At 39.5% G+C, this 144,179-nt stretch overlaps 4 protein-coding genes, 2 long non-coding RNA genes and 1 other non-coding gene across 14 annotated transcripts; 3 read left to right on the top strand and 4 right to left on the bottom strand.

Moving 5' to 3' along the window:
• The first annotated feature begins 29,024 nt into the window (after positions 1-29,024).
• On the top strand, positions 29,025-45,337 carry LOC102079651 (matrix-remodeling-associated protein 5). Its single transcript, XM_005451897.3, has 12 exons — positions 29,025-29,424; positions 29,939-30,158; positions 30,338-30,467; positions 31,752-31,993; positions 32,209-32,360; positions 33,033-36,604; positions 37,688-37,829; positions 38,477-38,612; positions 38,927-40,120; positions 40,211-40,418; positions 41,155-41,376; positions 41,513-45,337. The coding sequence occupies exons 2-12, from the start codon at positions 29,965-29,967 to the stop codon at positions 43,649-43,651; spliced, it is 8,331 nt and encodes a 2,776-aa protein (XP_005451954.1). The 5' UTR covers positions 29,025-29,424; positions 29,939-29,964; the 3' UTR covers positions 43,652-45,337.
• A 23,125-nt stretch (positions 45,338-68,462) lies between these two features.
• Positions 68,463-68,535, bottom strand: trnar-acg (transfer RNA arginine (anticodon ACG)). Its single transcript has one exon. It is a non-coding gene; the product is annotated as a tRNA-Arg (tRNA).
• A 6,906-nt stretch (positions 68,536-75,441) lies between these two features.
• arsh (arylsulfatase H) lies at positions 75,442-85,281 on the bottom strand. 2 transcript variants are annotated; one of them, XM_025903853.1, is made up of 11 exons: positions 85,176-85,281; positions 84,350-84,502; positions 82,559-82,680; positions 82,327-82,449; positions 81,847-82,049; positions 80,488-80,708; positions 78,861-78,997; positions 78,462-78,599; positions 78,195-78,369; positions 77,917-78,038; positions 75,442-76,841 (listed from the first exon to the last, which is right to left on the bottom strand). In XM_025903853.1, exons 1-11 carry the CDS (start codon positions 85,178-85,180, stop codon positions 76,432-76,434), a joined length of 1,809 nt encoding a protein of 602 aa, XP_025759638.1. In that variant the 5' UTR covers positions 85,181-85,281; the 3' UTR covers positions 75,442-76,431. The 2 variants fall into 2 exon arrangements, with proteins under 2 accessions (XP_025759638.1, XP_003445385.1); XM_003445337.4 differs by having other exon boundaries at positions 78,195-78,354.
• A 2,341-nt stretch (positions 85,282-87,622) lies between these two features.
• si:ch211-39i22.1 (CD99 antigen-like protein 2) lies at positions 87,623-108,465 on the bottom strand. 6 transcript variants are annotated; one of them, XM_005451900.4, is made up of 14 exons: positions 108,167-108,465; positions 102,049-102,155; positions 101,737-101,920; positions 101,162-101,262; positions 100,885-101,014; positions 98,656-98,706; positions 98,235-98,291; positions 97,852-97,908; positions 96,480-96,515; positions 95,611-95,640; positions 95,182-95,196; positions 92,484-92,600; positions 90,999-91,055; positions 87,623-90,860 (listed from the first exon to the last, which is right to left on the bottom strand). In XM_005451900.4, the coding sequence occupies exons 1-14, from the start codon at positions 108,228-108,230 to the stop codon at positions 90,832-90,834; spliced, it is 1,035 nt and encodes a 344-aa protein (XP_005451957.1). In that variant the 5' UTR covers positions 108,231-108,465; the 3' UTR covers positions 87,623-90,831. The 6 variants fall into 6 exon arrangements, with proteins under 6 accessions (XP_005451957.1, XP_025759639.1, XP_005451955.1 ...); XM_025903854.1 differs by having other exon boundaries at positions 90,999-91,058; positions 98,238-98,291; positions 108,167-108,464; XM_005451898.4 differs by having other exon boundaries at positions 90,999-91,058; positions 108,167-108,463.
• Positions 108,466-109,849: 1,384 nt separating this feature from the next.
• On the top strand, positions 109,850-110,983 carry LOC109197671 (uncharacterized). The gene is made up of 2 exons (XR_002058779.2): positions 109,850-110,187; positions 110,336-110,983. It is a non-coding gene; the product is annotated as an uncharacterized LOC109197671 (long non-coding RNA).
• A 546-nt stretch (positions 110,984-111,529) lies between these two features.
• Positions 111,530-118,804, bottom strand: LOC100695030 (sorting nexin-4). 2 transcript variants are annotated; one of them, XM_003445293.4, is made up of 14 exons: positions 118,659-118,804; positions 117,790-117,914; positions 117,306-117,441; positions 116,986-117,135; positions 116,658-116,705; positions 116,025-116,080; positions 115,600-115,672; positions 115,149-115,210; positions 114,670-114,735; positions 114,483-114,572; positions 113,268-113,367; positions 112,944-113,089; positions 112,357-112,471; positions 111,530-112,195 (listed from the first exon to the last, which is right to left on the bottom strand). In XM_003445293.4, exons 1-14 carry the CDS (start codon positions 118,668-118,670, stop codon positions 112,148-112,150), a joined length of 1,227 nt encoding a protein of 408 aa, XP_003445341.1. In that variant the 5' UTR covers positions 118,671-118,804; the 3' UTR covers positions 111,530-112,147. The 2 variants fall into 2 exon arrangements, with proteins under 2 accessions (XP_003445341.1, XP_003445342.1); XM_003445294.5 differs by having other exon boundaries at positions 118,581-118,744.
• A 5,563-nt stretch (positions 118,805-124,367) lies between these two features.
• Positions 124,368-141,150, top strand: LOC112844149 (uncharacterized). The gene is made up of 3 exons (XR_003216788.1): positions 124,368-124,525; positions 129,470-131,172; positions 140,520-141,150. It is a non-coding gene; the product is annotated as an uncharacterized LOC112844149 (long non-coding RNA).
• Positions 141,151-144,179: the final 3,029 nt, after the last annotated feature.

The raw sequence follows: 144,179 nt of genomic DNA, 5'->3' as shown, positions 1-144,179 counted from the left end.
GGCAACAATTTGGTGAAGTTCAAACCAAGAATCAGAATGAGGAAGAAATGTGATTTTTCTGACTTTGAACATTGCACGTTTGTTGTTGCCAGATGAGCCCGAGCCATCTCCAGGGTTTAAAAAGAGAAACTATCTAGCAGCAGTTCTCTGCTTCAAGGTGATAGGAAGGCAACAACAACCAAAGTATGCAGAAGATCATCTCTGAACACACAACACATCAAACCTTGAAACCTTCTGGACTACAGCAGCAGAAGACCAGAAGCTAGGAACAGAAAACTGAAGCAACAGTGTCGACAGCAGAAGATAGCAACAATATTGCCTTGTCTGATGAGTCTCCATTTTTCCTAACATTTGAACGACAGGGTCAGAATTGTTAGACCACAGCTTTGGCATAAACAACATGACAGCTGAACACATTCATAAAAGAAAATTCTGTGTGTGAAAGGTTTGTATGCATGGTTTAAGCAAAGATTTGTTTGTGTGCACTGTTTTTAAATGAGGCTCAGTGTCTGTACAATGCTACATCCATTCCTGCCTCAGACAAATAAGGTATTGTAAAAGCCCATACTGAAGGGAGACATTCCTCTGCATTTTTTAAGGTTGTTTAAATTCTAAATCTTTGACTGAAGCTATGTAATCCAATCTTCAAATGAATGAATAACATACTTCTGGACATTAAAAAGATGCAGTATTCTGTGGATTTCAAATAGTCTTACATTGTAGTATTATTAGATTTATATTACACTAGTATTATATTTACTAACTTATAATTCAAACCATGTTTTTTTCCTCCTGCAGTGCTATTACTTACCCTTTACCTCCTGTCACCTTACAGCCTTTGCTCATTATGCATCCAGGATGTGGAACCTCTCTGGCCTCTGTGGTTTAAGTGACAGGATACTCTGAGACAAATAGCTCTGCTTTTCTAGTCTGGTCATGTAGAGACAGATGAGACAAACAGAATCACTTAGCTAGCTAGCCAGGTACTGTACTGTCTGTGTACTGATTCACTTGACAGATGCACAGGCCGAGTCCACAGAGACTTATGTACCCCTACTTTTATCTGGCTTGCTCCAGACCTGCACAAAGTCACCTACAATTCCTGTGTACAGTATGTGCAAGTGTGATTCTTGAATGTGCATGCTTCTCTGCTCATGTGTGTGTTATTCAAAGCAATCCCAGGTGTCTCTGATGTAACTCAGGATAGTAAGCTTGCAGCTGGGAGACGCAGATAACTACCAGGATGCGTGTGTGTGTGTGTGTGTGTGTGTGTGTGTGTTCAATTATTTCAATGTTGTATGCACTCTGGATGTGGCCTTCTGTAGTTAAGCTGATTATAACGGAATAAGATTCCCATTTGACCTTGTCATGGTGCAATGTTTTCTCAGGAAAACAGACCAAATAGCCCTCAGCTCTGTGTTCTTGCAGACTTAAGTATACCTGACAGTGTTCACACCAATAGCTGTCTGATAGGGCTCTCTGAAAAAGGTATAAAAACCCAAGGACAGATCAGGTCGGGTTCTGAACATGCATTTCATTAAGTACACAAAGTTATTTATATAGCACTATTCAAGAGCATGAAAAATGAAAGCAGAAAATGCACATTTAACAATTTCCAATAGCTGTGTTTTTGTTTCCCTTTATATCTTCATCATATCTTTGTTAGGTGAGGTAACATTTTTCAACTTTCTACATATTCCTTTGCTATAGGTCTTTAATTTCACTATTTAAGGGTTTAGGTAGAATTGGTTAGAAAAAGATTAAGAACTTACTTTTGCCTGCACTAATAAAATATAGTTAGCATTTCCTCATTCAATTTTGCAAATTTAGTTGCTTCAAAAAGCAAAAGCTGAAATCAAACATCCTTAATCATCCAGAAATTGTAATATGCCACATCAGTAAGCCGTTTACTTCTGAGGTTTTAATATCTTCTCCTTGGTGTCTGCAGGAAATGAGAAAAATGTTTTGTTTTTTTCCCCAGCAGTTTCAGCTGTTGTTGGTGAACACGGCTTTGTTAGTAGGGGCAATTTTGTATTCTGCTCTTCAGCTTTGATGGTTATGCTGATATGACTTCCTACCAGTGAACAAACTCAGCACTGGAATACCAATAAACTGAGCAAACAGGGGAAAACCGCAGTTTCTCAATTAGAAGGAAGGTGACACTTGGAGCTGGTGCAGATCCGCTCCACGATTTTGGCAGATGAGACGAGTGTGTTAACGTGTAGCAGAGTCATTATAAACCTTTGCAGCACTTAGATCTTCTTCACCACACGCCCACGCTTGCTTATCTGTGAATTTATAGAATGTGTGTATCAGTGGGAAGAAGATTAAGTCAGCCAGCTTTTATTTTATTTAAAGTATTCTTAAGTGTAGCAGCGAGTGTATGTGTTGAACAGATAAAGATAAAAGGTAGGCCAGGCGGAGCAAATAGTAAGGACTGAGTTTCATAGTGTTTTCTCTTCTTTCTGTGCAAACGTGGGTTTATATGAGGTGTTTTGGAGTAAATGTATCTTTACAGATGTTAAGAGTCAAACCCTTTTGGCCTCTTCTGTAAAGGTTAAACTCAAATTCCCTACTCATTCTTTGATGTTTACCTACTCTCAGGCTTCTCCTCTTCCTCTCCTCCTGTTAGCTCTGCCACAGCACATGAGGAGAATCACAATTTTCTTTTCCATCTCCCATTTTTCTGCCCTCAGAAATGCCTGTGACCTGTTCTTTCTTTTCTATTCTTTCTGTCCGACTCACCCCGCTTTCTCCCTTTCACTTCACCCCTCCTTTCCCCTTTAACCAGACAGTTTCACAAAACCAATATTTTCTGCTGAGAGCGTGAATCCGTCATAGTCTGGGTTTTCTCAGAAGGAATGTCGGTCTGTTCCTCTGCTTCTTACTGTCTCAGTATTGACTAGACCTACAACTTCTCTTTAGGAACTTGTAGAGGAATCAGAAATCTGTTGTATAAACACTCTGCTGGAGTTTGATATCTACTGCTGGTCCCAGAACAAATCCTGTTTCTCTCAGGAGAAGCAGATTCACCATTGCACAGCAGAGGCTGATTCCCCGTGGCCAATTCTGTTGTGAATTCACAAACTCAAATTCACTTCAAACAACTTCCCTGCTCTGGTATCTTGTTTCATCTTTCTTTTTGCTCTTTGAAATTCATTCTTTTTCTCGCTCTTTCTCACATACACCCACATGCACACACATACATACACTTGCAGAGCCCTGTTGCCAAACTTGATGGATTCCCACTTAAATTTCTGTCTGAACAGGCAGATAGAGTGCAGGTGTGTCACGGCCAGCGGAGGCAAGGTCATGGACAGCAAACAGGTGTGTGTGTCTGTGCAGGAGTGTGTTTTCCTAGGCATGTGTGTGTTGTGTAGTGCCTGTGTGTTTGTCACTCAAGAGGCGTGTTTGACTACAGGCTATGATTTAGTTTTAGTGCTGACATTAGTGACTCTCTAAGTGCACCTCCAACAACAAACTACTACCTCTGCACCCTGTAAATCCTTTAACTATGCTCCAGTGTGTGCAGCCTCTGTGCTCCAGCATGCACAGGCCTTTTTCTGACTGATTTCTGTGTGTTTGAATGACAATTCTGCATGTTTCAGTTTATTATTGCATATCATATCTTCTGTTAATAATCTTTATTTTAGTTAAGCGTCTGTGTATAAGTGCGCAATCATTCAAGCACTGGAACAGCCGTGTGTCTGGGAATGTGGCTCGTTTTTTTTTTTAGCCAAAGAGCATCATGTAACTCTGGTATTTCACTTTTCAGACAGAAACAGTTGTCTCCTTTTGTACGGAAGTCTACATTCGTGCTCATGGGGTGGTTTGATATCCACTGGGTGGAGAAACACTGACACAACACTCTCAGCAGGAAAGGTTTGTCTCTTACAGGAATCAATGGCCTGCTTAGAATAACCACATTTCATCCGAGTTTCACCCTCAGCTTTGCAGAATTTAAATCTGAGCCACGATCTGTGCTGTCAGGAGAAATGTAAGAGCAATATTTTACCTTGAAGAGACAAAAATGAGTTCTGGAGCTCCACACACTTACACAGATACATGCATATCCTACACACATCGAAATAGATCAAAATTATATATCACGATTTGCATTTCTGCAGACAGTTTTCGCTTCCTCCTCCATAAATTGCTCTGAGCACCACGGAAAAAAATTACAACAGGCATCAGTAACTTACAATAATATAAGAAAGCACCGTAGAACTATGTATGTAAACACTGCTTTGAAGTATGATTGAAATCAGATAAGATGCATGTCTTTACAGCGCACCAAAAAAAACCTCTTGAGGCCAACCACTTTACTTCATTTTTTTCTATTGGGCCACAAATCCAGTTTGCATTTTATAGTCTTACAGCAACTCTTTGCCTTGTGACATATGGTAATGTGATTGTAACCTTGGCATTGTTCACTCTGCATCCACTTTTCTCCAGATGGCTTCATTCAGCCATCAGCCCTACAAGGACAGAGAAAACCTGTAACAGAGAGTGAACGGATGATGCTGAAAACAAATTTGCACTAATATAATAATGGTTAGGATGTTATAGTTTAGGGCACATACTTAAGAAACTCTAGACAAACTGCAACCTGTAAGGGTCACACAGCCAAGCTTGTGATCTCACCTGAACCTTTCCCGACTTTCTGCTCTTTTAGCAGTTACAGGGTTAAGTAACAGGCTACACAAGACTATAAAAATCATGTACAGTGAAAAAAACATTTTAATTTTAGTCTTTAAATTATTTAGAATTTTAGAGGAAAGTTAGTTTGTGATAGGTTTTTCGTAAAGCTTGCTGCTCTACATTACTCATTTTTAACTTTGCTGTGTAGTTTTGGCTGAGATTTTATCTCTCCTGTGTTTTATGTCACAAACATCAACTATGCCCTCTCTGTTTTCTCCAGCCAAAATATCAACCTAAGGTTCACAGTGAAAATGCAGCAGTAGCCTCACAGTGAAGCTACTTTGATGGGATGAGCTTAGTTCATTTTAATTTCTTTGGTAAGAGGTAGATTTGTGTTATTATTTGATGTTTTTAAAGTGCTTCATTGTATTATTTTTTAATGCAACACCCCTTTTTTAATCCTTCTTCAGTCACTGTTAACAGTGCCAGTTGTTTATTAGTTTTATTCAAATTTTGCCTGTATTTTTTCTAGTTTGTGTGATTAAAAACAACAGATGAAAACCAAATTTACTACAACTATTAGTTTTTCAAGCCTTAACAAGTAAATCACAGATAGAAAAAGAGCCTAAAGATTTTTCATGTAAATAACAAAGAAAAGAAACAAATAAAGCTCTTATCAAAGTAAAACATATTTCAGCAAGGCTCTTCTGAGTTTGTGAAAGACATCATCTGTGTTCGTATACTAGCTAAAGAGTAAAGGTTCAGGTAAAGTCTGTCCATCCGACCGACTCTCCACCTTTCTGTTGCTCAGTGCCTCTGCTGTCTGTGTGAACACATGCTGTGTATCTTAAAGTGCATCACAGGTCATGTTTGGGTCTCCAGAAAAACTGAAGGATCCAGTGATTCAGTTTTCCCCTATGGGGTGGTACCATAATTCACTCATATTTTGTTAAGTCATTTCTGATAATTAAAAATAAATTGGCCAGTTCGCTCTGGAACTGAATTTAATGTGACGAGGAAATGTGCACAGGATCAGATGTTAGCTTGCACGCGGTAGTCTAATGAGATCTTCTTTAATTATTTTCACTCATCTGTTACACAGAACAGAAACTGCACAAAACATTTGACCTCTTTTGCAAATTGGAAGATACAAAGATGACAAATAATAATTGAATCCGAATTTGGCATTTTGTGGACACACCCATGCATGTGTGTGTGTGTTAGAGCTGGCCTTGGTGTTAATGTGAACTCTGCACCTTGGCCTGCAGCTCAGGTGTCACTTAGGAGTAATTCCAAGTCCAAGTTATTAACAAATCTATGCACTTTTATTCATTTCAGATTCTCCTGCAGTGGGAGATGAATTATTACTTTTTTGCTGAATAGATATTTGAATGGAAGCTATCATTTAGAAGATGCATCACATTAAATAACTGCTAAAACACAAATATCTGTCAACACCAATAAAAAAAATTGCGCCCCTATAGCTAATGAGTATCAAATTATTTTTCATGGTGACTTATTCAAGACATCAAGTTGAAGAGAAAAACAAAGGAAACGGCGATTCTCTGGACTTCCTCTGCTTGTTTGGAGACAGCCTAACCCAACCAAACCACATCAGTGGGAAAGCAAACAGACATGACCGAGCAGCAAGCTTTGGTTTGTGTGTCTGATGCACATCTTCTGCTATCAAAATGCAGAAAGACCAGTATGTGTGAGTGAGTTTCTTTGTTTACAAAATTGTTTTCATGTGTCTATTTGCATATTTTTATTCATGTATGTGTGGATGTCAGTTTGTCTGTCTTTGTGCACACTCTACGGGCTCCTGCAGCCCAAAAGTGTTTCCTTGTGTCTGTAATTGTTATTCTGTAGCTGATCGCACAAAGGCCACAGGCGGCGTTTAATACCTGTACAGCCATGTGTGCTGATGAGGGGCGAGATACGGTCAGCTGACAAAGGATGTGTGTTTTTAATAATGTCTGTATCATTTACTCCGCCGTAGCTTTTTATTTGTAATGCATCTCTTGTTTTTGATTTTGTGCTTTTCTGCATCTGTGCATCAATATTGGTTACATGTGTGTCTGTGTGTAACCTTATATAATGTGTTCTTGTGTGTGTGTGTGTGTGTGTATGTCCAGGGAAGGAAATGGTCTATTGGTACCTGGGGATCAATGAGCAGTGTTATTGCTAGCAGCAGCCACAGACAAACAGTTGAACACTGCGCTCATTCACAGCGAACAAGAGCTGAATACGTAAGTGAGGTGTGATTTCTCATACTAACACGCGTGGTGCGCCTGCAAACATTAATGCAGTATTGCAAACAGTGGAGGCAGGTAACATTTCCACAGCAGTTATATGATCTAATATGCAAACTTGGGTCTCAAGAGCCTATTTAATAATGAACAGACTTTATTTGGAAGGAATTTATTGCAAAATATTTTACTCATTAGAACTACTCCCCTTTGACTTAGCAGTGCACATCTGATCCTTCTTTGGGTGTCTAAAGAGTGACAAAGTGGTTTCCTCCAGTTTAAAAAGCGAGAAGATTATTTGATCTCTGTCACAGCTTCGAGACTGAATTTTTATCAGATGATGCTTTCATGGTGGAAAATGAAAGCCGGTCAGAATTTAGACAGACTCGGTTACATAACCACAACCACAAAGTCTAAAGTTTTACACATCCTCTTCCTGGCGGTCGTCATGGCAACATGGATTTAGATAGCGAGAGGGTCTTACATTTTCAATGATTTTGCCAGCCAAAACGGCTTAAACGCATGTGAGCGTGTCAGCAGGACTGATGACCCCGAGGCTGTTAATATTTATTTATGTTTGCCATTTTTCTCTCCGTTTCCCAGTTCTTTCCTCTCTGTTTAGTCTCACTCAAGCTGGATTCATAATATTTGGTGTTTACTGTTCACTTAAGGTTTCTAAAGTTTGGTAAACTTTTGTTTCTGGGAACAATAGTAAGCCAGAGTCTTATAAATACTGTAGACATTTAACATTTAAAACATTTTGTACCAATAATTTAAAAGTGCTCTTCCACACCAATCTCGGGGCTTTTGATGGCTCGGTCTCAAATTTGCTGCTCGTTTGTCCGATCGGCCGTTCCTATCAGAGGCATTAGTGAGATCTAAACATGCTCTTGCCACGGGGAGTTTTCCGCTGCTTTTTCAAAGGTCATTCTTTGAGAACAGATTGGAGGGAAGTGTGCTCTTTATCAGAGGGGCAGGAGACGGTGAGTCAGTGGATGCAGAGCTTTGATGATCTCATAAAACCAAGAGCCAAATCTCCTCAAGATTACTCAGATGTATTAGGTTTAATTAATCTCTTTGGGCCACATCTTAGATTTGGCATAAGAACACGGGTAAGGCTGTGACCACACATGAATGTACTCAGACTTATCATAAGCAACAAATACATCTATTTTTAACATTTTAATACTCACTGGGTCTCAAGTAACGTTTTGAAAACATGCTTTGGTGTCTTTGAGCCGTTAAGGGTAATAAACAATTTTTTTGAAACTATTAAGGACATGTGGTGATGCCCCAAATATCTATCACAAGTGTTTATATGCTCAGAATTAGAGTAACACGCACACACACAGAAATATTTTCTGAGATTTCCAACGAGCCATTTCCCAGTTAGTTTAGCGTAAGATAAAGAAACCGGGGGAAACAGCTGAGCAAACCTCCTGATGTTGGGAGTTTTAGATTTACTGTTTTCTATCAGCAACATTAACTTGAGTCCAGTGTTTTTAAAGACATTGTGCTCTTATCAAATATTTGTTGACGTGACTGAATAAATTTAACATAAAGCAGGTTCAAGTGGCTGCCCACTGCAAAGTACACGGCAATCTGGTGTATAAAAAAGACTGAAATTCAAAAAGCTGGACGAGGAGGATATGAAGCCAGGTGATAAGCTACAGCCAGATGGTGTGGATTTAAGGGATTTAATTTTTATATTGTGGGATTAAAATAATATTTGTTGTAAAAAGCCATGTTTTTGCTTAAGCCTTGTAAATGTAAATAGGAGTCAGTCAAGGAATTACTCATTTTCTGTGAGTAATTAAGTGTATCTTAAATGCTCTTTAAGAAAATTTGTTATCGGGCAGAAAATATATATCTTATTTCCGAAATCAGTGTGTTTATCCATTTATCAAAAACAGCGATAGTTTGCAACTTGGGGCTTGAAAAATAACTGTCAGGACAAGTCTGATGTAGATCCTGTGCTCCTCCAGCAAAAACAGCTTTTCTCTGTGTATTTACATGTTTGCGGCCGAGCCTAAGCTACCAACTATCCACCACATAAAGAAGGAGATCTGTGGGAAATCCTGCAGAATTTCCTGTTTGCCGTGTTTCCTTTGCAGTACCAACACATCAGTAGTCTCTGTATACGCTCAGTGGGCACTAAATACAGTATGTGTGTGTGTGTGTGTGTGTGTGTGTGTGTGTGTGTGTGTGTCGCACATTCTCATTATCTCTATGTGTGTATGTGTTTGCACGCTGTGGATATATGAGCAGCTGCGTCTGTGTGTATTTTATGGAGGTTTTTGGGCTTGCTCTGTCTTTCATTTAGTCCGTTTCTCTACCCGTTTTTAAAATGCATGCAGTAAGTGGATGCACGTGTTATTGCACACATTCTATAGGGACAGACAGGGAACACGAGTAGTGTTCAGCTTCACATCGTACTCTTCCACTAAAAAAAAAAAAATTTAAATAACTAAAATGATAAAAAGCAAACTTTTGATGATATCTACAATGAAAGATCCTTGCTAAGTGAGCGACCAGCCACAAACTAGAAAAAGACTGAACAGAACAAAGCTGGCAGTGCAGCAAAAACAGACGGTGTCAGTTCAGCCAACAGCAAGAATCAGAGGCAGGGCAAGACTTTGTGCTGCAGCTTCAGTGGAGACACAAGAACCCGCTTCCTTACCAAAACAAAAATCTGAAAGTCTGACACACTCTTGGGACAAAACAAAATTAAACATGTATTTCTTGGGGGAAAAAAACAACAACTTTGTTGTGGAGGTTGAAAATATGTCAGGACATGTCACTGCCTGAAGGCAAACCAGCTGGACAACACATGAAATTAGCTTCCTGTTTTTTGATCTTTTATTTCTTTTTTCTATGAATCCCCCCCCACTGGTGCTGCACCCAGCTGTTACGCTAGAACTTATTGTGTTGTATATTTCATTCAGAAGCACTTAAGGAACTGAACAGTTACACAGATACATATATTGAAAAGGAAATGAGAGCAGCAATAGGTAGATATTAAAAAATGTCAAAAAATAAATGGCACATCGAGATGATCACTGGGTGGCAGTGGGAGCTGCAGACAGGAAAAAGCTGCTGTCATCAGCACATTATTGATAGTTTCAGGTTATAATGGTTTTGCTTTAAACCTGCATGTTTATAATTGGATTTCACTAACCACTGCTGCTGTGAATGAGCAAGTGATTGTAAAGCATGAATGAAATAGCTGACACTGACCTGCTAAGGCAATGTGATGCTCTGCAGCCATTTTTATTCTCTGTCAGTAATTTCATAAGGTGAAATGTTTATGTTGTTGAGTTGTGCCATGTGCTGCCGTGCAAAATCTTCCCTATTTTCCATTGTGAATTATTACATTTTAAACTTCCATTGGCAATACTGTATTTAATCGTGCAACTGCTAAGATACATTTGAATTTAAGAGAGAGAGAAGTAGAAAAAAATCAGACATGAAAAGAAGATGGGAAAAAGCTAAAGATAGAGAACCTGGAAATGGCATTCCATCCCTTCTAAATCTCCTCTGCCTTCATTCTTAATCTCTTCATCTCTGTTACCCTTTATCTTTCCCCCATTTTTATCTATGACTCCTCCCCTCCTAGGCTTCAGGAGCATTACATTGTCCTTTAATGTTGTGAAAAAGAAAGAGGGTTGGAAGGATGAAAGAGAGAAGATGTTTTTAAGAAGATCAGATTAGACTGCTTCGTCTCACAGCAGATGCATATGCAGTGCCACACACACACACACACACACACACACACACACACACACACACACACACACGCACACAAACACAAGCACATACACACAGATACACACACATACACAAAGCAAGAGAGAGAGTCAGCAAGTATGCATCTTGCCAGAAGTCATGAACAGAGCATCAGATGTGATGTGATTATTACTGGATTAGGATAAATCCTGCATGTGTGTATGCACATGCCCACACTGTACTTTGCATTAGCTGAAGTGTATGCGGATGTGTGCTGAACCATATATAAATGTCCGAAACCCTGTGGAAGACAGCATTAATCCCTCGAGTCAATTATACTGACCTTACTTTTTATCTTTCTTTACAAGCTCCTCATCCTTTCAACTCTTTATCATGCTCTCTGTCTCCACTAAACCTCTTTCCGTGTCCTTCTTCCAGTTCTTGGTCATTTTCTTGCACGTCTCCTAAATCCACTTCCCTCTCAATGGCTTTCCTGCATCGAATCTCGGGATCATTGTGCTCTATCTGCAAAATCCCCTGTCACATCTGATCATTCGAAACAGCGTATAACCGTATCCAGAATACCACAGAACGACGATGGGCATTCGATAATGGTTTGAAGACACTGCACTGAAACTTAAATGAAAGACATTTTTATATATTAACATACTTGTGTCGCGTTTTTCTTCCTCTCTTTGTCCCTCTGCTTCATTCTCTGGTTCAAAGTCTGAGTATTGTCTGAAGGAACTCTGCCTGGAAGCTGGTTATTATCTTAAGCCCAAAGGAGTACAATAATAATAATTCTATTGAACTCAAGCTGAATTTGAGGATTTCTCCACATCAGCGATTCCCTGTCAGTTGTGCATGCTCAGCTGTCTCTTGGGATCTTTGCTAAAATGCATTGAAAAATTGCAGAGGATTTAGTGGCAATGTTTTCAGCATTTTCTTACACTTTCAGTGGATTTAGGCCAAGTACGCTGAATTTGATGACTCTCATTAATGCAAACAGAAACCTTTTATTTAAGCCTCCAGCCAAGAAACGTCATTGTTTTGCCAAAATGTGCCTCGACTAGTTTACACGGTGTGGTTTATATCACTTGTATTAGAATTTCTACACCTCATCAGTCTCTGTATGCACTCTGTGGGACTGTTTGCTTTCTGTTTTGGCAGAGAGGTCATACAGAAACTGTGCAGTGTGAATGACTGTTGTTTGTGTGTGTGTGGTTGGCACTGATCACTTCACACTTCAGTGATGAAGCACAATTGTCTTCTCTCCAGCTGGTCAAAGATTAAAGAGCATCCCTTCCACCAAAACACACATCCACTGTGCACCGCTGACAATTGACGCCCACTTAGTTCACACTTGGTCTTTGAATGCAGCTTGCAGAGGGAAGTCTTCATTATTTAGCTTCCAGGGAAGAGCTAAGGACAGAGCGGTAGAGACAGTCTGTGTTGATCAAAGGTCCTGCAGGCAGGATATTTAAACAGAATCAATGAAAATTTGATTTTGCAAGGTTGATCTACAAAGCAATGAGTCTTCATCTTAACTGCTTCTTTGTTGTATTTTTGCTGTGGGATGTCTTACAAAGGAACTGTCAGGTATAGAGCAAGGTCGCTTAAATAAGGCTGTGGGGCAGTTTGAGAATTTCTTTCACTGTTTACGCCTCCACCCTCATCTGGTATTTTAGCACTCTCAGGACAAAGACTTTTAGAAACACCGCTAACCTTCTGGATTGAATAGAAAGTGGTGGTGATGTGTTTGTTTCTTGATTTGGTCGTAGCAGTCAAAATAGAAAATAAAGCCTTTTGTGATTTCATCCTTTCCCATTGCCTTCACTTCCTGTTGCAGTGGATAACGCTTTTCTTCCTGCTCTAATATTTCACTATTTTCTTTGTGTCAACTCCTTATCTGTGTTTACTGCCACAATTATACTCTACTTATAACTGCTGCTACTTTCATTGGAAATTCTATTCTCATTCTACACTGCTGTTTTTCTTCCACTGAATCGGTTTCCTGTTTACTGCAGCACAGGCGTGCCTAATGTATGAGAATGGTAAGTGTGATATGTGTTTACAATCCTGTTAGTAGTGACTCCCACTGAGCAATGTGTGTGAATGTAAAGGTGGGATACAGTTACTGTTAGCTGGATGGATTCTGTCAATGCTTAGGCCACAATCTCCCCAGCCAATTACACCGATCAGGCATAACATTAAACTTTATGACCACTGACAGGTGAAGTGAATAACACTGATTATTTCTTCATCGTGGCACCTGTTAGTGGGTGGGATATATTAGGGAGCATGTGAACATTTTGTCCTCGAAGTTGGTGTGTTAGAAACAGGAAAAATGGGCATGCATAGGGATTTGAGTGAGTTTGATAAAAGGCCAGATTGTGAAAGCTTGACAGCAAGAGGATCTCCAGAACTGCAGCTCCTGTGGGGTGTTCCCAGTCTGCAGTGGTCAGTGTCTATAGAGGTCCAAGGAAATAACAGTGGTGAACCACTGACAGGGTCATGCGTGATTGATACCGAATACCGAAAGCAGCAATAGGAAGAAGGTGGGCTCTTCTGATTAATTACGTTTTCTTTTACATTATGTGGAAAGCCCGGTTACCTGGGGAACACCTAGACCCAGGGTGCACTATGGGAAGACGGCAAGCCAGCTGTCTGATGCATTGGGCAATGTTCTGCTGGGTAAACTTGGGCCCTGCCATCCATGTGGATGTTACTTTGACATGTACCAGCTAACTAAGAAGTTGCATACACCTTTTCATGGAAGCAGTATGAGAGCTGTGGCCTCTTTTAACAGGATAATCCAATTGAGCATCTGTTAACTGTGCTGGACAAACAAGTCTGATCAATTGAGGCCCCACCTTGCAACTTTCAGGACTTGAAGGCTCTGTTGCGCCAGATACCACAGCACACCTTTGGGGGTCTAGTGGAGTCCATTCCTTGATGGTCAGAGGGTTTTTGGCAGCAAAAGGAGGATTAACACAATATTAGGCAGGTGGTCATAATGTTATATCTGATCAGTGAATATTCACTTTTACACCAATAGTTGTTTTGGGTACACACATGTGATAGCAGTAAGTAAATTTTATTTATAAAAACCTGTAGTCCCAAAGCACTGTACAATCAGGATACAATGCAATGAATAATCATAGTCATAGAAAAATAAAAAATATAGTTAAATGCAATACAAAAGTGAGGTAAAACATTGAATGGAATAAAATAAAATAAAATAAAATAAAATAAACCCTCAAACACTTCCTATCAATAAGAATCTCAACAGAAAGTTTCAGAGTCCACAGTCTCAGCTGAATGAAGTTGAAGTGGGAGATTGAAAGTCTAGGTGCCACAGACCGAAAGGCTCTGTCCCCTCTAGTCCTCAGTCTTGTACAAGGATCAAACAACAAATTTCAAACCTGGACTGAACACAAGAAGCAGCAGTGTGTTTAATAAGAAGCTGAGATAAATACTCTGGAGCTTGTCCTTGTCCTGGAGCTCATGCAAATTGTAGGCTCAGTTTGTAGCCACTGCATGCCACACATCGCATGTCAGGAGTGGAATACAGTGTGATTTTGTGCTGCTTTTGTCCATCTGTGTTCAGAGATGCTCTTCTGCATACCTTGGTTGTAATGAGTAGTTATTTGAGTTACTGCTGCATTCCTCTCAGCTCAAAGCAGTCTGGGCATTCTCCTCTGACCTCTGACATCAACAAGGCATTTTCACTCGAACTACTGGAAAATTCCAGTATCCTCAATTTCAGAAAAACACCGTGTTCAAAGCATCATAAATCATCTTTCTTCTCCATCCTTATGCTCCAATTGAACTTCAGCAGGTCATCTTGACCATAAGCACAGGCCTAAATGCACTGAGTTGCTGCCATGTGATTGGATGATTAGATATTTTAGTTAACGAGCAGTTCGAAAGCTGTAACTAGTGAAGTGGTCAGTGAGTATAAAAGGAACAATATAGGCATAAAGTTGGAATTTTACTATTTTCAAGTGTTTTACAATATATTTAACAAAAGCTGTAAATAGTAAAAATGGATACAGTTCACCTTGTTTCCATTCTTCCATTTCCATTCACTCAATCTTGTTGTTGTACACTGGAGGATGATGTCAAAAATTATTTATTTGTAGCTTACAGCAAAAATAAATTGTTCATCACAACTAAAAAGAGTGGTAACACGTGCAGTAAGCCAAAACAACAGCACTTTAGATGTAACCCTTTTAACTTCTTTATTTATGAAGCTCCTCTCAGGCAGTGCACTTTGGGAGTTTTTATTTTCATCATGACTGCTTTCCATGTCATGCAGCACCAGTGCGCTGTCATCTGTTGCACAGAAGCTTGTTCTTGTTCTCACAAAATTGTCTGTTGTCTTCTGAGTATATTTAGGTGTGTTAATGAGGCCACCTTCCTGTGTTATTGGCCAGTAAGCTAAACTACAGGTTAACAGCTTTTATTGGGTTTTTACCATAGTGCTTAGGTGTCTGTGCGTGTCTGGAACCAAGGACAGGTTCCCTGCGGCGTCAGACTCCTCATTAACCTTCACTTCATCCTTCTGTTCCTGTCTTTCCTCTCTGTGTTGAGTCCAACATTCCCGAGTACCTGCGCCTCTCACTTTTCTGCAAGAGCCAGCATCCACATCAAAGAATATCCTACGTGGGAATTTACTCGTTCATTAAAGATTTCTGTCTGTTACACATTGCTTTTTTCTCCCCAGTCGTTTAATCCCTGCTCAAATACATTTCCCCATTAAAAAAAACCAAACAGTTTCACATGTGTTTACCAGGTTTAGTCTGAATAAAATGTAATTTTTACACATCTTCTTTAACAAACATAGAGTAAACCAGTGAAAGAAAAGACTGTCGATATTAAGGCAAATAGCCTTACTTAGAGGCTACATGAAAGCAAGTATAAAGCCTAAATAAAGCCACAAAATGTTAGATTTATGAAACTTTTGATCTTGAAATAATACTGTCTTTGACAGGTCACATATAAAAACCAGATTTTGAGCATCCATGTTTGAGTCCAGCTTTAGAAAAAAACAAAATAAAAAAACAATGCTGTTCTGATTTTTGGAAAAGTGTTATTTCCTCTCCAGTGCAGTGTTACCATAGTAAAAAACAAATTTCTGATGTGTTTTCACTCCATCAGTTTTGCTGTACAGAACATCCCCTCAAGCTGAGGGGAGTTTAAGTGTGAGCAAGATTGCCACTATTGTGACAAGAGTAGCATCTTTACTGTCTTTTATCGCTGTCTCTCTCTGTCCTTCTGTTCCTCACACGCTCTATTTCTCTTTCCTTTTACCCCACATCACCCTCACCCCCCTTCTCTCTCTCTTTCACTGCTTCTCCCTCATTCTCGCTCTTCCTGCTGCTGTCAGAGGGGAATGACAACCATCTGCAGCCCTCCTGCCCCCTGACATCTGGAGATGGGCTGAGAAACCGCGACAGCAGCACACAGGCACGCGCGTGTGCGCACACACACTGTCCTAATGCTAGTAAAAATGTTGCACCAGAAAGGAAACGAGACAAGGAATGGGGTATAGGGTGGAGCAGAGGTGAAGAAGGAGAGAGCAGAGTGGAGCTCGGAGATATGGCTGACGTCTAATGGCATTAACATATCATGCTGTCATTATTCAGAACAGATTTTATTCCTCTCAGGTAGACAGTAATGTGAGTTATTGTGGGAGAGAAGAAAGTGAAGGTGCGTTAATGAGGACTCTATGCCTATATCTCCTCAGGATGTCACTTTCAGAACTATTTCTGTCAAACAGGCTGTCATATTATTTATTTATCTATTTATGATTACATGTTCCATATTCAGAATTATGTATTGGTTTAAGGGCAGAGCAGAAAATGGTGAAAATCAGAAAAAAACCCATTATTCTAAAGAGATATACAAGCAGTTTAAAGGTGAACGTGATTTCAATCCTCCCTGCCGTCTGCACCCTTATAGTTGAATGATTAGGGGTGCTGCCATCAGTGCAGTCCTCACATGCTTGTCTCTGGATTTTTCCAGTATAAAAGTTTATTTTCCATTTTCAGAGCCAAATTCTGCAGCATTATGTGACGCGTGGCTGCAAATATATATATGCAAAGCAATTACTCCTGTGCACACTTACAGCCTGAATTTATTGTGTATATCTGAGTTCATCTTGTTCAGATTTAAGACAGCATTTTCTGCCTTATCAAGCAGAAAATTTCCACCCTATTGCATGCAGTTTCTTTTAAGCCCTCATACATATTTATAAATTGAACCTTAAAAAGCTGATTTTGGGACCACTTGAAGGGAGTGAAAACATCTGTGAGCAGCGCACTGACATTTTACTACAAGAGTTGGAATGTTGTTTGCAACTGTAGTATTCATTTGCAATTGTGTGTTTGACTAAGTGGTGAATAAAGGTTCAGCGTTCGCTTTAAGTGTTGTTTTTAATCGTTATCGGCCACTGAGGGGAAATATCTGCCGTTTAGCTGCTAAACGCTCCACTTTGCTCACCAGCTAGCCGCTAGCCGTGTCCATCTGCTGTTTGGCAGTGGGAAGGTAGTGTGGGGTCTTGGTGGAAACAGCTGCCCGCTCCAGCTAGATACACCACTGATGAGAGAGAACTAAAACAGTAAATGCTGCTGGCAGGAAAACTAAAACAATGAGTTTGAAGATGCTATGCTCCATAAAGCTGAGTGGAACTGCAGAGTTGAATAATTAGCTTTGGGTTTATCACCCAAAGTGCCAATTTTCACACACACATACAGCGCTTAGTCATTTGATCTATAATATTGATTATAACAGCTTTAATATTTTTCAACTGCCTCTAAACAAATTAACAAAAAGTGCATTATAGGACAACAATATGTCACAGTAGACATGCCTATGCACTGATGAGCCAAAATGCTGTGATTGCTGCAATAATTCAGATTATCTTGTATTAATGCCATGTGATGGTCCTGGTATATCTAAATCTCATCGTATTGTATGCATTGACCAGCTTTGGCCCAAAATCTCAGTTGTAGCAAAGTTTGTGATGAGTACCTACTGACCTTGTGCCAAGACAGGCGAGACCTTTAACTGGCGACTGGATGATGTGGAACGAGCTGGAACCAAGTGCTGAAATTGAGGCTTAATTCTGCTTTCCAAGTCTGTGAGTCTGCTAAGGTCCACTTAGGTCTGAAAGATAAAAATATCATCATCAGATGGTGAGCGTGAGGGTCCGTGTGGACATCTGTGCGTCTGTTTGGTTTTCTGACTGTGGGGATTTGTCCACAAAGAATTTACATTAGGATGCAAAACCTGTACACGAACGCCAGGCAGTGGATATAAATAAGACGTCAAAGAAGAATAACAGGAATGACTACTTGGATTTCCTGATTCCAGCTATCAGTGACAAAGTATAAGCAAAGCTTTAGATTGACTCTCAAACAGCAAAAATCACAGTTTTTTTTAAATAGCCACTTGAGGCTACCTTCAAAATTGATTAAATCCTATAAACAAGAAACACTTGACTGACAATAATATAGGGCCACCCCCAGGTAACACTTATGGAAACCCATGCCATTAAGCTCCGAGCACACAGATAGCTTTATACTCAGGATGTTTCAAAATTCTGCAATTATTGAGTTAGCAGAGCGCTGCTCGCTTTCACACAGTTTGTGCCTCAATACTGAGTAACCCCGCTCTCTATCTCTATGTCATCTGCCACTGTATGCCTGAGTTGGTTTCTAAACGCTTCCACTTTACAATAATAACACTTACAGCTGATCCCAGAATAACTAGGAGGGAGGAAATTTCATGAACTGACTTGTTGTAAGGGTGGCATTCTTTCAAAAATGTTTGTAAAGGCAGACTGCGTGGCTAGGTGCTTGATTTTATACACCAGTGGCAATGTGACTGAAAACACCTGAATTCAAAGATTAAGAACTGTAGCCCTATTTTTTTGTTCATATAGTTTAGAAAAGACAGACACAGCTGCACTGGATGGTGAAGTCCTATAAAGCTTCTAGTTGAATATTTTTGTCATTTCTGTCTTTATGATATGAAACTGCATGTGATGAGACACGGGGTGGATCTGAGGAAGCAACTCATGAGTCACAGGGACCTGCCTTAAATCATACGCTGCTTTATTGTCCTTTTTTGACACCACCAGGGACCATTTTATTGTATTTAATATAACTTGAAACCACAGACTGTATGTAAAAAATGGACATGGTCATAATATCACCCACTGGGTTCCAGTTTCCAAACTTTAAAGCACTGAATATATCATTACGGCTGCTGCCATGCTGGAGTTGATTTTTGGACACAGGAATGACCATATTTGGACTAAAGTGTCTAATTTACCAGCTAACATTAACAAGCTTTGTTAGCAAATTGTAACAGTAATGACATGTTACAATTTCACTCACCAAAACTCAAAGCTCAAACGTCTTCGATTGCACTACACAAAAAAACATGTTATTTGTCTGATAATTATAATAAAACACTCCAACCAGGCATGAACAGCACAAACACAATCCTCAGACTCAATTCAGTGACTCAGCAGCCTAACAGACACTAATCATCTGCAGCTCTCTCTGGCAGGAGACTGATCAATCAAACAGCCATGCCTCTAATTTTAGCCCTTAGCAGAACAAATATTCCCCCTCTGGACAATTGTATGAATAGTTGTTTTTGGTTTTTTGGATAGTTTTAAGTAGCTAAGTAAAATATGCATTTTTGGACTGTTTTGATTTACAGGTGGATGGTAGGCACCTGTAACAAATAGCTGACTCACTTCTGCTAACTGGAGTCACTAAACTGGACCTCTCGGCAGTGTTTGTGGCGACGATGCCTAATGGTTGGCTCTAATTAGCACCAAATTAGCAAGCAGATGTGACTGTGTGCATACAGCCCGTGAATCCACCTCGCTCAGAAAGCACATATCCTTATATACCACACTGACTCTGAGTAAGGATGAAGCATGAAAATCAACAGCAACACTGGTAACTTTCTTACTCTGTAAGTCACTTTCCAGCCTTGAACTTAGCCTGAGCACAGTGCCCGCCAGTATGATCGATGGCCAACTTAGTGCCTGAACTAATTAAGAACACAAGCTCTTGAAGTGGTATGAAGGATAGAGTCGACCAGAGAGTTTAATCAGCTTCTTTCATCTCAGTCATTCTTATAGCTAATTCAAAGGACAAGCTCTTGTAGGAGATGAAGGATCATATTTCTACTAGAGCAAAATTAAACCGAAGTCCCCGTCCTCCTTAATGTAAAAAACGCCCTAGCTAAGGTTGAAGTGAAGCAGTTGTTTACAAACCCTCAATGTGCAGTAAGAGAAAAAGGTCAAATCATCTTTACGTGTCTGCTCCAAAGATAGTTTAATTAAGACAATCGGTATACAAAAAGAAAAAAAGATATTAGATTATAAAGAGCATGGCTTTAATCATTATGTCTAGTCCAGACGGAAACAGTACAGCTGTTCAGGAAAAAATAATATCGAACAGCAATCATCTGAGTTTCATTTTTTTCAGCTTTGGTCTGAAGAGTCATTCAGTACCACTGAACTGAACGCTGTTCTGTCGTATTCAGCATTCAGCTGTGGTGAGCCTTCATTTAGTTTAATTCATTACTCTGTTCATTTGTAACCATTTGATGAGCTGCTATACCCATCAGTGCTTTCTTTTGCTAATTAGCAAACATGCTACAGCCCAAATGTTTATTTATTTTTTTCATTGCAGTGACACTTTTTTGTCAGAGAGGGTCTGTAACCAGGATCACCATGTCTCTCCTCTGGCAGGCTATATTGCTTGCTGGGTAAGAGGATGGAGGTTGGGAGGGGGGTGATGTGTATAATTATAGGATTACAAAGGATTTAATTAAAGGCGTGAAAAGGTGGCCTCGATGTGAAACTACACAAGGTTTTTGAAATTATGGCAACATGATCGGAGCTGAGTAGACGAGAGAATCGGAGTGAATGATGAGAGTGGAGTGGACTTTTCTGCGGCAAAGGTAATGAGATAGGTGAGAACACGAAGGTGTAATCAATGAGGTCTGAAAATAGCCAGATGGGAGCCATCGTGCTCCAAAGTTGTGACGAGTAAGTTGCTTAGAGTTAGTGGTAAAGTGGTTAATGAATAATATTTCCAGATGCTACTGCTGGGAATGCAGCACAGAGACCGATCCATGAAGCAGAACCGAACCTGGTGTCCTGACATTACATGAGAATAAACGTCTAATCTTCAAGTCATAGCAAAACTCTTATTTTTTTTGCTTTTCAGGTGTGATTTTACAACATTTTTAAGCTATTCCACAACATCACAGTGGTTGTTACTCAGCGTGGCATCTCATTTCGTTGTTGCAGGATAAACAGTACAGTGTAGTGAATGCAGGCATATATTATGTTATATATTATTATATAAAATCTAATCAGAAGGGATGTATTTGTGTGATGCTCAGAAATTAGTTGAATTAATGTTTTCAAGATGTTTCAGAGGAAGACTAGACCTTGTAACATTAGGGAATTTTAATTTGTGTGTGAAGGTTCAATGCAAATGTGTTCCACTGAGATAATTACAGATTTGGTGTTTGATCTGCGGTACAGCTAATGTGCTTGCTCGGGTACATTAGTATATGCTTATCCAGAAGGTCTGTGTGTGAGAAAAAAGAGATAAAAAAAGAAAATAATGTCTCGAGAGAGAGAGACAAGCACTTCTGTGTGTGCGTGTTTGAGTGAGTGTCATGACAGTTCTTGCTTTTTGTTGTGTATATCATTTTCAGTCTGCAATCTGACACTAATGTTCCCGAAGTGCTTGATTAATCTTGTGTTGTATCACTGTTATTTATGATGTTTTGTTTTCTCGTGGTCTGTCACTGTCTCATATATAACTCGTGAGCTTATCCTAGCCTATTATTTTTTTGAGATCAGTAGGCTGTCATTTTTGGCACTCTTTGGGTAAACTAATTAAATTACTATACAGTTTCTTTCAGATGTAAGGCAGGTGTTTGCCTAAAATGATATTAATGTTTCAGAGAGGGCTGGACAAATTAAAATGTATGACTATTACTAAACATTTAATTAACATGCCTTATATCCAGACACTAGAATTTCAGGGAAACACACTTTTCTGTATTTTTAAACTGGCCTTGACAAATAGTTCCTCATGCTTTCTGAAGGTCTTTTGTCCTTTTTCACCCATTTTCAGTCCAGTCCTTGCATGTGACTTGTTAAGTGTCTTAACAAAGAAAAATTCTACACATTGCAGTCAACTTAGGAAAGAGATAATTTTAAATCATATCTTTGTTCTTAGCAGCCTCTCACAAAACATGACAAACATAATTTTCTCCATTTCTGTAGCTGAAATTATGAAAAATGCTTTATATTAACACAGTTTGACAGGCATAACATAGTATTTTTTCCACTATAGGGGATTCCCAAAGAGCTGTTAGCCAAAACCCTGACATATTTCAGCATGAACTACAGCACAGACACCTGGAAGGCAAAAGCACAACTACTAGGCTTAGAAAGCCATGTACAGCAGATTAACCGTATAGGAAAGTCATGTCTTTGACTATGATCCCTAACAAAGTGCATACCTGGACAAGTAGGAGTACATTCTACCTGGATAGAAAAATGCACTATGGATCACTGTCAGTCATGGATTGACTGCCCCAGAGCCCGGACCTCAAAATTACTGAAAAAGCGCGGGATCATCTTGACAGAGGAATGGAAATAAAGGCACCAACATCCAAAGAAGAGCTTTAAATGTCCATTAGGAAAACTGGAGAACTATTCCTAAAGATTACTTAAAGAAATTCCTAGAAAGCTTACCCTAGAGAGTTCAGGCTTTGTTAAAGTATAAATAATGTCATATTAAATATTGACTTTTAAGCTTGTTACTCTGTTTTGACCTTATTTACTGCATGTTCATTTATGTTTGCACATTTCAATCAATCTTTGCACCCGTGTTCCATTTTCCTAGCAAACATTTAAAAAATGAGAGGTGGTTTAAGACTTTTGCACAGCATTTTATTTTTGTAAATATATAGATAGAAGCTATTGTTTTAGCAAGAGTGTCCTCACACCAGAAACCGTATGTCAACAAACATCTGGTGGTAATGGTCATCACAGAGTAGCACAGAGAACAGCTTTTCCTTTATAGCATCAAGTTCCACTTTTCTCTTTTACCAGCCATTAAAAATGTGACTTGTTACATTTATGTAGAGAAATTCTTCAGTTTGGGGCATAAAAATAAACAGTGCCCACCCCCTTCTTTTAACCACTGGATCCCAGCTGTATCCTGTCAGTCCCAATTGCAGTCAAAGTGATATTTTCCTTTATAGTTTTCTCCTCAGATATTTTATCTGAGTCTTGAATGTCAACATTTGAGCTGAGTTAGATCACAGAATAGCACAGTTTGTTTTTACCCTTCAGCCATGAGTAGGAAACAAGGCTTGAAGGGCTCAAGGGAGCCGAGAAAAACCTTTAAAAAGTCACTGTTTGAGCTAGTTAGTGCAACAGCTTACTCACACCCTCCTGTGAATGGATCTCAGGGTCATGAATGGTGAGCTGCATTAGTTAGAGTAACCGACTGTCTAAGAGCTGAAACACGGTGACTACACAGTAAAATACCACAATATTTTTTATGATTTTTTTAAACTGGAACCTGGATTTAATCAACAGTGCTGATGAGGTTTTTGGTGAAGAACCATGGCAGAGGCAGAAGAAACCGACCCCTGTGGGATTCTGAATCTCTAATGGTGAAACAGACAGTGATAAGAGTCCCATATTGTAGGGTTCAACTGAAAGGTTAATACAGTAACATGTGTTTAAAAGTGGCTTAGCTTTAACAGAAAGAATAAAGAGTACGTTAATTTATTTCTTTATTAGTTAACAAGCTTAATGACTTCTGGGTATAGCTTCATAAATACAGAACCAATAAATACTTTTAAGAATCACAGTCTATAAGAAACACACCAGTAGACAATTAAAGGAGTGACAAGGCAAGACAAATGTTTATTTTACATTGAATAAATAATACATGCTGTTTATAAAAATGTCGTGACGTGGAAGCAAACTCACGTCGTGGTCTAATTTCAGGTCCGTGTTCTCTTTAAATTTGCACTCATAACTATCCCAAACATGCTGATAGATGCCATGTGAAATTAAATCATCTTTCATAAGGTGGCCATGACTAATTTATGGGCCTAATTAGAGCAAGTTAACACAATATTAAGTTATTTATGTTGTGTCTCTTACACAGTGTAATGAAATCATGCGTAATGCTGCTAATGAGCTGCCCTGACTGAAACAGCTATGGAGCAAAAACACGAGAGAAACAGAGTGACATATTTAGCAGTGTGAGGGAATGAAAGAGCTGTGATGGAGAAAGGAGGAGAAGAATTTCCCATGCCAGCCTTGGTTATTGAGGTCTTTTCCTATGACACTTTGTGTTTTGGTGTTTTATGCAGGGGTGCATTTGTAAAGGGCCCCAGGATACCAAATGACATGTTAGCTTTTTGTTTTACTCTAACCACATCTGGATCTGGTAGATCCAGCTGCCTTCCCCTCAGCTCCCTTAATTTCTGCTTTTTCAGTGATGACTTTCGTCTCCCTAAATATATACAAAATAATGATGACCCTGTGTCTGCTGCAACATATTGATATCTGTTATGTTAATATGTCTTTAATAATATATATAATTAAAAAATATCCTTTTTTATCCTTTTGCTTAGTAATAGTTTCAGACTATCACCAGTTTGTAACACACTGAGTTTAATTTGTTTGCTAATAATAAAAAAACACCCAACAGATTAGAAGCAAAACTCACAATAGGTCACAAAAAAGTTATAATATACATACAAATGAATATAATTGACTGATTTAATGATCCCCTACTTAAGTCCATACAACAGCTAGCTGAGTGGAGCCTTTCTATAACTGCCCACTGGGCAGCTAAGCTCCTCCTCTCATTTGGCCAGACAGGCCTTGACCCCATAGAGTGCTGGAGCCTCAAATTAATAACAGACCACAGAGTCCTGGTCCCAGCGCCACATCTTTACTAGAGCAGGACACCTTTAAAGTCAGACTACAGGAAGCTTAGCTGTCATTCAAACCACAGATCTCAAACGTTTACAAGAGAGTTGGCCATAGTTAAATTATGGTTTACTGTGGTGAATGTATTCACTCACTGGTCACTTTATTAAATACACCTTGCAAGTACAGGGTTAGACTCCCTCTTCCTTCAGAAATGCCGTAATTCTTTGTGGTGCAGATTTAACAAGGTGCTGGAAACACTCCTCAGAGAGTTTGGTTCATGTTGGTGTGGGCCAAAATCGTTTTGTTGTTCTGGTCAGCAGGGTAGGCTGTGGCTCAGCTGATACGAAGGGTCCAAAAGTGTCCCAGGAAAATATCCCTCACACCATTACAGTGCCAGCAGCCTGAACCATTGATATAAGGCAGGATTTATGGATGCTTTAAATTTATGCCAAATTCTCACTGTTGTATTGTTGTATTCCTGTCAACTCAAAGCAGTCTGAGCAGTCTCCTTTGACCTCTTGCATTAACAAGGTGTTTTCATCCAGAAAACTGCTGCTCCCTTGATATTTTCTCCCTTTCAGCTTCAGGGTAAAGATGATTGTTCTGGAAAATCCCAGTAGATCAGCAGCTTCTGAAATACTCTGGTATCAGCAACCATGCCACGTTCAAAGTCAATTAAAACACCAATCTTTCTCATTCTGATGCTTGCTCTGAAATGAAGTTAGCGGAACAGGTGTACCTAATAAAGTGACTGGTGGATTACATTTATCAGATAGATAGATTCATTACATTCATATACATGCCAGCTTTTCTGACACAGGGGAACTCAGAGAACATGTACAGCAATTAAAGAACCAAAATGCTGGAAAAAAAGAAAGTTGAATAATGAAAAACTAGAAGTGAGAGTTAATGAAATGCACAGATTTTTCTCTGCCAGGACTTTCAAAAAGTTTTTCTTTTCACACATGAAAGCCAGCTGAAAAAGAATACATAATGTACATGATTTGAAATTATGTATCAGCAAACTTCTCTCCTCCTGGAGCTGTATACTTTCTGAATTCACGAGTCAGCGCTCCAGTAGTTGACCTAGATAACACCAAACCCAGGAGATAACAAAGATAGACAGCACTGATGACCAATGTACTTTCTTAAAAAATCTCACCAAGAGAGACAAACAGAGCCAGAATACAGAAGGTTTCTTCAAAAAGCTTTAAGATACCTTTAAAATAGAATTTTATTTAAATTCATTTACATTTTATTTGCAAGTTTACCAATAATCCAAATAGTCAGTTTAAAAGTTTTCAAATCTTTGGAAGTCATTATAGCTTACATAAAGTCTGCATATAGTTTGCACACCTGGGTGTCACATTTTGCTGGGCAACTCCTGTCAAGCTCTGTAAGACTGGATGTGCTGCAGATGGCCATTGCACTGCAATACTGTCATGGCCGATTACTTTGGTTCACTGTTGTGCCGAAAGGTGAAACATCACTCCAATCTCAGGTCATGTCCATCCTGGAACAGAACGTCTTCAAAGATAATGCATTCCCTGCACCCATCGCACAGGTTCTGCTCTGTAGTCTGCAGGCTTCGAACTGTATTACATTTAAGCATTCCTATAAGCATCGCTATGGCATGAAGCTGCCACCATCGTGCTTTACTTTACATTTACTGGGATTTGCCAGACATAGTGTTTGGAGTTTTGTCCAGATAGTTCAGATTTTAACTCATCACATTAAATTATTTTTTCCTCTCATGTTCTCAGAGTCTTTTGAATGCAGTTTGACAAACTCCCAGCAGCCCACGGTCTCTTCTACGGAACCAATTTGGTTGGAAAAATTGCCTTTTTTAGTAAATGAAAATTACACTTGTAAGAGGTTAAGCATGCAAAAAGTGAGGGGATCTAATTTTTATCTTGAAGTGACTGCAGGCTGTGGAGTGAGCAAGTAATGCATTCCTTAGTAACATGTAAATTAGATCATTTTTTTCTCAGCAATGGTTGGGTACAAATTAAAATTACATACAGTATATTCTGGTAGGGCTCCTTTACTTTGACATTTTTGGTGTTGGCAGGCAATGAAGGATTTCAGTTTCATCTCCAAGCATTTGGTGGACAGACTAGATGTGATTGCTTGGTGCAGGGACTCGGGGGCTTGAGGGAAATTGTTAGCTTAAATCTAGAGAAACACACTTCGTGGTAACTCTGTGTTATTGACAGGACGGGTGTCTTTTTTTTGGTACGACCTGGTTTTGTCTAGTGTATTACTGCAGCTTTCAATTCAGCTCAGAGAAATTTGTCATTAAATACCTCAAAACTCTTGGCTGCCAGCTTCTCGAACTAAAATATTTATCGTTGTTAGAATCAGGGGCCAGAGAGCGGTAAATATTATTTTACGTGTGCCGATAGCACACAAATAGCATCGCTGATAGCATCCTTTTCCCCCTCACTTGTTAAATACAGAAAATTAGACATTTGAGGTAAAGATGCCATGTTTTACTTTACAAAACTGAAAAAAAACAAAAACCAAGCCTATAACTGGTGATAAAAAAAATAGCTAATTGTTTATGCAGCATGTAAACCATTTACTTAATAGTGTGGGTCATTCTCCATAAGCCAAAAGCATAGTGCCTTTAACCCTCATTCTCTTTGCTCCTCTTTTTTTCTCTTGACTCCCTTCATTCATTCTCCTCCCCCAAGGAGCCTTTATATTACATTATGTCTTCATTCCTTACTTGTTTCCAGTCAGACAGACAGTGATTCATTTATTATGGTCCAATACATTCCAATAACAGTGATAAGTATTGTAATGAAGTGAGCTGGGCCTGGGCCTAATGCTTTTTGCAGCCATATTACAGCTACAGGGAATCGGTGCAGCATGTGAGAGCTGCTAAGCTCTCACAGGCCAACACTGCCTGCAGAGACAAGGGTTATAAGGTGGTGAAGACTGGATCATCTGTTGAAAAACATCAGAGGGAATTTTGCTGGTGAATGTAAAGCATCAAATCCCATCCACTGAGATGTCTGCGGATGTTCACTTGTCGGCTGTCAAGCCAGCAGGTATGAACAGTCATTCAGGATTAGAGCAACAATCCATTATTCAGGCAGCTGATGTGAAATCTTCAAAACTTTTTAGTGGTGACCTTATTTACACATCTGCTGCTGCACTTCAGTACTGCTGCCCCCTGTGGTGATTAAAAAAAACAACCTTTCAGTTCTGCTGGAAAAGTTTATTGAGAGACCTAGAAACTCAAGCGGTTTTTGTGTCCAGGGTAAATAAGGTGAATTTTTTTCTCTCTCAAAAATATCACTTTAATGACCTGAAGGAATGCAAAGAGCCTCTTCCTGGCCTACTCGCTTGTCACTCACTTACTGTGACAAATGGGGGTGGGGTTACTTAAAGGGGACAACAGCTGAGGAGCATCAGTCTATTTTTGCTGTCCCTTCATTTAAGTCTAACAGAAGGAGGTGTAATCTCCATGTGGTGCCTGAGAATTAGAAATATTTTCAGTGGAACTTGAAAATATGGAACCACATGTTACCAACAGAGGATCTCCCAATTAAGCAAGCTGAAGTTCAGCTTCTGCTTCAGTGTCCTTGAATAAGTTGTGTTACATCAGATGGATTAGAATAAGATGTAGACCCTAACCCAAATGTGTACATCAGAGACAGCCTAAGGGCAAAGGAGCCAATGAAGAGACAGAGGTCATGTCTTCTGTGTAATTTTTGGTATCATGGGTGAGTTTAATGGTTCGGTGAGGGTAATATGGTATTCTGTGGGCTCAGACTTTTTTCAGTGCCCAATATATTTGATTAATATTACATTAAATTTAGTTAAATACAGAAGTTTATTATTTTTTTCACCAGAATAATCTTCTTGCAGAGTGGAGGAGCCACTTGAGAGCTTAATGAAAATAGGTCAAATTCATATTTATTATAATATAGTAATAAGGAGGCTCAGCTGGATACCTCATAGTTTGTTTCTTTAGACTCTATCCTATTAATGAGCTTATTTTTGATGTCAGATCAAATGAGAATATTTTTTGTTCACAAATTCACACATTTCTGCAGCTTAAACTTAAAAACTGTTCAGACAGTAAGATTATATGAAATAAGTAAAAGCCAGCAGCCCTCTCGAAATTAAAATTATATAGAAAAAATGCCCTAAGTTACACTTCTTAGAGAAGTTATAAAAGCCTTTATCCGAGATAAGAGTTTGAAAATGAGTTTTGGCGTTATTTTCTGACAGCTACATGCATTTGAGAGGAGCAGCAGCCCAAAACGCAGTAACTTGTTACCTCTGGGTTTCCAGAGAAAGCCCCTCCTTGGATGGACACTTCTCCCCGAGCGTCACTCGGTGCACTTCAGTCCAGTCCCCCTTTCCAAATACACATCCACTGTCCCATACACAAACACACGCTGGCACACATTCACACAGCGCCAGACGCTTATGCAAATAGTCCGCTTACCGCTCCTGCCGCTCTACTTTTGTAGAGACGCATGAAGAACTCTGGATGTTGCTTAACGTACTTTTTTTTTTTTTTTTTTTTTTTAAAGTTTTGTGGAGTTGGAAAAAAAGTGTCATCACTTTTCAGGATTTTCTTGGCTCTCTTCTAAGGTGATAACTTTCTTGGGAATTCACTCCAAGTATCGGACCTGATGGGCGGATAAACTGCATAAATTTGCTTTTAAATTTCCGAACAGTGCAGCTGGATTAAAGTCAGCGTTTGATGGTTAAAATGAATAATTCCATTAAATGATTAACTCCCCCGGACCGAAGGATTTCAAGGTATGTTGTGAAACACGCGGTAAAATAATCTATTTATCTCCAATGCTTCTTGCTAATCAGCATGATTTACTTCACTTTTAACTTTAAGTTGAAAATCTTTCTCATCTTTGGCTCTATAGTTGGTCTGTTGGATTTAAATGTTTGACGTTTTTACGTTAATTTTGCGCTTGGGTGAGAGTAACAGAGCGAGCGAGGGAGAGGGCGGGGGTATTTCTAGCCTCCTAATGTGCTCTTTGACTTAAACTTTCATTCATATAGCGCATCAGCCACACAGCTAACTACTTAAGCACACGCATGCGCGTCTGTATGTCTTATACTTGAATATCTCACCTTTAAGACAGGTGCGGTGTTCCAGCATGGCTCTGTGGCTTAGTATAAGTAAAAGTGTGAGGAGTAGCACTGTGGTCTCTACTTAAAAAATCGGAAAGAGGTTATTTTGACAGAAGTTGTTGGAGTGATTTTGGTGCTCTTTGCTTCTCTCCATTATTCCTGACTTCCTTTTCCTCTTTTGCAGTGATAGTGTACTGTCTCCTCTAGTAAATGAAGATGAATCGGGGAGTGAATGTGCTTGCGGCTTTACTGGCTCTCCTGATGCTGGCACTTGTTGTGCCCACGAGCCAGTCCTGCCCCAGGTCCTGTAATTGCTACCAGGCCAATGAAGTCCACTGCACCTTCCGCTCGCTGCTGGCTATACCTCCCGGTCTGCCTGCACACACAAGACGCATAAACTTAGGGTATGGGAACACACATGCATTCAAAAAACAAAGTATGCTGCTCACACATATGCAACGTATCAGAGATAACAAGCTAAAGCTTTTTGTTTGGGTGTTTTCTTCTTCTTCTTCATTTTTTTAATCAGTCAACACAGGAATATTTTTTTTAAGTATACAGATGGTGTTTTGTTCTCTGGCAGGTTTAACAGCATCAGGAACCTCCATGACAGGTCTTTGGCTGGGTTAAGGAGGGTGGAGCTTCTGATGCTTCACAGCAATGACCTCCATCATCTTCCAGATGCAGCGTTCAAAGACATGAAATCACTACAGGTAAACAGGAAGAGGAGAAAGACAATACCTCTGACCTTTCTCACAGGGGTTAGTGAATCTAATTAAACAGAGAGTGGGCGGTTTTATATATAAAACGGCAAATTACAACAAACAGTTGCCTCAAGACCCCAGTGGGTAGGAGAGACAGCATTTTGTGACAGTGGATATAAAAAGTTAATATACAGTAGACCAGTAATATCCGCAATAGTTGTAATTAACACTCTTAATAACAATCTAACTATGAGAGATGAACATTAAAACCGCTTGTCAGAGAAGGTTTCTGTTACTGATAACGTCAGTAATATATGATTATCAAGATAAATAGTATTTGTCAAAAAGGTTTGGTGTAATTTAGAAACGATGCTACACTGATAAATGTGCCCAAATCCTGCAGTCATACTGTTAATACCAAACTGATTCATTAGCTAAAGCTCTGATCTGCGAAACTAATCTAAAATTAATCAATCAAAGCGAACAGTCATCATTTCGTAGGTTCAAAACGTCAGCATTTTTTTCCTAATTTCTTTATAAGTGATGCATAATTTAGCGATCATCATTCTTTTCACTGCTTGGTGACAGGAAACACACTGGACATTTTAGAAGCAACCTGAGGGCAGAGTTAGCAGTCCGTGGGGAAGTGATATTACTCAACTAGCAATTGTTCCCTTCATCTCCCAGGCAGATGCTGATATATTTGCCATTCTGTGGTAATAGGATCCATATTTTCATGTGCTGACGTCTTCACATGCTTGATCCGTCAGCAGCTGGAACTCTTCCAGCTCAGTAGCCTCCCCGGAGGGCAGATTTAACGTAAGCCTCACAGAAACAAAATTCCACAACCTGATTTTCATGGTGTGCCTTCTTAAATTTCTGGTGGGATCTTCACACATGGCTGGAATAGCAATAGATTTCTTACAGTTTCCTTTTGGGGAAAGTGCTAAATTTTACATTCGGATAATGAGAACCCCCCCAGTTCTAGGATACCCGTTTAGTTTGACCAGATGCACAGCATGAATATGTCATCTGGCTATCAGCTGTAGTTTTTGTAAATTTTTTAACTATTTGCTAGAAATCTTTGCTTGTATTTTAAAAAATTTACTCAGGATCAGTTGTTTCTACTTACAAAGTATTTTAAGACAGCTCTTTATTCTCATGTTATAGACTCATGTTGCCAGCATGTGGTGTCCAGTGACCGACTTTTCTTTTCCTTTTAAATCAGCCTTAGATGTCTGTCCTTCTAATCCTCCATTCCTTCTGCTCATTTCATTTCCTTTATTCCCACAGATACTAAAGCTAAGCTATAACAAGCTGAGAGAGATCTCTTCATCGCTGACCTTCTCTGGCCTGACCTCACTGCTCCGCCTGTATTTGGATCACAACCTCCTCCAGCACATCCACCCCCGGGCCCTGCTCCAGCTGCCTAGCCTCCGGCTGCTTCGTCTACAAGGAAACAGGCTGCATCAGCTGCACCCTCACACTCTATGCACATTGTCCCTACTGAATACATATTACTTTTCCACACTCAGGTGAGCTTGTACACCTCAAACATTCAATGTAATAATCAGTGCGAGGGAAATCTGGTTTTAAAAGTATAACCAGATTTAGTTCAGCTGGTAGTCCTGAGAGTGAGGGCAACACAGTAATTGTTAACTTAAATTCAGTCCAAGCAGACATCTGCTTTGATTCAGACTCTGCTTTCCCTCTGTTTTCATATCAGTTTTTTCTTCTTCCCTTTCTTTAGACACCTGGACCTCTCCAACAACAGTCTAACCACCCTGCCCAAAGAAGCTTTAGTAACAGCACCTCTGCTGGAAACTCTTATGCTGCAGGCTAATCCGTGGAGCTGTGATTGCAGGATGAACTGGTTTCTTTCTTGGACTCTGGCTCACCCAGGTGACTGCCATTCCTGAAAAATCATTTGTTTACGCTTATTGTTTTGTCTCTAACGTGTTCAGGAGAAGAAATAGATAAGGTGAGAAGGAACATTGGGAACGGACTGTGAAACAGAAGATTGTTTTGTTGATATTTCCACTTTATAAGCCGAGACCGAGAGCTGCATGCCAAAACCATTCATTTTAATGCATCTGGTTTTGTTATCTGAGAACCTTTGACCACTACCGCCCTCCACCTGCTTTTTGTCACAAATTATTCATTGTTTCTCCCCATTATCTTCCAGTGTGTCTTGTGGCTGTTATTGAGATGTGAGAGAAAGCTGGGCCGTGAAATGTGTCTCATTGATATGCCAGACTTAACTTGCCATGACTAATCCATGATGACAGCACTGATGTGTGTCCGCTGAAATATAGGCTAATGATTCCTGTGTAGTAATGAAGTGATGCATATTTCTGATTTATGTGTAAATTAAGTAACCATACCTAATTAGTAAGAGATATAAAGTGTAATGAATGCTTAAAATATGCTGCCATGACTAATAAATGACGATGCGCAGTTATATGTTGAAAGAGCTAAAATGTGCTCTTGTGTATTTGCATAGCTGCTATGACATTAGATATGTTAAGGCTGTCTTTTCTGATATAATTTTCTCTGTTTCCCTCTTTCAATTAGGCTTGATGAAATGTCCTGGTGGCCCACAGTGTCCATTATGTACATCCCCCAATTCACTTCAAGGGCAGGGCTTGCTTGAACAGACTGCTTTAACGTGCAATTCACCAGTGATCCCGTCCCCAGGAAAAGAGGCACCTTTAGAGACAGAACCCAGTGAAATCAAATCAAGTGAGACCTTCAGAGAGCCCTTAGGCAGTGCCTCACTGGGTTTGTCTGACCAGCAAGGGTACAGTGTTGATCTGAGTTGCAACATCACTCAATCATCCGACTCCCAAGATATTGCTCCTCCTCCAGATCTCTCTGTGTCCTCATCTTCTCCTCTTCCTCTCGCTCTATCGCTCTCTCTGGAGTGCCCCGTGGAGAGACAGAGCTATGAGAAACTTTGGAGGATTCTGGCTTACTACAGCGAGACTGCAGTTCGCCTCGAGAGGGAGATCATGCTGAGTAAATCCCCAGCGTTGGCCTACCGCTATAGGCAGGCAGCAGAGACAGATGGATATTATCACACTGGAGTCAAAGCGTCTGTTAAAGCCCGGCCTCAGTGGTTAATGCAGCCAGCTATTAGCATTCAGCTAAACAGAGCGCAGTCCAATGGACATAAGGTTCAGCTTATATACTCAACAAGAGTTTCTGCTCATCTTGACCCTACCTCTCACCTCTCATCATCCTCTGCTGCTTCTCACCCTTGGGTGCTGATTTCAACTAATCATACTACCACAGCACTGGCAGCAGTAGCAGGCAGTAAAGTACAGCTGCCCTGCCCAATTCTCACTTCTGGCAACCCCAAAGCACAGTGGATTCTCCCAGATGGATCTGAACTCCTCTCCCCCTCTAGCACCCTAGATGGCAGGCTCCGGGCTTCAGGCTTTGTTTTACTGCTACAAAATGTACAACTGTCAGATGCTGGGATTTACTACTGCGTTGCCAGGGCTGGAAGGGACGTAGATGTTCTTCCTCTGCGTCTGGCAGTGGAGGAGTCCTCTGTTCCGCATTTAGGAGAGCAAGTGGGGCCTCCTGTCACAGGAACAGTTGGAGAACCTGTCAGTTTGCCTTGCAGGATGTCTGGTTCACCAGAGCCTTATTTAAGCTGGATTTTGCCAAATGGAAAGGTGGTACGCCGAGGAACTGCTGTGCCAGGTGGACTCACCATAGAAACAAATGGGAGTCTCTATCTGCCTAACCCCTCCCTGAGGGATGGTGGTCATTACCGCTGCACTGCAGTCAACCACTATGGTAGAGATGGTCTGTCAGTGCAGCTGATATTAAATTCACAGCATATCCCTGCACTTAGGACTTCATTTCCCAGAGGACCACAGTCTGCTGCTGGCCGGTCAACCAGGATAAGAGCTCCTTTATTACGTGACATGAATGAAGGATCAGGGGACGGAGAGGAAGTGGAAGAGGCGACTGTTGGAAATAGAAAACGCCCAGTGTCGTATCAGGGAACCCCGAACAGACGCTATCCGATTGGAAACCCACGAAGACGTGGGCCTGTAAGAGAAGGCTCCCGGAGACGAGGCGGTGCAGCTATTTCATCCACAGACCAGAGAAGAAACCTCTTTGAGAACAAACGTAGAGTTAGCACAAGCAAAAAAAAGATAGACCCGCAGAAATGGGCTGACCTTTTGGCTAAGATACGTCAAAAGACTGCTCTCGCTAATCGCAGCCAACTTATCACAACAGAAAAGCCCACAGCTGCACCGGTCCAAGAAGCTGAAGACAGAGTCACAATAGAACACGAGGAAGATGATGATACAGATAGAGGTAGAGGTCAGGGAGCAGGACTGGAAGCAGAAACTGAAGGATCGTCTGTTGATGATATAGTTCTTCAGGAGGAAGAGTTACAGCCCATTCAACCTGTTAACACAGGAAGCCAGACAAAAACAGAGATAAAAACAGAGACTGAAACAGACTCTGAGGCAGAACAAGGTACAGAGAGGTCAACAGAAAAACAGATAGAGAATGAGACAGACACACTCAGGCAGGCAGAGATACCGGCTTCACAAACACAGACAGCAGCAAACCCAGTGACACGGAAAGAACCGGTCACATCTTATCCAATGTCAGGAACAAATGAAATTGTCCCAGAACCAGTTGAAGGAGATGAGCGAGAAGTGAACCCCAATCCATCAAGAGCGAGACCACAGAATCCCCGACAGCGGTTCTTCCCTAATTTGGTGCCAAACGCCCGCCCCCAAAGACCTCGGAACTCACACAGGAAGATTGGACAGCGGAGACGAATCATCAGCAGGCCCAGGGTGCAACTTTTGACCCCAAACCAACGTCCCCTGGAACCCACAAACCCAATAACCCCTGCTGTGACACCTGACACCACCACAAATCAAATCAATATGTTGTTGCTGGTCTCAACAGCCACATCTGCGGGAATTTTGTCGACACAGAGAGACCATATTAAGACTGCTCCAAATGATGTCGCTCTGAATCTTTTTGACTCTTCTTCATCATCTTCCTCCCCCTCACAGACTCCCTCCCCCTCGTATACAAACAGATACACACCTACAGCTATAATGACTCACTCAGGCAAGAGACCAGACAGGGAAGAAATACCAGACAGTGAAGAGTCCACTCTTTTCAGCACACCAGCACCCACTCATTCTAATTTTGTCATTTCAGAAACACATGTGGCAGGCACACATACCTTAGCACACAGTATACACAAACACACAGAAACACAAACAGCCTTAGGCAAGCATATTGACACACCCCCAAACAAACACAGCGAAAAGCTGGGGAAGAATTTTGTGAGCGTACTATATGAGTCTTCCTCTCCAGCAACTCACTCCTCCCTTGTTTCCTCAGTTTCCAATGCAGCTACTGCAAAAACCATAACAAATCCTACAACTGCCCCTAAAAAGGTTTATTCTAATGCAAATGCCGGCAGCTCTAAAAGTACATCTTCTGCTATGACTAATGAGTACAAGCTTCCCACAACAACTGCAATTAATCCTAGGACTACAAGTTCCACCATATTTGCTAGGACTATTATTCCAACATCTAGCACTACCAGACATACTCCAAGTGCTTCTACCTCTGCTACACCTATTCCTACATCTACTACTCCCACTACTATTTCTGTAGCTGAAATCTTTACCACTACAATAAACCCTAATAATAATGTTTTTATTTCAACTACTACTGATACTAGCACTACTACTAGTAGTTCTTCAAACTCATTCATTGTTACACCCCGAATGCTTAACCCTCCATCTACTGCTACTGCTTCTACTACATCTGAAACTACTAAAACTACCACTACTACTACTACCACTACTCCAACAATTGCAGTTTCAGCCAAAATTCCCTCAATTTCCAGGGCAGCTACGCCTAGCACACTTTCCAGTACCGCTGCAATAATGACATCAGCAAATACCAAAACATCATCCCGGGAGAGGCCAAGCATCGACCTAGCTGACCCCAGAGAGAGCCTTGCCTCTGGTGCTCCAAACCAGAGTCGGCCCCCCACTGACTGGAAAAACGCCAGCGCTAATTCAATTCCAGATTCACACAGCAGCAGGACTAACTGGTCCCCTTCATTCCCTGTGGCTCCTGGGGTGAGTCCAAATGAATTCAAATAACATTTCTATTTTATAGGTAGTGCTACCCAAAATGGGTTTTAAAGCAAGCACATGCACACACACACACACACACACACAGTACAAAGAGAATAACAGCCAAACTAGGACCACCATTTGTTCTTTTCTAGTGTTAATTCAATTGCAAATTAATGTTTCCCCATTTTTACTTGCTTTTAGTCATTTAGTAATTTATGCAGTGGGTAATTTCTTTAAGTGCACTTTTAAATGTAATTTGCAGTTTATATACACACAACTCACATTAACATTTCTTTACCAAGTGAGTGCCTCTGATGCTCCAAACCAGAGTTGGCTGACCCAGAAAAAAACAACACACACACACACACACTACACCCAACTGTGCAAGCCCTTGGGGCAAAATCTAGCAGAAAGTGCACACTAGATCTCCAAACAGTCTAATCTGTATCCACATGACCTGCAATTAAAATTAAAGTATGTTTATGACAATTCTCCAATTTCATGGATTCTCCAGAGCTCTGTCAGAGATCTAAAGAAAAAAACAAAATAAAAAACACGTGTTCTACAATCAATAGCATTATGTGTTGTTATGCATTATGTGAGTCTAATCCCATGGGATTCAAAGTAATCAATTGTTAATTAATTTACAGGCCTTGTTGGCAAGCCTCAGTAGATTAAACATCTGGGTCCACCAACTAAAACTCTAAATCTGAGATCACTGTGAAGCTATATTGTATATCTTATTCCACAATATCGCTTAAATTTTTCTCACTATTTAATGAAAAAAAAGAGCAAAAAGAAACATTTTACAAACTGGCAGTTTTTAATTAGCCCCTGTGAATCAGACTTTTCATGCTGATTCATAACTTCACAAATGTGTTTTAATTTGCCTGCTTGCTGAAGGTTGTTGGAAGTCCTCCAGTCACTGGCTATTTAGTTAAGAAAATGAAACTCAAAGGCCAACATAATTCTGAAACTTTACAAGTTTAAAATGTTTCATTAGTGAATCCCAGATATCTTTAAAAGTTTGAATATTTTAAAGGAGTCAAATTCATTATCTAATGATTTAATGTGCTCTTGTAGGCTCCAGTCGTGAGATCCAGACCAAGGATTGCAGACCCACACGTCAGGACAGTGTCATTCCCAGCAGAGAGCACTGCCAGGCTGACTTGTGAAGCTAAAGGAGAACCAAAACCCACCATCACGTGGATTAAAGTCGCCACAGGTGTGCACACTGCAGCATGCATTTATTCTAACATACCTTAAACAAAACACCCTGAGCTATGTCACTGTGTAATCCAGTTTACCGCCACTTTAAATCTGGCTCATAGACTGATGCATAAACTCAAATCATGGAACGGGCTTCATGTTTATTCTTTTAATTTTGCTGGAAAATGCAGCAGTGCTTATTTAGCATTCACCAGTTTATTGCATATGTGCATGTCTGTATGGTATTGTCTAAAATCTATTGACTTTGCATTTAAAGCAGAGTAATTAAAGGTTTACACTCTGAAGTCACTAATGCTAAAGGAAATAAGCCTCAGCTTTAATATGTGCTATGAATGAATACAAACACATTTTACTGTGATGAAAAAAACCCCATTAACAACCAGCATTATACACTGGCATGGACACAATAGGCTTTTCTCTAGCTTGCCATGTGGGAAAGACATCGCAAGCAAGTAATGGAACATTTTGTGCACTGCATCACTGACTTTACTTCATGCTGTGCCATTTGGTGTGCCCCCATTCCTCCTTTCCTCTCTGTCTCTTTCTCACCCTCTTAACTTTTTTTCCTCACTCTCTTTACTCGTTGCTGCTCTTTCTGTGTGTCTGTCTGTCTTACTCTCTTGCTGTCTGTCTTTCACTCAGGAGCGGTGATGTCAGTCCACTCCAGAGCTCAGCGTTTTGAGGTCCTGTCAAATGGCACCCTTGTTATCCAGAATGTTCAGCTGCAGGACAGGGGCACATACATATGCAGTGCACAAAGCACGCTGGGTCGTGATAGGTGAGGTTACTGATATATGTTATGCGTACAGTATGATTGTGTAATGACAACAGGGCACAGTATTTTAATATTAATGACATCAGCCTACAGTAATGTACAATTAAATTACTCAGCATAATGTATATTGTAGTGCAGTTATGCTTGTTGAGTCTGTTGTTATAACAGCAAACAGTGACATACGCAGTAATGCAAACCTGTATATATAAAGTATGATTTGGTGTCTCTTATGTGATTTCTGATAGAGTCATACATTGTGTGTTTGCCTTTGCATATTTCATAAATTGAGGGTTTTTTGCCCGTCTTCTTCATGGCAGGTTGCTAACGACCCTGGAAGTTTGGACTCGCCCCCCTCGTATGCAGCTGGCTAGTTACAGAGAAGCCACCATTCATCAGGGCGGAGAAGTGCACTTGGAGTGCCAAGCGGATGGTGTTCCCGCCCCTCTGCTCTCGTGGGTTCTGCCAGATCGTTCTGTCATGACATCCGCTGGCCCCTCCACCAGTCGAATCAGCGTGGACACGAATGGAACTCTTCATATCTCAGTAACTTTACCCAGTGACCGAGGAGTGTATCGCTGCGTGGCCTCCAACTCAGCGGGTGCCGCCAGCACCTCTGTGCGTGTACACGTGTCCTCATTACCCCCGGTGATACAGCAACCCAGAGAGGAACACCTGCTCTTGTCTCCAGGGAGGCCAGTTTATGCTCACTGCTCAGCCCGAGGTGCCCCTCCACCAACTCTCCGCTGGCGAATCCCAGATGGGACCCTTGTTCGCCCATCCCAGTTTCTCCATGGCAACCTCTTTGTCTTGACCAATGGGACACTGCATATTCGAAAAGTCGGGCCAAAGGATTCTGGGAGTTATGAGTGCACAGCAAGTAATGCTATGGGGACCGATAAGAGAACAGTGAAGTTAAAAATTGAAGGGGGAGCAGAAGGAGAAAGAAGACAGGGAGAAGTAAGACATGAAGGAGAAAAAGCTGTTGCTACTGAAAGGCCACCTTCTTCATCTTCACTCATTAATGACACAGGTCTGAGTATCTCTAACCAGCCCTCAAATCCATTTAGCTCCCCTAAATATCCCTCGGAAAAATCCAAGACATCGCTCACCTCAAGCTCTTCTCACTCCTCATCTAACCCTTACCGGTCCTCTAACTCATCACCTAAATTTAATAAAACAGTCACTGCCTCCCACACACACTTTACCAGTGTCAAAAAAACAAATTCTTCTTCTCTTTCCCCACCTACCACGGGGTCAAGAAATAAGAATAAAGTCTCACCCAGTATAACCAACACAAGAGTTGCTTCCCCTACAGACAGGAGAGCCTCTACTGTTTTGAATCCCTTGCTCCTCTCCCCTTTTAGCAAAGCCCGTATTATTTCTACATCACCATCTAGTTCTACTGTCCTACAAGGGGGGATTTTACAGCTTCACTGCTCCGTAACTGGCAACCCAACCCCTATCATTATCTGGAGGACCCCCAGCAGGAAGCTAGTGGACCAGCACTTCAGGTACTGGGAATGCCCACGTTTGTATCACTACATATCTTGTTGATTTTAATAGCACTTTATCTAATTGAATTATCTACGTTTGAATGAAAGTTTTGACCGGCGTCTGAAGGTGCATCCTAACGGCACCTTGTCAGTCCAGGCTGTAACGGAGAAGGACGCTGGAGACTACCTGTGCATTGCACGGAACAAGGTCGCAGATGATTATCGCCTCCTGCATGTTACTGTAGCTGCCAAACCCGCTACGATTGAACCAAAACAACTGCTCACTCAGATGGTGTCAGTCGGGAAACCACTGAAGGTGAGCAGAAAAACAGAAATGTAATTAAATTGCAATTCTCAGCCGCTTCTGATGCAAAGTTTGTTGGATAAATGCACACAAGCAATTAATATTTTATTTCCAGTCTGTGTTTCTCACTCAATTTTATTTGAATCTGGGTTGTTATTAAATTATAGTGTTTGCACTGCATAATTCCCATGAAATAATGAAATTCATTCATTCATTTTATGCTGCATTGTTTAAAATATCTGGTAAGAAATGTCTAAATCTGAACTGTCCCTCTCTTATATATGTTTACTGTTGAATTTTAGTGCTTAGAGTTATTTCTTGCCAGGGTTGGTATATTGAGTCCTAAAGTTCAGGTTTTAAGCTGGGATCTAAAAATGTTTTATATTATTTGGGTCAAAAAAGAAAGAAAAACCTGCCGACTTGTAAATGTGCAGCTGTGAATCATCAGCGGTGTTTTTCAGCAGAAAATAAAGCACCCATCAATATTTAAAGGCTTGGTGAAAAATAATGTAAAGAAAAAAAAACAAAGCAAGTGTGGAATTTTTAAAAATAATTATTTTAATTTAAAGATTTATGAGCTGTGTTTTAGTGTGAGTGTGAAATTTGCAGTGGCTTAGATGTGTTTTAGAGTGCAGCATGTAGTTGTTATTTATCATTTATAATGTTTCTTACGACTTCAGCTTTCATCCCAAACAAAAAGTCAACAACCTTTTAAATCATGCATCACTGGAACACTGATCCTCTGCAGGTGGACTGCCAGGCATCAGGGCTGCCTGACCCAGCTGTCCACTGGACCTTACCAGATGGAACCATGGTGAACAGCGTGTTGCATGGGGAAGACAGAGGAGGCCGAGAACAACGACTAACAGTGTTCAGCAATGGGACGTTACTGGTTCCAGCAGTAAGCGCTGGAGAAGGAGGAGAGTATACGTGTTATGCTGAGAATCAAGGAGGTCACGACACCATGAAGGTAAGACAAGTAATTTCTTCATCAATTTGATTAAATGTCTTTGTCATGAGCTGCATGAGTTATGAGTGCTTTCAAACTGAAGCTTTTACACAACTAAAAACACTAAACAAGTCAATCATCTGTTCACCCCTTCAAGGTCAAAGTAAAGGTTATGATGACATCTGTACCAACTTTTACTGATGACAGAAGCTACCATGTCATGAAAGTACGCCAGGGAGCAACGGCCCGAATTCCCTGCCGAGCCACAGGAAACCCTACCCCTACAGTGACGTGGTTCAACCCTGCAAACCGTGTTATCCCACGAAGTTTAGGATCTGGTTATTATTTTGAACGAGTAGTGGTGGTTTCAAATGGCACTCTGGAGGTGCGCGTAGCTCAAAAGATCGACACGGGAAACTATACGTGCCAAGCAAGCAACTCAGCTGGGGAGAGGAGCAGGGTGGTCAGGCTTGAGGTGGAGACGCCTACCTATGGATTGCGTGGCCGAGTGGAAGGAGGACGTTGGAGTAATAACAGTGGGACTGACACCAGATCAGGGGACAACATTAACAATGGGGGGATAATCCGCTATGGATTGTCTGGAATCACAGACAAGCTGCATAACAACAGCAGCAGCAATGACAACGATAATGAGAGGATAAGAAACATTGTACCAAGCAGTGGTGTTAATTTGGCAATCAGTAGCTCTAATCCTGTCCTTAAGAATGATAGTCAAAATGGATTTAACGGGCTTGTGAGTGGAATTACAACAAAACTAAGCAGTAGCGTAATCAGCGTGGGGGTGAACCGTGCAATGAATGTAAGCACTAAAGCAGATAATACTGGAATTAATATAAATAGACCTAGTATTATACACAACGGCAACAGTGTAGGTAACAGTCGCAGCACAGTTAGAGAAGGTAGTGCTGAGAGAAATCCTGCACGGAATATCAATGAAGTCATTGCAGGAAAGGCTAGTAATGACGCTAATACGAGCGGAGAAAATGGCAGGTTAAGTGGTAATTCGAGAAATGCTGGAGGCTTTAGTAGCACTGTGTCTAATAAAGCAGTTGGGACAAGCACACACAGAGGGGATGATTTTAATAGGAGCAGTAATCTAGGAAAGACCGACAGCAGAAGAAATAGTGGTGAGTTAAGTAGTAATACTGCTAAAAACTCCCCCAACACAGCACTGGGTGTAGCAACGACGGTGAAGCAGCAAGCAGTTAAAGGTCAAACAATTTTTTTGCCATGCCCTTCCCAAAATTCCCGTCAGTCGCGTCTGTTCTGGCTTCTGCCCGGGAATGGCATGTTGCCATCTCCCTACTATGGCAGTCGTCTCACTGTGCACCGAAATGGTACCTTAGAGCTGCGGGGTGTTCGAGGGAGTGATGCTGGTGTCTTGGTTTGTGTAGTGAGAAGTGAGAAAGGAGAGACGACAATGCGGGTGGAGCTGGAGGTGTCAGACCGGCAGGAGGAAGTCAGATCTCCACACAGGGAAGAAAGGGTTGGTTTAACTAAGGTGCCGCTCTCAGGAGGGTTAGTGGAATCAGAGCAGTCCTTAAGCTCAAAGCCAGCGTCACCTGTGCTTTACCCGAGAATCTCAGTTACTGAAAAGCCTCGGCAAAGTGCAGTGAGATTGCCTGCACCTCCTCACCCAGTTGGTGCCCCATCCTCAACTGGCACTGCCTCAGTGCCCACTGTGATCACCCGAACAGCCTCACTTGTGAGCATCATTAATGGAGAGACCCTTCACCTGCCTTGCCCTGCCTCTCAAACACCTGGATTTACCCGCAGCTCATTCACATGGACCATGCCCAGTGGCAAGGTGCTGTCCCAGGGTGAGAGTGGTGACTCAGGCCGTTACTTAATCCAAGAGGATGGAGCATTAACAGTGCAACAGGCCTCTGTGTTCGACCGTGGCACCTACACCTGCAGATCCACGAGTTATGACTCTTCCTCAGTTTCAGTGATCACAGTTCCTGTTATTGTCATCGCCTACCCTCCGCGCATCACAACAGGGCCCTCCCCTGTGACCTACACCCGCCCCGGCGTCGCTGTGGAACTGCCCTGCCTGACCATAGCAACGCCCCGGGCGACAGTTACCTGGGAAACACCAGACCTGATGCAGCTGAAGGTCATGGCTCAGCCTCGCATTTATGGGAACCGCTATCTTAGCCCTCAGGGTTCTTTAGTGATACAAAACCCGACAAGCATGGATACAGGATTTTACAAATGCACCGCCAAAAATGTGATAGGGGTGGACACCAAGGCAACCTACCTGCATGTTATATAACCGGATGAGACAACAATACACATACACAATGCCACGTAATAGAAGCACAGAGACTTCACTTCTTTGTACTGGTGTATAACCTGTTTGAGTGCTTACACTCTGTGTCCCTGATGCCCAAAGAAACTGCAAACCCCTGTGTGGGAGATACTGATAACTCTCAGAAAGGACACACTGCTGATATACAGTTTATGTCTCATTTATGTATTTGAGGTTTTGAATCAGGGGTTGAAAAACAGGTACAATGTTTCATGCAGGTGGTCTACACATTTGTTGTCTCACTGGCGTAAATCCTGTTTTTAATTAGTGCTCATTTCATCATTGTGGCAAAAATGCTGCATTTTTTTTTCCTGCAGAAATGGTCTTGTTTCCCCACTGTGTGCTAAAATGTAAGAAAGGGGGAATAAGAGCGAAATGAATTGTTCACCAATACAATAACACATTTTCTTTGAGTGTTTATTTGTAAAATGTAAAAACATTTTCAACCCTCGTGTGAAGATCAAAATGTGCTATATCCATTTAACACCGGCTCATTATTTAGCTTAATTACTTTACATTTCTGCTCTAACACTGAACAACAATGTACTGCACAATGTAGTATAGCAATTTCACACTATGCACTGTGGCCCTCGGCCCTTTTAGACATGACCTTACCAAGGTGCATGTTGGCAAATGGATTGGACATTAAAAAGTCTTTAAACCAGCTGACTCTCTAGTCCAAAAACGGTGCAATGTCCAGTTTGCTCCAGTTTGCATTGATAATAACACAGGTTAGTTCACTGTTAGTGAGTCACCCTCCTATGAGTGGTTGGGCTGAAACCATTGGAGCATTTCCAGTAGCGAGAGTACAGCTGATGTAAGCCGTCTTTATCTCTGTGCTACATGTGATAAACAGCAACTTTTTTGCAATTTATATGTTAAACCGCTTATCTGCCGATAACGTTCTGCCAGCGACGCCACACAGCATCGCACAACATGTCAGTTTTTCCATCACAACTGTTTCCATTCACATAGGTACAAATGTAATGTCATATAATATGATTGTGTTTCATCTGTTGAATATTTTAAAAAAGGTTCTTCTTGGGTTTAAAAATGTCATTTTAAAATGTTGTATTTTCATGTGCTAACTAGGTTGGATTTGTTGTGGTGGTCTATATGTAACAAACCAGGAAAAAGAAACTTATTTGGCACCATTATTTGCACTGAACTGCTTTCATTAAAGCGTTCACAGGCATGTTGATGGAGGGCTCCAGTGTTATGATCTACTCGAAAAAGCAGATTCTTCAGGACTTTGTACTCACCTTCTGATTCCATTACATTTTCACAGCATTAATGGAGCCGAACATACGGTACAAAACATTCATGTTTCAACAAAAGCCAGTTTTTGAAGAGTAATGTTCAGGATTATTGTGATATTAAATACTGTATAGATGTCTGTCGGTACAAGCACCTGTCTTACGCCTGTGCACAAAGCCAGGAGGTCATAGTTATATGTAGTCACTTAATCATTTTTTAAAAATATTGTCCTTAAATTATTTGCCTTGTACAAACTCTGTTGTTAGACGCTCTTAAAGGGAGAATTATTATTAAATATGAATATGTTTGAAGTCTCACTTGCCAGTGATGAATGCTTCCTAGACTTTTAACACCTTCATTTTATAAATAAAAATGGGAAAAAATGAAATGTCAGTGGTTGAGTTTTGTTCTGAAAAGCAGCATGGTGCAGACAAAGAGCGAGTGCTAGTTTTTGGAGTTAGAAGGAAAAAAGAAAACACCTCGTGGGCGGGTGGGAGCGCAGAAGGAAACTTTTCCTTGAGTGTATGATGAGAACAGAAACTCCTTATCCGTGGCTCAGCTGTCAGACCAGGAAATGGGGTCTTAACAGTAGATGAGACACATGTTGATGACATCATATTCGCCTCTCTGGGAAATGCAATAAAACTCCCAACAGCCCGCAGAGCGGCTCCGCACACCACCCTGCATGAGCTCACACCTGGTGTTTACACTGGGAGTCCAGTAAATAGGCGATGAATACTTTTGATTAATCCTGACCTTATATACTGTATATACAAGCAGTGTGACGGTGCACTATATTGGCCATTAGTATGAAAAAAAAATTTTGGCAGGCAGCTAGAGTAAGGGAAAGCGAAGGAGTGCGAGCAAAATACCTCTGAGCTGCTGCCAATGCCAAAACTGACGAAAATGCTGCACCAAGTAATTACTGCGTGTTTTTTTTCTCTGAGCTGTCAACACAGCGTTCACACCATACTTACAGTATTTAGACTATTTTCACCTTTTTCAGCTGTGCACCCCTTCTGTGTTTCTGTTTTGCATTGTGCTGTGAGGCAAAGGTTTATATCAACGCCACACTCAAACCACAGTTTGAAAAAGTTTTTTTTTTTTGCTTGCATGTTGCCATTTTTAATTTATATAATTTAGCAAGTGTAAAGTCACAGCACAGGACATGTAACACAGTCCAGCACCATCCCCAGCCCTTGAGGCTAAGGCAACCCCATTTGGTTAATTTAGCACTCCTACATAGTCCACCAGCTGGCCCAGGGCAAATTTTTTTATATATCTTATTTTTCATGACACAGGATTGTTAAGCCGTGGTTAGGAGTTAAATCAGGTCCAGCTTTATCTGAAAAGAGTTTTTAGCCTTTAAAAAGTTCCAAATGTTTTTTTTCCTCTCTTTTCCTTTTCTTTTTCTTTTTTTTAGCCGTGGCCTTAATGCTCTGTGACTAGACCATTTAGTCCAAATGAATACAATCAGCCCAAACTTGTCGATACTATTAGTCAGACCTGAGAAAATCAGAGCTGCTGAATAATTGAAGAAAACTGTTTCAAGCAATGCGAAGCTGAAGCTTATTGATGTGAAGTAGTCCACCGATCAAAGGCGCCACTGATTAGAATCATTGCGACGCACCACCCAATAACTTGGGGAGTTTGGTTTGAGTTCTGTGTCTAGAGAGAAATAAAGGGCAGAGGACCAACAATAGAATTTTGTTTTGAGCTCCAGTACTGAAGAAGCCAGTTGTTTTCTGTGAAACATGTTTTGAATTATCTTCTTTATGACGCTGGAGAATTTCCATCCACTGTGGCACTTTGACTTAATGGTTCCATGTTTGTGGTCCCTTTTAGCAAATAATTTACTGCCAATCTCTTTTTGTGCAATTGCAAACATACAAGCATATAACTAACTAATTAAGCATCACCAAGGCATTCTATTTTGCATCTATTTTAGTTGCACTTTATTCTCTGAAATGACAAGATTACAGTGTGGGTACAAAGCTCTCGACTGGATTGAAATGCACGCAAACCTGACGAGAAGAACTGTAATGTTGTCATTTAACAGCATGCCTGCAGTAGCATCATTACTACAACTGTCTGTGCATGGTCCTCAGATGCGAGGCTGATCTGATCGACTGCAACTGCAATTTATGATGACAATTTCTTGTCTTTTATTTATGCTAATAGCATCATAGGGATAATATCTCAGCCCCATCAATGTTAATGAAACAATCATCATCTACTAACTAAAACACACTTTATAGGCATTAATATTGAACCCCTCACACTCCCAATGCTACACTACCTGGGAAATTCAACAGTACACAGAACACTTTGTAATGCAGAACCACTCATTGCTGCTACATCTGCTCACATTTTACATATAAACGTGGATGGTGTCATCGCAAATTCGTCATGCCAGCTGAGTCTGGCATACTGACAAGACGCATGTCACGGTCCACCCAGCCTTCATGTTTGAATCACAGTGAAAAGACAGACAACAGCTAGTCATCTGTTTCTGTGTTCCTATTTCTCATTGTGTGTGTGTGTGCATGTGTGTGATTAATGGAAAACACTCTCACAAAGAAAAACTTTTCCTTTTAATGAGTAAAGACTCCTTCTCTGAAGGGTTTTTCTCACCGTGATGGGGAGTCACTTATCCGAACCACATGCGGAAGATATTTCAGATTCAGAATCTACTCTGCTACACAACTTGTAATCAGTAACGAAACGGCTGCATTACTCCACTTCTCTGATGCACTTTAAACCGTGAACGTATTACACCACCCACTGAGAGGCCTCAGACAGCTTCATTACTTTCCTATCTTTAATGTTGCTTTAGAACAACAATACACTTTGGAGTGAAAAACACATTTTGTTTCGACGCCTCATTAGGCTGCCCATCATGAATGTGTTTTTCCATTTTTTCCCCTTAATTTTGCCGCTCTAAAGGAAATAATAATGATACGAATGTATGAAAATGTTCTGAAGTCTTTCGTTTCACAGCAATAATGATTATATAACTGGAAATAATTGGAAAATTATTCCTGCATGGAAGAGCACTTGGGAAAAGCGTTGCTTTGCACATGACAACTTCACCCTGTGGCTTTGGATACGTGAATGCTTTTTTTTCTTTTTTACATTAATTCAGCTTGATGAGAGCGAGATGAGCTCTCTGTAATGTTATGTTAAAAGGGCAGCTCATCTAATCATATATGACTCTATCTACACTTATTATCTGTTATTTCATGTGTAAATTGGAGTGCCTATAATCTGTCATTCATATATCGTAGGTTTTCCATTGGGTATGACTCATATCCGCCTGCATTTAATAAGCCAGCAGGATGACTATTTTACTAAGGATCCACCTGTGCAGTAATGAGCTGATGGAAAAGAGAGATTAAGCTGAAGTGTGTGGGAGGAGGTGTACTGTAGCAATTATCTGGAACTTGACTTTGATTTTGTAACTCGTGCTTCAGTCAGCTGTTGTCTGATAGATTTCATAGACGTGACTTAATGGGAACACAGATGGTGACTTAGAATATGAGGGTTACGACCAGAAATTTTGAGCTCATAGAACTTATAAACATATGAGATTACAAAATAGATTGAGAGATTGCAAAATATTATTATTTCACCAGCTGTTTAAATAATGATATTGAATCATAAGAAGTACCTCTGTCAGCAGAATACACTCAAAACATACGTCTAGTCACACATACTTCACTGTGTGAAGTATCACTTCTTACAGCAGGCTCTGTTTACAATAGCGCTTAGGCCCATTAGCAACTCATGCTAGTGTTAACAAACACTCTGTCCGCATCCACAGTTTTCTTTGCCGTATGTGTTTCTGTTGAGTCGAAAAGACATTCTCAGAAAGAGTGACCAGCCCAAAAGCTGTGAAAAATAATGGGATGTGACTTCACTGCATACCTGACCCATTTTTGCAGTTTTGTTTAATTCCTCTGTGACTTTAGCACTAAGGAAAAATGATTCTTAATAAAGCAGAAAATGATGATTCAAATAAAGTCCTTGAGTGTTTTGACCTACTGGCAATATTACATCTAAAAAACGTCATTCTTTTTCTAATGGCACTGATGCGACTTCAGAAGAAGCTGCACACTAACATGACTGTGATTCTTCTGAAAACAGCTCAGGAATAATTCATCCAGCCAAGCCCATCAAAGAGCTTAGCAAGGTCCAAGGCCATGTGTTCTCATTGTTGCTCAACTGAAACACATTTAATTCATGCATTGTTATGCTCCCTTTTAAACACTTCATCTGAAAACACTGCACCTACATCTGCACTGCATCACCCCACATACCACATACAACCAAAAAATGTTATAGTCATTCTCTTTTGGCTTATGAAGCCCTCCCTTTTCCTCCAAAATACCGACGTTTAAGAATCGACTTTATAACTTTTATCCGTCACTTTATTGAGCTAAAATGTCATAGCATTTAATATTTTGTGGTTATTTATTAAACTTCTATGCTTTAATATCCTGAAGATAATGGATATACGCCAAATGGACAAAAGCAGGCCAGGTACTAATTACACCTACAGGAGCTGTTCAGCCATGGAAACCCATGCCTTGAAGCTACCGACACACAGTTTTTGTGCTGATGTTAATGTCTGGGAGGTTTGGACCTCAGCAGTTATTGAATCAGCAGAGCACTGGGGATTTTTTATGCACTATGTGTTTCCGCACTCGGGAATCCTTTTCTGTAACTTTATGTCATCTGCCATTTTTGTGGCTGAATTGCTGTGATTCCTAAATACTATATTGCTTTGGCAATAATACCACTTACAGCTCCATTTACAACCTGTTGCAATGGTGGCATCCTATTATAATAACACGCTTGAATTCAGTGAGCTCTTAACAATCACCCATTCTCTCACAAATGTTTATAAAGGCAGACTGCATGGCTAAATGTTTGATTTTCTACACCTGAGGCAATGAAACTGAAAACATCTGAATTCAAATATTAATCCCATGAGCCACCCCATTTGTTGTACTGCAGTGGAGTTTCAATATGTGTTAAATAAAGACTAAATGCTATTAAATGTTTCAGGACTTTGCCCTTGGTATGTTATCGCAACACCTCCTGAAACTGGGTCATTACATCTGTATTGCATATGAGTGTCAATTTCATTGCTGTTGACATTGTATCATTGTATCTTACCTTTGAAAGTAAAGTGAGAAAGTGTCTCAAATATGTAAATCATGCTTTAGGGACAAATCAGACAAGCCCAAAAGAAAAATAATCCGTTCAGAATGAAACTGAGGTGCTGGACTGTAACACAGAGTTCAGGACGGTTCATGTCAGCATTCATTTGAATTCAACTGAGAGCCAGTGACCTCAGCATCATATTTTTACACCAAGGAGACAAACAGTTACAGTATCCATCATGCACTAATGCTGAAGCCGGACTTTGGGTGTATTACAGCACACACAGCAGCTGTACATGTGTGTTTGTGTGTGTGTGTTTGAATGGTTTTGTAGAGTATGTGTGATATGACTGTCATGTGTAAGCTGATGCAAAAATGAGAGCGTCTGACTGGTAGGGTGTGTTGGTCAGCTGTTAATGATGCTGTCATCTCAGGGAGGCTCCTTTCTCAAGAGAAAAGCTTACTCATGGACTAACTGGCTGGCCTACTTTTACTGAAAACTGGATCACTGCATGAAACACACACAAACAAGCACATCCACAAGGGTCCAGTAATTCTGCAGTATTTTGCGCTTACACATGCAAATTTTGGTCAGGTGCAAACCACAAAATGGTAAATGGTTTGCTTTTTTGTAACGGCCTTTACCCTTAACGCTTGTAAAAAGTGCCTCAAACATTCACCCATACTCACCAGCATTAGCAGAGGTTTCATGCAAGATGTTAGCCTGCCAGCTATAGTAGTTTTGTGTTTAGTGTCTTGGCCATAGACAGCTGTGCACGTGGAGAGGCTCGGGGATCACCGGACCTGCTGTTACACCTTTGATCTTTGTCTACTTTTTGATCAACATGTTGCCAAGACAACTGAGCTCAGGTTCAGTAAATCACCAGACCTGAATTGACTTTCTTTATTTATTCTTTGAATTAATTATTGGTTTATTGCTCTGTTTATGCAGTTCAGGTCAGACTCCCGAAAGACCAGCGGCTAAATACAAAACCAACAAAACAAGCTGAGAAAACAGATAATGATGCATCTGCTCAACAGAGGGCTAGAGACTGTTTTCAGCTCTCAAAACTAATCTTGTAATATGACCGCTAGTTTTTTAATATTTAGACCCTAAAGGGCAATTCAGGCTTATCCACATTATTTATTTTTCTCTTCATGCAATGCTGAAGTCCAGTTCTGGAAAAAGCTAAAAACAATAAACATTTCAATAGCCCAACCTCCCTCCCACTGTGTTTTGTGTATTAAGGCCTGATATTTAGAGCAGCGCATGAGGACATTTATTTTATTTTTATGGAAATCCAATGAGCATGAGTATACAGATAAGATGTGTCCATCAGAGGGACAAAATCCTAAAATGTAAGTAATACTAGGGCCAGAGTCAATATCAACGCTGGTTATCAGTGCGTTTTATTAATGTTACTGTGAAGGAAGGAAATTTGCTATACAGAAGAGAATGGTTAGGTCAAAGTGTGACCCGCATACTTTTGAGAGTGCTATTATGCGCTTATTTTATTATTTTATTTTAAGGATTTAATTGTAATTGTGTAAATTGATAATAAAATAACCGAAATAAACAGTTTGTCATGCCCACAAAAGTGCATGGGATGCAAATATGGCAAACTTGGGATGAGTGTTTATATGCTCGGGATATGATGTTGCTATATGAACGCTCCACTATTGATACTCAAAAATACTACAGTTGTGTTAACAGTGTTTTAACAGAAACCTCTACATTCCTGTGACAAACTAACTATACTCATGACTCAATAGCTTATCGAACTAACTGTGGTAGTAATAAGTTACTAATTGTAATTGTTTTCTGTATGACTGTATCGTTCTCTCACATTACTGTGGAGGAATTTTGGCCCACTCTTCTTTACAACTTTCCTTCAATTCACTGATGTTTACAAGCTTTCATTTTTGTGAAGCTCTCTTAAGGCCCTAACACACTACTCTAGACAGGTTGAGACCATTGCAGCACCTTAATTCTTTGCTTTTTTTCAGTCATTCTGTGCTTGGGATCATTGTCCTCTCACACAGATGGCCTAACATTTGACTCCAGGATACTGTGGTATGAAAACGAGCTCATAATCACAGAGCACCCATGTCTTGTGGCTGCAAAGCAAACCCAAAACATGACTCCTCCACAACTGTGCTTGACAGTTGGCATGAGGTGTTCGTGCTGTTATACTTTGCCAAACATCTCCACTTTGGTCTCATTTGTTTTAGAAAGAAGGTGCTTTCCTTAGGCAACCCTTTCTTGTAGGATACACTCTTTTTGTAATTGGACTGTTACAAACTTTAACACATAGCTATCTGAGGTATGTAGAGATTGAGAGACAGCTCTTGAGTTTTTATGCAGTTTCACAGTCTGAACTTGGCTTGAATTTGAAGGGATGTCCACTCAGGGGAAGATTGTAACATTGTGTTAACATGCACCTGAATGCTTCAGACCAGCAGACTGCTGGAAACTTCTACTTTCATAGAGTTGGTCACACTTGCTGATAATCTATTTGTCAAGTGCATTTGAGCAGCAGCAGAATTTACCCTCTTAATTCCTATGAATTCCTGCAGAAGCAATAACAGTGTACTTGTAGTATTTCACAGGACTGCATAGAGTGCCATGAAACTTTTTTTTGACCATGTTCTTTTGGAAATATCAAGCCCACCATTCTGCATCCGCCCTTGTGGGTTTGTTTACTTGGTCAAAATTCAATTAAATTAGATTAAAATCCTGATTTGGGACAATGTTGCCAACCTCTAGAAAAAAGATCTACATTAATTCAGTTATAAGCTACAAGTAGTGCTGCTTTTCAAGTCTCTATACCATCTGTCTTGTTTTGATTGTATTTTCAGACAAAGACACTTTTGATAGAATATTTTTGGCATATGAACCTATGACCAGGCTGCAATTTTTCTCTCCCTTCTTGTGTTTCAGTTGTATATTGTAATAATAATGCACTATTGTTACAAAATCCCACGGCCCACCTGGACTTGCCTCATGGCACACCATTTGGGAATGGTGGCGTGCCATGGTTCTGCTGTAGCGTTGCATATTTGGTGATGAAATCTTCACAATTGACTAAAACAACACAGATTTACAGCACAGAATTAGATAAACACAACAAAAAGAATAGTCTGGAAAAATACGGGTCAGTGAGATGTTATAAATACAGATTATTTATTATTTTCTTTGTGAAGTAAACCAGTTTGAATCAATAAGTGTCACTGCTTTGCTCGCTGTGTCATATCTCAGCCCTGTGAAAGACCTCAGTTTCTCTGCAGTAAACTGATTAAGGCGGGTGCCTGGGAATATTGCAGAAGGGAGTGTTTCCATTGTCAATATAACTCAGCAATTTAGAAGAGAAAACATAAACTTTCACCAGATATGATAAATTCTGTGTCACGCTGGGAAAGGGACCCTTTCAAACAAACAGATGCTCTTGTGGTGTGGGAGAGCCCATAGAAACAACCATGCAACACACTCTAGGTTGATTCATGGCTGGAGAACTGCTGATTTAGTACTTAAAAATGTAATATTGTGGAAATGCTGCTTACACCCCTTGTTGCAAAAACACCCCCCCCACACACACACACACGCACACACATACACATTAAGCTCTTGGTTTGGCGCATGCTGTAATTATCAACATAATTTGTAGAGCGGCTGTAAGATGACCATTTTTTTTTTTCGGATGACAAGTTGAACCCACGCTATTCACTTTGTACCTCGCCACCCAAGACAGCACACAGAAATTCACAGCTGCACACCAAAACTAGCACACGCTCATCAGGTGTCTGAGATAATGAGGCTCTCTCAATTCTGCAGCAGGTGAGCTTGCCTTAGGTGATCGGGGATGGAAAAGATTAGTGGAAGATAAGAGGATTGGAAAAAAAAGGGGAATAAAGGAATGCAAGAATAAGGAGACAAATATGAGGAGGATTAGCAAAGCCAATAAATAGACAGATGTAAGTCACTACATGTGAAACAAACATGGGTGATTTATGAGACTGTGTCGGAGGATTCTTCGGAGCAGAAAACAATAATGATTAGACAATCTAAATGAATGGAAGGAAGATGGATGTGGACAGTTGGCAGAATTGATGCTGGTCTTGAAATTGATATTGTTATGACTTATATCTGTTCATAATAAAAAAAAATATAATAATAATTCATGGTGTATCTTTACAAATGTATTTCCTACAGCACTTGGTGCCAGGTTGAGCTTGGTGACCCATATGCATACGTGCTGGGCTATTTGTTGCATGTTTTCCCTCTACTGTCTCTCACAGCTTTCCTGTCCACTGTCCTGTCGTAATAAATGCTAAAAAGCCCCCCCCCCAAAAAAAAAAAATTTTACAGCACTAAGTCATGAGAGTGTTTGTTCATGAAAGACACTGCTGACAAAGACAGTCAAACACTACTTGTCTGAACACTTAGACCTCTGGAATTCATTATACTGCTAGTGCTATCACATCAAACAGATGTAGAGAAAGGGAGGAATTGTGGAAATGTGGACTGTGAGGCATAAACAAGACAAAATAGGACTAGAAGGCAAACTGGGGGCAAGGGGCAGAGGAAGAAAATACAGTGCTGAGAAAAGAAGGTGGGTGAGGATTAAGTGAAAGGACAGAGAAGTGGAGAAGCAGGAAGAGATAGGGGGAGGAAGGAGGCAATGGAGAAACATCTGTTTTGCGTCAGAAGCAGGTTACAGGCTGATAGTGGGCCTTCAAGAGACTGAATAGAGAGACAATTATAGGGACGAAAAAACGGGGCAGAAGAAAGACGAAAAAGTGCAAGGAGTGTGGAAAACATTACACAGATAGAAGTGTCTAATTGGAGGAGACAGACATTATCATAAGCTGCAGACCTCTAAGGGCATGTCTTATCCTGTGGTGTGTGTGTGTGTGTGGGCAAGGCTATATCAGAACTGTGAGACGAGGTGCCTGTTGATGAGTGTTGTTATATGTATCAGCTAGACCTGAATATTGTTGTGTCTCATTAGGGAGGATATTTTTGCTCCAACTATGTTTTATGTTTTCGTGTCTGCGTGTGTGTGTTTATAGGTGTGTGTCTGTGTGTGTGTGCTGAGGGAGAGAGAGACTGAAAGACTCTGAGATAAGAACAGACAGATAAGAGAAAAACTAAAAAAGGAATATCTATGAGGAGAAGAAACCATAATAAAAGATGAAAGAGAAATCTCTGCGTGGGAGCAATAAAAGACTCTGTGGCACACAGAGGACTGGTTAGTATCAGGGAGCCATAATAATACACAGCCCTGGGGAAGCAGGGGGCTTGTATCACAGCAGTTTTACTGTACCATTTGCCCGGTGCCCTATAGAAACCTTCAAACTCCAGCCTTGTCTTTTACACTTCCCTAGACAAATATCAGACCAGAGAAAATGGTTAAAAAAAAACCCTTGAAGTGTTGAAATCTTTTTTTTTTTGGAAAGGCTCTCTCTGGTTAAAACATTTTTTCAAGGTTGCAGCTAACTATTTATTCTTCACACTACAGTTTAGTTCAGGACACGTCTTCGTAGGGCTGTGTCTTTTATAACAACAGTCAGGTATCTTTATATTAAACACAGCAAACCCTTGTTCTATTATACCCTCGGTAATTTGACTTAATACCATTTTGTGAGAGCTCAACAGCACCGTTTTATTTTTCAACCAAAGTGTGGCAGTGAAGCTGTGAAAATTAGGTTTCTTAAAATCACAATAAGGACTGAGGAACTCTGGCACAGGCCCAGACACAGTAATTACGCACTTCTCTGCTGAAAGACAAGAAAGGAGGTCTTTCTAATGTAATCTCTTCTTTTGGGATGTAAGTCAGGGTGAGAGGCAGAATAGAGGGAGACAAGAGAAAGAGTCAGAGGATAGAAAGACAGGCAGTGCCATTTCAGACTCACAATAAAGGCTGGATAATATCAATCCCCAGTTATGGTGATGTCTTCTTATTCCCTAGTCTGTGTCACAGCCTACGTTTCTATTAAAGTCAATGAAGTAATGCTCTTCTCTGCACAATGACTTACAGAGAGAGCTTCAGATATACTAAATATACCTTCGTTCCCTCGTGTCTGTCTTAGCTTAAATGTTGCAATACTTTACTGAACTGACAGGCTCTACTGCACTGCAGAAACGTAGTGACTTATACATCTTATGGAACATATAATATAATAAAAGATGCTTGTAAGTGTTTGCAGCTGAAGTAGAGGATGATTTGCAGGGTACTGGATGTCTGCATAGAAAATACAAGCAAGCAATTCTGTTTTATGAACTTGATTAAAAATACAGATTAATCCCATGTGTTTGTATTTATGTATGAGCATGCATGTAATCAGTATATGATATGAAGAAAACCAGCCTGGATCCTTGCATAATGCTGTGTTTAATTTGTCATCTTGGCTGGGCTTATCTTTGTTTCCCATGTGTTTAATGTCAGTAATGAGTGTATATTGCTTGTATTATAGGAAACCATATCAAGGTACCCTTCTCGTTCTATATGAAAATATTTTCTGCTTGTGAAAATATGAATTAAAAAAGAATAAATGCAAATAAATTCAAACAGCAAAGTGTGCTATAACTACAGAGCTGTGTGTCAGTCTATTTTTCAAGCTTTTTGTGCACAATTAGATAAACCAGCTAAGAGACCTTTATAACAAGGCTAAACATCTATAGCTAACGTTTTCATACATTTCTTAATCATTTGTTTGGGAGACATCACACAGACTAAGTAATGTATGTCTCACCTAATCAGTGCATTTCCATTTTGTTTATATGCATAGCAACTATGTTTGTGTTGAGCTGTGAGTGCTGCCAAAATTTAAATCAGCTAAAGTCAGAGTCATGCGTGCATACATCCTGTGTAGAGCAGACCAGACTTCAAAAGCGGGCATTTATGGTACTGTGTTTTATTTTGTGTGGGTATCTGCAGAGTGGGCATTCAACCTACTCAACCTACTCAGATGTAGCGTGCAGCTCATTGCGGATGATGCTGTGCATAGTTGGAATCTGGATTGGTTGAAGAGTTGGCCACACACAGGGATAGCTTAAAAAATATATTACAGACATAATATTAAAAACAAAAACCCAGCATGAAGAGCACAAGAGTGGCCGCAGCGCATCCTTTTCATTGTTTTTAAGACTCAGTTTCACTTCAGCTCTTTGAATCTTGTATATTTCCAAAGCTGGCTGAAAGACTAATAACAGCACAAGCAGGAACAGCCCACAGACCGGTTGTTTGTGACACCACCTCCTGTAAACAGCTACAACAGGTAAACAGCGGTCTGCAAAGTCTGGTGTAGGCTCTGCATACGATCAGCACACAGCCATGTGTAAGCCAGACCATTGCACAGTGTAGATGTTCCTCACAGTTAATGTATTCTATAGTGAATGTACAATGTTGTCATGCCTTGCTGAATATATAGTGATAGTGACAGTATAGTAAGTATACGCCTACATAGTTCACCCATAGTGTCTAATCAGTGATGCAGTGTCATCAAGAAGAAATGGCAGCCTGTCAAGCAGGATTAAGAACACATTTCACAACAATAACTACCACAAGGAGTTTATTTATTTGGAAAAATATGCTTACGCAGTTAGCACAAAAGTGTGTGTTTGTAATTACTTCATATTGAACCAGCATTCATCTTTCACATTTTAATTATGTGACAGCAATTATATTATTAATAGTGCAGAAAAAATAAGCCAAATAAAATTCATTCATTTTCATGCCAAGCCTAATTTATAGTCCTCTGCCTGGAGAGCACAGAGTATTGAATGACTGAATGATTTCAGACACAGCCAAGACATTAGGCGCACGAGCTAACATGCTAACATTCACAGCTAGCACTTGTAAGTAACAAAAAGAAAGGAATTGGAAAAACATTTTTGACCAGGTGGTGGTGCCAGAGTAAGTTAGTAGGGACTTGCCAGGTTCAGTAAAGAAGGAATGTAAGAATGTGAGCGAAACATGAAAGCTAAACCAGGTTTTTATGGCACTTCCAATATCAGCATAAAAACAGAGATGCTTGCCTCGTGGTGGAAGTGAAAAAAACAAACAACCAAAATGTTGGTGCTTTAAAATTTCATGACAATCATCTAAGGCTGTGCTTTTTGAGATATTTCAATCTGCACCAAAGTGGTGGACTCGGTTAGTGGTATAGCCATACCACAATGACTTAGAATAACAACCAAAATCCACAACTTCAGAGACAATGCATGGCTAAAAGTCTTCGCCGAAGTAAAAAGATCAGTTACACAGGTAGTTATAAAGTAAACAGAGAAGGCTCTGCAAATGGAGAAGACTGAGGCAAAACCAGGTAACTGACCTACAGCAAAAACAAACTAGAAAACTATGTGAACACTGCTGGACCACTACCTGCAATCAACAATCTGGCAGAAAACTAAGGCAGCATATGCTGCTTAAATACACAATGATACAATTAGACACAGGTGAAACACATTAGCGCCGAGCAGGTAATCATACAGGAAGGATAGAGAGGGCAGGGGGAAGGCGGGGTAAATGTGAGGAACAAATTATACACAGAATGAAGACAATGAAAAAATATGCAGTAAGAAGAAAAAAACAGAACATAGTGTAAATAGTGAGCTTAAAGCTTTCATAATAATAACAAGAAATGTCCCTGGATTAGATCTACAAAACACACTGTTATCCGTACTAGCATGAAAAATCAAAAACGTTTTTGAATCAGTGTGTCTCCACACATGGCCTTGCATCTATGCCTAAATTTGTTCAGGCATAAATACGCCTTTAACTGTGCATGTGTAGCAGTATGCAGTAAATTAATATGAATAATAATCCAGTGGATGCTCAATCATACTTTATCTCTGTGATTTTGTGCAAAAGGAGACTACTCATGTGTGTATATGTGTCCGTCTGTGTATGCATGTCTGGGTGGCTGCAGGGAATATAGGCAATGCCACGAGATATTCAACAGGAGAGGTTTGTGAGTCAGCAAACCTGAGGCTTTCTGACTCACAAACCGACGACTGGTGGGTGGTGTTTGTGTAAGTGTGATGTTTATGCATGGGTGCGCAATCGGAGTGATGTGTGCGAAAAAGCCACATGTTCGTGTCCAACATGAGACTATGTGAAAGGGCAAGGGATGAGAATGATGATTAGAAATGAGTGGATGTGTTAAATAATTGTCAAAATGTTTCGTCTTTCTCGCTCTGTGCACGTTATGCATCATAAGACTGATTGCAGTTGTATAAATACAAACTTTAAATCATTTCTCTCTTATCCTATGAGAGCCATATGTCCCCCACAAAGATTTGGTTCATGACCATGATTTGCTGCCAAAATATAATCACGAGCCAAAACCTTTCATGAATTAAAACTAAATAGGTTAGCCCAACAAAAGCTACAGGAAATTAGTGTGATGCTACAAATAGGGTTATCGTGCATGTCGAGATGCTTTTGCAGATCATCCTAAAAAGTTTCTTTTTGTAGATTAGCATACCTCTCTTAGAACATCACATGCTTATAGCCAAAGGAGATTAAGGACAGATGATATAGGGTAAAAGAAAATATGGAAAAAAAGGAAGAATCCACTTAAGAAATAAACTAACAAATGAATGAGGAGGGGAAAAAATAAAAACAGAATGCACAGTTAAAGAAAAAAAGAGGACTGGGAAGGGGATAAAAGCAGCAGGACCTTGAAAGACGAAGAAGGAGGAAAACAGGGGAGAGGAAATATCTCCTAAAGCGATTTCTTCATATTTAGACAGACAGACAAACAAAGGAGTCAGCCTGCCAACTCTGCTTACCAGACTGATTCAGATTCACTGTCTGCTGCCGACTTCAATATGCTGCACAGATCAAGTGTTCCTAAACATTTCAAGTTGGGAAAATTCAAAACATATATCACTGCTGTAGGATCTGCTTTTGGGACCTTGACATCTGGATGATGAGCTAAATCTACCCTTTGACCTCAGTCAGTCGTGTCCTAAGAAATGTAACCCTGAACCTGGAATAAGGAAAGGAAACACACTTACACTTAAGCATATTACACTTGTATAATCTGCTTACAAGCTAATAAATATTGTTCTATAGTCACTGCATTTCAATTCATTTCAGGTTTAAAGTTTAAAAAAAAGAGAGAAATCAATTGATTTATAATTCTTGTACTTCCTGTGGGTACTTTACACTGGCTAGTGTGCTCACTTAGTCTCATGGGCAGCGGCCAATTTTTCAGGTCTTCGGATATCCAGATATCCAGATCCCTCTTCCGATTGTTTGTCACCGTTTACAAATGCAGATAAACCGAAAAGTGTGTTCGCTTGTATGCAATTAATGCCAGTAGAAATAGGAATTGTGCCAAAGGCTGTTATCAGCTCCAGGTTTTTGAAATGACCAATTTTCAGTGATAGAGTAGCTGTTTTGTTGTTGTTGTTGTTGTTTTCTTTGTGTGTGTTGGCAGTCGTAAGTTAATCACATTTTTATTGAATTTAATATTAAATAAATTGATTGGGCAAACGGTAAGCAATAAAAAAAGTGTGCTTGCATCTCCCAGTGAGATTTGTTCAAAAGATCAGAGGAATTGGAAACAGAAGAGCAGAAGCTGAAGAGACTGGTGTTGTAAGGTGTTTCATTTTTTGCATTTAAATTCATTTTTTGTGTTAACACTTTATAATTTGCTACATATTAAATGGAAATTGTTGGTAATCTGCTAAATGTAATGTAATTACAAATAAAGCTCATGTTGTCTCCTTTTCATATCTGGTACCTATGAATTCTGGGAAAAAATGTGAAGATTGATCTTAGATCATATTATTTATTTATTCATAGCTTTGAGCTTATCTTGGATTTTTTTTTTCTTCGGGGATCACATTTATTTTTTAGAACTTTGATTATACAAATTCATGAAAGAAAGCACTTGCTAAAACAGTAACTTCAAATCAGTTCTTCATTATGCAGACCTGACCCCAAACATGTGATTTGCTTATTAACAATAAGTGTACTTTGTTTTTAAAATGGATTCTTATCATTTATATCTGCAAATGGATCAAGTTAAAAAACAGATTAAGGTTGTTTTACAGACATTCATTATCCTCAACTACTTTTTCTCTGCAGGTTCTTGTTATATCTGTTAGTACGCAGCATTGTGCGTCGCTAATCACAGTCAACACAAGCTGATGATTTTGGTTAGCAGGTAGTTGCCAGGTAACCTCATGGCATCACAATATACAATTCATAGCAATTTTGTGGTTATAAATGAGATGTTATTGTTTAATAATTTATAAAAGCATAGATACATTGCTGCTATAGGTTTTTAAATGTTATTAAAATGTTGTCATGTTGCTGTTTAAATGTCATTAAAGCCAAAATCATGATGTCTGATATAGATAAGAACCTGCAAGCGAAATGTGAAAAGTTTGGTTGTTCAATTCCTGATTGGAGTTGTTGTCCAAAGGAACAAACACACAGAGATATTTTGAGTATTATAGTAAGATCAGAACGCAAATATGAAATGACGGAGTCGACATGACTTGTTCTGAGCCAAACTATAGTACAGTATTAAGGCTTGGCATGTTTACATTCTGGGATCCTGAGTAAGGCATATTTGTTTATATTTTAATCAGGTGGAATGAACTTGAGTGATTTGTTTTTTTTAATTACACATTTGTAACTGATTTAGTGCACATGTATTTATGATGAAGAAGAGTAGCCGTGATTCGATTAGTTTTCAGATAGAGGGACTTTGTTGAACACTGAGTAATCGCTGGTATAATAAGAATGTATATGAAATGACTGACTCACAAAAGCAGCCAGTTTGACAGCAGTAAAGATCATCCAGTGAAAGGAAACTTTTGATGTTTGCTCTACAGAGGTTGCTTTGAGATGAGATTTAATCAAAGTTTGAGCAAACACTTTTATCCTCTGTTTCTCAGAGATTTGATTGACATTCACAGTAATTGCAAAATATGTTTACATCTAAGATTACTGTGTATTAAAGTGCTTAGCATTACATAACTTTGAAGGGCAATCCAGCATGAAATTTAACCTCTTGTTTATTCACCTCAGTAACACAGTGAGGTTGCCATTTTAATTCGTTGGCAGTGGTTAAGTGTCCTGTGTTGAAATCACTGATTGTAGCAAGTTCAGAACTATGACATGAATGAATGTACGCGTCCATTCAGAGCACTGTAGTAACACTTCAATGCACGTGTACGCTATCCAGCTACTCTTAGCGCTCTGCGTGCAGCTGTACTTGTCAGTGTGAACACATCTATGCACACAAAACAGCATGTGTAAGTATAAAAGTATGCAAAGTATCAGAGGGATTGCAGGTTTTCTACCAGATAAATTGCTTGTAAGATATAGCAAAACACCGGTGTATAGCATATGAACATTCAATTACATGGATGATAGCATTTCACACTAACCAGGCTTAAGGATCAGACAACTGGAAAACATAGAAATAGGAGTTCTTTAATGTCAGTGTGGAAATGCAAGTACATGCTGTGGAGAGAGTATTTTGTGGTATGTTTAATACTGTCTATAATCTTTGTCAGAGGATCCACCAATCCACCATTCGGTGAAACAGCAATTTAACGAGTGTGCACCATTGCATCACTGCACCATGATGGATGGTTTGACAGGTGATGACAGATAACAGAGACACCACCCTTTTGTCACCCAATTATTGGGTTTAAATTTCTTCATTTTAGGAGAAATTTAAATTGTAACTGTCAAGACAACTTTATGATGTCACTTTAACACAGATGAGGTCAGTTGACATTGTTGCTGTAAAACATTTTTAGCAAAAAAAACCCCATCTGAACTAGCATGGATGGAAATGTGTCGTTTGTATGATGTAAAATGTGGCGGTCCGAGAAAAAGGACATGCCGAGATAAAGCTAATGCATTAACAATGCGACTCCAAGTAAATTCATGGATAGCAATGAATTTTTTCTTACCTCAGTAGTATCTAACTGAACAGTGAATCTTAAGGTCCCACCCTGGTAGTTGCTCAGTGAAGCTCAGTACTATTAAAGTAGTTTGCAAGGAACGCTACGCAGAGTCCAGAAAGTTTTCCCTTTATTTGAAAGTACATACCATCTCAGCTGCTCTTCGAAATCCACACATATTTTACTTTGCTGTCTTTTTTCCTCTCTTTTTCTTTAACATGCCTTTTCCTCTGGGCAAAGTAGCAGTTCACCGATCAATGATGATTGCAGCAGATGTGAAAAGGTAGAGGTGTGTGGGTGTCAAAAAACTACACATTTAACAACATAACATAAAATATATCCACTCGTTACCAGGTCTTACGATTAGGAAAGAACAACCTAAAATGAACAACACATGAGGCATTACACCATGACATATTTATTTAGCAAAAACTAAGCCAAAATAAAGAACTGCTGACTGAAAAACAAAGAATACCCCATGATTCACAAGCTTGTTAAAAAAAAAGTCATACAGAAAGTATGACTTTATCATTGTGTAACATCCTTGTGGAGGAATTCTGGTCCTCTCTTCTTTACAATGTTGCTCCAGTTCATTGAGGTTTGCAGGCATTCCTTTATGCACAGCTCTCTTAAGGTTCTTAAGGTGGAATGATGAACTTTAAACCGCCAGAAGTGTAGTTTTTAATAGAGGCGATCACACTTGTTGGTGAACATTTAATCAAGTACATTTGATTATCAGCACCTTACTGCTGCTTACCCTCTTAATTCCTTTGGAAGCCATAAGGATATATTATGTTTTCACACACTGATTCTTCATTTTAGTGAAGCTTTTGGTAAATTAACAAAGACTTGATATAATACTTAGAGAGCCCACAATAAGACAAAATCAAAAAGCCAAAATCAAGCTGACGCTGCTAAATATTGACTGTGTCGTCCAAACACACATACGGCTATTTCCACCGTGCCATGCATCTCTATGTCGCTCCAAAATCTAAATGCATCACAAAATACAAATATAGGAATGTGGTTTATTTTGAAAACGCCCAACAAATCTGCTCATATTTGAGTTAGAGTTGGTAAAACAATAGTAGCCATATATTCCAGAAATCTACTGAACCTTTTTTAATTAAAGGAAAGTGAATGTGTGGCATCTTCAGTAGAAGCGAACAGACAAAGAAGAAAAGGCAGAGACAGAATGATGCATGGGTCTTTTGTTGCAATTTGCTGAAATTAAAAAAAGTATAAAATTACATATATCTTATACTTTAACATTAACCATGAGTTTTGTACCTAATTAAAAAATTATAATGGTTTTGAAACAGAAAAACAATGCTATTCTGTCAGTACACGGCCCAATCAGAAACAGCAAGACACTGTCACAAATTGTCCCTGATGCATCTTTTGGAGACTGAGTGTGTGCACAATAGTTAGAAAAGCCATGCTATAGGAGTGGGTGACTGTGGCTTGTAGTAAAAAGGTTTGAGCTTTGAGTGCTCAGCTAGAGCAGAAAAGTGCTATATAAGTACCAGTCCATTTACCAGTTTGGAAAATGCTGGTCAAATGGGTTCTTTTAACAGGAAACGACAGCCCAAAACAATCTATTTTCTTGTTCCACTAACACTTGTGCATACACGCACGTGCACATATGCACATACTCTAGAGGCAGTTTCCATTGAGTTGTCAGAATCAGTAAGAAACAGGTGTTGTTCAAGCCTGGATCATCTGAAGAGAGAAAATGAGGCATGACCCATTTGCTCTGCTTAATGACAGCAAAATCATGACCTTATCCTGCCACTGCCTTCATCATTCTTTTCATCTTTCCTTGTTTCCCAATTCTTCCCATCCTACATCTGTTCATTCCCCTTTTACTTTCCTCTCTCACTTCAGCACCCTTCGTCTCCTTTATCTCCTCTCACCCACTCCTGGCTGCCTCACTCACCCTCATTACCACCATTTTCCTCCCATTGGAGTGACTCAGCAGTTTTTTGACTGCCATCTCTCTCACTCATCTGGTTCTCGCTCGGGGCATCACATTCTTTCTCTGCGTGTGCAGAAAAATCTACTCTCAGAATCAGTTTTATTGGACATAATTAAATACAATATTGCCAAAGCATGTTGCACAAAGTTTAGAGGCAAAATATAAGAACCTGGAATATAAGTTGTGCACACAAAAAAAGAAATTTAACATGTGGTAAGATTTAGTTAAATAATTTTGCAAAGGTATGGCTGCACAGAGGCTGTAGTCTGCCTTTACGAGTTTCAGATAGCAGAACTGACACGTTCTTTCTGGATGGTTTGTTTCCGTGACGCCAGGTTTGTGTATTTTGAACAATTTCAATTGCCGGTGTGTAATGTCTCTCTCAGTCTCTGGCTGCTTATAGTATTCATTTAATCTGTCTCTCGGTATTATCTGCTCAGCTTATTATTGTTTTCACCTTGTGAATTTGTGCATGTGTGTGTGTGCCATTATGGCTAAATGCAATCTGGGCCAGCACAAAGGTGGTTTTAAACACTTTGGCAGGTTTTTATTTCTATTGGCAGATTTTTTCAACCTGATTGCCTTCCAGCTGAGAAAGATACAGATAATAAACGTGTATATGAAGGTCAGGCTTGATGATGGCTGTGGTCTGACTCATTTCAACCTACTGAAGTGTACCCTACTAATGGAGGCCAAGGGGGTCACTGGCCACCTCACATTCATGCACTCTTTATCTGGTGTATAAATATGAAATACTTCATTTAACTAAACCTTTACTGGGTAGTACCCTTTTCTCTCTGCCAGCCTGGTACAACTAATCGCCACATGACCATATGCCCAACCCATCCCTGGTTGGGCGTTGGTTGCTTTGTTTCCTGCCTCAAAACTATTCTATTTAAAATCTTGTTTCCATTAGATTTTATGATGATGCTGATGAAGGCCACATGCTGAAAACTGCTGGTCTAACAATAAGGTTGTTTCTTATACTAAAACTGTTGCTGGAATTTTTTTGTTTTGTTTTTTAGTTCTTGGTGATTTTTCTTTTTCCAGAAAACCTTTTAGAGTTATTTGATTTACACCACCATCAGACTCCCTGTGTCCTTAGGTGAACTTTGTTAACCTGTTTGAAAGTGTGCGTTTTCAAAAGGGACATATACTGTGGGCATAGCAGTCCATCAAGGACTACAAAGGGGCATCTCAGCAATGCACTCAGGTTCAATGCCCCTGAAAATAAGAATGGGTTAAATAAAATCTCGTATAACTGAGACATTTAGATGCTGTTGCTGTATGTTAAATGCACTTTTCTTTTTCTTTGGTTAATCCAGAGTGAATGTGGGCTACTCTGAGGCTGTGCATTGCCAAAGCAGCTGGTTGAGGGGACTCAACCTTCTACTTTTAGTGTCGCAGAACTTGTGGGATCACAGGGTTAAAGTTTTTGAAGGAATTATATTGTTCTTTATTGAAAATGAAACTATGATTTGTTTAGCACTCTCTGTTTGTTGTACTTTTCTTGGTACTTTTTCTATTCAGACATTTTGATTTTTCAGTGTTGATCTGTAGCCAGGTTCAGGTGTTTGCTCAATCTCAGAATGAAAATATTGTTGTCTGGATAATATTAAATCCGTCTCTGGTGAGCCCACTTCCCTGATTTACAGTCAAGGCACAGCTCTGGCTGATTTTTTGCAGACAAAACCTTCCACGAATTGTCGTGAGACTGGGCTCTGTCTAGCCATATCTCTCTATCTCAACTCAGAGCAGAAGCTTCTCCTGCTTTGTAACCATCTTTTTCCTCCTGTCTGTACTTCTCCTTTCTTACTCACAGATAAATCACTCATGTCTTTCAGTCTACTTCATTCCCTGTAGACTCCCTCATCTGGATAAAAAAAACACAATGCTTGCTGCAGACTGAAGCCCTGGTGTTCCCTGCATCTCTCTAAAACATCAAATAACTGCCCCCTGTGCAGTGGACTTCATGTTCTCATTGGATTTTAGCTTCTCTCACGCTCTTTCTCTTTTCCCTCAAACTATTATGTTTTTCCTCCATGTATCCCTTCTGTCTGTGACTCCTTCCCCCTTCTCTTCATTCCTCTGCTTCATCACCCCTTCTTCTTTTCATAGCCAGAGGGGCTCTCTCTCTATCCCAAGCTGTCTCTCTTCATCTTTCTCCTCCCTCCTCACATCAATATCCCTCAATCTCTCCTTCTCCCCGTAAATAGAGTGACCCTTCAGAGTGCTGTCGCCTCTCTGCCTCCAGACTCTTCACCATCTCTCTTACTCCCTCTCTCCTGTGGGTAAACATGACCCATGCTTCGATCATCCTCTTGTCATTTTGTCATTATTATGCCCTCTGAACTCCTCTTCATCTCTCTTTATGTCCTCTCTCTTCGTTTCTTCGCTCCGTCTCTCTCCCTCTCCTCCCTTGGTTCATCTTACCCTCTTCTTCTCATCTCTCCAGCGATGACAAATACTTCACTCACTCTTTGGCTATCTCTCAAGAAAGCCGCCTCTCCTTCTTACTCCTTCAATCTGGTGTGTCATCTCGCTTTCTCTTTGAAGATGACATGCCTATCCCTCTGTCCTTTCATTTCCCCTAGAGAGAATGACCCACACATCAACACCAAATACTCAAAAAGTACATATGTTTGTTAAATATCTTTCAAATAAGAGAGCTTCCGCTCTTCTGGGAATGTTGTTGCTAGGCCATAAGATCAGAACGGGTGCTCCACTTCTTCTCTCTTCGAGCCAGTGAAGTTCTCACACATAAAAAGAAGGGAAATTCTGTTTTATTGATCTTTACCTTGTGCAGAGTATCTGTTGAAGCAATAAAAGGTCTTCCCAAACCTATGGGTGTAAGATTTCACTATTGTCCACTATTGTCTAAGATGTTATAGGAACACAGCACTCAGATTTCCTGGTAGTGGGCTTAATGTGAAACTGAACCAGTAGCTAAGAAATAAAGAGGTATTTTACTTAAACCAGATGACAGGCTCTGTGGTAGTTTTACTTGTTAGTTTAGGTTGTGTGTCTGAAGTGTTTTCCAATCAGCAGCAGCTTATGCATGAAGCCAGCAGTATTAGAAAGGCTGGTTCAGATAATGGGTGCTAAAATGCTAAAATGACTTGGTTTCAGACAGGATCAACTTAGAGGCAGTATACGATAGGTAAGGAATCATACAAAGCTATTCAAGGGTATTCACAATTTTTCTTAAATAACATTTAAAAAAAAAAATCTATAAGATTAATCTATTAATCAAGGTCTTTAAAAATAGTGAAGTAAAACATTAAATTAGAGTGGCATAATATATAGTTACACAATACACAGGAAGTGACTATAGGACAAGGGTTTATATATTGTGTTGATTTCACTGTGTATCTTGAGACCTTATTGTACACTGTATGGATAAAAGCATTTGGTCTTCACAAGAAAATTCGTCGAGCCAGCCAGGAGTCGAACCTAGAATCTTCTGATCCGTAGTCAGACGCGTTATCCATTGCGCCACTGGCCCCACTGGTCACATCGGAAGGGTGTGATTTGTAGCTCAGCTGCAGAGACGCGCTAGAACAGCGGGTTCAGGGCGTGGTGTCAGGGGAAGCTGACCCACACAGCTGTTCTCCATCCCCTGGTCATGCTTTCCTTACTTCAGTAGGATGCCTGGACCCGACGGGGAAAGCTGCGCTACAAAGCAGCGGGAAAGCTAGACGAACAAGAAACAAACTGTAAATAGTCATTCACGTGTCCGTATCGCTGTGTGCTTCCGGTCCTTTCTACCACAGTCGCACTTCTTAATCTTTAAATGCAGTCCCTTTGCCACAGGTGTATTAAATCAAACACCTAGGCATGCATTCTGATTTTATAAACATTTGTGATAGAATGAGTTGTTCTTAATGACCCACTGAAAGTGTGGTGCTGCAGTAGCGTGCAGCTATTGCAACAAATGAGTTCATGGAATTTCTTCCCTTCTAGATATCCACAATCAACTTTAACAGGCATTATTGCATAATGGAAGCAGCTCAACCAGAAAGTGGCAGACCGTGTAAAGTTACAGAGCGGGGTCACCGAATGCTGAGGTGTATAATATGTAAAAGACTCAACAACTGCAGAGTTCCAAACCTCCTCTGGCATTAACATCTGCGCAAATACTGTGTGCCAAGAGTTTCATGGCATCCAGTTTTCCATGGCAGAGCAGATCCTATAGGTGTGATGTGGAGTTGGCCCAGTCCATATATAGCCTATCTCACTGTCTCATTTCCACTTTTTGTAGTCTTACAAATATTTAAGACTCTTTTATCTGGACATTATCCCTAAAATTAGAATGATGCTGAAAAATGAATTGATGCATTCATTAATTCTAGCTTGAACTGTTGTAATTCATTATTAGCAATTCTTTTTAATGTTCTTTAAAAAAAAAAAACCCTTCACTTAATCCGAAATGCTGCAGAGTTTTCTTTCTGTTAAATTCTGTTTTTCCTTCCTACTGTTGCAAAGCCCTTGCTCAGGTGGCTCACTTAATACTGTAGGGTCTTTTATTTACAATATAAAGTGCTTTGAGGCAACTGTTGTTGTAAATTGGAGTTATATAAATAAACCTGAATTGAGTCCCTCTAAATGTCTTTTTTTATTCTTACTTTGTTGACAGTTTATCTGTTCCTGTCTGCTTTTGAAGAGATCAACCTCTTCTTACGATCTGTGACACTTTTATTTCAGCTTTCTATCCTCCACCCTTAGACTGAGACCTTAAGTTTTAGGTCAACAAGTCACAATTATTTTTTTTTCTCCCATCCCTTTTTCACTCTTCCTCCTCCAATTTTACCCACAAAATCATTACAGTATGAGTGTCTTACTTTCTCTCCTATTACATGTTCATCTTTTTGTCATTCTCTCTGGTATGACAAAGGCTGGCCGATACTTCAAGAACAATTTCATTCTCTTTATTCCTCCCTCTTACTCTTTCCCTCGCCTTTAACTCTTCTATAAAAACATTTTTTGTTCATTTTATGTTCAGCCGGTCCTCCTCTTGTTGGTCACACCTCAAGCACCTCTTGTATTGCTGTAGTTGCCATCTTCTGTTCCCATTATCATATATTTCATCACACATTACCCATCTCTCCTTCACTGACCATCCACCATTTCTGCATTACTCATTCCTGCTCTGCTTCCTATTGCCTCAGCTCTCCACAAGCCTAGACTGTCGGGATGAGTTATAGAGGGGATATGTGGTCAGCGGGGTTATGAATGATTCAAACAGCATTTGCTTGTTTTTTCATATTGTTGGACTAAAATCATAACATTATCAATCTATAGGGGCGTGTTGTACTTTTTTTTTTCTTGTAATGTTAACTTGCTTATTTGAGTTTTAAATGCAAGTTGCCCTCGGTGGCATAATATAATAATATGTGTAAATAATACTAAAGTGCTGTGTAAGTATTCCTGGAGCTACTTGCAGTCCCTCCACATTGTTTAATTTTGATAATTTAAATTTCTGTCCTCCTTAAGTAATGGATCTTGGTCCCTTAGCCGGTAACTGTGTTTGCTAAACAATACACAGATTCCCTGGGTGGATATTGCTGAATTAATGGCTGTTTTAAAAGAGAAAATAGTTTTTGTATCCATTCCTGTGAAAAGAAAATTCCAAAGAAAATCACTGTGAAAAAAGAAAGATTGCCTTAAGTGCTTAAAAGTTCTCAGAAGAAGAGCTGGTTCCAAAATCCCAAAATCCTACGACCATGTGGTATTTTTTTGACCTAATTGATGTCAGAATAAACTGAGTGAACCGCCTCTGGAAACCAGAATCCAGGACAATAAAATGCAAATCCTAAAAGCTGTCTTGTCCCACCTTAATGAGTGAACATATGTTTGCAGGCCATACATGTAATTCTTTACAGGCCTGACTGACATCACTATGACATCTGCAGCTTGCACTGCAATTGTGCTGGTGTGGGCTGCGTGTGTTTTTGTGTGCAATTAGCTTGATGTGTCAGGAATATGGGTGGGTTGTGCTTTGAAAAGTTGTAATTCTCCTAAATTACATGCACAAGTCTGAAATGTCTACTAACTTTGTGTAATTTTGCATTTTGCTGCTGCTAAGGTTTGATTTTTTGCCACCGAGTCAAAGAAGCATGTCTTGGCAACCAAACACTAGATAGCTGTTGCTCTTGAATGGTACGCTGAAAAACAAGTGAAAGTGCTACAGCCAAACTCTGTTGGTTTAAGAGGCATAAGGACAGGAAGAGAGGTTAAGTACAGTGTATGCATGTGTAATGGGTTACAATTGTCCCATTAGCCTAGTTATTTAGCTATCTGCTTCTCATCAAACTCCACTTACAGCACCATCTTCTCTCATCAGAGGAGCTAGATGTTAAAGCCGTGTGTGTAGATGAGCGTATTAATGACTGAAAGTGTTTGTCATTAGTAGCTATACTTTCGTTAGTGAGAAAATGTGTGTCTAGGTTGTGTGTGCAAGCTTTATGGTTTAATTATGTGTGTGTAAAGAAGGGTATGCGTGTCTGCTGTTGACATGCCACTACAAATGCTCTATTCCCTGCCTGGAGACTTGTCCCCTGCGAGAGGTAATTTTGACCATATGGTATACAACATGACACATACTTAAACCACAGACTCTCTGCAACACCATACACACACACACACACACATACACATGCATACAAAAACCTAGCATGGTCTTGTGCAGCACCACTTCGCTGCAGGTCTTTGGGATCAGTATAAGATCTACATTTAGATACAAGGGCAGCGTACAGACATGCAGAGATTGAGAAAGGCTTAGAGTCAGTACGAGTTTGTGTGTATGTGCATGTTTGTGTGCAGTGAAAGTTCCCCAGCAGAGATGACATTTCATCTCCTGGAGCCTATCTCACATGGTAACAATTGTGCCCAGCCCTGCTGGCACAGATTATACATACATATGATCTAGGTGTAATATGTAATGCACACAAATGTGCCAGCTGCATGGACATTTGGGGTATAAACAAGCACACAGCTATGCATGCAAATATATTGCCCTTTTCTCTGCATTAACACATACACAATGCACACTTAAATCCAATCAGCACTAATAGCAGCTTGAACATCTCTTCTGCACTAAAAGTCTCATCTATTGACAAACGTGACTCTCTTTCTCTCCCTCTCTCTCCCTCTGCCTGTCTCTTCTTTTTTTGTGCTTCCTAATGTAATAGTGTTGTAATGGTGTGTAATTGCTGCTTTACCATGGCAATCTATTGTGGTAGATGAAACCACATTTGAACAAAGCAGAGCAGAGCAGCAGGCAGCAGACGAACCACAGAGACTTTCAGATGCGTCCTGTTTTCAGAGATAAGTAGATAAATTAACCAGAAGGAGAAATGGATAGTCACCACTAACTGGTGGAATAGCAGTGGTTTTCTTCTTGGACTCACTGATCAAAAAAATGTTGCCGCTGGTCCTGGGAAACATTGCATTTGTAAAATCTTGATTTTGCTTTCTTCTCTGCCCATGCGCCCACTTTTTAAGATTATGCTGTGTGTTTGATTCAGTTCCCTGGTCATTTGGCTCCAGGCCTTTGAACTCATGGCTGATAATGTTAGAATTCCTTTTGAGGAAATATTAAAGGAATAAATTGATACAGGAGAGCAAAGAATACATGCTGTTCTGCACTTGAAATGTAGAATGTAATGGCATATGCTGTTTTTTGCTCTCCAGAGCAATAGTATTGTTAACAGTTTCAGAGTCTGCATTTATTGTCATAAATTGATGTTTGCTAGCAGTTATTTTCTTTGAACTGCTAACAAACACCTACTATGTTTATGGGTCTGCTTAGACTGAAGCTATTAAAGGTCGAAAGGGGGTAGGTGGTAATGATTATGCAGACAGCTGATGGTTGTTACATCAGCTGATAACAGCTGTTGTAACAACTAAATGCTATTCCACATTAACTGACGGTTCAGCTGATACTCTTCTGTGCAACCTATTGAGAAAACCTCATATAGGTTTACACAATTTAAGTTGCTTTAGCATGGCTATTGTTCCTGCTGCACCTGCAAGCAACCTTGCAACCCACCTTCTGCCCAGGTTCACTTTTTCTGCTGTCATTGCTCTTTTTTGTGCTGGGGGTATTGTATTGGTTTCAGATTCCCTGCCTTGTCTTTCTGTGTATGTGCATAGTAACACATATTTGGCATCATGGGTCTGTCCTTAGACCCATGATGCCAAATATAAATGATCACAGATGGAATAACTGTTCTGCTTTTACAAAACTGGTGCTAAGCGAACTGGTTCTAGGACAACTTATATGTTTTCAGTTGCTAATTGTTTATCCATCTGCTTACAAGCAGCTTCATGAAGCCTCCTCTGTCACTGAGCAAGTTGCGAGATATGGCTGGTAGGCAAAGGGTTTAATATAGGTTTCTGTTCCTTCCTCCTGTGGTACTAAACTTAGTAATTTCACTGTGGCATCTCTATAATCATTGAACTGCACAATCCCCTTCTTTTTTTCTGAACCTAAGGTTCAAACCACAACCTTTTTTTCTCTCTTTTTGTGGATATATACAAGTGTTTATCGTCCAGTGATTATTGTGGTGAATGGACACTAAAAACACGTAACTGAATTGAAGGTATCAAAAAAGTTTATTTGGAATAAATTATGAGTCTTTTTATCTGCCGCATTGTCTGTATGCTTGGGTAAAAACATAAAAAAACGAGGCAGCAGTTTAGAAAAACTCATTTGAACAGAGCAAATAAAACAGTTTTGGACACAATATATATAAAACACTTCATAATATGACTGATAGTAGAGCTCTGTGTGTGTGTGTGTGTGTGTGTGTGTGTGTGTGTGTGTGTGTGTGTGTGACATTGAAATGGTCAACATCTGAACATTTTCAAAACTGAAATTTCAAATGTCATAAACAAACATATCTTCATTTGACATGTCTCTAAATTGAAATGTTAATGGAAACCAACTGACAAGACATAAGAGAATTTCAACAGCAGATTGTCAGAACGTTGTCTTTTATGCTCAATATCACCGAAGCCAAAACACCCCTATAGATATTAGTATTTTAATACAGGAGAGCTATTTCCAGTTTGCATAAGTTGCCGTACAATTTTCCCATCATTTCATGCTCCACATATGTTTACGTGTGTCAAGCGGTAGGTTGTAAAAATGCTTTACGGCGTCCCAGGAAACACTGACCTTTCCAGAAAACCACTGATCTGTTCCAAACAAACATGATATACCGTGCGCATGCGTGTTCGCGAGCGTGTGTGCTTTTGAGCTTGCGCGCACGTTCGTGTTTTTAGGTAGTTGTGTGTGACATGATGTACAGCCAGTAACATTCTACCCCACAAGCCATCATTAACTATGATGTACAGCCAAATGTCGTTATGTATGGTCGACTGCATGATTTACTGTTAGAGACATAATGGAGTGGCCACTGTAATGAACTTGCTGAGTGTTTGATGTACGGGTCTCTGCTGGAGGGAGAGAAGTAAATACTACGGCCATGATGGCAACAATTACAATGATGATGATGATGATGAAATTTCTCTCCTCGCAGACGCAAGTTCAATTTCTGGAGGGAGAGGAGGAGGACAAAAAGGAGGAGGAGATGAGTAGACGAAGGAAGTGGGTAAAGAGAGGAGGGAAGGAGGGGGAGCAATTATAGTCTGCTGCTGTAGCAAACTTTGATGTTTTGACAGCCAGCCACTGCTGGAGGGAGACAGTGGTGATGATGATGATAATAAATGGTGATGACACTGATGATGGAGAAGTTCACACAGTCTTTAAAGTCTTTTATTATTGAAGATCTGCGGAGCCAGAGCGTGCCGAACTAGGTCAACCACCCACCCTGCCTCGGTGTCCTTGAGCACTGGAGTTCAGCAGATGACTTTGTGCTCTGATCTTAATGAAAGGGTTTTAAGTGTTTGCAAGATCAAAAAGTATTATTATGTAACCAAAATGGCACAGTTGGGAAGGAAGGGAAGGAAGAAGTCACAGGTGAGGATTTCTGAGGATGGTTAAGGAGAGCGCAGACTTAAGGCCACGAGGAAACGTCAAATGATTTCTGGTAATGACTAGTGTTAAAACCTTAATTGAAGTTAATACAATATACTTTACCTCATTTGCGTATTTAAGACTTACTTTTGTAATGTAAATATACATAATATTACTAATTATAATAATTATGATCATTATTCCACAGCATAGCAGCCTACAGTGGCAGAACTATAATCTCACACTTAACCCTTAAGTCTTCTGTTTCAAAACAGGAAAGCGCTTCACCAAACCAAACACAGTCTGACTTTGCCCCCTAATGGAACACAGCCTATATTACCTTTTAGAGCAGTTTTACCTCCATTTTCTGCACTGCTGGATGAATGAATTAACTTTATTAAAAAATAAATTAAAAAAAGACAAGGCAAATACAATCCATTCATTTTTATTTACATAGCTCCCAATCACAACATCTCAAGGTACTTCCCATTTTACGTAATGACTCTAAGACATAAACACAATAATGCCCTCTAAGCAAACACTTGGCACAGTAGATTAAAACAAATAAATAAACATTCCCTTTTAACAGGAAGAAACCTCCAGGAAAACCTGACTCAGGGATTGTGGACATCTGCCTCAACCAGTTGGAGTAAGGAGAAAGACAAGAGCATAGAGAGAGACAACGGAAACAGACAGGGTAAAGCACAATGACCTCACCAGAAGACTGAATGCAGGCAAAATCATTAAAACTCACCGAGGTTTTTCTTTTTTTCTTCTTCCTTCTTTTATATAAAAAGCATGGCTAACGTTTTTCCTATTATAAGATGAAAAGGTACATTCGGCTGCTCCTTTATTTCTCAAGGGCTTGTCAAAGTGGATGAATGCTCACGCTTGACTTGGTGCCAAATACACTTCCTGATGTAACCCTCTCATTTTTCTGGGCTTGGAACCGGCATTAAAGCTACACGAGCTTGTGACCCCATGAAGCTGGACTTGTGTCTCGTTGCATGTAAGGTGAATGTGGTAACCACTACACCATGAAGCCACTTTTCCCAATACAAATTAAAAGCACTAATTCACTTCACTGAATTATTACACAGCTAAATCTTCCTTGACTCAACTGCACCAAAAATGTAGATTACAGTATCACAGCTATAGTCGAGTGGAGTCCACTTCAACACTAATACACTTGGTTCTGGATTATTTCTAATTAATTTAATTAGTAATTTTTCAGCTTCTCTCTTCATTTCCACACAATAAACTGGTATCTTTAAACTGAATGTGCTATAAATCCAGTGAATGTGTTCCAATCTACAAAAACTAAAGCACTAATTAAATTATTCAACTATTTTATTAGATTTTTTTAACCAGCGAGCACCTTTATGAAGCCAAAGTCGTTTGTTCTAACTTTTGTCTTTCTTACATATGAGTTGTGTTCTCTTTGCATCCACAGAATGGAAAAGTCCCACAGCAAGGCTGAAGCCAGGGTTTCCACAAAATCTTGTCCCAAGTCAGTTGCAATTCGACGCCCTGTTCAGCTGTATTGGCCTCTGAATGAGCATCAGCAGGTGCCTGTTCATTTGGGAGTGTGCTTTTATGTCTCTCCACAGCTTTGGCGGTCTGCTCAAGGATTTCAGCATATCGGGGCTCAGTATCAGGAGTCAGAGGCCGAGACTCTGAGGGATCGTGGAAGAGGTCATACAGTAGTGGCGGGTCGTGGTGAGTCACATGCTCTCCATGACAAAGGCAAATCCTTGTGTCATAGCAGCCACCGGCGCCCGGAGGAAAAAAGTTGGGAGTGAAGAAGTGCACCTTGAAGATAGAGTCACCTGGATGGAAACACACATCGGTGAGCATGACATCAATATAGTGTCGCAAGACAAAAAGTGAATTTTTAAAAATTATCTTTATATATAAATATATGCATTGAAATCAGGTCAAATCTTCATCTAGGTCATAATCATGACAAAACCATCAATTTGAACTAGTAGCACACAAAGCATTACATTGTTCTTATAGAAGAGATCATTCAAATAAAAAATGACTAACTAGAGTCAGGAATTAGCAAAAAGAGTCAGGAGTCCAACCAATGAAACGTAATTATTCGCAACAGCCTTACTTTGACTTTTACAAATAAACATTTCAGGGTTGAAATTTACTAAGAAAATAAATAAAAAACACCAAAAACAAAAACCATCTTCTGCTGTGACGCACGTATCCCAAAAATTGATTTGGAAAGACTCACTGTCATCAATCATTGATTTTTATGAAGCTGGAAAGGTTGCAGCTCCAGAGTTTAGATATTAATCAGTCTAAAGGTAACAGTGAACCAGCTAAAGGCCAAAACAATCACTGAAGCATCTATTTTAATGAGTCTAACACAAATATTAGGGAAGGTTTGTATATGAACTGATGAACTGTGCAAAGTTGATGTTCTGAAGTGGGACAAAGTTTTTGCTGCACTTAGAAATAAGAAAGAAGTTTTTTATGTCCCTCACTGCATTTATTCAGCTTACAATATAAGACATAATAAGAGCACATATAATATGTATGTACTTATTTTATCCTTTAGCCAAATCACCAGACACTGTCAGCTATTGTTACTACTGTAGGCTAATGCCATCACATGGTAATAAAAAACAGGCTGATGTCAGCATGTTGTGATAAAACATCAATGTTTTATTATAGCCTTTGCCCTTCGGGGAGCAATTGAGGTCTCTGAGTGTTGTTTTCTATTTCAAGGTTTTGTTACTGAGTACTAAAATTTCTTTTGTTTATATTTACAGATCACATTATTTAAAAACTTTGGGAATTTTTGGCATTAATATCCCTAACTATAACAAGAAATAAGGAATAAAGAATCAAAAATGTTGATCTTCTAGGTGTATATATGTGTAAACTTACTGCCAGGCGGGTGCCAGCGCACTGCATTCAGGTAGATGCCACAGTAGTGGAACATGAACTCATGCTCTGATCGTGCAACTTCCCCCTCCAACAGCGGCATGAGGTTATAGCCATCGGATTGTCTGGAATAGAATCACAAGAAAGAAAGAGGTCAGAACGATGGGGTAAAATACAATCGGAAACTGTTTAACCTTTTCAAGAAAACAGGAAAGAAACAAGACTCAGTTAATACAATTACACATAATATAAAAAGCACTTGTGTCAGTGAATTGATATACCTGTCTGGTTGTGTGTCCTTGGCTAAATATTTAAGGGTGGGATAGAGATCCATGAGGCTAGTGGGTTCATCCACCACTTTTCCTGCTCTCAGCCTGCCTGGCCAGCGGAAAATACCAGGTACCCTGATCCCCCCTTCCCAGCCCCCCATAGCTTTCCCACCTACATGTGAAACAACAGGAGACATAATAAAACACAGAAATGTGATTTTTTTTTTTTTTTGTTTGCAATTTAATATCAGCAAACAAACAGCTTGACGCATTGTTTACCTTTATAGATGCCGTTCCAGCCTCCTTTCTGCCCAGTTTGTGAATCAGAATCTTCCAGATGCCCACCATGATCTGATGTAAAGTACATCAGAGTATTGTTGGCAATGCCAAGGGAATCCACCGTCTCTGTAATTTTACCTAAAAAGACAAGCGGCATGGTAAGATAATAGGATGAGGTTGATTTCAAAGTCTGTAAACAAAAGGAAAATTAAGAACTGCACAGATTCCTAATTGGTGCAGAGCAACTGATTCACTGAGAACTTACTTTCATGAATTTGGCCATATTTTGTAGTGATTATAAAAACATGGATCGGTGACTGCCACGAAGTTACAAGCCACTGGATAATATTTAACATTGCATGCACATGGTGGCACACTTATTTCACCACCCTCACTCACCAATCATCCAGTCCACTTCTTCTAGGTTGTCACCGTAGGCACCATGCCGACTTTTGCCAGCAAACTGTGGTGTTTTAAACATTGGCGTGTGGATATGGGCCAATGAGAAGACTAGGAGGAATGGATGATCCACATTCCTAAAGAGCAGCAAAAAGGAGTTGAATACTCTCTCAAAGGCCTTTTTTATCTTTTTAATTATTGCCTGTTTTCTTGTCATGGCAGTGGGGACAAGCAATTTCCTGTCATTGTCAACCATAACCAACAATAAACTAATCCCACTGACATAAATTGCCCTGTGAAGCTGAAGTCTGATGCAAACTAAGCCACTAGCATTGTCTGTGTGACATTTGGTGCTCTATATAGTTTTTTTTTAAACTGCTTCAATGAGTTGAAAACAGTTCAAGTGAATCAAAACAACACAGGTCCACACACACAAGAATCTTAGGGCGTTTTCACACCCAGAGTTCATTTACTCTGGTGCGAATCAGTTTATGAGTTTATAAACTTGCATCTTTTTCCAGTGCTTTAGTTTGTTTTCATACAGAAAATAAAAAATAAAAATGACTAGTTGCTAGTCCGTACAACCGTTTGTGTACTTTGCACATCTATGATACCTGACATGCCTCAGAATTCAAAGCATACCTGGCTACAGGAAGGAATTTAGGCCATACTTCAAGCATACACCAAGTTGTTGGGTCAGATCCCGTTCACACCATAAACAAACCAGTTTGGAGTTTGTCTGGAACCAGACAGAGACCACCACCTCCGAAAGATCTCTGTGGGGTTCTTTTTGTCACATGGGTGCAATTACCATCTTCACATCTGCACAAACAGACGATTTGTGCAGATGTGATTTAAATGGACTGTAGGTGTTAAAACACCATTAAATGTCCCCCAGTCGCTGAGAGAAGCTGCAGATTTTGTAACAATTTTTTGTTTTGAGTTCATTCAAGCCATTGCTTTCATAAAAATGTTCCAGTCGTGTTAACTGATGATATGAAAGTTATCATTGTAGACACTGCCGATTACTAGTGACCAATCTTATGTTGAAATTTAAGTAGTGCCTCAGATGGTGTATGGAAATGAAAAACTGTTAAGAAGAAGACACTTTTGGTCATTAAAATTAACAATAGAAACATAAAATAAAACGATAATTAAATAAATTAAATAAAATTAGGCAGAAAATAAAATAATTAACATTACCACTAATAATGAACATATGGTGATATGGAAAAAAAAAATCACATAATCCATTTAAAATCCAATAAAAAAAAGAGAGAAAATAACTCAAATACTTTTTTTTATAGATCTTGTTTTATGATTTATTTTGATACGATTTATTTTGGTAATGATCCCTGTAATAACTATCTGAAATAATGAAAGTCCTAATTAGTAAGAATCATTTGAATGTGCACTGATGTCAGTCTGAGTTCAAATGTTAAGGTTAATTTCCTCACAAGGGAAACAGAAAATTATCAGTATTGTTGGAGATCAATCAGCTGTAACTCTAACATACATACATTCATATCAAGGTTAACTTCCTTGATAAGACTGCAAACAAAAGACTATCAGTAAAAGCCTCTGCATAAAAGCCATGTGATTATTTGTTTTGCTCCACCATTTTTACCTCTTTATAAAGTTTTGTGCTTCTCCCAGCAATCTCTGGGGCAGTGTCTCTACGGTCATCGGCTGTTCGATTACTTCTTGGTTCCTCATAATGATGCAGTTCCATGTTGACAAGAACTCAAAGGGCACATACCACACAGCAGTTGCTAGGATGCAGAGAAAGAAATGTAGTACCAGGAGCCACAGGCTGACTTCAAAAAGGCCACACACACGGACACACACCTGAAAACACGTAGCACAAAGACACACAAATGCTGGATTCAGAAAGATTTGTCTGTCTGTTTGTTCTACCCTAATGACAATGTTCACAGTTATTCCCAGTTTACTTCTAGTGTTTTTAGAAAGCGTTTTGGTTTTATAGTGGTTTTCTCACCTTAAGTTCTATACGCAGGAGAATAAATTAGGTACTCAGGTAATTAGGTACTCGTTATATAATGTTTGCCAGCAGCACCTGATTACAAACTACAACTCCAGAAATTATATATAACTGACTCAGTCCTCTGCAACAAAGCCTCAATACCCCATTTAACCACTTTTTCTCCATAACAGACATTATTGTACAGATATTACTCCTGGGACCCTTTTCTATTAATTTACTTTTGTGCAATTTCATGATACAACCACTAGATGGCATCAGAAACCACCATGAAAGTTAATTATTTTCCCTTAGTGAAACAAGTAGTACATTGTGTCCTTTGTTCACACTAGAACAGAAAATAGAAAATAGTTGTATTTGCTAACATTTGACAAAGATGAAGTGGTTCCTGGTTTTTGTATTTGCTTTTAATCATTTTTAATGGCACAGCTAACTGGTACCCACTGGTTTCTCCTGGGGGTACCAATGCTGCAGGTGAGGTACCATCAATAAATGTTCATGTGTTAACCAAATTTCAATAATGACGTTATCCTTTTTTTCTAGAATAAGTTTCTGGGCGGCGTAACTGAATTTCACATTTGCAGTTTGTGTTTCCAGTTTGGGGTTTTTTTTTTCCTCCAACCTCTTAAGCACATGTCTAAGTGATTACACACATCACTTAATTTTGCTTTGGGGCAACTAGCACAACGACTCTTTGTTTTCCAGTTTCTTACTCATCGTCTGACAAGGATGTTGTATCCCTCAGGATTTCTTATAATTCCATTCTTTTCAGTAAATATGCCTCTGTGAGACTTCTTTAAAATAAAATGTACCTCATCTGGTTGATCTTGTTACGATTATAATTGTATGATCATGCCAGGTTTCTCTTGGAAATGACATTTTTAATCTCAGTGAGATTTTTACCTGGATAAATGAAGGATTAATAAATTAAAAAAAATTGTGCAGAGGAAACCAAAGATAAACTGACAGAAAAATCACACTTACGATTGTGAGAAGTCCAACTCCGAGCAACATGGTCAAATTTTGGAGCGTGCGCTGGAGATCTACCAGCACGTCGCTGCCCTCTCCAGGCACACAGTCATTGAACAGGGTGAACGGTAGACCATAGAAGTAACTGAAGCCATGCTGGTTCGGGTGATGACAGTGATCCCCTCTGTGTTTGCAATTCACACCCAAGTGCCATTTACCTGTAGATACACAATGAAAATGAGATATAGGAAGATGAGATACCAGAACCATAAATCCTGGGTATGTTTCTTCAGATGAGTTACGGTGCATGCAAAATGCAAACCATATGAATTTCAAGTGCTGCCAGTGCCATCAACCTTTTCTCACTTTCACTGGTAAAGTGAGGAAATGCTGATGTCATCACAAATTGCCTTCTTGTGCTCAATAAAACATGCCCTGTGTGCAGACCTTTAAGTGCCATTTTCCAAAGGGCCATAGCACATTATGTCATCTCACCCACTAGACCAGTAGTGTATCCTTGATGCTGCAGTCTCTTAGCAAAGGTGGTCTCACTGGGTACAAGCCCTCCTGAACCTCCCAGGAACAGCAGCACCTGGACACGCCCTGTGCTAACCATTCCTAGTCAACAGATGCACACATGAACAAAAATAAAAAAGGTTAATCAAATATGGAACATGGAGTTTGTCCAGGTTGCCACTTGCTGACTGAGCGTAAATATGTCTGTTACCTGAGCGGATTGCATAACGGCCTGTCATAAAAGCAGTACGACTTGGGGTGCAGAGTGGGGCAGCTGCAATGTGCTGAGTTAGCTTCACCCCCTCAGAAGCAAGTCTGTCGATATTTGGAGTTCTAAAGAGATTGAACAGATATGATGAGGGGTTTTATCAAGTTCAAACAGAGACACATTGTTTTGGCTGGATGCACATTCACATTATTGGTCATTCTGCTCTTTAGACTGGAAAGCAATGGGAGATCAGCCACAGACAAGTGTGCTAGTTTAGCCTGTCCCTGCTGCAGATTGCACTGTTCTGAAATCAGTTACAATATGGCACGCATTATATTATTATACACATTTAACACATTGGAGTAGCAAGTAAATGAACAGATCACACTGTGTGTATCACCTCTACAGGATTTCCTTCCTGCTCATCACCATTATGAAGATGTGTGATGATGAGGATTTAGGATGTAGTGTGAAGGAGTATCTCATTAACTCCTTTAGCACTTTAACAAGGAAAGACTTCAAAGAGAGGGTTTATATGATGGCGCAGGGACTGGATTTTCAAATGATCACATGTGAGAAGTCACTTAGTTAACAGGTTGTGGTAATTTCAGTGAACGCTTTTGATTTGTCATACTTAATATTGTAATAATATTATATTATTATGGTTTCCATTTACCCCAGTTTTAAGAAACTAGTGACACACAAATATTTATGTATTTAACAATATTTTCAAAACTTAGAAAGCTGTACTTCTGTAAAATTAAACTGTGGTGATAACAATATGGCCTTTTATTAAATTTTTTTAAATGCTACATAACATAAAGTTTGGAATGGCTTTAAAATTGCATGAACAGACATATTATTTGGTATGAAGATTAAAATGAACTTTAACTACATTACATGCCTTTTTTATTAGGGACTTAAAGGAGAGTTTAGAGTCTAATACAGTTCCCAAATATTTATGACAGCCTACAACCTGCAGTTTTTCTTCAGATATGTAACAGTAGATTGTACAACAGAGCCGCCTTACTTGGTGAAAAACATACACACTAACCGAAAACAAGACTAATTCAGCCATATGGAAACATTTAGGAGAACATCTGCAAGTTTGTTGTTTCAGTTTCACTATTACCATACACAAAGAACAGTTCATGCTTGTGTGTAATTAGCAGTGCCATGACATTCACCTGTGATACAAGACTGAGAACAGGAGAATGTTTGTATTTGCTTTCAACTGAAGGCCAATTTCACTATTGCCACTGACAGTGTGTGACTGGCCGTGTGCTTTCATACATATCTGAAAAACTTTGGATTGAAAACATTAATGCAATGCTGGACGGCATTAAGGTCAGTGAGAGATCTGTAGTCCTGAGTGACAGAAGGACAAACAATAACAAAATAGGAGTGAAGTGCATGTACAGACAATAGCAGTGTGTACAAACACCATGAGAAAGGCTAGCATGGGTGGGGAAATGACTGAAGTGCATCAAAGGGATCCAGAACAACTGTAAAATGGCCAATAGTTCTCAGACACTTGTAATTTTATTTAATGCCTGACTTCTTTACTTGCTTGGGTTATGGGCCAGTGTGGCTTTGCAACGTTTACTAAAGGATCTGAAGTAGTTCCTCAATTGTAGTTCCTCACTATCAGCTAGTGTTTTAAAGTGTATAATTACTACAGAAGTTTTTTAAAAATACATATCTCCTTTAAAATGTATTTATTTTTTAGCCAGTAATGAAATTCTAGAAAGGTGAAAAAATAGACTTAACAAAGAATACACATTTCAGACTTACCTAATGGTGTCATTACCGTAGCACCCTATATCACCAATTCCCAAGTCATCAACAACCATTAGAACAAAGTTGGGCTTCTGGTCAAATCCCTTCCCTGTGACATCACTTCCTGCTGTCAGGAGCAGGAAGAGAAGAGGGGCCAGCAGGACAGACCTGAGAGCAAAACACTGGTTATACATCTGAAGTTCTCCTAACCTCAGTTGAATATGTGATTTTAGGCTACACCCCCCCCCGATATCTTCACAGTCAGGGGTCAAAGAAACACTGACATATTTTCCGAAACACAAGGTTAGTATTTTTTTATCATCATTAGTGATTGAGACGTCGATTATTCGATATTTAAATAAAACCTATATAAATTCATCAGATTTCTGGATTCCGTATTAGGTTTTGGACTTTGAGCAAATAAAACTTACGATTTCACTTTGGACTCTCTTGCGATTTCACTTGTGACGTGCAACTCTTTTTTGTTTTTTGGATCGCATGTCTTACATTTTATATATCAAACCTTTTTTCTTGATGTATCATCGTGATAACGATTCTTAGTTTTGGTTATAAAACGAATCCAGAATATGACGCGTCTATGCTGTGATACGTGTTTTGCAACAGTGGCACAGTTTATGTAAAAAAAAAAAAAAAGAGTGACACATAGGTGCTGCTGCACTGAAGCTCGGACTGTCAGGAGAGCAAATTGACATCAGATAGGTGCCTTACATCTTTTGTTTTAATTTGAGCTCTTCCAACGGGCTCTTACCGTAGCTCGTGTGAGAGCAACTGCATTTGCAGTTGTCTCGATAAGCAGAAATTTTTTTCCATCCGAACTCACCTCATAATGGGCTTTCACATTCATGAATCCATAAACACAGGAGTTCCTTCTTAGCTAAATTCGTTGGCCCCGCCTCGCAGACTGTACAGTACTGTTTCAAGTATGAGCGCAGAACCTTTATTTTTACCGTAATGTAGGACATAAAAGCACAAAAAAAAACTGCTGTGGCCTGCAAGTTACTGGTCGACACCCCTTGGTTTTGTCTCACATTGTAATTGTGTGATGTACTTTAAATGTGCACTTTTTACATATCTTTATCTACTATTATTTTTTCAAAGTTATAATCAATGAATTGTTATTCAGTCCAGTTTAAAGAATTAAGGGGTTTAAGTGGTATGGAAATGCAACATGTTGGAAACTATAATGGGAAATAGATGTCAAAAACATAACTATAGCTCTTTTATAGTATATAATAAACTCATGGACTTATAGGGCATTTGTTATACCTCAGAACATCTATTTGTGAGGGATATTTTTACACTAAATTATTTTCTGGTATTTTTCATGACTCATTTTATCTCGATACCAAAACAAGACCTTTCATGAGAAATCATTCTGCCTGATTAACTTGTTGGGAGCAAATAAACTCTATTAGTCACTACCTCGTCTCCATAGTCACCTTCACTGCTGTGTTTAATTGGACGGCTTACCGTTGGTGTGGGCGTAATGCCTGGGGGGTACCAAATGTGTTCATGCAGATAGGTGTGTTCGGCTTAGCAAGAAAACATTATGGAACTTCCCACATTCTATCTCTGAGAAACTGATCAGGTGTGTCTTTATAGACCTGTCACAATAAATCAGTTGCAACGGATGAATTTTTATTTTGTGGCTGTCCTTCTATAAATACCTGACATAGCTAAGATTTTTTTCTCACTGAACTTTATTAACTTTTCGACAGATCACATACACAAAAAGCCACAAACACAAAATAGAATAACTTATTTATATCGTATGTATGGTAAAATAACAGTAATTGAAGCTTACTCATTGGTCACAGCCACATGCTCATAAGACCCATAGGGCGTTGGTGTTTACCATACAAAATTGCACTCCCTGCCCACTTCATTAGGTACACCTTGCTACTAGTTGGACCCCCTTTTGCCTACATGGCTGCCTTCATTCTTTGTGGTATCAATTCAACAAAATGCTGGAAACATTCCTCAGAGATTTTTGTCCATACTGATATGATAAAATCATGCCGGTGCTGCAGATTTGTTGGCTGCACATCCATGACGACAATCTGCCGTTCCACCACATACCAAAGGTGCTGTATTGGATTGCGATCTGGTGACTGTGGAGGCCATTTGAGTACATTGAACTTATTGTCATGTTCAAGAAATTAGTTTCTGATGATCTGAACTTTGTGAAATGATGTGTTACCTTGCAGGAAGCAGCCATCAGAAGATGTATACACTAGTTATAAAGGGATGGACATGGTCAGCAACAATACTGCGGCATGCTGTAGGATTTCAGTGATTCTCAGTAGGTATTAAGGGCCTGAAACTGTGCCAAGGAAATATTCTCCACATCATTATAACACCACCATTTGGCCTGAACAGTTGTTAGAAGACAGGATAGATCCATGTTTTCAGTTTCAGTTTTCATTGTCCAGTTTTGGTGAGCTTACATGAATCCTAGCTTCACTTTACTGTTGTTAGGTGACAGCAGCAACGCCTAGTGTGTTTTTCTGCTATTGCCACCCATCTGCTTCTAGTCTTGATAAATTGCACTTTTGGAGATGCTCTTCTGTGTAGCTTGGTTGTAACAAGTGGTTATCTGAGTTACTGTTGCCTTCCTATTACCTCAAAGCAATCTGGCCGTTCTCCTATGATCTCTGACATCAATAATGCATTTTCACTCAGAGAACTGCTGCTGATTGGAACTTTTCTCTTTTTTTGGACCATTCTCTGTAAACCCTAGAGATGGTTGTGGCGTTTCTGAGTTTCTGAAATGCTCACTCAAGCCTGTCTGGCACCAACAGGGTAGCTTAAATCACCTTTCTTTTACATTCTGACATTCTGAATTTTAGCATGTCGTCTTGACCATGTCTACATTTATGTCTACATTTATTTACAAATAAATTGAGTTTCCAGCATGTGACTGGCTGATTAGAAATTTGTGTTAACGGGTGTACTTGATGAAGTGGCCAGTCTACATGTTTGCCATTAGATTTGAGCACATTAACAAACAAAACATACATTTTAGAATTAGCAATAAAAACAAACACTGCTTTGACTAATGGGAAATCTAAATACTAATGTATTTTGGCATAAACCAAAGTAATCGTCAAACTACAATCATTTTAGATGGTGCTAATTCAATTAATCTTCTGGTGACTTTGAATGTCCGTTCTACATTAATCCATTACATCACTGAAGAGTTTGTGATGTGGACCAAAGTGATGAACTGCTCTATCAACAGGGGCTAAAAATGAAAGAAAATAAAAATCCCACAAAAACTGTTTAATTGATTCCTCAAACATTATTTACACAACTCCAGAAAAACACAAGTGCCAGATGACAAAAATAAAAAGGACAGTTCCTACACAAAAACCACACAGAATATTTAAATAAACAGGAAGTCAGAATCAGAACAAATGAATTGTCTATATGTGTGTAGTAAATCAAGATGTATACAGGATAGGAACGTGCTTCTCCCATTGAGATTACAAAAAATCTCTGCTTGTGTCACTGTGTCGCTTTTTATGATGACATTATTGTTTGTTTTCCTATCAGGAATATTCAAGAGCATATAAGGAATAAGGCAGGACTGGTCAGTGCCATGATTGATGCCCTAGTGTTATGTGGGAAGTGCACTTCAGGACCCAGTGAGTTTACAACACTCAAGGTTTACATTCTGGTTTGAATGCTTTGTTCTGATACTTTGTATTGCTGGGATCAAGAACCTTGAGGGTGACTGTTGTGAATTGATATAATATAAATAAGACTGAATTATTGACCCGGATTGTTTGGGACAAAATGTATTTTTGCCCCTGATGTCCTCAGTGCAAGCAACACATATTGAATTTTTCTGGATTATTGAATGAGTCTCCATTACAAGAAGTTATCTAAAAGAGCATCGCAGGACATTTCAGTGCTTTTGTTCACTGCAGGGCAGTACTGCATTTAAAGAAAAAATTGTATTTTGAAGGCATCAGTGGCTAGTCCTATTTGTATTATTATTATTGAGTGGGTATTTTTTGTGCATTGTCACCCCTGATACACTATCCACGTAGTTCAGTGTTACAAGAGAAACAGCTTTTGTCTGTCACAGATTACAGGTTAAGAAGGCAGATCGCTGACACTGCGTCCGGCCCACAGTTTGTAGAGTAGAATTGATCACAGATTATTAACATTTCTCAGCTTGAGGCTAGGCTGTTAGCAACAGTCTCTGTCCTGTATTGCAGCTATATGGTGCTTTACAAGTAACACACATTACATGACCCGCAGCACTATGCAGCCTCTATAGCCATGTATCAAAGTTTAAAGGGAGCAGGGCAAGTACAAAACTTCAAGGCAACAAAAAAGACATTCAGAAGTTAAGATTTTTTGTGTGTGTGCTACATTTGGAAAAAAGCAGTAGCGCTGCATCCTTTGCATTTTACAATAATATTAACAAAATAGCACAGCAAACAAGTTGACTAAAGACAATCTGTCAGCTCCGAGGCACGGCTGCTAAATGTAAAGGATTCCTATAAAAAAATCACAAGTGAATGGCGTTTGTAATGTGGATACATGAACAATAAAAATACACTGTTACAGCAGCTGGCTTGCTCAAATAAAGAGACACACAATGAGAAGAGTTTTACATCTGCCACCAGCGGAGGTGGTTGAAAGAGTTTAGATTGCAAGATTAGCTAAAATAACTAAGACTGCAAACGGCCTGACTGTGGACACACATACAGCAGCTGTTACGTTTGTGTTGGTATTATTTTACATGCATGAGCAGTTTAATTAAAAAAAAATGTAACTGCATAAATGACAGATTAAGAATGAATACAGAACACTCTTTGCTCGTTTTGTTTGTTATAGCCTCCTACTGGTTTGCTTGTCTTCTCAGTAACAGATGGGTAAAAAATTAAAGGGTGACCCAGCATTAAGGGTGTTGTAAAGTGTTAAGCCAGTGCATCACACCAAACTGACATCAGTTTGGTGAGTCTCTGGAACTGTTGGAGGAATAAAACAATATTCTTCTGAAAAAATATTCCCTCATTATGTATTTTGATGACGTTGTTGGAGACCTGGTAGGAGATCTCTGACTGATAAGTCCATAGTTTATGGATCCCATGGTTTTCATTCTTAACAAGCGATTAAACGGTCCATCTAAATGGCTGTATTTTCATCTTGTAAGTGACTTCAGCCATCAAAGTGAAATGTTTTAAATTTAGAATAGCTCAGAACTTTGAAATTTGAAACAGCAACAAAACCATTGCGCTAAAATCTCCCTGCAGCATAAACCATTCGTTTAGGCTTTTCCTTTAATTTGTCACCCTCTATATCTTCTCTGTGTGTCTGTAGATTGCTCAAGCCAGGCTGTGTCAGTGAAAGGCACTATAGAGAAAAAAAAATGACTGCATCACAACTACACACGTACTACATCAGAACAAAGTCTAATACATTACTACATGACCTCCATTGAATTTGTCCATGTCAGGTGACCATTCATCCATTTACAGAAACAACACTGGATTAGACTTTACTTCATCGTACTTTTAGTAAGTTTACACAATATATTTTCGTTGGCTTGTTTTTGGTATTTCCTAAATTAATATGACTTGAATTGTTAGGCTGTATTTGATTTGTGTCATCTTTTAATGTATTCAACCGACCGAGGAGAAACGGCAGTCACTCAACAGGATTTTAAATCAAGCCCCTTCACCTATCAGAAAACAAGCACACACATTCAGTGACATCGTTGGTCATCTAAACACATTTGACCACTTAAAAGCATCCCGAGAATACTAGTCTTTAAATCCTTTACTACAGCTCCTAACCAGAATCCACAAAATGCTTGCTACTGTGTCCCCCTGTTATCCAGTTAACCTGCATCTGTACTATAGATAATTGAAAAAGAAATGTCTTATCTAAATGATTTAAAATCATACGGGCAGCTCAACAATGGCAAAAATTGTATAAAATTCCAAAGAAACAATTACAAGTTAAACACCTACAACATCAATTTCAGTTACTGGTTTATATTTACATTGAATTAATAGTAGCCGTATAAATAAAATTAAAAGGTAGGTATATAATTAATCCATTTTATGGTTATACGTAATTTGAGATTAAATCTCTTTAATGGCCACTCTGAAAAAAATTATAATAATTTGGTTTAAAGTAGAATGTTTGACCAATTATTTTAATAAATCTTTTATAACAATAATGAAACCCCTAAAGATCACATGATCTTTATCTAGCTCCTTCTTTCCACGTTTATGCACACACAAGAATGAACGGAAATTATTCACACGCACACTGAGACACATCCACGCAGGCTCGTGTAGAGCAACATACAGACATTGAAATTCAGACTGAAACACGCAGCCCTACTCTGGGGCCTCACAGTAATTTAGCTCTACAGAGGATAGAGCTGAACAGTGAGATTGCCACTTTGCTAGACTGTAATAGGCCCGGGCGGTCAGGTGTCCGTTTCAGGTCTAGGAGGAGTTCAGAAGGTTGCTAAGAACTGTAAACAAAGAAAGGAGGAAAAAAATAGATTAATGGTTAACACGTTTAAAGTACTACATGTAAATATTTATATCAAAAAATGTGTTCTTTACGTTTTCGTTGTGTGTGTGTGTGTGTGTGTGTGTGTGTGTCATACCCTGGGGATCTGACCGAGCCTCTGCTGCATCAGCTTTGTGTGGAGCCTCAGGGTCTGCTTCTAGTCACAAAGATTGACAGTCAGAGAAAAGCAAAATGAGAAACTATAACAGACGCGGCAACTCATTGCTCAATTGCAAGGTTGTACTGCCAAGTTGAATTTCGCAAGCATTTAACCAAGCAACAACCTCCAGAGCAGAAAAAATGAAGCCAACGCGCAATTGCCAAAAAATTGCAATTCCTTAAGGCTACAATTAAAAGTGAGTATATGTTCATAGATCCCCACAAGGCTTATAGTTTGAATAAAAAAGGACAGCTTTGTGAGCACTACTGTATTACCGCCTGGGCTTCACTTTCGCTGACTAAGATCAAAACGCAGCACTCCATGCAGATGTCACTGTGGCTCCAAAAGAGCTATACAGCTATACTATTAAAGTTGAGGTTTCAAAATTAGGATTCGCAATCACTTTTTGACATCATGGTCGATATGCCCATCCTTTATATACAGTCTATGATTTAGCTAAATATTGTTTCTACTAATTAGCATCAAGTTATCGCATCCCTTCTCTCAAATATGAGGAAAAGGTATTCTTATTCCTTCAGTGTTAAACTGCTTCACCAGCTATACAGAAGTGTGAGTTTCTAAGGATCTTAATTTCTTGGGGTAATTGCTTATTATCCAAAACCATGAAAATTTGTTTCTTATTTTTTGTGTCACAGTGAAAAACTTATACCTATTTGTAAAGTATTTTCATTTATTGTTAATGACGTAGAAATTGGCTGTAATTACCACCTCTACTCTTTACAGAGGAAAACTACATGTCTAAATATGTTTCGTCAAATTAAGAACACATATTGTCTATTACTCTAAATGCTCAAATTATAATAGTTACTTTGAATCTGATTAGTGGCCTGCACTTCTATAACTGGATGCCCTATTACTCATGTTGACTGCAAATGGAAACTTTGCTGAACTGGCAGTAATGGGATGCAGGATGCGTGTGAGTCGTATGTCACTGACAACAGTTCACGAGAGGGAGACAAAAGCTGAATTTAAAAGCACTGGTAAACTTGTAAACTTGTGCTTTTAGGACTACAAGAAACAAACACACACCTTGCCCACTGTGCACAGTTAGGATGGAACTTGATTTAAAGCTGAGATTCAGATAAAAGATGAATAATTTTCTTTTGTAGCGTCATTAAAGCTTAACAGATCTGAAGCTCTGATGGGGGTTGGCATTCATTTCAAAGAGCTTGGACATAAGCAGTTCTTCTATTGCTAATGTGGGCACCAAACTGAACAACAAACACAATTTTGGCTTACACTTCATTCATTGTTGATGAGGGTCAAGAAGAATTTCTCGTCTGATCAAATACCAAACCTTGCGTACAGCAGTTAAGGTAGCTACTGTATATATTGAGTTTTCCCTTTGATTTAATATTACTAATTAGTTTTCCACCAGCAACAAAAGGATCAGATAATTACCCTGTCTATTTTTGAAGCACAGCTTCTTCTGTTGATAGGTGAAGTATCCAGCGATTGCTCCCACTGCAGACACAACAATCGCACTAAGGATTGCTGCTAAAGAGCTTGAGCTGGCCTCTGTAGCACAACAAACAAACAAACAGACAAATAAAGATAAGTCATAGCAGCAGAGAATGAGCAGTCAAGTTCAGCAGTATCCTATGAACATGCCACTGGAACTGCAAACCTATTGGTCTGAGCATGCTTTACAATGTTAATGTGATCTGTGAAAATCCATCTATAACAACTGTAACTGTAACATTGAGTGTCAGCACTGGGTGCCATTTTGCAGTTGAAAGAATGAATATCAATTCAGCAAAGAAGCTCACTGACATGACATAATGTGTGAATTATGCGTGTATGTGTGAGACAGACAGGGGGAAAGGGAGGGAGAGATGAAGAGCAAGCAACAGTGTGTGTATGTGTGTGTGTGTGTGTGAGCGAGAGAGCGAGCTGCATCATCTCGTTCCAGAATTTTCTGATTCCTTTTCATTCGTCTGTCATTTAAACTTCCCACAGCATTCACAGTGAGCATTCACAGAAATCTGTCTGCACCTGTAACCCAGTTACTATGACAACACCAAAATGAATAGTTTTCATGCTGTGTGACAGCACACAGCCAAGTATAGGTACTGGCACATACATCGCTAAATTGGCTAAATTGTCAGTAAATGTAATTAATTGTGCATCTAAATCATTTTTTTATTAAAAAAAAAAGGTTTAAGTAACTCTATCAAACTCATTGTAATAGGTGGCAACACTATCACTACATATATCTGGCACATGATTTCATGCTGTTGTGTTTCCAACTTAAAGGCGAGGCTTTTATTGTCTTGTTGTGGCCTGAGTCGACAGCGAGACTTTCAGTGCTACAGGGGTGAAACTGATGTTGAGGCATAAAAGATAACTTCGAAAAAAAAGAATAAAAGAGGACAGGAAGTCCAGAGCTCATGGCGAGAAAAGCAAGGGAGTGGCATGAGTCAGAAAGTGAGACGAATAAAAAGGGAATGGGAATTAGTCAGTTAAATTAAGTGGAATCAAACCGGAGACTATAGTGAGTCAGAAAAAGGAAGTAAAGGTGGGTGGAAACTGACGTGTATGAGCATGAACGCGCATAAACTCATCACATACAGCTGGGACACAACTGTTTCTTGAACAGAGGCATTGACATGAAATAATACTAAACGGCACTGACTATCATCGAAATATGTTTTCCATATCTTCAGTAGAGTCGCTCCTGTAATTAAACATTTGGGCACTTGTGAGTTAAACCTTGAATCCATTTGGTAGACTCCACAGCTTTTGCTTCTTTTATAAAATTATTCTTAGATGTCTTTTAAACTTGAAAGGAAGGTTTAAACACGCAAACCTACCAAAGCTACTTGACTACACATAATAATTAAACTCAGATTTGTTGCACAAAGACATAGCTTTTATAGTTTTACCTCTCTTTACCACCACAATGGATTCTAAATTGAACAATCAATATGCGATTGAAATGCTGACTTCAAAGGTTTAAAAAAAAAGGTTAGCATTAACTGTTTTGGAATTACAGCCTGTTACAGCCAATCAAAGCCACTATACCTGGTTAATGAAAACACTTTACAACATCTAGCCAAGTCAAGAACATTCTCAAGGAACTAGGTGTGCCTTTTTCAAGGTCTACAATCAAGAGATGCCTTCACGAACACAGAGGATTTACAACAAGGTGTGAACCCCTGGTTATTCTCAAGAACAAGAATGCCTGATTAGCTTTGCTGGAAACCATCTAAAACAGCCCGCAGAGTTCTGACAAACATGGAACAGATTAAATAAAGCTGAACTAGTACTACAAAGCATGGAGTAAAAGAGAAACAGCTCATGATCCAAAGGCATGTATGGCTACCAAGGGGAACGGATCCACTGGTATTTACTGATGATGTGACTGATGAGATCCCGTCACAGTGCAAATAGATATAAACACAAAGCATACTGCAACGCTACCCAAGAGTTTCTCAAGGCAAGAAATTCGATAGGGCCAAGTCAGTCACCTGATATTAACCCGGTAGAGCATGATTTTCAGTTACTGAAGACAGAACTAAATGCAGAAAGTAAGCAGCAACTGAAGGTGGCTTCAGTAAAGACCTAGCACAGCATCTCAAGCAATGTGACATTTGGTGATGTCCATGGATTCGGGGCTTTGGGCAGTCACTAACTTCATTGGATTATCGCCCAATCCTCACCTCACAATCCTTATGAGCCTCTAAAAACGGGGAATATGTATAAAATGTTTAAAATTCAAAATTAAAAGTCTGACTCTTTAATTTAAAGTCCACTGAGCAGTGTATAGAGGCAAAACTCTCACATTTAACTGTAGTGTTAGAAAGACACTGAAAACAGACTATAATTAAAAGTGACTGAGATGACCCGATCAATAATGGGGTTGTAATCAGGGAGTTGCTGTGGGGCTTGAATTATTTGCTACCAGAACATTCTGGTAATAATCATCACAGTGAAGTCATGTGTATGTGCAGATTGAGAACTGAATAGATTTTTGACCAGTGAATATGGCGAGAGAGTATGGTGAAAAGTTGAGAGTCTTAGCCAACTAAGTTGCATGCAGGTTTGTGGCACACATGGATTGTTACTTTAAAACAGGAAAACAGAAGAGAGAACTCACTTTGGGACTGTTTATCTGCGATAAAGACGAGAGAACACACAAAAAGTTAGCAACACAAATACGTCACATTTAGTTGTTCATGGTAAACTGTTTGTATCCTTCTATCTGATCTGATTTGAACCTTTAATTCTACTGTTTCACATACTGAAATTCAAAAGCACAAGTTATTTCCAATAAAATTCACGGTGACACACCCCTAAAGGCCTGCTTCAAACACGAGAGAGAGGCATTTCTCTGTGACTCTTGTATCCTGTTTGCATTGACAAAGGCATGCCAGTAATATCCTGTCTGTTCAGAACCACATTGGGCCTATTTCTGCTGCCCGGGCTATGATCCTATGTACGGTATTTGACTAGGATTTGCACTGTAATATTTTGCTATCGTGCATATTTTGATCACAAAGACAAACAGAAAAAATAAAATCCTTACCATCACTCCCTGAGGCACCCAAAGCAGACACTAAAGAGAGACAGAAAGACAAGAAAGGAGAGAGAAGGTTTTATTTAAATGTTCTAATGATGCATGTAAAGCATTGTTGCTGAAATGACAAAGTGGACAAAAAGACAAAAGGTGAGATTATTCTCTTTACACTGACTTGTAACCTCTGGGGCATTAAGAGTTCTAAAGTTTCTGTCCTAACTAAACTGTACAAACACACACACACGCTCATGCATACACACAACATTGCATGAAACATCCCTTATGTACAGTTACAAAGATGGCGAAGATACTTTTATAGCATCAGAGCGATAAAATATCTCAGAGAGAGAGAGAGAGAGAGACAAACACTTTCTCTAGCTCTTTCACAACCTGATCTTTGATTTTATCCACACTCAAACAACCCTGTTATCTCCTTCTGCACTGCCTGTCTGTATATGTCTGTGACATCATCCTTGCCCTTTACTTGCTTCGACTTGAAGAAGCTGCTAATAACAGAGTACTAAAGAGGAGTCTTTCGCCCTTCGCAAGTATATAAATGATTATACTACATTTGAGTTTTCAAATTTCAGGAGGGAACTGAGAAGCTGCTTCAGGAAAATCTGCTGTTCCCACATTTCTGTCATATTGCCGCAAGGTTAGTGATTAAGCTTTTGTAAAACAAGTCAGTTCAGCACCTTGTCATGGGAGCAAGGCACTGAACCGACAGAGAGACAAGAGGAATGAGAAAAATGTTTTATCAAAACCAAACTACACTTTACTAGCCCCTGATTGTTATGCTAACTTTGTACATACACAGGACATTTTTAGTTTGGTTACAACAATAAATTCAACCATAATAGTTATGAATGAATACCAACCATCTTCGTCTTTCCTTTCTTCTTTTGACAGAGGTGCTAAAAAAGAAATGAAATTAACAAATACCGTGGATCAATAAGGAAATGCAAAATTATTCTTGGAATGGGAATTTCTTATCAGATGTTTATGAATACATATCACAAATCTAAGACATTATTACATGGTGTTTCAGTCCCCCTTTCATTGGATTTAGATGAGAGCTGCCAGCGGCTCGAGCTCAGTCACATTTAACTACACAGTAACGGTTAGCATTTGGTTTGACTTAAACAAAATCATGCATAGTTTATACACTTCTTGCTGGTTGCGTTGTACAGGAGGTGCTAACAGTATGAACTAATTTTACACTGAAATGCATTAGTGTTAATATGAATACATTCAGTGGTAGATGTACTATACAGTAGGCTAAACACCCACTAAAATATTGACCACTATTCACAAATAATAAGTACTCTAAGAAGATTCAAATCCCAATTTAACCCTTGCTCAAGACCTACTGTGAATGTGGTGCATTAGCCCTGTTGTACCAGGCTCTAGAGCTACCAGAGGACCATCTCAAACCACAGTCTGTGATGCAGTTTTCAAGTGATCAAGTGCTAAAAAATGTTTGGTAGAGGAATAACTTTGTTATTTTTTGAACCTTTATGAAGATGATGACAGTCTTGTCACTAATTTCCCCTGTAATATTTTACATCTTAATGGCTTTAAGGCTCTAATTTCATCACTTAAAAATAATAGATAATTAGATCATGGCAGCTATCTAATTAAAATGGTAAATGGCCTGTATTTGTATAGCGCTTTACTTACTCCCTATGGACCCCAAAACACTTTACACTACATTCAGTCATCCACCCATTCATTCACACACTGGTGATGGCAAGCTACATTGTAGCCACAGCTGCCCTGGGCCGCACTGACAGAGGCGAGGCTGCCAGACACTGGCGCCACCGGGCCCTCTGACCACCACCAGTAGGCAACGGGTGAAGCGTCTTGCCCAAGGACACAACGACCGAGACTGTCGGAGCCGGGGCTCGAACCGGCAACCTTCCGATTACAAGATGAACTGCCAACTCTTGAGCCACGATCGCCCCAGTAATTAAACTGACATTTATGCACATAAACCTAGTTAACTGTTATTTTCTTTTAAAATAAACATTGGGGTAAAATTTTTGTTGCCCACCATGTTGGCAAAAGCCTCAACTGGATATACAAATACAACTATTCATAGTTGATCCCTAAGATCTACAGCCGCTGTGGTAAACAGGGCTAATCTCATTGTACTGGTTGTGTTGTTTCATATCTTTATTTATTCTGGACGTTTTCAGTGATTGGTTACAACACTAAACTGAATTTTAATTGTTATGAGCAATTACTAACCACCTAACTCCTGGTGTGTTACCACCCTCTTCTCCACGGGACTTTCCTGGTTTAACCCTGTGTATAGTAAAACAGTCAATAAATGGATGAATAAATGGATTAATCAATCAATCAATCAATCAGTCAATCAATAAATTAGACAATCAATAAGCCTGTTAGTCAATCAATCTTGCCAATGTGTTTGTGAAAACATTGAAGCAAAAAGCATGTAGCCCTCCATGTCGATGGGGCCGTAACAGTTGATCCCTAAGATCTACAGTTGCTGTGGTAAACAATGCTACTCTCTTTGCACCGTTTGTGTTGTTTCATATCTTATTCTGGACATTTTTGGTTATTGGTTACAACACTAAACTGAATTGTGATTATTATGAGCAATTACTTACCACCTGAATTCAGCTGTGGTCCCATCCTGCCCTTCACGTGAGTTTCCTGGTTTGACCCTGTATATAGTAAAACAATGAATGAATGAATGAATCAATCAATAAGCCTGTTAGTCAGTCAATCAATCTAGCCAATGTGTTTGTGAAAACATTGAAGTAAAAAGCATGTAGCCCTCCATGTCGATGGGGCCATAACAGTTGATCCCTAAGATCTACAGTCGCTGTGGTAAACAATGCTACTCTCGTTGCATCGCATAGATTGTACTGATTTGAGATTTCAATCAAAACTACACTTTAGGCTAAATCTCCATCAGTATCTGTTGGTGCTGTATTGGACAGGTACTTCTGTGCATCTCCATTTATTCTGATTATTGATCAATAACAACAATAAAGTCAACAGCAATTGTTATGAGCAATTACTGACCATGTGTTTCCTGCTCTGCAATTGACGTCTTCTCAATGTTAAACCCTGGATCTGGTAAATAAACAAATAAATAAATACATACATACACACATACACAAATAAACATGGTTGGCAGAAATACAAAATCAATCACTGTACAGGAATTTTCCCATCCTAGAGGAATTTTATCTAGATAATGCCAAAACATATTGAAACACATGTAACACACTGTAACACTCTGTTCTCAGTCCCTCATGACCCTCGTGAATGCCCTGCAGAGGTGTTCTCAGTGTTGAAATACTGAAACACAGCCAGCTCCAAGGGTGTAACTGTGATCTTGTGAACCAATGTTGACTTAGATTAAGGGATATTGTCTGTCACGAACAAAACCTTACCCTACTATATATTTATTGGGGAAAACCCAAGTGACTTAAACAACATGTGGGACTCAGTGTACAGTGTTAGGCTGGGCAGGGCAGGGTGGGGTGGGATCACCGCATTAATTTATCACTGATAGAAACCTCAGTGACCTATTTTCTAGGGACCTATTATTTCTGTTAATAACATCATGACAACAAATACAATTAAAATACCAAAATAATTTATTGACAGGATGGATTTTAAATAACAAACCTACATTACTCTCATTCTGACCCCCACATATTTTCTTCTAGTCTGAATAGCTCTTCCAGGGTAATTGGTCCTAATTACTAACTTCCTGTCCCATCTCACTGCTTGCACTTCTAGGGACAAGCTAAGCTAAAGCACAATGTCTCCGTCTAAAAAAAGGCAAAGCCAAACATAACCTTAGAATAGGACATACTGACATGAGGTCAGCATAACATTTAGTATGAAAGAGCACAAACTCCAGTTTGAGAAAGAGAGTGTTATAAGATAAATAGAAATAAATTAAGGGAGACACTTCTATTTTCATAAACCTTTACTCAGGTCATTTGGCAGGCTCATGACATTCATAATTTAGAAGATAAAATCAGCCAAGCCAAAATCCCACCTCAGAACCTTCCTAAGGGAATAGTATTTCTTGATAGAAAGGCACAGATGGATTATTTTGTTCAGAAAACAGGGAGTAGCAGAAAAAATTATACAGTACATTACACCTTAAAAAAAGCATTACAGCATGTACATATTTTTTAATGAGTGACAATGCAAAAGTTCTGTCAGGAGTAATTTAATTAGTCCCAGAATCAAAGAATCTTTCAGTTGAGATTGAATCTCAAATTTAAAATATGTAGTTATGACAAAAATCTAGAAAGCAAAACTGCAAAAATGAAAGGCATTCTTCAGATCTGTTTGATTTGAAGTGTTTGCTCAGGGACAGGCAGCGCTGCCGTGTATTCAGAGATTATGGGAAAACCCCAAGATTCAACTGATCATCTTAAGGACAGCTCTAAAAACAATGTTTCTGCTCAAATCATTTTCAAGCTATGCAGATCCTCTTCTGTCATTTCTGTAATTATTTAAAATGCTGTAAATGAACATTTCTGAACATCTACTTAACAGGTAAACTTCTGTGCATTTCATATAACTGAATTTAAGGAAAATAAAATGTTTTTAGGTCTTGTTTAGAGGTTATATGATCAAAAGAAGAAGGAGCCATAATGCCAAATAATAACCGACCTGCATTTGCAAAGGGCAAATACAGGTATGTTTATTGTCTGTATGCTATTATTTGTGTATATATGAGGCATATAAAGGTATCTTTATACTACTTATTATGACTTGCAGTCCTACTCTCACACAAAATACATGCTTATACTGGAAACAAGGGACAGCACATGACGTTTTACTAAGAAGTTTGTGTAATATCCCATCATAAAAGAGACTCAAGAGATGGCATCATCTACAGCAGGGGTGCCCAATCCCAGTCCTCGAGAGCTACTGTCCTGCAGCTTTTAGATGCATCCCTACTTCAACACAGCTGAATCAAATAGTTGGATTACCAATTCGGCATGCCATCAAGTCTGGCAAAGGCCTGATAACGAGCCATTCATTTGATTCAGGTGTGCTGGAACAAGGACGCATCTAAAAGCTGCAGGGCAGTAGCTCCCGAGGACTGGGATTGGGCACCCCTGATCTACAGAATACATGTGCTTGGCTCTGTTTACAACTTTTTCTCTGTGGTCTTAGCACTGAAGTTGATACTCATTGTCAAAACTCAGGTACATTTTCCATATTCATGAATGCATGTGCAAGAGTGTGCAAAATACATACTCGAATATCTATACTTACTCATAGTGACAGTTTCATCTGCGAATGTTGTGAAATCATCTGTGGATGACTCTTCATTAGCAGATGGATCAGTTGGTGCCTCCTCATTGGTTTCTAGACCTACTGTTGTTATGATGTCATGAAGTCCACTCTATTAAAAAAAATATTATAACACATATGAACCCATAGTACAGGACACATTTACTCACTATCATCGCAGCCTATTAATGACACCTGTAAAATACAAACCTTAATAGGTGTGAAAAAGAAGTTTTACTTTTTAAAAAATAGTATTAACCTTGTCTTGAGCAGGTGTTGTATTCGCATTTGTGGTGGGTTGCTCCTCCTCATTAACTGCTGTTTGCGTAGCTTCTGGAGCGTCATCCTCAGAATCAGCAGCTGGCCATGGATAGAAGTGAAACAGAAGTAGCGAAGCATTAGATCACTGATTTTTCCTTTTATAGCCCAATTACCACATTCTGTGGCATGGGCTTTTAGGGCTTGTTTTGCTGCACAGTTAAAAACAATATAAGAAAGACATGTAAGAAACATTTTACATTACAATAGCCATCCCTTCAAAGTTACATCATTTTTTTTGATGTAATAGTGCAAAAGTTGAACCTGCTTTTTGCTACAATGAAGAATGAAGATTTTTATTTTTAATAAACTGCAGCTTTGCTGTGAGATATTAACTACCTGAAACATTTTACAGCAAGAGTGGTAAAAAAAAGAATAAAAAGAACAGTGTAGTATGAATGCCAAGTATTAAAAAGTGAGGAAACTGACAGCAGTTTATTTATCTAACAAAAAAAGAGAAACAAAGAAAGGCACCATGTTTCATTATTGCTTTAAATGCGCATATATGAAATTCACCTTGTGTGGTTGTAGCTGCTTCAGAAATAATTGCTTCTGTTTCTCCAGTCGTAGGACTTGCTGATTCCCCCTCCTCACCTGCAGGAGCATCTGTAGCCACTGGCTCTGTGCTTACATCTGCAGCATTTGCTTCTTGGATTAATTCAGTCTCAGGGTCAGCAGTGGGCTCAGGCTGCAATACTTCCTGTTTGGCACAACATTTTATTTAAATAAGCAACGGCCCATGTAACGCTAGGAGAGATTTTCAAACGGCTGACAGGGACCCAGGACTAAACAGCTCAAACCAAATAACAAAATATCTCAACTTCTCACCTCAGTTGCAGTGACTGCCTCCTCAAGGTTATGTTGGTCGATGACCTCTACATCTGCTTTAGATGTGGGAGTTTCAATAGATGGCTCTACTGTTGGGATTATATCGTCTGCACAAAGTTAAGTGAAAGACGCAAGTCAGAGAATAATACAGTGTGGGATTACATACTGACAATCAGTTTGAAACAGATGGGAAAAAAGCCAATTCATGGTGCCACAGCTGGCAGAACCTGTGCAACAAGCTTTTTTAATCAAACAATAAAGGCAGGCATGGCGACTCAAAGTCCATCTCAGTGTCTCAAAGAATATTTTCCCATGCTTTTGAACCCATAGAACATCCCGATGATACAATTCGCTATTTTGTACCTTTTCTATTTGAAAACCAATGCAAGGAATATCGCATTGGTTTCTAATATAATAATATATATAATAAAGTTTCTAATATATACTAAAAAGCTATTACAATTTTGGCATGATTTGTGTAACCGCTGATTATTAAAAAGCAGCACGCCTTAATCGCCTTCCATCTGCTGTTCCTCTAAGTCATTAAAATCATTTGAGTGGTGTTTAAGATGACACACACATAAACTCAGAGCCACACCCTGGCCTGATTGGTGCCTGATGCCACTGATTCAGCCAAAAACAAACAAAAAAAACCCGCTTGACATACACATCGATCACTTGTGACCTGCTTCCACATCAAATGCAGTCTTAACCTCAGCACTGGCATTGCAACTCTGTGCTAATGAGAAAATGACAAAGATGTGCTCTTTGTCAGTCTGTGTGTGACAAGCAATGTGTGCGTGTATGCCTGTGACATTCCCCCGTCGCATGTGACAAGCTCAAGCAGTAAAGTGATCTCTGGCTTGATTGTTCTTTGCTTGCTGACGTCAACAGCACCCTGATGCTGGTTTATCTGAGCAGATCTTTCACAAAACACCCAATATTAAGGCAGGACTGATTAAAAAAATCAAATCAAATACCTCTACCACGTTTTTTTAAGAGCTATTCATTGCAGAGTGGATTTTCAATAAAGAATCACTGGGCTTGCCAAGTGAGATTGTATCAGAATCAGCGAAGCCTGGAGGGAGAGCAGCAACACATCTGAAGTATTTCCATCAGGGTGAAAATCTTTCAGTGGTAACAAGTACTGGCTACACCCTGAATCCGTTCATCCACACAAACATACATTTATATAGCAGGGAAAAAAAAATTCACACACACAAACAAAAGCAAGTGCACACACACTGCAGCAGGAATATTTGACATGCAAACTCTCATGCACCACTGCATGGTTCCTGAAACCATCATAGAAAAAAAATCTCTTTGTTCCACTGAATATCACTGCACCAGCTTAACAAACATTAATCAGTTTCCATAAAGAGTCATATATTGTGTGCATGGATCTGTGTGGTATGTATCAATTTCACTATCTTAATCAGTTGTTTGGAAATGACTGTCTTCATCAAAGATGTGCTGTAGCATGCCACTTCAGGCTAATGGGGTGGAACAAAGTTAAGATTGAAGTTGATGAGTCTCACCAGAACACCTATGATGAGGCACGGAAAAAACACTACATTCATCAAACTGTTCCTCAGACAGTTGTCAGTAACCTTCTGCCACAATCTTATTAATAATCTCTCAAACCATTAACTCTGATAATGAGTCTCTATTTGTGTGAGAACGCAGTGTGTATGAGACATGAGGATATAATATAATTTTCCCAGTTCTTGTGCATGTGTGTTTGTGTTTATGAGTGTGTGTGTGTGTGTAGAGGCTACCCCTCTATGCAAACTCCTTCTTCATAGAACATTCTGTTCCCATCTATTAGTTTGCCACTTCCTCATTTAACTACCTCTCCCACAAGCATTGCCCCGTCCAGCAACACTTACATGCATACATACAAACTCATGTAATGTTCCCTCCTCCCCTCCTGTCCCCTATCATGCAAACAGCTACATGTTCACACACGTGTGAAGTTCATGTGCACACATGTTCCCATTCACCCTCGCTCTCTGAGTAAGGGGAGCCCTGTTTTGTGTTAGCACAGCAGTGAAGCCAACTGTTGCACATCCCAAGCGCTCCCACTCCTTTCCTTCTCTATCACCCCTTCCCTTTTACCAAGTCTCGACTCTCTCTCTCTTTCATTGCCGCTACTTTCCCTTGAGGCTGATGAGTCATCTGTGTCTCTGACATGGCCGCACGCTATTGTGTGGGGCAAAACAACTGTGCTAAACTGCAAAAATGTCCCCTGAGAAAGAAGCTCCTAAGTTAAACCAGTTCACCCATGTGGGAACGTATCTTACTATCAATTAGACTGGCGGAAAAATCTCTCTAACAGCACCTAGAAGCTCATTAATTAACAAAAATTAAACTGTAATAAAGAGAACTTGTCTTGTTGGGTTTATGCCGTCGCTGTGAGTTGCTGGAAATGAATACCGCCACTATTAATTTTATTATTATTATTGATTAGACTGCTGATTGATTTTTTTCAAATACTGACTAATTTAATTGGGTAACAGAATGAAAACAGATGTGGGAAATCTGGGAAATGCCTGATATAATTTCATACAGCCCCAGTGACATGATCAAATGTCTTGTTTTGAATATCTGTGCAGCTACAAATGGCAAGTATTCAACATTTTAGATATAAGTGAATTATTACTTGATCTTTCAACTGCCAACTACATTTATTGGAAAAGACATATTTCTGCCTATAACTCCCGGCAAAGCGCAACTTCTAGCTCCGTGAGAGAAATTTTATAAGCATCTTTCCACACAGCTCATTTTGAGTCCATCTTCACCTTTCCGTGTTACATAACCGGCAGTTTGCTTTACTACTTTTTTATATGACATGTATCTAGAAAGAAGGGTGACTGATAACAGCCATCTGGATCTATGCCAAAATCTAAGAGTTCATTCTGAAGTATGCTGTACCTCGCCTATATAATCAACCAAGATGAAATTGTAATATAGCACTTAGGATACCAAAGTGATATGGGCATCAGCTTTGTCATGGTGGCAATCTGGCATAAATCAACATGCTTTAAAAGAACAAAAGACACAGAACTGTTGTGACAAGGAATCAGGAAACGTGGTTCTTGGGAAATAGGGTACGAACTTTAATTAAAAGGAAATTCCACTTAAATATATGTGATTGCAAAGCATGCCACATAGAGGTGTGCTTCTTATGAACAATTAATATACTGTGTTAAATAATGATGTTTCTGTAGTTTACACCATGTTAACTAGTTTAAATTTTTTCAATGATATAGTGTCTGTGGGACGGTACAAAGAACCGTCCCACATTTAAACAGGTTTAAGACCTGAATTTTACAAAGCTTTAAGGAGCAGAAGTTTGGGTATGATACAGTAATTTTCACGGGCTGTATCTGCGACTCATTTTTGCGACTCGAGTTTTTTGCAGTAGTCCAGATCATAGCCGCTGGCCTCGGTTATTACAAATTAATTTTCTATGCCAGCTTTTTGAAACAGGCAGCACTTTTTTGTCATATCATATCATAATTTGCATGTGCTGTGGACATTAGTGAAGTGCCTCGATAGTGTTGTCGTTATACTACACGTGAAAATGTTCACGTGCTCGTTCGAGATCAATAAAGGAAAACACAAATCCTTGGGAGGGTTGTGTCAGGAAAGGGACCAGTATAAAAATTTGCCATATCAAAGATAGCAATCTATACACTGTGAAAAGCCCCTTGTAAAGAAATGACTAATAAACTTATCTTATGTTATCTTATCTTATCGTAGAAAGATAAATAACATGGACAGTTGGGAATTATACTAGTATGTGGATTGAAGTCCTGTTCATTATGTCCAATGATGGAACTCCTTATCTTGGCATTTTATATTACGTCCTAGCAAGCCTGACAATAAAAAGCTGAATTTGTTTTAATTTCTATTACGTTCTCTTTTTGTTTGTTTTGGACACTGAAGAAGAGTAAAGGTGTTTTTTAATGGAGTTTTAGTTATGTAACACACAGGACTGTGCATTACATAAATTGGAATCTGAAACACGTTACCAGCACCATGAAGTAAAAAAGGACATTACTTTCGAGCTTTTCTGGTTCCTGCCATGAGATTTTGTGCGATTTCCTGTGTGTAGCTGAATGAGTAATAATGCGTGTGCATGCCCTGCCTTATAAAAATACACATGAACTCGTTTGTGCATGTGTGCCAGCTGACACAGGTATGGTTCTATTGTGTTACTATGGGATAGAAAGTGCTGTGTTTACCCCAATCATGTATGTCTTAACAATGCCCCCATAGAGATAATGCATGTGTGGAGTGTTTGTGTGCATGGGTGTGGGTTTCCCTTATCCACCGAAAGAATGATTTATGTGTTGGCAGTTGAAGGTGTAAACACAGACAAGTCTGCACACACACACACACACACACACACACACACACACGCACGCACGCACGGACACACACACACACACACACACACACACACACGCACGCACACACGCACACACACCTGGCTCACATCACAGCTCTTTTTTCTTTTATTTGTTTCTAAGGCAAACACATGTTCTCTAGCTGAATTGTGCACACCGATAAATAAAGCACAGCCATGCTCCCACATGTTCTGTACATTAAACTTCTACCCCACTCCCACCTACACATACGCACACATATGCTAAGGGCCCTCGGGAAGCGTAAGGCGCTGAGACTAGTTCTGTAGATGGGTGTTGTCTACAGCTGGTGCTGGATCTAGTTACTGACACTCCCTATCATTCAACTCTATAAATCGCACTGTAACTGATGTGCACATATACAGCTGAGCTAGTGCCCCATCTTTTTTGGTGTGACTAAGAATTGGTGTGCACACATATGCAAGTCAGCAAACACACCCATTGAAATTTCCTGTGATTGAGTAGTCCAACATCTACTGAGTTTAAAATCACATTGAACCTCTGCAATTATGGACAAGGTGTGTGAAAAGAGTAAAGGGGAGAAAAGCTCTCTTTCTCTGTCTGTTTGTGTGTGTGTGTGTGTGTGTGTGTGTGTGTGTGTGTGTGTGTGTGTGTGTACGTGTGTGTGTGTGTGTGTGCGTGTGTGAAGGTGGTTCCTCTCTGATGGTTTATCTGGTGATAACCGGTAGAGTGAGATTTTGCCAGATTGCATCCATGCGCACCAACGTCCAACTGAATTTTTTTGCATAAGGATAATAAAACTCATTTGTCTCACTTTTTCCTTGCTTGTGTATCCTTGTTTTCCCTCTCAATCAGCTACATTGTTCCTTTATCTTTTGCCAACAGCCGTCCACTTTTCTCTTTATTTTTTCCTCACTTTATGTGTTTTTCTCAATGCTTCTTTCTATTCCTGCGAGTTTTACTGCACATTTAAACAATCTGGAATCATTGCATGTGCCGCAGGGAAGGGCAGAGGCCCATGGGCCAGCTGAAGGAGAAGGGAAAGGAAGAGGAGAGAGAAAACACGAAGAATGAGAGATGCAGAGAGGAAAAGAATAGATGTGGCTCAATCACACATTGAAACAGAATGGGGGAAACGAATAATTATAATTATTTATGTAACAACAATGGAACCACCACACCCCTATGGACCTAAACTCCAGTCCAAAAAGAAATGGCCACATTACAAGACACACCTTTTTTTAATGATGATGTCTGGGATACAAAGCTGGAACCCCAATATAGTAATAAAGATGGAGGGCTTTTCATTCGCTCAGTCAGAACTGATAATAACAATAATAACACAGTTTTTTTTTTAATCAGCTAAAGGTTAATTGAATTGAAACGTGACAGGGATTCAGGCAGACTGGCAAAAGACAGTGGTAATTGTGCTCACACAAGCAAAGGCAAGAGGAGAGAAAAAGAAAAGGAGAAAGACAGGTGAGAGCCAGAGGGGAGTAAAGGTGGGGGGAGAAATGGAGGCAGTGAGATAATGACCAGCACAGTCAGTTAGTCAGACATACAGACAGACAGACGGGGGGAGAGACAGACATAGATAGATAAATAGATAGATAGATAGACAGATACATGCGCAGATAAAAAGATGGATAGAAGCCACCATGCACACTAACACATGAAATGTGCTGCTGAAGAAAGCGCTGAATTAACTGGAAACAAATTATTACCTTGTGCCTTGGCGTGCGTAGCCAGCAGGCTTCCTAATAGCAGAATCCACAGGTATGACATCATGGGAACACGGCTAGGCTGCGAATAAAATCGGGGTTCAATCTCCCTTTTTTCGCCCTTCAACAATGACAATTAACTGGCGTGGAGGTTTCAGGTAGATCTTGAGGGCGTGCTCGCGTGTGTGCCGGTGCGTTCTTGCGCGTCGGATCAATCCAAGGTGTTCAGATGCTCAGGCTCAGTGCGCGCCGCCGCGGATCCGTCGTCCCCTTTGTCTGGATTGGGAGAGAGGGTTCGGTTTTTATTGGTAGGCGGTCTCTTCTCTCAAATGAAGGGAGGCGGACTGACTGCTAGGTACGTTGCTGTGCTGGCATTCACATGACTTTCCACACTAATTAGTGGGGTTTTTGTCTGTATCTCTCTGTTGAGTATTGCGAGCATTTCGGGTGCATACTCGTCCCCGATTAGTGCCGATTAGGACTTGTGTCAGTCATGATAGCAGCCGCCGTGCAGTATTTTAACTCGAAAGTGCCACTAATGGATATAATTGTGTCATTCATTAATTTTATATAGAGGGTCCAGTAAGACATCGAAAGGATCTATCTCTTATGTGCTTTGGTCATATCTGTGGGGATGGTACTGAGTTGGGTAGGGTTAGGGTTGGGTAGTGTCATCAGCAGTTAGATAAGAGCTGTATAAATATATATATCTTGTAAAATGTACTTTGGTTACCATGTTACCTAATATGACGATTGCCTTTAAAATAAAGCAAAAAACCCCAAAACAAAACAATGTTGGTCCCTGAAACGACATACAGAACGGCTGTGAGATGAAAGCCAGGTTTATACAGAAAACATTAATAAACCTGTAACCATCCAGACGGGGAAGACAACATTGCACCTGCGCCTCACTCTTTATCACAACTGACTCAAACACTCATTTCCTTTCAAAACCAATGGTAACCAGATAACAAGCTCGCCACGATTTAACCACAGAACAGTAACAGCCAATAGCAGCTCTGAGCTGGCTCTTATGAAAGCCACATAAATATCTTGTCGATCAGGCCATGCTCAATTTACAGGCAACGTTTCAGATCCAACTAACATTTAATAACAGGTGATGTTTGTTGTATGGTGGCAGAGCACGAAAGGCTGGTCTCAGATATTACCAAAACCCCAACAGTATGTTTCCAGCCACAAACTTTTCATCATGTCTAGTTTCTAGGTTGGGTTTCTGCTCTCTTGAAGCAAAGAAATAACCAACTTCCTTGGGCTTTCTTCATGAGTACTGTAGGAGCAGCATACTGATTCTAATGATGTTTCATGGGAAATTCAGTTTTGCATAGCCATTTTCATGTGCAGTCACTAATCTGTGGTCAGGGACACAACCTATGCAAGATACATGCAAGATACACACACCATACACTACTAAAACTTGCTTAAACTAATAGAACTTAAATAGAAAATAAATAAAAATAACAGAGAACCCAGGAGGTGCTGCAGAATCCTCAGTACCCCTGCTTCACATGGCCTTGGCTGAGACACCTAAAGGGTTTTAGTTTTGTTTTCTTACAGCTGCGTATCACTTCTTTAAAGATTCCCACATAAGCTTAAAGTCATGACTTAGATTGTCTATTCTGCGTTTTTAAACTTATGCTAAGATTTAAGATTAAGTCTGTAATTTGCTTCAATTTATTAAAAATATAATTTTCTGAAGAGGACAGAAAATCACTGATGTAAGCCTTAGGTCTGTTTTTGAAGTTAAATTAATGTTAGGTTTCCATTTGAGAAAACCACACATGACCTCATGCACACCAACCAACCGACCAGAAGGTGGATCCGAAAGGGGAACATTTTCCTTTCCTCACCATTTTTTAAAAAAACCTTTCCTCTCTGCCAAAGTGAAATGCGTGTGCTTTTATTAATCCACAGGTGGCGCCATTAATTCACTTCTTAATAAACTCCAAATGTTCGGGGCTGTGTCCAGATATAAAAACACAGAAGACAACATTCCACCATCAAGGGTACTTTGTGGACATTTTTCATGAATTTTACACATTTTGTGTGCTGTGTAGTACATTTGCATGCATTTGCCACATGTACCCACTAAAGACAATAGGAGCAATTTGAGAAAGTATGAACACTGACACATTTTTACTTTCCTCCCACCAGGTGTCATGGAAAAAAAAAATAAATAAAAAAAACTGAGTGGATGGTTTTGAGTTGTCTTGGCAGAGATGAATCACTGAGATCTGACCTTTAGACTTTGGTGATAAAAAGCCTGTTTGTCTTTCTCTATCTTTTAACTGCAAACAAATAAACAGGAAAAACCAACATGTCTACGCGAAGAATCAACGCACCCACAGCCGCCTTTACATGCAAAGCAAAACCAGCAGTCACATTTCATCCCGCGTCCCCGTTCTCTTCGGCTCCTCTGCCATTCGGTATAAAAACACAACAGTAAGTTTAAAAAGGGAAATGTTTATTAGTGTCATAACACAATGATTACATCTGACACATTTGTTATTTAGAAAAAAAAAAAACATACATAAAGCTTCAATTTGAGATTCTTTCAGTAAAACGATTGTTTATTCTGGGAAAAAAAAAAAAAAGATTATTTGCTGATCTCAGCGCAACATTCAGACGTCAGATCCATTTTGCACCAATTTTTCTCCCCCTCAGATTGATGTCATCGAAGAAGCACAAGCATGTGTGAATGTTTATGTATAGCACATATATTAAGCCTAATGTGAGGATCTCAAAAAAAAGAAAGAAAAGTCAGTATCTGTGTGTAGCTGCACTCGGGTCATATCAGAATAAGTGGTGAGACATATTGACAGTGGGCTGAGTTCTATATGTTTTTTTTCTCATGATATAAAACCAATGTTTGCATTAAAGCTACAATGCTTGACAGCAAAGAAAGGATACGATTTTCGCATTTACGGTTACATTTTGTGTAAACAATGAAACTCAAATTGTGAGAGTGATTTCTTTCCTCAGCCAAAAAACAAAACACACAAAAAAACAAAATCACAAAACCGAAGTTCTTCAACCCTTCTTCTGTATTTTCTACGAGTAATTAGTATAAAAGCACTTGGTCTTCAATACATTGGTCAGCAACAGATTAACAATAACAAAGATTACTTCTGTGTGATGAACTTTAAAAAAAATAAAGAAAAAAAATGTAAATGTAAAAGGTGTAGTGGCTTTTTAAAGCTCGGTCCATGTTTACAGTCATATTTCTCACAGTTCATTTCAAATTGATTTGAATATTCACCAGTGCACTCTTCTGCTTGTTTTTGGTTCGACTTGCTGCTGCAAATTTGAAATTTGAACGCAAACGTTCCCCAATCTTTAACTCGTCACTTTTGCCATTAATCACCTAAAATCAAATAGTAATCAATATCAAATAATAATCAAATAGTATGAAAACCTTTATGCAAGGAGATTCTGGAGAGGGTTGAAAGGTAACATGTAAAGATCCTTTCATCAAGGCAGGCAACTCTAAAACGAGTCACATGAACCACTGTTTGAAAAGTGCAGCCTGTGTCAACTCATAAACTAGTATACTGCTCTGTGTTATTCATGGTGAATGACTGAGAGAGCTAACAACTGAAATATACTGCATGGATAATCCCATGGATATTGCCATTGTGCAATGATAATGCCACATTGTCTTCCTGGACATGTCAATGAAAGCGCAACTAAGGATGAGTGTGTGTATTTGGACTGTCTGAAGTACGAAGGTCAGAAAATCAAGGAAAAGGTGCTATTAAGACACTTGAAGTTAAAGAGGCATTGTTCCACTTTCACTTTTTTTAATGTGTGTGTGCTTCAACTGAGCATAGCAAAACAAATTAAAGGCAGCATGTGGGCTCCCACCTATCTCCACAGGACTACAGTATAATCACTGGCTGTTGGTCCTAGTCTGTACAATCAGAGTATAGTTTTGGTGCAAAGTACGATCGCTTTGGAAGGTTTGGCTCACATTTTGCTGAAACACTCCTTGGCATTGGACCACACCTGGATTCCCTGTAACAGTACACAAGTACCAGAGAAAAGGAGGGACTTAGAGACATTGAAAGACAAGACAGAAATACTAAAGAGTTAAGGAGTGGTACTGCTGAACAAGAGACCAAATGCTAGGAATTTGCATAAATACACAAAATACACACAAGAATAAATGTCCACACCTTCTTACACATACTGATCTGCATAATGGCGTAGCTTATCAGCGCCTCACGCAAATCTTTGTCCTTCTGCTCCTTAAAACGTTCGATGTCGTCCCATGCTGCTCGCACAAACTCTCTGGTGGCACAATCACAAAGACGCATGATACTGTTAGTCTGTTTGCGAGGAGAAGAAGCACAAGGAGAAGAACAAAAGAAGAGGTAGAGGAAGAAGAAAAGGAAAACAATGCAGCATTTGCTTTGTTCCTTATTTTTATTATGTTCTAGTTCCTGTATTTTCTACTGATACAGCTGACTTTTGTTTTTCTGTTTAAAAAAAAAAAAAAATGAACAGAACTACTTTTTAATTACACATGGAACCTCAATGTGTCTCTCAACACTTTGAGCAAATACCTCAGTTCACCAGTTTGTGCTGGGGAAAAATTAATCTAGTTTCCTGTTATTATCCTTTGCATTTATGTTGTTCAGTTAGATTATGCGCTATATTTTTTTTTTTTTTTTTTATAGAGGAAGAACAGTGAGGAGGAGAAATTTAAAATAGGGACAATTTCAAAATAGGTGATTGGTTGATAAGATAAATTTGTGCTTACTGGCACTCGGTGTTCTTCTCCTTGACCGTTTCCTCTCCTTCCTGAATACTCTGCTCCAGGGCTGCTAACCTGCTCTCTTTTTGCTCCGGGCTCTCTTGGCCAAATAATTTGCTGGTCATTCCCTTCAAAGAAAAGATTCGCACCGTCTGCACTCACACACAAACAGACACACATGGACAAACAGACGCACGCATTCAATTATGTTCACAACAATTTGGATCACAACAGCGTTTTTGAACACGTGCCCACTTCTGGTTCTTAATTTGCACATAGCGTGCGAGGAGAAAGACAGATTATAACCCAGAGTGTGTGAAAGTGTGTTACCCCGGTTGCCAGCTCTTCTTTCTGTTGTTTCTTTTGGACAAGGTCCTGAGCTGCCATCTCCAATTCATACTGAATCAGCTCATGTTTTCTGCACACTGACCTTAATGCACACACAAATTGAGACATATTTTAAACCCCGACAGTCCCAAAACATGAATGCATTCTGCTACAAAGGCTACAACAGTCAACAGAATGTATTTACATTTACTGTAAATAAAGATGTGGGCTGCATCTGATCTAAGTTTGATCAACGAAACTGACACTCTTTTCTCTGCTGAATGATGTTTTAATGCTTACAATAAAATTCAATTCATTCAGAAGAATAGATTTTACCAAACATAAAATAAGAGATATAGGGTGTCAGAAATGTGTGCTGCATCACTACAGACCAACTAAGAGGAATAAAGCATGAAGTTCCACACTGACCGAAGCCAACCCTTGTGTGTTTGTGAAAGAGGAAAATCAACAAAACTAGAAAAAGTTGCATTTCCTGCGAAAATGCATTGTGAATGCCGTGCAGTGGAATTTGCTGAAAACAGGTGAACAAGCAGAACATTTTGATGAATGTGGTCACATTCATCAAAATGGGCCAAAAAAATGGCATATAAAGCTTAATATTTCAAAAAGTATAAAAGTTGTGAGCACCAAAAGATATAGCAGGCATTAGCAGAAAGAGCAGAACAGTTTAAAATTTGAATGGTGAAAATCGGATGAAAACTGAGGGAGTAGTTAATCAGCAAAGAATGGAGCAAATAGAATAATAAGGTAGAAGATGGAATAAAGAGAAACAGGATCTCAAAAGTGTTCACACAATAAGGAATAGATGAGGTGGAAGGTAAAGTATGAAAAACAAACTGTCCAGGCTTTCAAAGTTATGCCAGCAGAAGCCTTGTTGGTATGAAGTCTCCTTTTACTGTTTACATGACTGCGCTATGGAAGACATTAACCTTTCCAGACATTAACAAAGATAATGACAGCTTCCTGTTCCTGCTATAAATCACTGCTGCATCGGTAACTGAACTAGAATACCTGCTTCAGCACAATGATTATTGTATTATGCCTGACGTTTAATTCCATGTTTTTACATATGGTGAGATTCATGTATACAACTTTTATGCAAAATGTAACAAACTGCGCAAACTTACAGCATATTCAAAGCATCTGTCTACCCTGATAAGTGTGTTAACAAAACCAACTTGTAACACAATACAATACCTGACGGCATCAGTGTAGAAGAGGTATTCTTTCAGCTGGTCTGCAAAGTGCTCTTCCTCCTCCAGAATGTCATCAATTGATGCAGCATAACTGAGATAACACGCAAAGTCACTCTACAATTGAAGCAATGCCAAAAAAACATTATGCGTTTGTGTCCATCACCGACTCAGGTAAGACCTTTACTCACGTGTCCATGTGGTGTCCAGCACTCTGCAGTCCATCTCCCATCTCTTTCTCTATTGCGCTCCACTCACTAAAGACAGAAAAATGTTCATGTATACTTGACGTGAATGCAGCAGCTCTCTTTGTTCACTAAACAGAAAAACGGTTGTCTGAAATAATGATTGTTTTTTAGTAGTTAAGTATCTATTATATCATGATTACCCAAACAAAAGGAGATTGTGTGGGTATACAGAAACAAAGAAGGCAATTGAGGCATAACTATGAATAAAGGAATTCCCTAATGACCCACAACAATCCTTTAATACTAAATGCATTATTACTGCAAGGAAACTTTTTAAGTGACCTAATTCGATATAAGGTAAAATATCATCTGCCTAAAATATGTTTTTATTCTGCTTATATAAATGGATACAGTAACTTATGGTTGTAACTATAATTTGTTACAGTAGAAAACACAGTGAGAGTAGAACAGGTGTTCCTCACCTGAAAACTCTGCCATAGTTACCATGGACTTTGTAAACTCCATATAGCCTGTCTGCTACTCGCTAGAAGAAAAAACAAAACTAATCATTAGAAACAGACAGGTTACTACCTTAGATGGTCTGCTTTAAAAACCTTGGAGATACATTTGGCATTAGAATGCAATTCAATATCTTTCAATTATTCTCAAAGTCTTGGATGCAGCAAGCGTTTAAATCACTTTTAGATAATAAACGTTGGGATGCTATGGAGTAAACGTCCAAGATAAAATGGTGAGTGCCCTGGAAAAGAAAGTCAAAATTCTAAGAAAGTAGATACAGATTTTTGTATTTCAGAGACAAAAATGTTGGAATTTGAAGTTCCACAAGCAGGCACCAAGGGATGCCCACAGCTTGCAAAAAGCATCAACTTAAAATAAACCTCAGTCTCTCTAAACAAACGTGCCAAAACTTACCGCTCGAATTCTGAGTAACTGAGAGATGACGGTGTTCAGTTCATCACTGTACTGTTTCAGTGCTGTAAACCGCCTAGAGGCAAAACGAGAAGAAAAGTAACTGACTGAACAGTATTTTCTTTTACATTATTCACTCTAGAAATTTGTTCTTTCAGTTTGCCTTGGAACAGAATAAATTATTACTTAATATGGTGGTAAAAATAAAATTTTCATATTTGTGCTCATAAATATATCCAAGTGATTATCACACATCTTACACCCTGTTTTTGCTGCCTGATTTTATAATGAATATTTAATTTATTGTAGTTATTAAAAATTCCTGAGAAAGTATTTCACAATAGTCTTAAATCTGTCTAAATTGAGTACCTTGCATAAATCCTAGAAAAAGGAAAAATTAGGTTAAGTTTGGCTGTTTTTACACCTACTTGTCAGGATTCTTGACCCTGAACATTGCACTCAGAGACTTGAGTCTGGAATCAGCCTGTTAGAGAAAAGAAATACACACAGGGAAATATACGAAGAAGTGCTTTAAACGTAACTCAGTTTGATTTTGTAAAACACCCAAAAAATGCGGATAATGTAACGTTATTGGTAATGAAATTCAGCAAGAGATACCAGATATGTGTTTTTAAAACGATGAAAGCATCAACAGAATCATTTACAGTGTATAAAAGATAGAAGGAGCCACAGGCTGGTCTGGTTTTAAAACTCTGAGCTGAAATTTTTCACTGTCGCAATTTTAACTTTTGAAACCAGACTTACCCTGGTTTATTGTCCTTCTGGACACTGATGGGACCAATAATTTAAAAAGGGATAATCATACTGAAAGTAGTGATTCAGCCCATAAGCTCATCAGGAAAGTATTTACAGGAGTCATTGATCAAAAGAGTGGGCAGTAGTTTTCCCATGGTCTTCCATGAAACCATAACTTTAGATGCCCCCTGCTGGCCATTAGAAAGAATGCCTTTCACCTTTCCTTTTCAGACCTGGAAACTACTTGCATCTTTTACACAGCGTGTGACCTGAACTTGTCTCTTTCACACTCCATCTGGTCGTACCTTGTCTTGGAAGCCTGTTTCCAAAACCGCATCTCTCCATCCCTTTTCCTGAAGAAATGACAGGAAAAATACATGACAGACTTGAAAATCAGCCAGATTGTATAACCCCCCCCAAACAAAAAAACAAAAAAAGACAAAAACAAAAACCGGGTATTCAAATCTACCAACTATGGGTGCATAAATAGCTCTTAAATTCTTTACAGTTCAGGGTTCATCTTTAACGTCAGTTTGAAATTTGTTATACTGTCAATGTGGAAGGTGTGAATATACTACATGAATGGCAAAAGATCTTCAAGGGACATTATGCACTTTATGTTAGGCTACTAACCTCTGTAAGAAAGAGGAAGAAAATTTTGTCATTGGAGAGGACTGGATGTGATGCAACACGCAACAGGAAATTTTCCAGGCCAACTCGCCGCCGCTCAACAAAGTCTGGATCCAAGTTGTCTGCTGAAAGCTTGTGCCACACAAACTCGGCCTGTAAGAGACACAAACAAGGGTGGAAACAAAAAAACATAAATGGCTGAGTATTATTTACTATGAAGTTGAAGGTAAGCTGTATTAGTTATAGTCACTTAATAATTTCCATTTAATTCTTTTTTTTTAAATTATTGATTAGTCCTTTCCCACCACCTATGCATTACTCACCCTTTTCTCTGGTAGCGGGGGGATGATAATGTAGGGATAGGTGACCAACAGGTAAGTTCGGAGAAGCTCAAACTCACTGTAGCGTCTCCACAAAGTGTCAGGTGCCGCTGGTGTCCCTCCCTCTGTTTCAGCAGGCCTGGACAAAGACCAATTAGAAGAAATAGTATTTCAGGTGTGTCAAAAAAAAGTGGTAGATGTTTGAGCTACTACACTTTCATTCATAGCAACTTGCCAGTTGACACAACTGTACTGTACATGATGGGACTATATTTTCCCACTTCAATACTATAAAAATCAAGACAAAAAGGCAAATTTCTCCTTGTAGTGCAAACTGTAATAAATCTGAAGTAAAACATGCAGAAGAATGCAAAAATGGCAGTGTTCGCACTCCACCTCTCTCTACTTTTTTTATAAGCAATAAATATTTGCATATGATGCACCTATGATGCGGGCAGAAAAGTGAATGCTTCACTTTGCAACCTACCGTATTTCAATGAGGTACACAGTGTATGTTTCCTGCATGTTAACAGTGTTCTTCCCTGTTCTCTTCTCTGCCTCTGCCACATTTATCTCCAGTTTCCTCAACAAAGCCGTCCCTCTTTCCACCATCTGCACACACCAGAATAAATTATGAGTATGGAAGTCAAAAAAAGGTAAACGTATGGAAGAGTGTTAGCAGCAACGGACAGGGGCTAAAAGAACAGAAATATGCATGAAACTTGATGAGTATAAAATAAGGGTCATCTGTTTTGGTTAGCTGGAGATACTATAACGCAATAGTACTGCACACAGGGTTATGGCAGGCGTGTGCAGGTCACAAGATAAGACCATAATCACCGAAATACTGGGGGGGGGAAAGTTGCTTTAGTATTCGGAATTCAATCTTTCTAACAGGTTAGCACTCAAAGAGCAGAATGGGCAACATGGCTAACATAAACTTAGGTTTAGCGTTCAGACTTAATAGCTAGCAAGCTAACGTCAGGAGGACTAAAGTTTAGGACTAAAGTTTGACACAATCTTCGCAGAAGCAACTTTAAGTCATTTAATTAATTTAACGCTAAGCCGCAGAAGCGAGTAAGCTAAATCTAGTGGGGGAAGTCAGTGAACGTTTCATAAAACTCCGCAGGCTTTTTGTAGAAACAGTGGAAAAGTCTTCGACGCTCCAACTGGCTAACATTAAATTAGGCCCTATTTGAAAGGTTTTCAGCAGTAAAAAAAAAAAATGCTTTTTAAACCTCAAGTATGGTTATTATAAAGAATAACAAAAAGTACGACCGTATTTATGATGTTGTTCTCAGATTCCGTGGAAGTGATGTCGGTATTACTAATCACGGCTACTTCTTCGCTACTTACAGAGTCTGCCATGGTTATAGGCTGCCAGAGTACTGCCGCCGCTGCTGCTGTCAGCTGAGCTGGCAGAGTGGACTGTTGCCTGTTTTCTGCGCACGCGCAGCTCAAAGCTGAGAAAATGGTTTGGTTTGGGTCTGCGCTTTTGGTTTCGATGATCATTTCAGTGTTTTAGTTTTTGCATCTAGGCAAATTACACGTACGTATTAAGCTACTGGATATTATTATCCCACACGCGAGCCCACGAGATTAAAGCAAATACAATATATATAAAAAATATTTTATAACTAAAATAATAGCAAATATTTTATTTAGTTTTAGCATAATTGTTAATGTTCAGATCTTACAGAATTAAGGGAATTTCCCGCGTAATTATGCAAAACCATAAAAAACATAACATGGTTGCACGTGTGAAATAGTTGCATAAGATGTTTCTGCAAGTTGCAAAGCAGCTTTCCATACAGTACTCCTCATTGTTGAACCCATTACCCTTTGCATAGCTTATTCGACACCTTTTTTTGGCAATACTGACATCTGCTGGTTGGATTGTGGCACTCATTCGTTTCCACCCTATACTTTGTAAACGGTTGGTCTTGTTGCAAAATCCCAAGTGTGTAAATATCCTCCTAAGTGTAAATGTCCATTGAATGATAATAAGCAGTGAGTGTGATATATGTAGACAGTTATCTGAATTTTTGCATTGTGTTTTTGGAACTTTTACCTATTTTGCATTGCTCTCATTTCAGTATTTCTCCCTTTAATTTAGTCTTGAATCCAATTCTGCTTTCTTTCGCTTGGTTTTATTTATATATATATCTATATATATATATAGATATATATATATATATTTAGGCTTTGATTTTTTTTCTTTAATTGTGTCACATTTAGCTCTTGCTTTGTATGCTGTGTATTGCCTTTTGCAAAGTATCTTTCAACATTTTTTTTTTTCGTAAAAAAGGACTGTGCAGTTAAAAAAAAAGCTTGCTTTCTTATATGGCTAGAACACTGGTTTGTTGGTTAAACATGATATAAAATGTGCTTTTAGCAAATGAAAAAGTAGCAGCCATTGCCCTATACATTTACAGTATTCCTTGTCTTACACAATGACTTCTTGCCATTGTTTTTATGGTAGAAAAAAATGTGAAAAAGGTGTCATACATGATGAGTTTCCTCACTGTGGTTATATCTTTTCGTGCCTCATTTTTTTTTTTGTAGATGGTTGTGGGCCCAGTTCTGAATGAGAGGGATGTGGTATTCCTCAGGCTAGTAAACAGCACAGAAACACGGCCTTTTAGTTCCTGTGGTCACACTGTTGTGCAGTGTTTAATGTTTAAAGAGAAGGGTGGAGCAGGATTTAGTAAGGAAGCAGATGCCACTGGGCATGGAGTGGTGTGATGGAGTGTTATGGGATGTGGGGTGGATGGAGTGAGAAAAAAGGCATAAAAATAGAGAAATGATGGTAAAATGAAAAATATAATCATTACTTTTAAAATTATCGATGGCACAAATGCACCAGGTATGGGTGGATGGAAGGAGTGTTGGTGTGATGCGGTTTCAGGCTGCAGTGTGTCAGGAAACCAAAAGCTTGAGCTGTGACCAGCCGTTGTCTGAGCAACAGCATAGCTACCATTCTTTCCTGCCACTGACCTCAAACCAGCCACCACCACTTCCTGTCCACATATACCCGCACGCACACAAATATATAGACACACACACCTCCAGCCCTATTTGGCTGTCTATAATTGGCCATTTGACAACTTTTTAGAGCTTGCTGACCAATGTTCTTGAATGCTGAGCTACAATAAGCTTTGCATAGTTTCTGTGTGTACGCGTGACTGTTGATATTTGGAGATTCTGAACAAAAGCTGTTGGTTTTTTCATAGATGTAGATATAGATATATAGACATATAGAGACTCATTATCTCTGTCACAATGACTGCTAACTATTGTTGTTTTGGCAAGTGAATATTGATTCTATTGATAAAATTAATATTGTGCATGCCAAAATCAATTAACTACTGCAGTTTTAATCTAGTGTTAATGCAGGTCTGTTGACCAGAGAAACATCTTTCATATCTACTAACTGAATATTACCATATACCCACCTTTGTACTGCCTGCATACTATGTAAATTAATTTGTTAGAGAAAACTGTTCTCTGTTGGTGTTTTGACTTTTGAACAGCAGATGGTAGCAAAAATCAAATAAAGCAGGCTACAGTCATCAATATGAATGAATATAACTGGTTTCTTTCACAGTAGGCATTTGACCAATCACAGAAGAAATACACTAGTGGTGCTAATTGCCTGTAATTGTAAAATCATGACAGACTAGCATTTGTACTCTGAAAGTGAAACAACTAAATGCAATTTTCCCTGACATAATTTGTCTTTTTTTTTTTACAAATTATAGATGTGTTATTATTGCATAATGAATACTTTCAATGAAAAAGCATATTACTGCAATATTAATGGGTTTTTGGTAATGTTTACAATACATTATGTAAAGGTCTAGCAACACAACATCCTAAACACTACAAGGAAAAGTATATTGTGTAGTTGGCATGCACAACCAGCCATTACACGCTGCACAAATCACTGCATAATTCATTCTGATGTACAGCAATAAACATATGCAGGGACAATCAATTAATATATTGCATAACATAAATATACATGTGTATGTCATAGCTGGATTTTTATTTTCAAAATAGACTATTTGAAGACAGTAATATAATATATCACTGTAGAGGTGCCAGAGTGGTTTTAGGAGGTCTGTTGGGGCAATCTGCCCCATTGTTATGGCCTGTTCAATACTTGTACAGTCATAGTAAGAGCATGATTTGGAATACTAGCTATAAGTCAGACCTGTTTGCTGTGGATGTTGGATTCTGCCTGGGCTACCCTTTGTCACCAATTATACATCTGACTTTTATGGATAGAATTTTTAGGTGCAGCCAAGTGGTGCAGGGTTTCATGTTTGGTGGCCTCTAGACCACCTTTCTACATTTCTGGGCACTGGCGAGAAGTTCAGCCCCAAGCAGAGGAATTCAAGTATCTTAGGGTCTTGTTCAGGAGGAGTGGAATGGAAAGAGGGAATGGTGCAGTGTCAGTAGCAATAGATAGGTTCTTTTGGTAGGTTAAGGTGAAGAAGCAGTTGAATATGAAAGCAAAGTTTTTGATTTACTATTGGATCCAGTTGTTTCTTAATTATGGCCACAAACTCTGGGTAGAGAATAAGATCGCATATACAGAAGTCAGTCAGAGCTTCCTCTCTAGGGTGTTACCTTAAGCGATAGTGTGAGGAGTTGGGTCATTCAGTGGGGAGAGCTGCTACTCCTCAATATTGAAAGAAGCCAATGGAGGTGGTTTGGGCATAGGATTCCACCAGGCTCATCTTAGATGTCATGTTTCATGTATGTCCAATCTGGAGGAAACCTGGGAGAAAACTCAAGATATGCTGGAGAGCTAACATTTCTTAGGTGGTTTGGGAATAACTTGGGGTCCGCCCTGGAAGGGCTGGGGGAAGTGATTGGAGGGATCTGGGCATCTCTGCTTAGACTGCTGCTACTGCTGCAGAAAATGCATGGATGTATTGATAGATGGATGGAAAAAATATACAAATAATTTATCAATAATTGTTAAGGTTTGAGTGACATCTATGATCGCATATCTTTTATTCATACTTTGTCTTTATGACCTAAAATCCTGTCAGAATATGTGTTTTTGTTTGCCTTTAAAAAAAAATGTTTCTTATGGTTTTGAAATAAGTGCATGATTGGCTTAGATACAATCATTTATGGGATTTTTTAAAAACCAGATCTGGTCAATAACAAGTTTTAGGAAGTTGCATTTTATGTGTATGTTTATGTGTGTATGTGTGTACATGCTGTATGCACAAGGCTGGTCACGAAGATCATAAAGAGGAAGTCCTTGTGGTCAGTAGAAAGGAACACATGTTTTGCTCCATGTCATAGTCTCCATCCTTCATTTTCCTCTCATTCATCCTTCTATTCTTGCCTTTGAGAGTGGTGGAAAACTCATGCAGTGTGTTTATTTGCGTGGGTGAGTCTGTATAGCACACACATGATGATGCGGTATACTTGGGATTACCTACAATTAAAGTATGCCCTTGTGTGTTATTCAGATTTTCAATAAGATTGCATTTTTTTGATTAGGTCGTCATGATTTTATTTTTTAAGTGACCTCCGTGAACCTAATATTTGACAGTTTATTATAGTTATACTCTTATAGTAGCATTAGAAGCTTCTAGTTCAGAGTTATCTATTTCAAACTGAGTCAAATGGTATATATATATATATAATACTGACTTTTACAAACTTTACCACTCCTTAAACACTCACAATGCTTGCATGAAATCCAAAAAATATTATTTTCTTTTTCCTGCTGTCCCCCTGATTTCCTCTCCCTCATCCATCACCAACGTGTTGACAAATTAAGACAAGCAAGTCTCATTGCAGGCTTCTCTGCATGACTGCCACAGCTTTTCAGCAAGCATGTGTATGCTGTTACCTTAGACTCTCTCTCTCTCTCTCTCTCTCTCTCTCTCACACACACACACACACACACACACACACACATGCAGTGTGAGTGTGAGCAATGCAGTATAATAAGCAGCATGGCAGAAATGTGGTCAGCTTTGCCCCATGTGCAATCGTTGAGAAGCCACATTAAAGCTTCTGGGTATTAAAGGACAAGCCTTGGTTGGCTGGGAGGGAATCTGTCATGCAACACAAAAACTGTGTTTTTCACCCTTTTCCCTCTTTCATGTCTTCTTGATCCTTTTTTAAAAACTTCTCTTTCCAAGTCTTTTTTCCAATTTCTCTCCCTTTCTCTTCCAAATTTTTTCCTCTTCTTCATTTCTTTCATTCTGTGGCATATTAGACTCGGTTGTAATACTCCAGTTTAAAATGCTTAGACCGCTGGAATGTTCCGTCAAAGAGGTAGGCGGACCCAGGGGGGCGGGACAGACCAACATAACCAATTAAGGAGGAGATTGAGGTAAGACGGACAGCTTCTAAATGGTGTAATAACAACCTACTAAAATGTAATTACAATGCAATAGCAATAGACACTTCTAATGACAGGATGTATATGCCAACGTGATTTCCTAATTATGGCCTTGGCATAATGGGTGACTGTTAACATGGCGTGGAGATTATAGAGAGGTGTCTGAATACAGAAATTTAACCACACTGACTTGTACAGTGTTGAAGGGCATGATGACCTGGTAGATACCTGGTACCTGGTAGAATTCAGAAGTTAGGAAGTTCTATCAAGTATTGATCAAAACTAGAATTGCATAAGGATCAGTACTGAATGATATCGTTAGTGTGAGCCTGACTGACTAATATGATTAAGTAGTTAAATATCCACAGTCCATCTTGCGTTCAGTCTATAGACTAGGTGATTCATCCATCCATCCATCCATCCATCCATCCATCCATCCATCCATCCATCCATCCATCCATCCTTCTCTAACAGGAGGAGTGGATGGTGGCGTCCATTATTACAGAGCATCCCAGAATAGAGTCTCGTTTTATTACAAGTCCCTCTGGTTGCCGTGGCTACCCAAATTACAGGCCAGTCTTCTCACACATAAAAAAGGTTGCGCTGCCGAAAACCAGCCACCTCAATAAAGGATGGATTAGAAAATCCTTTGCTTTTTTCCCTTCCTTTCCTTTTTGAAAGGTTTTCTGTACATTTTTTTCCCTCTGGTGTTTTGTTTTATGTTGGGGTGCAGCGGTCTTCTTCAGTGGTTCTGCTCCCCGACCCTGCGGCGGGAAAATACGCTCACTTGTGGGTTTCTGGGAAGGCAGCGGTGAATGAAACATCTGCTGGGAGCAAGATGTATGTAAGTGTGTGTACATGTGTGTGAAAGAGAAAGAAGAAGAAGAAGAAGATGAAGAAGAGAGTACGTGCATATAGGGACATGGCCTTTGCATCCTGTTTGAGTTTATGGATCCTTTTAATTGATACCAAAACAGTAAGACATAGTAAAAAACAATTAATATTCTCTAAGTTTTACTTCATAGTTTTTTTAAGAGACTAAAACTGTAGGAAAATGCAGTATTTATTTATCTCATTCTAAAGAAAGATTTTGATAGTTGAGTAAAACCAAAATTAAACAAATCAAAAAACAGAAAATACCCAAATAATTTCAAATACCTTTGTTTTAGGTGCTATGCCAAAGCAAAGACAGTAACAATGTTTCAGCTGGAAAAGTCAAAATATTAACTTTATCAAATGACACCAAGCATCACTCATGTAAACACATACTGCCAGTTTGAGTCTTAAATTGCTTTACTGAGGTTCTGTCTGCATTGTGACATCCCACATCTTAGCAAATAGCTAGCATCTGGGATGTTGTTGTTAAGCTATGTTTCTGCAAAGAAGAAAGCAGTTATGCTTGGTAAACCTCAGAAGATATGATCTATTTTGTTGTCTGCAGAGCAGACATTAGCACTTGTGACCATCATTTTGGGCAGTCTGAAAGCCTACCAATGACAGGTCGCCATGCTTTTAGCATATCTGCTTCCTGGTCCATCTTAGCTTGATAGCTAGGTCAAAGTCTTTCGGCCTAGGTTTAGCAGAAACTATGGCTTAAACTAAGACAGCAGTACTTGTTTCTTATTGATACCTTTGTGCAAAATGTTAAAACTAAACAAAATTATCAAAGTTGTTAACAAATAGAAGTTGAGAATGAAGTAGTGAATTCAAACCATGGATCTTTTTGGTGTGAGGTGACGGTGCTGACCACCAGTGTTGGTCAAGTTACTTGAAAATAGTAGTTAGTTATTAATTACTGATCCTGTTACTTTACTGATTACTTATTTTCAAAAGTAATTAGTTACTTTATTACTTTAGTTACTTTTTAAAAACATGATACACAACCTGAATACTTAATAAAGGAAGAGACCTTTCAGCCCAATTGTATTTTTTTCTGCATAATCCATCATATAAAATTGGATCAAATTAAAAAGTCTCTTTGTTTTATTAGTTGTAATCTTTTAACTTTATGCACATTGCATCAAGCAAAATATAAATTATATGCAACAGTCTTTGACTTGAAGAAATTTGTTTAACATTTAAAGCTATTTTTTGCATATTCCAGCATATAAAATAAAATATTTTTTGTGTTTACACTGACTCTTTCAAATACATGCAAGTAAAACACAGTAAAAAATAAATAAAATCAAAGATTCAGCGGCACTAAGTCCTGTCCTGTCGCTCTTAAATCTAGCAGGAGTGGGGCGGGTGGAGGTTTGCTCGGTGCCCCAGCGGTCATGTCAGTGGGGGGATTCGGGGGTTTCTGTGTGAATTTTACGTTCCCGTGGCAGTGTGCTAGGTGCTTGCTCAGATTTGAAGTTTAATTTTTCGCTGTAGAAAGACGTTTTCTTCCCATGCAGAGAGTACAGTGGACGCTAATGTTTTTTTTTACTTTTTACGGAATCAAACTCAAAGTAATGTCAGGACTTCCAAGCTTTAAACGCTGCATGGTCATACTCTGTCCTGCACTCCATATTGTACATTGTTGATCTACGCACATTTGTTGCTACCACGGATGTCGCACGCTCATACGTCACTCAGACAAGCAAAATCACAGTTAAGTAACACAGTAACGCAGCGTGCTTACAGGAAAGTAACAGTAATCTAATTACCTTTTTACAAAAGTAATCCCTTACTTTACTCATTACTTGAAAAAAGTAATCGTATTACAGTAATGCATTACTTGTAACACGTTACTGCCACCTCTGCTAACCACTGTACCCCACGCTCCCAGAATGCAGTCTGCAGAGAAAGGTCCCAGCTGGCCTGGAGTTTGCATGTTCTCTCTCTGTCTGTATGGATTATCTCCAGGAGTTTCTCTAAGTATTTTATTTTATTTTAATTATTTGGAGGGGTCTTTAAGGGATATTTATTCCAGTGTGCTAAAATCATGTAAAAAACGTTATAACGAACAGTTTTGAGGTACAGTTCACTGAAAAGTTTACTGAAGGAAATCTGTACCTTTATGAATAATCAGAATGTTTTTAAGTAGTCATCATTCTTTTCCTTCAGTTGTGAGACGACTATTATTCATAGTCAAATTTGACCAAATTATTCGAATTTGGTCAAGTTTGACTCAGCGGTCTCATTAGAATGGTTGTATAAGGCCTTGCTGTTTTCAAAAAGGGATACTCTCATTGCTCTGTGACTGCTGTAAATACAAGCAATATCTTTACATTTTATTTAGCTATGTGTTTTTTTCTCTGTGCATTTTCTGAATTGTGGGCCTTGTGGATACAACTTGTTTAGGGAATGAACAAAGTCTTACCTTTGTAAGACTGGCTGGTAATCACAAAAGATACTATACAGGCAAAAGTAATGAGCCACTTATCCACTACTGGAGCTTTTATGACATCCCACTCCAAATCCATATGCGTCAATATGGAGTTGGCTTTTACTCTTCTGGGAAGGGTTTCTACAAGATTGTGTCTGTGGGAATATTTGCTTGTTCATCCAAAGTGCATTTGTGTCAGACTCTGATGTTGGACTTTGGGGTTTGGCTCGCAATCTCCATTCTGCATCATTCCAGAGGTGTTTGAGCCCGTTTCTTCCATGCTAAAGTCATCCAGCCATGCTTTTATGAACTAAACAGTTCCCACAAAGGTAAAAGGGATAAGGGGCACAGGCCAGCCCCAGAAAAAACAAACAAACAAAAAACATAGCATCGTCCCACCTGCACCAAACTTCACAGCTAACACATTGCAGTCAGGTAGGCAACATTCTGCTGGCATTCACCAGAACCAGACTTGTTTATCAGGATGCAACAAAAATAGAGAAAATTAAGTCATTACTCCAGAAAGCATATTTCCACTTCTCTAGAGTCCAGTGGTGACATGTTTTACATGACTCCATCAGACATTTAGACATTTATTTGGACATCAGACATTTGCACTCTGCTTGCAGTGGGTTGACCATGAAGCCCTATACCACAAAGCTCCTAACTCAGTTTTTGCACTGTTAATGCCAGAGCAGGTTTGGAAATCTGCAGTGACATTCATGTGCTACATGCATCGGGACTAAGCAACCCAGCTCTGTGACTTCACATGTTCTGCTACTTTGTCAATGAGTTGTTGAGGTTAAACATGTTTTTTGTTCCAATAATACTACTTAGAGTTTATCATAGAATGGAAGGAGGGAAGAAATTTCATAAACTGACATTACATTATATTACAGCACCAGGGAGCTCTTTAGGAAGACCCATTCTTTCACAAATGTTTGTTGAGGCAGACGCCATGGCTAGGAGCTTGATTTTACACACCTGTGGCAATGGGACTAATTGAAACATTTGGATTCAACAATTAAGAAGTGTGGTTCGATACTTTTATCCATACAGTGTAACTGTCAATGAATATGTGACAACCCCACACAGCCTCAACAAGTTACAACAACTTGTGTGTTGTTCCTGTTTGCTAATGCTAATTTCTCAGGATCAAATCGGTCTATTACTTTTTTCATAGAAGAAGCAACTGAAGCCCATTATAATCTGTTTCATCTTTCACCAGTGATTCAGAAGTTATGCTTTTTGGTAAAAAATGCTACCATCTGAAATATTATTTCTGTTGGTTCACCAAAAACAGATTAGTGACAAACAAAACCCTGACTGTCTATTTGAAACTTTGTCCTCAACCTAGGCAATATGCTTGTGCATGCAAATCCATTTTGAACAACTGTGCTCTGTACAGCCGTGTATAGTAACCCCTTCCTGTAATAATCAACAATTATGCAGTCTTTTCCATGGTTGTGGTATATCTTGAGAGAGAAGGATTATGGAGATTCAAAGGGAGAAATTAAAGCTAGAGACCAGAACATTTTGGGGATGGATGAGAGATGGGGGTTGGAAAGCTCTATCACCAATAAAAGAGGATGTTTTTGGCTGTTTTTTTTTCTTTCCTTAAAACCAAAATGAGAAATATAGTGTGTGATGCTTACTCTTTAAACAATGTAAGGACTCCTTATCATGTGGCAACCCACCGGAAATAGGGCTGTGACCCATCTTGGGTTCCTACCCATCGTTAAGAAGCTAGGGTTTTACGGGAAGTGTGAATGTGGTGTGCGATGAAAGGATGGGATGAGATGTGTGTGTGCATGTCTGCTTGTGTGTGTGTGTCTGCAGTGCATGCTGTTATTATGTTGCTGTGGTTGTAATGATGTAAGATCGAAGGGAGTAAACAAGAGCAGCACGCTATCTACAAACAACATATGAAAACATCATGTCTCTGTGGGTCTTAACTGATTAAGAAATAAATGATAAATATTTAAAAAAAAATTAGAACAAATTGAGAACAAATTCACTTTGGTTGCTAAACATTACTGATGCTTATCTGAACCCAGTACAGCTACAAATCTAAAGCTTACCAGCAAGACTCCAAGTTACGTTTATTGTATAAGGAGCGGCACGAATTGAAGTTAGTTGAAGTCTGGTCATCTCTACCAACCCTGATAAATATGCCATAAATGTATTTTGCTTTCCTTGGGCTACTTTTTTACTTGCTGTAGGGGTACAGACACCCACTAATAAAACATAGCACGTGGTTAAAAACCTTCAGGCAGACTTCAAAGGTGTATAACAGGAATGACTAGCTGGTGTCTCTAGCTGTCCATGTGTAGAGCAGAGGACCCAAACCATCCCAGCTTAATTTAGCTAGGTTGGTTTGGGTCACTCTTTAGAGTTAAGCGTTGCTACAAATTAACACAGAATTGTTCTCAGTGATTGCCTTTAACCTATGATGAAATATTCCTTTCGTTATAGGACTGGTTTCCAGGCTGATGATTGAGGATGACAACGCCCACATCCACGGGGCATAAGGGGTCACTACAGATTTGATGAGTATCAACTTGCGATCACACTCACCAGATCACAACCCAGTTCAGCCTCTGTTGGAGATTTGGGGTCAACATTTTAGATAGTTCTCTCAACCACCATCATCACAGGAAACTCTTTTAGAAAATATGTGTTTCACTCATTGAAGTTGCTCTGTGGTTGTGTGGTGGGCCAGTACCACTTTTTTTTTTCCCTTTGATTTGTTACCCAACTGTACATTTTACATTTTAGCAAGTACTGCATTATTTCATATGCTGTATCATACATGGCTATAAATAACTTAAAATCAGCAGAAAGGAATATGTGACAAAGTTATGACAACTCAAAAGCTAATTTAAGTTTTTCTTTTTTTTTTGCATCCCTGAATTGATAAGTGGAAGAGGATATGTTGATGGATGGATGGTCATAGTTGAATCCATACTTACTCACCCAAATATAAGCACTGGCTCTTAGCACTTGATGGAGCTTGCTGATGACAACCATGAAATCAGTGTTGTTTCTTCTTTAATAAAAACAATGTTTCAAAGGTTACATCAAAAATGACATAATCGTGTGTCAAACCACAAATAAGTACCAGTCATTGTTCAATTTCTTGTATGTGAAAAATGATTAAAAACAAAAAACAAATCTTCACAACATTTCACATTATAATATAGGTAATAGTTCATTATTACCATCATTATTAATTGATACTTAACTTTAGTTAGCAGTTCTTTCATTGTTAACAAACACTGAAACACAATAAATAATGATACTTATTGTAACTTTGCACATTCCATCCATCCATTCATCCATCCATTCTCTTCTGCTTATATCCTTTTGAGGGTTGCACGGGGGTGGGGGGTAATCATTAGTAGTTATCCTTTTATGGTCAACAGCAGGGCAATCCTACACACAATTGCGGGCAATTTCTGCCAAAAGTTTGCATGCTCTCCTTGTGTCTTTGTGGGTTTTGTCAGGTTAAGGCGTGGGAGTGGACCCAAAAGCAGATTCAAATGACAATGAGACAGAGAATTTAACAGCACGTTACAGAACACTAGGACATTTGCTGTGAACGCAGAAATGTAGCGTGAGTCTCTGGCGTGGAGGCAACTGAAACAGAGGGAGGGGGACGTTAATTCCTAAGTGGAGGTAATATTGGCAAAAGGTAAGTATTGAGTTTGGGAAAGAAAGCCCTATTTGTAGATGGGAGGCTCCGTGAGCGGGGGAATCGAGGGAGTGTCCACCTGAATGAGTATGATGCTCCGACCTTTTATTTCCAGGGATTCAGAAGAGCACTGTGAGCCGGATAGCAGGCAGGTGAGAGTGATTGATTAGTGGTGGCTCCGAGGAATGAGCACGCAGACTGAAACAGTGAGTTTGATACGATGTGACTGGCATTCAGGAAAAAATAGTGCAGGTGAGTCAAGTCTGGGTCTTGGAGGAAGAAATTGTGAGGTTGTAGACGAACTGGCATTGAGTGGAAGGCTGGGCTGGTCTTTAATGCTGGCCTGCTAATTGCCATTCCTGAATCACAGGTGGATGATGCAGGTGTAAAAACAGGGCTCTGTGTCCCCATGGGCGGATACAAGAAAACCAGAGCCAATGCGGAAAAACACCAAAACAGCAGACACTCACTCGGATCATGACAGGTACTCCTGTTTCCTCCTACGGTAAAAAGACATGCAAGTTAATCGGCAACTCTAATTTATCCATGTGTGAATGTGCATGTGAACGGTTGTCTGTCTCTCTGTTAGTCCTGTGATATAATGGCGACCTATCCAGGGTGTACATTGCCTTTCACCCTATGACACCTGGGATAGGCTCCAGCCCATCTTTAACCCTGAATTAGATAAGCAGATGGATGGATGGATGGATGGATGGAAATCCGGTGTAAATGTGAATGCTTGTCTGTCCCTCTGTGTTAGCCCTGTGACAGTGATGTGTCACAGGATGTGCCCCACCTTCCCCTATGATAGCTATAATGGGCCCTTGCCCCTCCATGACCCTAAATTTGATAAGTGGAAGAATATGGATGGATGGATGTTTATTATGAAGTGTTATCACGATCTGTCTGGCAGGCTGATCACATAATACAGTAAGTCCACTGATGGGACAACAATAATAATCCCCAGTTAACAAATATCCAGATTTTTTCCCTCCCGGAATAACACAGTAAGACTTGTGCTCTTTCTCTCTTGCTGCCTTATCCAACCATACCCCCCTTCATCCTTCTGCCTTGTCAATCAGTAGAAGGAGGAAAAAGTCATTAAATCTCTCTGTTGGCCATATATGTAATTACAGTCTGCCTGTATGTTGCTAAATACGCCCCGGCGCTAGTCTGGTCTCCCTGGTCATGTTTTTTCCTCCCACCGGTCGTGTTTGAAGCCCTTATAATTGGTGCAGGCAGCGTGTCAGGATTACAGGCTGCTGGTTTGAGACCCCGAAGCCCCTCCCCCTTCCCTGCCTGGCCCCCCATGCTGATTACCACAAGTTTAAACCCTAAAATCCCTCTTCCCTTTTTGTGTTAGAACTAGATGGGAGATCATTAATGTCTCATAGCTATAATATTTTATCAATTTTAGATATTGTACAGTTTATTTGGTACAAATTGTAAAAGTTTTTTTTTAGAGTAGGTGCCATTAAAAGTTTTAATTAAGATGTCTCCAATATACATAGTGTACTCTTTCAGTCTTTTGTGGCTTGTTATCCTCAATTTTAGGGATTCCTTAACAAATAACTCAAGACTGTTTCATTCAGTCTTTTTCACTACTTTGTTATGCAAAAAACAAATAAACAAAAATATATATAATTCTTTAGCACAGATCGTGTGACAGAAAATAACGCAAGGGATAGAGTGAGATATAATGAAATCGTCCACTGTGGTGATTCCTAAAAGGAGGAGCTGAAAGAAGAAAAAGAAGATCTATACATCCGTGTTTCTCTCCCTCTATAAAAAAATTATCAAGGATCACATTGCTACCCTTGTAAAGGTTTTTTTTAGTGTGTTAATTAAGTCTGTGCATATTTGACTGGTGCCTGCAGGACGCCTGTGGTCAGTTGTCTACCTCTCTCATGTCACTCTACAGGCCTTTTATTCAGAGCACCCCTGTCTAACTACGCAGTCAGTGAAAAAAAAATCCTCCTTTGCTGATGCCAAGCTCATCATTTAGGTTTGACCATGCTTTCACCCCGAAACTAGAATTTAGCATTTGAGTGAAATCATTTGACCTAAAAAAAATGGAAAAAAAAACCATCTTAATGTGTTTGGATGTAGCATAAAGTTTACAGTGCTATAGGGCTACCTCTGTCTCACTGCCAGTCGTAAAACTCTTGTGGGTTGAGACAAATGAAGGTTGTTTGGGCCATCAAAGCGTTTAAAGTTGAAATGATGGAGCTGATGGTCAGTGATGTCAGAAAAGATGTTGACTTTGTCTGAGTCAGAGCAGTTTCTGGTCAGTAGAGCCCCTAATTTTTCGGTCTGTCCGTTGCTGTCTCTGAGTTTGTGTCTCTCCCTGTTAACCTCTCTTACTCTCACATCATCTCACTCTGCTCTCTCTCACATCTAAAAACTGCTGCTCGCTTCTCCAAGTCAAAAGTGCTGAGTGGGGCCAGAGATGCATGCGTTCACAAATATGAAATGATTATTAGTTTTTATGTTATGTTTCTGAAGATACTTCAGTGGAAAAAAATCTTTATTCCAAACACGATCAAATTAATCAAAAATGAAAGATTTTTGTGTGCTACATAACGAGGGCATCTTCGTTTTTAGATGAAATATTAAGAGTAGCAGTGCTAATTTCCTTCTCCCTTTTTGGCCACTGCCATATTTGGATGCACATATGACAACACTGTGACTTTTGCAAAAATTTGAATAAGAGTTGGGTTTCCAAGATTTCATACTGTACTGCAAAGAACTCAGATATGATTCTTCTTCAGCTTAAAATCAGAGCTAGAATGAAATACAGCAGCTGTGCTAATTCCAATATGGCTATCTTTTTCATTGATGCTGATATGCTTCATGGAAAGTGAGTTCAGATATTGTTTTGGGGAATGGAGGTATAATTATGATATGGCGTAATGAGGTTGTTGATCATGTATGAAGTCAAAGCCATGTATGAAGCTGTTGTCTGCTGTGTTGTTTTCATAGGCCTATGTGTGCAACATGTTTTTAACAGAAGCCTGGGGGAAGGCAGAAGCTACCAAAATATGTATTGCTTATGTAGCTTAGGTAAGAGATCATTAAGAACCCTAAGGGGCTTAGAATGTAGTAAACCATAACAATTAAATACTTCAACCCATCTGTAGCCTTTATCTTGAAACAGGCGTTTGAATGTGAGGACCTTAATTCTCAAAACCATCTATAAATGAGCCTCCTCTAACACAGATGTTGTGTTAGAGGAGGTTGACCAAGTTTTTGGTTAAATTTAATAAAGTATCCTGATATGCAACTGTGGTCTTGATGAAAAATTGTATGTATAACCTATATAAACAGTACTGTCACATGTTAGGTCTGAATAGTGATTTGTGCTTTGATCAGGTCAAATGCACACTTACGCTGTATCCTTGAATGAAACACTGTCCTGTGAATCCTGTACACTAATTTCTATTTCAGACAGACTATAAACTAATCTCTGGAAAAACTTTACAGTTTAATATTGTGAAGATGGATTAAATGGATTCATTAAACCAAAGGACAAGAAACTTTCTAAAGCAAGAACTTCAAACCTCGATTTGTGATAGTGCTACCTCTTTATTGTAATCATCCTGATGTGTGTTTACCAGGAATCTGTGAGGTTAAGTAAAAAGCACAACAACAGTTTAGTGTGGAATTCATTTTTTAACATATGGTGCCTGCTAAAACTCCCCCTTCTTCATTAACTTATTTTTCAGCTTTGGGTTTCCAACCAGCAGCTTCTAAGAAGGTTCTCTGGTGTCTCTGTGGCCTTTTCACCCTATTTGCCGAGTTCTGGATGTCACGTAGTGGTACACTGGAGTTTTCAATGGACTTTATGAAAACCATTGTAACCGTACAAACAATAGTGAAGTATCCAAAAGGGCCTCTGAATGTGAATGTCTTCATTCAATAAACAGCCGAACAATAAAACACCATGTAATTTCCCCAGTTTCTTTTTGTTCACGGGATAAATATTTCTCTGTCTTTGCACAAATGAGTCTCTGGGTGGGACTGGCAGAGGCCATAAAAGAATATTTAATTTCTTTAAATTTGATCAGCTTGACCCTTTTTTCATTCCCTTTTTTTCTATTGTTTTGTGGTTGCAGTAGTATTGAATGGTTATCAGCTTTTTATTTATTTGAAACTGGCCAATTCTTACATTTACTTTCACTTACTGTGCACCACTTCCTTGTGTTCGCTGAACATTTATATTTTTGTCATAGATGGATTTCCTTTCTGCCTCTATTATATATCTATGTTAAAGACTCCAGTCTTTCCACTTGTTCTCTGTTACTCTACCCCCCCCCCCCCCCCAGCCTTACCCAGAAGCCCCCACCCCCAACCCAGACATCTGTCTCACCGCAGCACAGAGGCACGGTGTGACACCGTGCTATAAATATGAGTGCACACAGACACACACAAACACATACACATATACTATAAATACCATCTCTGTGCAAAACACACTGCTGCAGTATAAATATTTAAGTATAAATGTGTAATGAATTTATTGATATGTTGCCCATGCCAGCAGGCACTGTTTTGAGCCGCAGAGTGGTAAACCAGTGTGGTGGGATTGAAGTGGTGCTGAGGGATTGTGGGGACGCATGTTCCGAGTTAGGCAGCTGACCAATCGGTGGGCTGGAAGCTGGAAGCCGCATCACAAAAAGAGCTACTGATCAGTACCAGTCTTCATAGCCATCCATCTTTCTCTTTTGCTCTTTCTCTTGCTCTTTCCTTGCCCTCTTTCTTTACTCTCTTCTCTTTATGATCCCTTTTATTCTTTCTTTCTTGTTTTTCATGATTCAACTTTATTTTGTTATCCTTTTATTCCAGCCATTCTTGCCTCAAAAACTTTTATTTACACAAAAAATTGTTACAAAACTCTTCGAGTATGTTTCTGGTTATGAATGTAAATATCTTTTAGTGGAGTTGTTGCTTACTAAAAATCAAGAAACAACTGTCCTAAAATTGTTGGCATCTGTACTGTCTATAGATGTTAGTTAACAGTTTGTTAGATTCTTTCTTATTTTTGAATCTTATGTCTGCAAATGTATACATAAAGCCTGTTAGGTGGAAAATCTTATGATTTAAATGCTTTGATTCCCACCAGATGGAGTAAAAGTGTTAGTTACAATGTGTCATTTTTTTTCATCGTTCTAAAAATATTTAAAAAAAAAATGTTTCTTTTAGTGTTCACAGTGGCTATTGTACTTTCAGTTTTAATGGGAGTAGCCAGTATCACTTCCTTTTGATAACAATCATGATTTGTCCTACTGTGCTCAATAAAATTGTTCCAGAGTCCCAATTTCCTTCCTTCGTAGTAGCTGTTCCACTCTAGTAGCTATTAGCCTCATGGGAAAGTATCTGAGTGTAGATTTCTATAAATATCCCCTGTGCAACAAGTGTTCTGGAAGAGCTGGACTTCCAATGTTCAGTTTTTTTTAACAAAAGAAGTGACTGCACCATTAGACAGGCGCTGATCCTAATCCTATATAAGATTCATTTTTGACTTTTGTCCAGATGTGGGGCTTAGCTTTAGATGACAGTTGTGGAAGTAACTTTGGCAGTATCTTCCAACATCATCTGTGTTACTCGTGACACATCCTTATGTTGTGTTGGTAAAAATTTCAAAAAGTTCAGGCAATTGGATAGTATATTATCCTTTTTTTCTGATGTTTGACCAAGTGAGTTGGGCTGTGTCAAACCAAAATTATATTTACTATTGGATTTACACATATGTATTAACTTTTATACAAGCTTTGGAATATATTCAAAACATTATCCAGAACAAATGTTAATCTCACTTCAAAGAAACCCACAGCAAATGAATCTTCTCCCCAGAATAAGTTGTTGATGGCAACAGATGTCGAGATATTTTGCCCTAAAGCTTCTCTGGGGCTGTTATCCATTATACACTTTAAACAGCCCTGCATATTCCTGGTGTGTATCATGCATTATGTGATGGATCACTCCTGCAGGTGAAATGATGAGTTTCTCATCACCTGATACTTTAACTTCCTTTTCCTTCATTTCCATAACAGGGCTTTGTTTCTGCTGCTTTGATGATCTCACTAGGGTTATTGACAGCAATCCTGCATATGACTGTCAGGTTGAGGTCTGGATCACTGCTTGACATTTTGTGTTTGTGTCAATGGATGTCAATAACACCACCCAGCTCAGCTTGCATAAGACTTTGGTTTTTAAGGGATTAGCATGTCTACACCTGTCCATAATTACTCTGAGCGGTTTCAAGATTAAATCAACAGCACAAGCTACCTTGGTGTGACTCTGTTTTTTTAATTTTCTCTGGCAAAACTGCAGCTATAGCACTGGTGAGCATCACCAACATCAGGAACAAGATCGAGATCTCCTCTTCAGAGCCCAGCCTTGATTTCTTGAGTCTGCATGGTTTCATTTGTGCGTCACTTGTACTGACACACAGATCCACAGCCTGAGATAATGGCTAATGGGCTACATATCATTTGAAACTGCCAGGCTGGACCTAGAGCAGAACTGCGAGTGACCCTCACAGTCTCTGGAATGATGCACTAGCATGTTAAAGAGACTATAGATCTTGTTCTAGTTGAATAAACTTTCTATAAATTACTGTGAAGAAAAATGTGGTGTCTTACAAATTAGTGTAATGGTATGAAATGAAAATAGCCTAAGGGATTGTTTTTAGCTGCTTGTTTTTGTTTTTCCATTTGCATTTTCTCTTCCTGTTTTTAAACAGATCTTTTGGTCATCCCACTTCCCTTCCCTTCACTTTCTCTGTCTTCCTCTGTGATTCTCCCATCCTCCTTGCCACACACCTCTTTCCTGTGTTCTCTCAAAGCCAAGTTTCTATGTCCTTCGTCCAGCTCCAGTCATCAAAGGTCACTACATCTCTGATTAGGGCAAGTGACTGTACAAAAACCTATGTGTGACAGTAACTTCACTTATTTGAAAAGTTGACTTATATGGAAATAGTGTTTTCATGTCTGTCCCATGCATTCATTCTGTGTTTATCTTTGAGCAAGCATGGTAATCATGTTGTCACAGCTGATTTAAGGGTGCCCTCTCTGTCTCTCTCTTTCTCTCTCACTGGATTTCTCTCTTTCTCTTTTCCACCTTACATGTTTACTTTTTATGTTTTATCTTTCATATCCGTACTTTTCTGTTCTCTTTGTCTTTGTGCTTGTTTGCGTCTTACCATTTTTCTCCCATCTTTCGTTCCTCCCTCTCTTTCTCACTTGCTCTCCTCCCCCTTCACTTTCTTTCCCTTTTTCTGCCCAAAGTTCTGGAGGCCAGCTGGCATGGTTTTCTAGTGGTGTAGTAAAATATAAATATAATAAGGACGTTTTTGAGCTGGTGAATCCATTCTGAGCAGAGAAACATCACCACAGAGCCCACAGATGTGGCACATACTCAGGAGAGAGAGTGAGGGATGGAGAGAGGGAGGAGGGACAAATCCCTCATTTGACATTGAGAATACAGCAGCAGCATTAGGCTGCATTATTGTTGACATTACCAAAGTACTAGACGTGTTATTAGGACACTTAATAATACTCATTTCCAGACCCATATTTTTATTCTGGGAGTGGAACGGAGTAGCTATGTATGATTCATAGCTCAGAAGAATCTTTTTTTTAATGTTCATCTTCTCAGATTACTGACTATATAAAACAAAGTATTTTTGCACCTCTTTTTTAAGGGTCATCCTCCTTTTACACCAACTTTCTTCTGATTTGCTGCACCTTGAAAACAAATGGTTTGTATAACAAGGCGGTGAGGCTTCTGTACTAGCTAGCCAGAGCAGTGTTCCTGAGATGATTTCACCTCTGTCTGACATCACATAGATGTCAAAGAGTTTGAAAAGATGGATGGAAAGAGTTATTAGAGAATAAATAAATACGTAAATAAAAAACTACCACCTGTAACTGTAATGGAGGAAAACTGCCAACCTGTCCAGGGTATACTTTACCTATCACCTTATGGCAGTTGGAATGCAGTCCACCTCCCATAACCCTCAGCTGGATAACTGGATGGATCGATGAATGAAATGGCAAATTTGGAGCAGACCCCCCCCCAAAAAAATAATGGAGTGGATTTTATTTGCATTTTAAGATACAATATCTATATTTACTTTACTAAAGGTCAGATACTACTTGTAATAGTGCAACTTTGTATAAAAGCATTAATACATATCTAAATGTTGCATGTGTTCATGTACACTGTGTGTGTGTGTCAATGTATGCATGCGTGCATGCATGTGACCCCTCTATTTAACAACCTGTGGCTGTGTCTATACCTGCAGTTGGGTACTTCTGTATGTATGCATTTGAGTGCATGCATGTGTGTTTCCATCTCTCCGTGGCTATGTGTTTAATGTCAGAGCACGGCACAGCCTACTTCAGTCCCCTGGGTAGCTCTTTGTTTGCTTTAGCCATGCGGTGGCTAGCCTAGCCCGCTAACTCCAAGACACATTTAGCCTGGGCTCCACTTTTATATCATCCTGCTTTTATTTTCCTTCTGTCTGCTCTCAAACCAACCACTCTGCACTGAACTGGACTTTAGCAAAACTAGTATTGGTGCCATTCTCAACCATTGACAGACAGGTTTGGTCAGTGTGGTTTTTACTGGCTGACATGTTAGCTCCAGCTTACCATCTTAACTGCTGGCACTGGCTAAGTGGCACTCACTGCCAAAAAAATGTATGGTAAAATATATAAAGGCTACAGATAAGCTCGGCATGCCCACATTGTTTTATCTCCTTGTTTTGGAAGATTAAGGTTTCATATATTTCCACTATGCTGCTTAGAACCCGACTACATATAGGCATAGTTTTAGGTGTTTATTGCGGTCTGGGGTTTGATTCTGGAGTGTGTGGAGGGACAGAAGAAGAAGGAGGAGGAGGAGGAGGAAGAGGGATGGTGGTTTTAGCCACCAGCTGTTGTTACCTTGAGCATAACGTCCTTTAACCCCCATTACAGCAATCCACCACAAGCCACAAACACGCTAGCTTCAACTGACTGAAAAACAACCCAAACTCACTTGTTTACTAGCTAATGTGCCAAGCCATTTGCTGTCTGTTACTCATTCAAACAGTCATTCAAACACTGTTTTTTTTTATCAACTTCTTAATTTACATCTTGCTCTCTCATTTGCTTATCCAAATTTCCTGACATATTCTCCACAGTCGCTTTGTTAAATTTTCTCACTGTCTTTCATTATGATTCAGTTTTTCTGTATAATCATTTTTCACATCCTTTCCATCCCTTTCTTTTCACTTCCTTTTGGAATTTTCTTTCATCTGTGTCTTCCTCCTTTTGCCCGATTCAGAGCCTTTGTTGGTTAGGGCCCCGGGTATGCGTGGGTAACCCCGATGCCCATGCAAAGGCTGTGGACTCATTGAGCCTCAGTGTCAGCAGATGAAAGCAGAGGGAGATTCTGGGGCTGGCACCCATCTCCTTCTGTCCTGCCACCATGGTCTCTTATTTCACAGAGAAAATTAATAACTTTAACAAACATCAATGAATGAGGGCCTGATGCTTGGTTGGTTTGTCGGCTGGCCTGGCGTATGTGTGTGTACTGTGTACACATGCCTAGATATGTGTGTCTTTGCGTTTACGGTTGTGTGTTTGAGCTCATACCTTACTTTATGTGAACCATTTTAGTCTGCTGAAAGAGCCTGACAGGAATAGTTTACAGGAATAGTGTACAGCAGAGAAACTGACAGGTTGATGAATAGTAACAGGGAGACAAGATTTTGGGTGGGGGTGTGTCAGGCTCCACTTTGGTTTGATCTGATCAGAATGTTGTCTTCTTGAAACGCCATAGTGTCGTCTTTTGAGGCCAAGAAGAACTGAGAGATGGATGGATGAAGGGAGGGATGGATGGATGGGAGAATGTGACCACTTCTGAGGCATTGTCGACAGCCACGCTGAATAGGCAGCGGGCCTGCCTGGAACCACGCCTGTATTTATGATCTTCAAAGGAAGGATGACACACACACGCTCACGCACATCCACAAATTATTGATAGTTACAGGAAAACACATGCTTGTGCAAGTGTGGCACATGCAAATTTGCATATAGATTTCATCTCACACATAATAAAGAAAGAAAAAGCAATTCTTACATACATGGCACCAGCACAAGTACCACCGCTGTGGTCACAGCAGGTCAGTTTTAGTGAAATGTGCATTGCTGTTTAGCTATAAATGGCAGATTTAGGGTCAGAATGGTGCAAAGGTCTTTACAGTGCCTATACAGGTTTCGCACGTGAAGTAATGTGCACACTGAGAGAGTTGTCCGCCACATTATATATGAAACAACCACTGGGGAAAATGTGTATTGTAATGTGTAATGTGTATTATAAGTAAGCATAAAAAAGTCCCCAATCTGGAAATGGAGAAAGTTCACCTTCAGTGTAAAAGTTGTGCCTTAGCGCCAGTGTTGGGAAGGTTACTTTTAAAATGTATTCCATTACAGAATACTGAATACATGCCCCAAAATGTATTCTGTAACGTATTCCGTTACGTTACTCAATGAGAGTAACGTATTCTGAATACTTTGGATTACTTAATATATTATCATGCTGTTTACAACTACGTGAATGTACTATTGCTGTGATTTATTACTGTTACTGAAGGTCCGCGGCTCCGAACAGTAGTAAAGGGACCTCGGGCTAATACAGTGGGTTCCGTGTCGGGCTGGTAGCCGAAAAATAGCTTTACTTTGTTGTCTGGGTCAACTTTGCTTGCCAGAGACAGAGAGAGGCGTTGAAAGGCTGCTCCAACGGAACTTATTTTTTCCGGAGGAAAACACGAACACAGTGTACAATTGAGTCTTAATAGCTTACTTAATAGCTTACTTAATAGCTTACTAGCTTACGCCCCACAGCTTACTTACTGTGGGGCGATCGTGGCTCAAGAGTTGGGAGTTCGCCTTGTAATCGGAAGGTTGCCGGTTCAAGCCCCAGCTTGGACAGTCTCGGTTGTTGTGTCCTTGGGCAAGACACTTCACCTGTTGCCTACTGGTGGTGGTCAGAGGGCCCGGTGGCGCCAGTGTTCGGCAGCCTCGCCTCTGTCAGTGCCCCCCAGTGTGGCTGTGGCTGGACGATCTGATATCCTCGTGTTGGCGTTGTTCCCACATCATCATAATTAATGTTGTTCCAGGGTTCACATTACAAGTAACCAATCACCTTCTTGTGACATCATACTTTTGCGACTTCGAAAAATACCCGCCTTAAAAAAACAAATGTTCTTCGGGAAACCGCCTTTTGTCCGCCGATCCAGCAATTTCAATTCCTCTCAAGATACTTTTCTTTAATAAACGGTAAGCATAATACATATGTTTTCCTTGAAATGGATAGCTGTTTGTTTGCTAGTGATAGGCTACTTGCGAACCAGTGTTCTCCAGACAGAGAATTGCGTGTCAATGTATTATGATTTATTATGAAAGTACAGGTGAATATAGCTCTCCCGTCAATATATTATGATATATAATAAATGTACAGGTGAATATAGCTGTCATAACAATGTCAGGCAAAATTGCAGTAGCTTCCCTGACCATTTTACAAACATAAGTGAAGAGAATTTGAACTAAAAGGCCTAGACTAATGGTTGTGTGCTGAATCTATGAATCAAACTATCACCTGGAAACATAATTAACTGGTCCATAGCCGTGAAACTGGACATGAGTTCTTGATTCTATGGGGATTAACAGTAATCCAGAAATTTACAAATTTGTCCTGGGCCATCGTGTAAATGTTGTCCCTGGGACATCGTGTTAAAGTTGTCCCTGGGACATCGTGTAAATGTTGTCCCTGGGACATCGTGTTAATGTTGCCAGAGACATACCATATGAAAGTTTAGCCTCTTTTAGCCCCTGTTTGTTTTATATTATAAGTCGCAGAAGTATGACGTCACAAGAAGGTGATTGGTCACTTGCAATGTTGAACCTGGAACAACATTTATTATGATGATGTGGGAACAACGCCAACACGAGGAAATCAGATCGTCCGGCTGTGGCTACTATGTAGCTTGCCATCACCAGTGTGTGAATGTGTGTGTGAATGGGTGGATGTCTGGATATGTAAAGAGCTTTGGGGTCCTTAGGGACTAGTAAAGTGCTATATAAATACAGGCCATTTACCATTTACTTACAAATGGGCTCGTCAGGCACTCTTCTTGGCTGCAGTGGTTATTATTATATTTACATGCTTCCAGCTCCCGTTTTTGCTCCGTGACAGCTCGGACTTTTCCTTTCTCTCCCTCCCTCGCTCACAGACACATAACGTGTATGGTAGTCCATTCTCCCTGCAGCACGGACTACACTGCCCATGAGGCTACATTCTTTAGGGCCATGCCTGTAGCATTCTGCCTTTTAGCTTAGCACAACAACAACAACAAAAAAGCGCTCTCTCACCCAGGAAACACGCAGAGAGAGAGCGCTTCACCCTGTAACCATGGCAACCGTAACGCTGCTGCCTGGAACAACATTACGTAGCTGTCAAACTAACCCAAATAATCCTGACCTGCGACAATATGAAACAGGAAAGTACCGCCGTGTAATCCATTTATTTCAACAAAGTAACTGTATTCTGAATACCACCTTTTTAAACGGTAACTGTAACGGAATACAGTTACTCATATTTTGTATTCTAAATACGTAACGGCGGTACATGTATTCCGTTACTCCCCAACACTGCTTAGCGCTGCAGTAAATACATTTCAAAGGTGCAACTTTTACTTTCAAGCAAATATTTTATAGTTTCTTGGAGAGTTGGTGAGTGTTTGCAAACACAGACATTCACTAACTACAGAGCACAGTGACAATCTGATGGCAGTGAAACCAAAGAAATTCCAAGGAGGTCAAGAAATACACCCTACAACATACACAAGAAATCAAGAAAGTTTTTCCTTTGTAAATGTTGGTTGGGAGGAAGGGGAGGTCACTGACTGACTTCTAGGCCTATGTGATTGGAGCTTTAGCAACCAGTTTCACAGAGACTTCCATCAACCTTCAGCAACCACTCAAGAACCAGTCAGGGAATAGGCTACACATTTTTACTGGTGAATGGTGGTTGTCAGCTCAGTTTCTAGACCTATGTCATTTGGGCCTTTAGCAGCCAATTTCACAGATACTTCCATCAACCTTCATCAGCCACTCAAGAACCAGTCAGGGAATAGACTACACATTTTTACTGGTGAATGGTGGGTGCCAGCTCAGATTCTAGGCCTGTGTGATTGGGATGTTACATCGTCACACATCCAAAATGGCAGAGAAGTTAACCTCACATGGTTAGCTGACATGTGACTGAAAAATCTCAGTACCTGCATCAACATCTGCAACTGTGCAAGAACAAAATTGTGCAAGATGCTAACTTGGTGACTGATAGCATTTTCGGGGTTCAGTCTTTTGCTGCTTAGGAGAGCAGAGGAACTAAAAACTCCCAATAATTTGATATTTAAAGCAGCGAGGCACAGTTAGCTTG

This window comes from Oreochromis niloticus, linkage group LG16 (genome assembly GCF_001858045.2).
Source record: "Oreochromis niloticus isolate F11D_XX linkage group LG16, O_niloticus_UMD_NMBU, whole genome shotgun sequence".
NCBI classification, from domain to species: Eukaryota; Metazoa; Chordata; class Actinopteri; order Cichliformes; family Cichlidae; genus Oreochromis; species Oreochromis niloticus.
Note: the sequence above shows the minus strand (reverse complement) of the source record. Positions and strands in the feature narration are given on the sequence as shown.

Excerpts from the sequence above, each read along its gene's own strand:
- LOC102079651 (XM_005451897.3), top strand. The coding sequence starts at position 29,965 with ATGAAGATGAATCGGGGAGTGAATGTGCTTGCGGCTTTACTGGCTCTC. Across the intron at positions 30,468-31,751 it reads AAGACATGAAATCACTACAG|ATACTAAAGCTAAGCTATAA; the intron begins GTAAACAGGAAG and ends TTATTCCCACAG. Across the intron at positions 32,361-33,032 it reads TTGGACTCTGGCTCACCCAG|GCTTGATGAAATGTCCTGGT; the intron begins GTGACTGCCATT and ends TCTTTCAATTAG.
- LOC100695030 (XM_003445294.5), bottom strand. The coding sequence starts at position 118,670 with ATGGCAGACTCTGTAAGTAGCGAAGAAGTAGCCGTGATTAGTAATACC. Across the intron at positions 117,915-118,580 it reads AGAACAACATCATAAATACG|ATGGTGGAAAGAGGGACGGC; the intron begins GTCGTACTTTTT and ends TGGTGTGTGCAG. Across the intron at positions 113,368-114,482 it reads TTCTACACTGATGCCGTCAG|GTCAGTGTGCAGAAAACATG; the intron begins GTATTGTATTGT and ends GTGTGCATTAAG.
- arsh (XM_025903853.1), bottom strand. Across the intron at positions 82,681-84,349 it reads TACGGTAATGACACCATTAG|AACTCCAAATATCGACAGAC; the intron begins GTAAGTCTGAAA and ends CAATCTCTTTAG. Across the intron at positions 80,709-81,846 it reads GAGTTGGACTTCTCACAATC|GTGTGTGTCCGTGTGTGTGG; the intron begins GTAAGTGTGATT and ends ACGTGTTTTCAG.
- si:ch211-39i22.1 (XM_005451898.4), bottom strand. The coding sequence starts at position 108,230 with ATGATGTCATACCTGTGGATTCTGCTATTAGGAAGCCTGCTGGCTACG. Across the intron at positions 98,292-98,655 it reads TGCAGAGCAGGAAACACATG|GGTCAAACCAGGAAACTCAC; the intron begins GTCAGTAATTGC and ends TACTATATACAG. Across the intron at positions 95,641-96,479 it reads AGAAAGGAAAGACGAAGATG|TGTCTGCTTTGGGTGCCTCA; the intron begins GTTGGTATTCAT and ends GTCTCTCTTTAG.